This window comes from Lipophrys pholis, assembly GCF_963383615.2.
Source record: "Lipophrys pholis genome assembly, chromosome: 17".
Lineage (NCBI taxonomy): Eukaryota > Metazoa > Chordata > Actinopteri > Blenniiformes > Blenniidae > Lipophrys > Lipophrys pholis.
In genome coordinates, this window is record NC_137643.1 from 8789719 (window position 1) to 8932564 (window position 142846).

At 43.0% G+C, this 142846-nt stretch overlaps 1 protein-coding gene across 1 annotated transcript; it reads right to left on the reverse strand.

The window, feature by feature from the left end:
* Positions 1-18627: 18627 nt before the first annotated feature.
* Positions 18628-73442, reverse strand: runx1t1 (RUNX1 partner transcriptional co-repressor 1; the record flags this gene model as incomplete). Its single annotated transcript, XM_080485329.1, is given in 13 exon segments — positions 18628-20192; positions 20945-21135; positions 23631-23699; positions 23949-24144; positions 24704-24792; positions 25442-25704; positions 29109-29290; positions 33408-33497; positions 36186-36427; positions 38478-38502; positions 38504-38590; positions 38592-38617; positions 73415-73442. Coding segments are annotated over 13 exon segments (1809 nt in total). The 3' UTR covers positions 18628-19871.
* Between the last annotated feature and the right edge of the window lie 69404 nt (positions 73443-142846).

A 142846-nucleotide genomic window follows, 5' to 3' on the forward strand; every position in this document is an offset into this window, starting at 1 on the left:
CCTCCTTCTCCCTCCTCGGGGCAGCAGCAGCAGCAGTGCTTCTATTAAAATGAGTAGAATTGATTGCTGAAGTAGGGTCCTTATGAGTGGGGGGGGGTTGCAAAAACAGCATTCGATAGTGAGCAGTAGACCAGTGTCATCGCCAGGAGTGTGCACCACTCCAATCAGTACAATCTATTGTTGTGCATTGCTGCCCATGACAGATCTTGGTATCGAGCCACTGGCACAGCACCAGGGTATTGTCTGCATGATAGCTGCACAATCAATTCTGTCGTGCTACTGAAACCTGTGGGCGCTAGGGGGCAGTGTGTTTCTCTGCTTGTTCTCCAGCAGACGGCAAAGAGATGCAGCGATGCTCAGCACACTGAGACATTCCTGATGGATCTAAGAGATAGAGCAGATAATAGAAGCAAGAACAATGGGCTGGTATTGGAATTCAAAGCTTAATTGAAATATAAGCATCAGATCAAAGCATTGAAAAACATCTTTGAGTATTAAATCAAACAAATGCAACCAGAGATTCCTGGGTGAAGAAAAAGTGAAAGTTTCTTTGCACTCATTGTTGCATATCAATAGAAAAAAAAGGATGGCAAAGACACCAGCTGTACAAGACAATAGCCCTACAAGCTCTTCATCAAAATCAGCACAATGCAACAAAAGAGCTTCCTTGATATAGATTAGAAAGCAACAAGAAATTATCCGAGACAAGCTAACCTTGAAACGCACCAGACTATGAAAAGATGTTACAAAGCAAAGTCACCCGGATGTACCAGTCTAATAACCGAGCTTCCTCCTATCCTCTTGTCCTCTTATTTCACGTCACCGTATAGTTTATAATTATCAGCCTGGATACCAGCAAGTAAAGTGTCTGTCTTTTGAGGTTACGGGGAAGTGATGCCATTACTGAACTATTCCTCATTAGGGGACTTTTTGAGACGAGAGCTTGGCCGTCAGACCAGCTCCTCAATGGCAGTTCTGGGTCACCACCAACCAACTGCAAAAACACAATTACCAGGCTGCATTTGTTGCAGGAATAACCACCCTTCAAAAGCCGTGCTGTAACTTCAAAAGAACAAATAAATCTTTAATCTTTTGAATGTGTGAATGCATTTGAAAGTTTCCCCGGGTTTGGTAATAACAGGGACCATGGAGAGCGATGGAGATTGTGTGTTTATGATTTTCCGAGAGAGAGAGAGAGAGAGAGAGAGAGAGAGAGAGAGAGAGAGAGAGAGAGAGAGAGAGAGAGAGAGAGAGAGAGAGAGCAACTGTTTATTTATTTGGGAAATGATCTAAAGGCAGAATGAAGCTGGAAGCGATGCAGATGCAGTATTATGCTTTTTTGAAGTTAAGACATTTGATAGTTCACTGAGCAAGATGTGACGGTTTAAGATGTGCGTTACACTATTTTCCCCAAGAATAATATTTCATGCCTTCTTAGATATTGACTTTATCTGATTCAGTATTCAAAACAATCTGGCAACAAAAAAACAAAAAAAAAAGAAATACTGCCTGTCATATCCACAGTGATGAACATGCTGAGTGGGCCCTAGGATGTCCTTCAGTTCCAACTCCACTCTACTCATCATCAATATGATTGACAGCGCACAATCTCAAAACACAGTTTCGAGGTCATACGATGGCCAATGGAGCATGCCCACGATAGTGCAGTAGCGAGCGGGTGGGACACCAGGTAGCAGCATCTGGTCTCCGGGTTTTTCTAGAACACACACTGCCTGTGGCGCTGCAGGCTTGGCTGGCCGAACATCTGTCTGCGGCGCGCGGGCCGGCTGGATGAGCAGACCTGCAACCCAACCAACCAGCCAAATGAACGTCCTGCACACATGAATGTCCTTCAGGAATATGTGGGTTAATGTCTCTGTTATATCCCCGTTGGACTTCCTTTATTCCTGTCTGTCATTTTCCGCGGAGCTGCTGTCATTGTTTCTTCTTTGTTCTCCAGTAATCCCAGGAGATAAAGAGCACATCCTCTAAAGTTTCATGTTTTGTTAATGATTCTGTTTTTTTGGGGTTTTTTTCAGAAAGCAAATGTAGCAGAAATAACTGCTCATTCCAATAAACCAGAATGTGTTGTAAACATTTTTTTTTGTACAGTAAGATGCCATGTATATCCTTAACACCGAATAATTTTACATAATCCTGAATATACAAAAGGTTCCTTTGTTGCTCAGCTGTATTTTCTCTCCCTCGAGCCAATATGTCTTCCATTTCTAGCCCACTTGGTGCTGTAAACAAACATTACATGAATGCAAACTGAGGGAATCCAAGGCAGCATTCCTTGTTCTATTTGCTCAGGATATTTCTTCATAACTGACTGTATGAGTGTGGCTGTTGTCATGCTGCAGCAGGAGTTAGGGCAAACCTGCTGGTTCTACATCACTGCTGTGTATCTACACATCTGAAGTGGCAACAAGAATCTCTATTATTATTATTATTATTATTATTATTATTCTACTACTGGTTGCATTGTGAAGCTATATTTAGGTGCTTTAGTTGTTCAATATTTTAACATACTAATGTTTCATTAAACACAAAATAAAACTGAAAATGATGGGAATGTCGTATGCTTTAGGAAATAAAAGGGAATTATAAGTTGACGTTTATCACCAGATGATGCTGCAAAATTTGAAGTTAAAGAATCACCCTCCATGTGGCCCATTAGATTACGTCTTAAGTTTTGAGTACCGGGGACATACAGTAGGTTCAAGGTTGCAGTGGGAAGGAGATTCATTGTAAAAACTAGTCAATGGTGCCAGTTGCATTGACTTGTTGACCCCTGTTTATTAGATACTCTCTTACTGCTAGAGTCACAGCAGTAATTTGACAAATACTTTAATATTATTTTACAAATTTGCAACCTTCACATTATTTCACACGGTTATTTTTAAAGTCTCAACTCTTATCTGTTTTATGTGCAGCCTCAAAAGACTTCAAACACTCGGTAGGTTAGAAGCGCGTAGGCAGTGAAAAGAGTTTGGTATTTCTCTGCTCAGAATGACAAGGACCTGCTGTGAAACCAGACGCAGTCATCGTAACCTCGCCAGGATAATTGAAGATACTTTGCAGTCACTGTCACGCCAATCAAGCATTCATGTGTTGTTTTTCTGCGAAGAGGGGTAAACATTGCTCTGATAATTAGAGCAAAATTCAATTTGACGAAAGGCGACCATTTACACGAGGTTGGAATGAATCCAAAACATTATTTTATAGGACATTTCTAAAAGAGAATGTCTTCAACACGGGTTAAGATGACCTTTCTTGGCACCAAAAAATTGTGTTCACCTTGTGACTGTCTTATTTCAGCTATGAGTTTCACCAATAGGCGTGAAAACAACAAAAAAAATACTGTAACGGCAACACTTCACACAGCTCCGGCCAACAGAAAAGAGCAGCATGATGCATCACGCCCGCTTGCCCCCTTCTAATCCAGCCTTGCCGACAACAGATGGCCGTCTCTCCCACAATGCCATTCGGTCGCAGATGTCAACAGAAGAGGTGACAAACACTCTGCAGGTGTCTGTCCCTCTGCATCCGCGGTGTGTGCGCTCGCGCTTTGTTTGTGTGCGTACAACAGGGGACAAAGAGCATCTTCCTCGCCGGGAGAGGAGTATGTAATTGATAGCAGAGGACAACCTGCAGGAAGGAAGTGCCGTCATATGCTAAATGGATGGGTTGGCACAGTCTCGCACAAAGTTTCTGGACAGATGGAAGAAGAGTCATTAGTCATTGTGTCTCTCATAGAAGATTTATCTTACTGAGAAACAAGTTGTGTTTCTGGAAGTACTGAAATCTGCAAAGCGAGCTGTCTGATGTCAACTTGTTTGTTTGTTTCTCCGGCCTGTCCTTTTCTGCCTTATATCTTCACTTTAGAAAAGCTGCCACCTCTGAGTTCGGTTCCTCAGATTTCCTTTCTATTCTCCATTATTTGCAATTTTTGCTCATGAGGGATCAGTTTCTTTCTCTCCCTGGAATTGGCAATATATAAATACAAATCAATTGAGAAACATAATTGCAATGTTGCTTACGTCTTCATGTTTTGCGTATATATATATATATATATGTATATATATAAACTTTACGGCAAACAATGAGAATCTACTGCGTGAGTTGCAATATTCCGTGCTTTCAGAGTTGGCCTGCCTTTGGACTGCACTGTGCAATCTGTTCTGGTTGCTGTTCCCTGTGTGCTGGCCAGGCCAGGTGTGGTGGTTGGCAGGGGTGAGCGGAGACAGGTGAGCAAGCTGCTGGCCAGGTGCCCTCCAGAGGCTCGCTAGACTGACCAGATACCAGATGGCTTTGGGGCGCCAGCAGGCCGGCAAGTACACTAATACACACATGTGAGAACGCACACACACACACACACACACTTACTCATGCAGCTCGCCCACGTCATATATACACAAAGAAAACTGATGTGTCTAATAAAAATGAGAACATGAGGAAACGTTGAAGCTCTCCAGTGAGTCTGGAAGTGAAATGCTAAATGTGCTTTTTCTTTTTACTGTCTCAAAGATGAAGGTACAACTCTTGCAAAGTACAGCAATGTGAACGATCACCACCACAGAGCTCACATAAACGTCTCTCACAAAGTCTAAAGCTGGACTAGATCGGGTCCATTTTTCAGTTTATGGTTTGTGGTGCTTGAAAGATTCACTGTATGAGTGGTGCTATGGAAACTGGTTCCAGTTTAAACAGATAATATACACCAACGATTCACATTTTATGTCAGTTCATTGAATTGATAAAATGTATCATGCGTAATGTAATGTGGATTGAAGTAATTGTGATCCGCTGTTTATAAAGATGTCCATGCTACATAAGCTTACATGAGTAAATTCCATATTTTTTAGTTTTATCTTCTATATAATAATTTTACCCAGCACAAAAGGTTCCAGGATCAAATACGGATTCGCTCGTATCTTTTCAGAATTGTCTGAAATGGAGCATTACATGATCAGATTTCCATTTTGATGCCTTATCACATAAATCATCCTTAGTTGCTACCTTGCTTTCCACAGCTGTAATGGTCTGTATTAGACTGAGGATTTGTTTCTCGAGCTTTGAAAATCAGTCCAGACTCGCTCAGCCTGGCTGTTTGGGTTTGGCTCCATTCAGGTTTAATGTGCTCCGGTTCAACTCAGGTCAGGCTTGATTTCATTCTTCTGTTCCCGATCCAAACAAGAATCTTGTTTGGATCGGGAACTATTTATGTGTTTGCATTAATTTAACAGAGCTATATTTTGAATCCAATGCAATGTCAATGTGAAAGAGCCGGCTCATTGTTGTAATCAGCCTATTGAGGCTTTGAATCAAAAGGTTACAAGCAGCTCTAACAGCATTTTCCACTAACTTAAGAGTAAATCAAAGGAAAAGCGACATTATATGAGGTAATAAGTTTAATTTAGCGAGCGTGTCTAAATGGGTCCAACAAGGTTATTTCTGAGCCGAGTTTTGAAAGTTTAATATATTCCATTTACACTTGTGGCTTGCTGGTAGGTCCACCAAACCTGACAAGACCTGAAGGCTTTTGCTGCTAACAACCCAGCAGCACCTCTATAGGTTAATGCAGCCTTAAGAAACAGTTTAAACTCAGAACAAATCCCATCCAGGCTCTGAGCAGCAGCAGCAGCGGCGGCAGCGACTTTGACGCATTAACACAGAAGTACCTGAATGCAATAGATACATGTAGCGCGGAATATTCAGCTTCCATACAGAAACAATGACAGCCGTTTTTCCCCGCGTTAACTGACGCTTCATAAATCACACTTGTGGGCTTGGCCCGGAGAAGACGGATCGTCCATCTGTAAATATTTATTCAGCATCTCTATAATTAAACAGAGCCAATGCATCATGTCAGGCATACATGTCTGATGATACCGGCACACACACAGCGTTGAATAATACAGTGGGGAACAGCTTGGTCAAACATTTGTTGTAGATCCAAGAAAGAGAGTAGTAAGACAGACAGACTGAAAGAGAGAGTGGGAGAGCGATGAAGTGGCGGAGGACAGACGAGTCCAACATGCTAGACTAGTAAATAGTAGACTGATAAATGCAAGATGTCATTTGACAGCGTGATAGTGGAAAAGAAATCAGCAGATGAAATGATAAATCCAAGATGTTACAGAAGAGAACAGCTGAGAGAGATGAGAGGCCAGGAAAGATGAATCCAGGATGTCAGAGGGAAGACGGAGCGAAGCCAGACAGAATGGGACGGTTTTCTGCGAGGAAAAGTTTCACCACAACGTTTTCTCGGCTCTCCCGTTTGGAGGAAAATGGAATTTTACCGATGCGTTCTTTATTCATGAGAAACTTCAGAGGGCTTGTGTGGGAGAGAAGCACAGAAATGCTCTCTGACTTGGCAAAGGCTTTGGGGGGTTGGCAAAAAGAACAATAAATACGTTTTGAATTGATATTAATCGCGTTTCAATTTTCAACGTGGCGATACAGATTAGATAAGGTAACACGCTCCTTACCTTTGACTCGCAATGGATTTTGCTGTCATATAAGGTAACTGGTGCTGTCAAATATTGATGAATTATCAGAACACATTGGTGAGAGGATCCATTATAGCAGCATGCAGCTCAATTACTTAATTACTCATTTAAGTTGATAGATTCTGTATGTTTTCTATCCCAGGATGCGGGTCACCTCTCCATCAGTGTTTTATTGGTTTGAAGTATTTCAGCTGAGTTTTAACGTGTTTACGCCTCTATTTGTCTATAAGTGCAGCAGTTTCTTTATTTGTGAATGCCTTTCATGGTTGCCGCCTGCGTGCAATATATTTATTAGTATGCCGGGTGCGTCCAGATTTGAATCCATCTGGGAGCTGCCATTTCCGATCTGAGACATTTCACACCGACGTGGAGCAACGCCGCAACCTCTGCCGGTCCCCTGACAACAAACGGCGGACAATCTTCATCCATCTTCCTTCCCTCTCACACCAATCAAATTTGCGTACCAGGGGAGAGCAAAGAAGTCCCCATGTATATTTCAACAAAATAGCTCAGCCAATCTGCAATGCAAAACTCAGAGGAATGTGACATTTAGGATGAAAAATTGATTCCATAAACACACCGCTCGCGAATAAATTGCTTCTAATCAAGGCATCACGTTGACACGCCTGCAGTGCTTCTTTCACTTTTTAAAGTTTAAAAAAGAATTATTCATACATAACATTGGACGGAGTTAATTCTATATTGTCTACTGGGAGAACCTCATTAAGTAATCCAGTATAAATAGTCTATTGGCACTAACCCGCTTTTTACAAGTTTTATCGGCTACGAGAGATTTTTCAGGACAAACATGCAAAACATACGACGTCAGAACAACTGTAAAGTTGATTTACAGCATATATGTTTTTCTCAAACAAATCAGTGTGCGACAGGATTTAAATTATTTCAGGTTTACAAAATAATGAACGAGCCTTCGTTGAAAAACTAACCTTTCACCTGACCAAGACCCAGTCGCCATCGCAGTTTAGCCTTTTTCTCATCTACAAATATAATTTATGTTATGATGATTCATTTTCGTCCTAAAATCCCTGTGATGCCCTTATGTGAGTGTGTTAACAGGTTTAGAAAGATTTAAGCATCCACCATTTAAGTGAAACGCGAGGCGCGCACGCGCACGTGCATACGCATAGACACCATATGTGCCCCCTCAGAGAGATGGATGGCGTGCATTCCCATCCCTCTCCTGGGCCAGAATCCAGGTGCACAACAGCTGGGGAAGCCAGGGGAGAGGGTGCTGGGTGAGGAGGGATGGGGAGACGCGGGTCTAGGGATGGGTTGATGGAAGTGAGGCCAGCGGATATAAGGGATGCTCAGGACTAAGCTATAAATTTCCTCGGGGGTGCTCCGGGTGCTTATGGCATCTCCTTGTCTGTCCAGACAGCAGTGCTAATCTGGGATGTTGCTGTGGTGGTGAGCCCAGTTTCATCACATACGCTTGGTCACAGTGACTTTTTCTTTTCTTTCTTTCCTTCTTCTTTTTTCTTTTTTTTTTTAACCCCGCTGGGCATAAATTCTGCTCTGTACCTTCGACTGTCATTCACTACGGACAGGTTGAGTTGAAAGAAGAAAGCAGTGTTCCAATCTGAACAAGAGAATAAATGTATTTTTTATTTTTTATATAAAGAGCAGACCCCCCAAAAGAAACATGTTTCTGCTGATTTACATTCCTGCTTTGATGTTGCAGTGAGGATTGGGAAATAACTATCTAGCGCTCTCGGAAGATATGCTCATGTTCAATACGGCCAGCAGTTGGTCACTTTCACATTCTCATATCTGGCTCCTGTTTCAGTTCATTGGTTCAACACAGCTATTTCTGGGAGCAGACACCTATGTATTACACCTCCACAGTTAAGTTTATTCATTGCTGTTCAAGGTACAGACGAAAAGTCTGAATTTGATTATGAAAACACTGCTTGATGTCAGAATAGAAGACACCCCATAATTAATTTTCTATCTGTAATCACACAGGGAATGATTGTTTTTCTTCATTACTTGCAGAGCTAAAACAGCAGAAAAATTATCACTCAGCAGCTTTTGTAAGTAATTGTTTCATTTCAAACAATTGATTTTGCTTTGCAGCCAACATTTGTTTCAAATGTACGTCCTCCTGGATCCACAGACATTCAAGGTTAAGCTCCATACAGGCCACTCTATCACTGATCGGCCCAACCGGGGGGATAAAACACAATCTACCAACTATCCATATGTTGCAGGGTTTATACGAGGCTTCACGCTGTGTCTATAGGTGGAGGCTGTGTGATATTTGAATGAGATGGGATGAATCCACTGAGTAAGAAGCAGTGCGGCTCAAGATGACTGATGGACTGCGATGCCCCACTGTGTGTCATGGTAAACTGTTTTTGGATGTGATTTGGCTCAGTGGGTTTGGAGTGGAAACAGAATGGACTGGGGGAGAAAATACTACACGAGAAAACTCTCCCAAACTCACCACAAGGATTGAGGCGATATGCAGGAATGGGCTAATGTCAATGTTTAGCACAGCGAGAGTCAACTTTTCCATTCAGGGGAAATCATACGGTGTGTATTTGTATTGATGCAGGAGTTAATCAAATAAGGTCTCCTGCGAGTCAGAGCTTGTTTTAACATCCAGGAGTGCTCCTGATTGGACGCACATGGACACACATATGATACCTTCAGAGCAATAATAAAACTCCAAATGCACCTTTTCAGAATAAAAGCACATCAACTGTTTCATTGAGACCACACATGGAAGCAGATCCACACACAGACAGAAGACCATATGTATGTTGCATCTCAGTGTGTCATCCATCATGCGGTAAAGCCGCAGTAGGCAGTATACTGTGTGTTTGGCCTCAGCTCCTCGTTCAGCCCTCATTAGCCATCAATCACCTCCTCGCCGCTGGCGGCCTACATGGGATGAGACCTCCCGACTTCACATCCGAGCAAGATGTTCAGTTTGGCACTTAAAACACCCACACGCACGGCACACACCCGCATGCAAACGAGTGAAAACATATACTCGCTCGCCCCACGAAGTCAATGTCAAATACGGCGGTTCAGGGAAACACTTACTCGCTGAGAGGCTCGTCGCTGTAGGAATGCAGAGCCGCTGAAAGGTCTGCCAGTTTTTTCAAGTGAAGGAGCTTGTTTATCCTGCACAGTTGAGGAGGTGAGAATGTCAAGGCAAGGCTTTATTTACATCTAAAAGGGCAACTATGAGTCTAGAGAATCTACTAGAATCTACTTCTACACTTACATTTTTAACTGAAGATTGTTATTCGACTTTGTGCAAAATCCGCTACATACCGAACATAATCTGGAGCATTCTCTATAAGTTCTTTTTAGAAATTGCAGAACTGTCTCTCAAGATGTCATGTGCATAATACAAAAACTTCACACATCAGGTATGGTCACACGAACCACAAACAATTCAAATACTGAGATTCAGACTGCACCATGTAAACACTTCTGATGAGATTGGTTCTCTCCGACAGAAATTAAAATCAGATCAGGAAAGTGTAGCCCTGTTTACGATCCCATCGGAGTCCCTGCCCAGTGGCTTGATTCCCACACTCACAGCTTGTGTCTGTTATGCCAAGTTACCACACGATGAGTCATGTATGTTATTCTGCTAAAAAGTGGTCGATGTCGTAAATGATGCTGCGCTTTCAAACGATGTTAAACTACTCGACAAACATTAATTGTGCCATGCTCGCCTCATCCTCGTCATCCTCTCAACAAGTAGAAAGTTTCCTTGGTGTTGCACAACAACCTTGTTTAGTCTAGTTAGCCAATCCATCATCGATGGCGGCCGGCTTCTGGTTGGAGATGGACATGGGCTCATGTGCGCGTCAACCAACATCAAGGGGCAAAGCATTATGGGATTTTACTGTCTGACTGACTCAGATGATATTCATGGTGCATATAAACCCGCACATCATTCTAATCACTTTATTCACTGTTCATGTAAACTCGACAGTCTAATCCCTCGATATAAAATAATCCAATCAGATTGACGGTATGGTGACAATGTCAGTGCATTTACTGTGGTTTACCTCATCGTGCTTATCTAACTTCAACACGTGTGCTTTATAAACGTCACAAAAACTGCACATGAGCGACATCTGTAACTGTTTCCTCAGTGAGTGATATTCCTGGCTTTCCAAGCTGCTCCAATTAGAGCATTTTCATCTGCTCCTGGTGAAGAAATGTCTGTCTAGCGCAGATTCCTGTTTTGTCTCGACACAATATTGCACAAAGTACGACATAGTTTCCACCAAATGCCGCATAGAACAGACAGAACTGTGGTTTTCTTTTTTCTTTTTTTCCCCCGTTTCTGACATGGGAGAGCTTTTTTTTTTTTTTTTTTGAAGCCGTGACACCATGTGGTGCAATGTGATGAAGTTTTGATTGATGCTGCATGCGAGATGACTTCTCCTGGGTTGTCTCAATACATTTATGTGGACAAATGTCAAACCTTTGGAAATATTGCAGCGTTTGTGTTCATTTTTTTTGCGACTTTAAAGGCAATTATTTAGGGATTTTTTCTGCCTTGCATGGATTGCTTTGCGATTTTTTCTGAATTGTTATGTGCAGGAGCGTGTTGAACATGCTCTCCGAACCACTCTCCCAGAGCAGCGTCTCACCCCACTGAACCAGCATATGTGCACGACTGCGGATATGTGCATTTCCGTTTGTGTGAAACAACTGTGGCTGTTTTAGCGAGAACTACTGCAAGCTGGATTACAGGATGCTGCCACAGTTAAGTGTGAGATTGGAGGAGGGAGAATAGAGTGTAAAGAAACGGAAAACAGCTTTTTTCCTCTTGTCCGTCGAGTTCTTTTGCTGAGTTTTCACTGTCTCCCGGGGGCATAAGGAAGCATTGTGTATTTTGCTCTCCACTTCACCTGCTGGGCAGTGTATGGAGGCCATTACTTGACAATGATAGCTGCACAGGCTTTTGTCCTCGACCTGTATATGCCAACAGCTGAAGATGCTGTACTAGAGGAGGCATACCGGGAAGGCATATCTTCGCACAGCAATACACAGAGTGCTTGCTCTGTGATGGTGAGCCTGAGTCTGATTTGGTCTGCTATCGACGTGAAACTCTCATCCTGTTGGACTAACATCTCTGAAGCAGGCTTCGATTAGGAGTGAATCAAAGTGGTTTGGGGGTCACAATTTCCTCCGTACAGGCTTTTAGTTATTTGCAGTTGCTGTGTCATAAATCATTTTGAACTTTGATATTTGCAGGACAATTTTTTTTAATATTACTGATAAAAATATGATGAATTTTAGCCTCATATTTCTTTACCCTGGACTTCCTCGCTCCTCCTCCTCTTTCTCTCCACTCAGTGGTCCCTCAACTCCTATCTCATCCACCAGCTCGGCTCATCCATCTCTACACCCGTCTCTTTTGCTATTTTTCTTTCACTTTTCACTGTTTCCCTGTGTGTGTCTGAGAGAGAGGTAGATAGATCGAGAGAGGAAAAGTAAGAGAGGTGGAGAGAGAGAGAGAGAGGGAGAGAGAGAGAGAGAGGGGCCTGACACATGGGCTCAGTTCCTTAATAATGTCATTCGTTGTGAACGCTATTAGCAGATTACCCTTGGCCCAGGGCAGCCTCGCCATGTGCAGGAACTAGATAACCTTGTGTTCGGTAATTTAATATCAACACTTCCCCTCTTTTCTCACCACGCTTTACAACACACAAATACCCTGCTTGTCCCCTCCAGTCCTATTTCTTGGAGAGAGAGAGAGAGAGAGCGAGAGAGAGAGAGCGAGAGAGAGAGAGAGAGAGAGAGAGAGAGAGAGAGAGGATTACAAGATAGTGACTTCTTGAAGATCCCCTTCCTTCACTGAGAAGTGTGGCAAATCGCCCCTTGTCCATGGATGTGAGAAAATACATAAACAGGCTTATACTGAAAATTCCATCAGATTTAATGCAGTGAATTTAACTCAATGCAACATCAAAGGAGCCGCCCATCTTTTAAAGACCCCGAGATGGGGTAATGTCATTTCCCCCTCCTTCTAGTTTTCCTCCTCGCGGCCTATCGTGGACCTAACAGTTACTACGTATCAGGCGAAATAGAAAGTGCAAAGGAAATGTTCTGTCACAGTTTGATTCTGCTAAGTGTGGGTGAGAGAGGCAGTGAGAGAGAGAGCGAGAGAGAGAGAGAGAGAGGGAGGGAGAGAGATCCACCACTTAAAGGAGTGAGCAGTTATAGAATCAAATCCCACACTCTATCCCCCACAAGCTGAATCACAATCCTGCATTAGTGGCTATATCACACAGGGTCCCGCGGCTTCTCTTTTCCCCGCTGCCCGTGAGCCAAGCAGGAGTGAGAGGGCCAGACGATGCAGGCCTATCACTCACCGGCACTCGCTCACACCGGCATTACCACGCCTTTATCTCATCTCCTGCAGCCCGCCATGGCCGGCCGCCTCTCGGTCCTCCAGGCTACTTTACTAATAACCTACTCCTTATCAGTCACTGTGCACCTCTGCCTGTGATCAAAGAGCCAATTAATGGAGCGGGGAAAGGTGAAGCATTCAAATAATGGAGACAGCTGTTTTTCTCTGTTTGAGAAAATCCATTTTGTATTGTTATCGGCTCCAAGCAGCTCCCCCCCGACCAGCGCTTAATTCAAGTCGCTGTCTGCTTCTGCCTGGCTTGATAAGAGTGAGTGGGAAAAAGACAGGGAGAGAGCGAGAGGATGATTGTGTGTGTGTGTGTGTGTGTGGGGGGGGTTGAAGAAAAGAGGCCTGGTCACAATGAACTTTATGTGGAAGAATGTGGCAGGAATATCACAACGGTCCAACTCATCCCCGAGCTTTATCACTTCCAAAGTGGCTCAACACAGAGATAAGGAGAGGGGACGGGGGGGCCGTGAAAAGGCAGAGCTTCCAGAGCTGACGAGCCGTTTTAGGGCCTCACCGTCAGGCGCCTCGAATGGGAGCAGCTGATTCCTGCTCTTTGAGGGCCAGCACAATCTTTCCCAGGCAAAAAAAAAAAAACCTGAGGTTAGTTAGGGGGTTAATTGTACTGGTGTCAGAGCGGCGCATAAATAGCTCCATCAAAGCCTTGTATCTTAACAGCTTTGTTGTAATGTATCTCCCCTTAATTTTAATGGTTCATTTAGCCTTGTCACTATGTTTGGTCACATTTTTATGCGTGCAGTGAGGTTCCTGTCAGATGTTTAATCAGTCTGTCAAGTGTCTGAGGTGCAGTAACTCACATAGTGGAGTCAGAGCAATAGTCAGGCTGATTTATTTCCCATACTGTATTAGTAAAGACAGATATGCAGGAGACATGTTAATTGAATAGTAATTATTTGCATATTAGGATACAAATTGGCCATAGCTGGTTTAGGTCATAGTTTGTCATCTTTCATACGCGACATTGAGAGTCAACACTCTGCTGAGGTCGTCCGGCACCAAGAAAAATCTGTTATTTAGGTTTTCTCAGCTGCGTTTGTTCCTTTATTTTATGATGGTGCTTGATGTAATTATTTCAAAAGTGTACTTACACACTGACGTGGGGTTGATGACAGTGTAATATGTCTCATTGTACATTAAATGATTGTGTAACTGTCACCCGTGTGCAAACACCCAAGTTCCTCCCATGTCTTTCAAAAAGTTTAAGAAAAGTAGATTTTAACTTTTAGACAGCGGTATATTGAAAGGTTATTTTCTGAATTTGATTATAATAATATGGTAAATTATTATGTTTTGTAATAAAGACCACATTTCAGTGGTAAGTAAATAACCAAGCGTGTCATCTGGAATCAGATCCAGTCCTGATAAAAACATGGAATCAAATGTTTGGGGATACAATAATATATAATTGTAAAACAAATTATGGAAAGTAATAACGAAACGGAATGGAAATAAAAAAGAACATAAAATTTACTCAGATTTAAATATTGTTAACATTCCATTCACATGCCCTTGTTTTTTGTTTTTTTTTCTCCCACAACTATACAGGTGGTATTCTTTGTTATTCAAAGTCCTCGAGCATTTCATTTCACTCAGTCATTTACCAGGATGAACCTAATTCAACTGATTTAGTCTTCATTATACTGAGTGACAGAGAATTACACCGTGTCATGTCTCCTTGTCTCCTTAAGCTCCCCACTTCTAGGTTGTAAGGCTATGTTTGTAAAAAAACAAAACAACAACAACAATACAATCCTGAAGTGGGTTTTACTGTAGCTGGAAGTTTAAATTAGCAGATGAACTCTTCTGCAGTCGAGGGATGGATAAGCGATCAGAAAGACGCTGCAATAGACGAAAGAAATCCCCCTCAATGAAGACAGTGAGGGCTGGAGCCTGGAGACAGGAAGAATAACCATCACTGTGTATGTACTTATGAAGAAGCTGTGAATGTACTTAGCAGTCCTTTTTAAGTTTTAGATAGAGAGTCCAGGAGCAACTGATTTTCCCCGTCTCTGCTCTGGATGTCCTCTCTGTGGCACCAACAGCTGGACGAACTGGACAGAGTCGCCGCGTTTTAAATCGATCTGTAACTGAGCCCCGCCATCAAACAGCCACTGGATGCTGGTCTTGGTTCAGCTTCTTCTTGTCTGATGTGAAAAAACTACAAACTAATCAAAGTTGTTGTAGATGTGGTACTTTTACCTTCACTGTCAATGGTTCACTTCATGTTTATTCATCTGTAATATCTTGTTTGTGTTGATTCACCTCGTTTAGGGACCTTTCTGCATGGAGTTTGTGTTTGAGGATAATCAGTGACTCTTCATTTCCTGTAAGAGTGAATTTGAGTCAAACTGGAATTTTCTCCTGTAATAATTACTATAAAAACCAGAAGGATTCAGGTTGGGATCGCTGCAGTGGAAACCGCCACTGTTGTTTCGCAGCGATGTGAAACAACAACATAACTCAAGCTACAAAAGTGCAGATAATTGTTATTCCCACATTGCTGTTTAACACAATGACTGTGCCAAAGTCTTAATCCAATCCTCCAGTTTTAACACAAGCTATTAGCACTAAAAGCACCATTACACTCAACCCCCCCCCCCCCCCCCCCAAAAAAAAAATCAGTGGACTATACATCCCTTAATTATCATTGTTTGTCGATACTATTGCTAATCTTTGGTAAAGCAGCAGTAATGAAATAACTTAAGTCTGGGCTCTCTGGGCAGGAATTAACATATTTATTACACCGTAAAGAGAACAACAATACCAGAATTATACTGCAAAGTTTCACAGACTGACAGACCATAGTTTACAGCCCAAAAAAAGTGTTAAAATCAAGGAACCAAAATGGAGAAAAAATAAAAAAAAAGTCAACAAGAAACCACAGTTCTGACATAGTAGACTGGAAAGCTCTCTAGAGGACACTGACCCTAAGCGATGGAAAGACCGCTTAGTGTCAGCCTACCACTAACCTGTGGTTTTCATGTCTCAATTAAGTATTGCACAACAACTTCAAATTATTTCAGCTCTTTTGTTTTTTTTTTCCACTATAAATTTTCTCAAGAGAACAGAAAAAAAAAAAAAAAAAAAAAACCAAAAAAAAAAAAAACCCTCCCACCCCCGAAGTTCAACTCATTCCCCCGGATTAATGCTACGGCCGCACGCTCTTCACTGCCGGCCCCGGCGGTTCCTCAAAGTTTCTTGATAAGCAGGAAATTTAAAGAACATTTCCCCTTATTGTGAAAACAAAAACAGATCAAAACAAACAAACCAAAAAAAAAAAAAAAACCAGGCATGCCTAAATTCATGGCCTTATTCTTTTTTTCTTTTTTTAAGCTTAGTTTTTCCACAAGCTTTGCCGTTTGTGTTTCCCCCAGCCGACAAGCTGACGAGCACTTCAGCGCGTCTTCACAACAGAGAAGAAAAGAGCAGAAAAGGGGAGGAAGGAACAGGGAAGAGAAAAAGAGCAAGAGAAACATTTCTTATCTGTGACCTTAACTCGGGTCGTCGAAAATAGGAATCGACGATGGCGTTTTTCTTTAAAATTAGCACAAGTCTTTTTAAAATCTGTTCAAACAATTCAAACTCTTGATGTACTCTAGAAACGCCACAGGCATAAAGAAACATAACAAAAGTTTTTTTTTTTCTTTTTTTTTCAGGTTTTTTTTTCTTTTCTATTTTCTCATATTCATTAATGTTTCTTTTATTCATGAGGTCTGCATTGTTACCAAGAAGTGATATGGTTTTGCAGCTGTATGAGCTTCGACTTTGGGTTTTTATATTTTCCTGTTCTCTTGTGCCCATTTGGTTTCGACTAGACCAGTATCAGCGCCGCGACTGATGCTCTTATCGTGCTGTAAGAGGTAGAGTGAGACTTGTTCGCCACCGAGGAATTTGTGGCAAAACACACATAGAGGAGGGAAGAAAGAAAAAAAAAAAATCAAATAAAATAGAGCTTTAAAAACTATCATTGAGTGATAATGCGTGTCCTAGTTTGTTTTGTTTTTTTTGTTTGTATTTTTTATTTTTTTTTTGAAACCCAGATTTTGCCCTGATAATAACAAACACATATGTTACTTGTTGTATACCTTTTAAAATACACTAGTGTTAAACAGCTTGGCTGCTTCTTCACAGCTTCTGAGAAGTCGCTCGTAGGGTGTCAGACACCTTTTTGGATTGTTTAACCCTTTAAAGTCAAGAATGCAGGTGTGTGTGTGTGTGTGTGTGTTTTATTTCGACAAGAAGGGAGCGATGAGGAAGTACAGAGGGAGCTCACTGCCCCCGACCTTTGTGGGCCTCCACTTGTTCCTTGAGGTCAGAATTTGTAACGCGCTTCTGTGGTAGCACCAAGGTGTCTGGGGTGAAGAGCTTCTGTGTATGTCAAGGTAAGTGCTCTCTTTCTGCGAAACCGGAGGTTTGTTTGAGTCTCACACTGAAGGTTTACCGCTAATATTTCCGTTAAAATCAAAGTCATTACGAAGCAAATGTAAGTGGTATAGTTGTGAAAGCCCAGTTTTCACATTCACATCTTTGAATCCAAATGAACTTAAAGCTGAAACGGGCACTTCATCTGACATTTGAGATAAAAAAAAATAAAATAAAAAATCATCCCCATCCTTTTGTTGTTGTTGTTCCTGTCACATTAGATATTATTGCTCCAGTTAACATGTGATGCTCCGTGAACGGGATTCGCGTTTATCTCACACCTCCTCAATTCACAAGATGAGTGCTGTGGACTTCCAGAAAGGACATCAATAAATACGGTTTGTGACGTTAAAAATTGGCCCTGCTCGTGAACGCGTGAACAAAACCTGCAGAAATAAATAACCAAGTGTTTTAAGTGGACAAACCTCTTTTCAAAAATCGTTTAAATCAGGATTTTGGTCCTTGGTGTCAGTCTTTGGCTGTTTTGGTGTTTATTTTTTTTATTTTTATTTTTATTTTTTTATCTCTTGTGTTAATACTGTGTGTTTACCTGGTGCTTTGCAGTGTTAAAGCTGTCAATCGGAGTCTACACCTCTGCATTTGGAAAGTTAAGTTTGTTAGACTTTTTTGTATTTTGTATTTTTTTTTTTTGGTAGTTTTTCATTTTTTTCTAAAAAATAACAAATATTTAACAAACGTTCAGTAATGTGCATGCACTGTCTGTAGCTATTGAAAGAAAAAAGGCGTTATGGCTGCTTTTTTTTTTTTTTTAGCACACTAAGTAAAAAAAAAAAAAAAGAAAAAAAAAGGAAATGGATTTGGCGATTTTACATTTTTCTAACTCCCTTCAACCAAAAATATGTGAAAAAAAAACCCAAATAGATAATGCTAATACTACATATAAAATGGTTGATGATTTATGGCTCCATACCAACAACACAAGTATGCTGAAAAGAAGCATGCCGAAATAACCTCTGTGACAGTGCAAATACAATTATGTATGTCCCTTGTACAAAACATTTAGGTTAGCATTCCGCGCAACATGCCAGTTCTCAGAAAAGATCTAGTTTGGACTCAAGTAGCAGCTCTGAGATATAGCTTGTGTCTTTTCTTGAGGACGAAGGGAAGTCAAACTTAGAGAACTACGAGGAATCTACCACTTACACAGAATAGAAAAGCAGCTTGGGGAAAAAAGGAAAAGAAAAAGGATAACACTTATTTTTTTTTCTTTTTTTTTTTTTATCTCTTTTTGCACCAGCTAAGAGAGAGTTATGAAGGACTTGGAGTTGTGACCGGTTGGAGTACTATGCATTGTCACAATTGTCCAACACATATACAATAAATAACCATTGGTGACACCACGGGACAGAAGTCTTAAACACCATGACAACTACAGAAAGCAAAGAAGAGCGTGAAGAAATGTGAAAATGTCTTTCAGAGTTGGAGGGGGGAGGGGGGGGTTTGGGGTGAGTCTCGGGGGTTCCAGCTCTGGAGTGGCCCAGCCGCCGCCGCTGAGGTGAGTCGACAGTTATCTGCCGGTGGGCCGATGACTTCACTTCCTGTTTGAGAGCTTCCGTGACCCACCGAGCGTGCATGTGCGAATTGTGTTCAGTACATCCTCCACATGTGCGGCGGGCAAAGTTTTGTAACTTGTCCAAGAATTCTGCCTTTTACATCCTTCAGGGAGACCGGGTTTTGTATTTCCCAGCCCACTGACCTGGATATCATTACAAGTGAGAGGGAAATAACGTTGGTGGAACAGCTGGCTCCGCTTGCAATCTGCTGCACATCTGCCCATTTCATGGCGGTCTGTGGGCCAGAGATTCGGTCGGTCCTCCGCTCCTCTCCAGGCAGAAAACTTGTTTAGTCATCCGTCTGTGTGTCTTTCAGGGTGTTTGAACCTAAAATGTTACTTAACAACGTCAGTCTTTCTGTTCACTTGTTAGGCTCCTTGGTACGTTGTTTGGTAAAACGTCTGAGGTCGACTAGTCTCACGTCCCACGCACAGGAAGGAAATTAGCAATAATTCAAGGATGGGAAGAAAAAAAAAAAAGAAAAAGAAATCAAAAGATTTTAAAAGAGGAGGTCAGATATACTTGTCTTGAGTTGACGGCTATCTCTGATCAGTCTCTTCATATTTACAGGAGGAAAATAAGATAAACTACAATGACAACAACGTTAAGAACAACGGGTACGACGACAAACGGACAACAAGAATAGCAAGTGTAACAATAAAAGGATGTCAATATTTAAATTCATTCATTCAAAACAAAGAATATCTTTGTGTTTCCTTAAAGTCATGGCAAGTCAATATGACCTGAATTATGGACCTCCTCCTCTTCCAATGACTACGCCGCAAGATAGACACTGCCGATCTCTTCCTGTTTCATCTCCGTATCTTTGCAAGGCAATGCAGACAGTCGTGCTGTTTGTGGGGTTGAGGGCTGGCTCTTACGCTCGGGATGCCTTTGCCTGTAACCTCCGCGGGTCGTGTCTTAGCGCTGTGTGCCGTCAAGGGCGGAGGAGGACGGGGTGCTGGGGGTGGATGAGCGAGGGGTAGCAGCAGGCGGGGTGGCAGCCGGACTCCCGGTCCCGCTGCTCGGGGTGCAGGCGGAGGAGCTGATGGGAGCGGGGGTCTCCGACCCCGGGACGCCTCCCTGCTGCTGGCCGGCCTGTTGCTGCTGGGCCTGGAGGGTCTGGCCGCAGACGTGGTGGTGCTTCTCCCAGTCCTTATGCTGGCAGAAGGAGCCGCAGTAACGCGCCGTGTTGCAGCCGCTGCACGTCTCGCTGGCTTTCCGGCCGCAGTTCCAGCAGCTCTGACAGAGAGACGGAAACAAAGTCAATCGTCACAAAAAAAACAACCAAACAAAAAAACATCCAGACGACAAACACGCTGTGAGCTGACCACTTGAGGTGATGGACTCCAAAGTGCTTATAAAACCCCGTTTACACACCCAAAAGAACCACTGCAGATAAAGATTAAGGAAAAACAAGCACAAGATTGCACATCATGGAACAAGCCTCTGCTTTTACATTTAGCACTTAAGTTTAAAAACAAACCACAGTCAGATCAAAAACCCATCTCTTATTACACTTAGGGCCTCTTATATATCTCGGAAACCGCAGGGAGAGCATGTCAGAGCTGCAGCGTATCCACAGGAAACAGGAGAACAAAGTTATAAACAGCCTCTGAAAGTTCTCCTCTGGGGCGCTTCTCTCTCATAAACATTGCTCCTGCAATTAATGTCAGATGTGAGACATATTTCCCTTTCACTTAACTGATTAAACGTTAAGGTCTCCAATGGTGTTGAGGAAATGAAAACCCTCGTCCTTATTTCCTCGCAGCTCAATTGCTAACTTCCCTCGCAACATCTTGCAGCTACTCAGTTGGAAAATAGAACGGAGGAACGTGACGGTTACACATGCTTGATCGACACTGTTTTGCATTTTTTAGTTTGTTCTCGCTTTCTCTCGATGGAAAGTGCAAGAAAAACCGCAACTAACAAAACACGATAATCACTGTTTTGAGGTTTGAGGCACAGGCGACGTTCACGCCGCTCGCTCCCACCTCGCTGGAGTCCTCCTGCTGGTTGATTATGGAGAGCGCGTCCTCGGCCGCCTGACGTTTGGCCTCGGCCACCGTGTGCTCCATCTTGGCCCGCTCGCTGCTGATCATTTCGTGAGCCTTGCGCTCAGCTTCTGACACGGCCTTCTGCAGCTCTGACATGGCCTGCCGCTTCACCTCATTCACGGCCTCTTCTGGAAAGAGTGTGGAGACAGAGGAAGTCAAGCCTCCCGAACCTGCAATGCAGCGTGTGTTAAAGACCTGCTCGTTTGGCAATGCATTTCCAATGAGTACAGTTACATTCAACGAAATGCACACAGTCAAAGAAAATGTGAAAACAGAGAAAACAGATTGATCATGCTATTTTTTAAATGGCTTGCATCAATCTTTTCTAACAAACGTGTTATTTTGTAGTATTTCTTAGAATACTCTGTCGGCCATTTTACTTTAACTAAGCATCTGTTCAGTCAGTGCACCTAATTAATGCATTCATCTTAAAAATGTGCATCAACATCTGCACCGTTTGAAGGGAAAACTACTGCAACTGCGTGTAATTTGAAACATATACCAATAAGTTTGATTCATATTTAGTGTAGTATTTGTGTAAATATTCCATTGTATGTTTCTAATAATGTATAAGTGACCAAAAAACCCAACAACTATTGTTTGTATTGACTAAACAGCCAATAAGTCAGCTGGTTTTTTATTGAATTATTCAGGCTATGGGGGACTCGTATTTGTCAGTAATCCCGATTTCAACTGTCATATTTATTCCCATAGATCCTCTAACAGGGCAGCGTGTGATGTTTTAATGGAAAGCGATCATATTTGAAGACGAGCAAACAGACTGAAAAAAATAAAAGGAAATCTTTAATTTGAAAAGCGTATCCTCAAGAAACCCGCATGAGCCAATTAATCCCAGGTAATCACTCATAAATGTGCTTTTGAGCTGAAGCAATGTGTTATTTTATACTTGTTTTGTGGAGTGAATAACCTTGCCGTGTGGGTGTTAAGTGGTGGAATTCCAACCGAACGTCAAAGCAAAAGGAGGGCTTTTTGTTTGCTCCCATCAAGCCTGTAACTTGACTAATTGTGTATGCAAATCAGGCAATTTATATTTAAATTATGCATTTCCATTGTGATCCCAGAGGCCCATGCGGTGAGGGGAAGTGGGAAACCGGTAGGACACCGTGCAAGGTGCTTGAATATTTATCACCAACTGTAAACATTTTGCCCATTTCAAACAGATGTATTCACGGCTGCACTCCATTGTGTTAAAAAAATCCTATTTTGCAATCCTCCCTGGGTCAAATTTAAATCAGTCTCTTCTCAGCCGGAGTATAAGCGACTGAAGTGAAAAGGATAAGGGAAATACAGAGGAGAATGCAGAAAGAATGAAAAATAGCAGGCCCCATTTATCCGACAGACAAAAGATAAATACAGCTTTATGTCTGACAAATATGCTCCATATTGCTTCATTCCCTTCGTACACATTACGCTTGTATTACAAATGTTAAATCTGTTTTCGGGATCAGACTGAACGTGTGCCTTTACAAAGAACGAGACATTTTTCCCCCCAATCGTGATCGAGCTAAATTTTTAAACTCGGGTGGTTTTGTCTTTAAGCTACTGTGCTGTCTGAAGTCATGGAAATTGCTCTGGTGCCGTGTGATATACGCCTTGTGCATGGAATTGTGATTACACACCAAATGCCTTAGATGGAAGATCGATCAAAGCTGGTGAGGGGAAGGAGAGTGCCGACGAGCAGGCTGAGTCCCGGCGGTGATACTCAATTCAATTTAAATGCATATTACTTGTTCTGAGTATCTCACACATCATGCTTGGTCAAGCAAGGGGACAATTTCTTTTCTCCAAGGGGTTTAAAAGGCAGATATACTGTATCGCTGACGGTGAATATAAAGTGGATTCCTCAAGCAGTTATTTTATTTATTTATTTATTTACTTTCAGGGGTGATGGTGAACGCAGCTGCAGTCGTGAGTTTAAAGAATGCAAGAAACGTTATGGCGTCTGCCGCTTTTAAATGTGCTGGCTAAACAATAAATTAGTGTCGACACTCAATCTTAGCTGGCGCTGAAGGAAAAAAAAAAAAAAAAAAAAAAAAGTGTCTATAGTTTTGTCAAGCATAATAGCTGCAATGTCTGTCATTGAGGGAATCGGAGAAATCCAAAAAGCAAAATGATACTGAGTCTTGCTACTGTGCACTCAGCAGCACAACCGCTGGAGCAGCTGTAAAAGCTGCTCGTGTGTCTCATTTGACTGGTGCAATAAAAAAAATAAAAAAAAAGGCAAGACCTGACCTCATATTTGGAGCGCGCACAGCGTGGTGGGAAAACGTTATGTTTTTAACATCCCACCGTATCAGATATACGCGATTTTGTAGGAGCAGCTCGGGTTGTAAAAACAAGTCTGAGGTTTGAGAGGCTGGACTACCTGAGGAGAGCAGCGGCGCTTGTGTGTGTTTGAACACACATCGATCGACTGTCGTGTCTGTCTTATTTGTTTGCTCACTAACATTATGATGGCTTGTCATACACATCAGTTGACACTGTCTAAGGTTATGATTTGATTCTAATTAAATATACTATGGTTAGATTTAGGCAAGCAGTGCTTATGGTAAAGCTGAGTGTGCAGAAATAAACGCACGCTGTGGCTGAATGTCTTGCTCACCGGCTTTTTTCCAGATTTCTTCTGGGACGTAGCCAGACACAGGCCGGTGTAGCAGCTCCCTGTGAATTTCTAAGAAGACACAAACACACAATTACGTTAAGCTCATATCGCTGTGCGTTAGCATATTGAAACACCCCCCCAAAAAAAGAGAGCCTAGTATTGAACCCTGATGGACACCACATTTATTTCTAGAAATCAAACCAAAAAAAAAAAGGCAGGATTCTTCACTCAGTGCCTTAAAACAAGTTTTAAACATGCAGACATGTTTTTTGGTGCCATGTCTAATACCAATTCTGACGCATGCCAGCGATCAACTACCTGGTGTTGTGTTTTCCTGCGCCGCGGGACTCTGCTGCCTCGACTGCCCGCTGGCGGCGCCCTTCTTTAACTCCTCGGCGTCGCTGTATCGTCGGATCCAGTAGTTGAGCTCCTCGCGGTCGGCCTCCTGGCACCGCCGCAGTACCGTCAGCGAGCGCCTCGTTTTCTCCACCATGTCCATGATGCAGTTCAGCAGCTGGAGGCGACAGGGACGCAGACACAGCGCTGAGTTTACACATGGATGGGGTGGAGGGGTTGATTTAAATTCAGAAAGGGTGTGGTGAGGAGGGTGGGCTTTTAATTAAAGGAAACATCTGTTGTGTAGCGTTTGTGTCACATCATTACATTTATTCATAAAGAGGCATAAACAAAAAGGATATATTTAGTTCTAAATTGTGGATTCAGCTTGTCGGTACATCATTAGTAATATCGGTAATTTTAAAAAGAATTATAAATGAGATACGTGATGTTCTGTGGTATTCACAATGTTAAAGAAATGGGACTGGAAGGTCAACACACAAATAGCAGTTTAGCTACATACACACACGCACGCACGCACGCACGCACGTACAGAATCAGTGAAATGTCATTTCATATACAGAAGTTACTGCAGTTAAAATTTCCTTTATCATTAATCCAAATTGTAACAGAGGCTTAGTGACAGATAACAGGAAAAATAACACAGATAATCAGTGTTACTTACAAAGATAGAGTTTTAGAGTATAGTAATAAAAAAATGTTATTACTTTTCTTACATGGTCAAGGTGCTTCCACTCCTCAGCCCATTCTCTGTCTGTCAGCCTGTGGTCAATCACTTCCTCCTGCCTGCTTCCTGAATGCATACCTGTGAAGATAGGTGGACAGAAAGATGGAAAGATAGACAGAAAAATAGATGGACATGAGGAAAGATAAACAAAGAACGCGCCAGTTTGACCCAGAGGATCAGTCAATATGAAATTTCTCCATCATTCCCTCGCCCTTTCCCTTCATTCATCCTTCATTGGTTCCCTGTTTGACACCCTCTCTCCATCCATTTCTTTCTCCTCCTCCCTTACTCCTCCTTCTCTTTGCCGTCTCCATATCTCTCTCGCAGCCCGAGGGGCAGGACTCAAATGACTGAGCTACGAGTCCAGTAAACATCCATCACAGGCGAGACATGGTAAATGTCTCCCCTATTTTTAGACCAGTCTTTATTACAGCTTCTTCAAGGCTCGCTCTATGCAGAAAAAAAAAAAAAGTATCTAATATAACAACACCGTGTCTAATGTGTCTCCGTGGAGCGCTCACACATTTCCGCTGCACAGAACTTCCAGTGACTTCAGCTTTGGTTTTTGCTCTCTGAGGCAACGTGATGCTCAGTCAGCTGAACCTGCTTCAACAGGCTGAAGTGGAAACTCAAGTCACTGTTGTTTTAATTACTTGTTCTAACAGTTTCTCCTGGACGGAATACGAACGAGCTCACGTACCCCCGGACTCCCTTCCCACGTGCTCACCGATGGGCCTGGCTCTCTCCCGGATCTCCCGGTGATTTGACGCCGGGTGCCTGTAGGTGTCGCGGTAGTGGTGGGCGATGGCCATGTCGTCTAGCCGGTAGTGCTGCGGGGGGAGCGGCCCCGGGTGGGGCAGGCCGTTGGGTTGGTAGGAGAGCCCGTTGGAGGGGCTGAAGCGCTGGGCGGGGCTGATGGTGCAGGGCCGTTTGCTGGGGTGAACGTCTGTGTGCAGGGCGCCGTCTCGCTCGAAGCCGTTCTCTTTGGTTCTGCGTGAAAACGTGGACAGATGAGTTTCACGTCTGTGCTCCATCTTTCTGGTATGCAAATGGGGGTTCTCTCCCAGCAATATGAGATCGTTTCAACTGTTTATTTTAGATATTATCTTTCCCCCAAGAAGCTGGGAACAAGTCGCACTGTTTCAAAAGCAAATAGATAATTATTTCTTCCTCCTGGCAAAATGACTCCAGTGTCGCGGTCCAAGGTAATAAAAAGATTTAGCGACTGAAATTAAACCCAAATACTGCTTCGGTTTTTCAAGTTGAACATATTCTCTCACCAGTGACATCCAAGCAGATAACAAAAGACCTCTGGCAGCATAATAGACCAAGAGCTAAGGATCAATAAGACAGTGAAAGTGAGAATGACGGTGCAAATCGGTGTGACGTTTATTTAACAATCGTTTGGTAAAAAGTCGCGCTAAATAGGGTTATTACAGTTTCGCTGCTGTAATAGTTTGTGTCCAACTGGACAAAGTAAGAAACATGAAAGGCAATTTTTTAGTTTTTTTCTCTCTCTGCTGAAATCATTTTGGAATTCTTGTTTTGAAAACACGCCCATCCGCTCGTACATGCACACACGCACACGCACACGCACATGCACACGCACACGCACACACACACTAAAACTTGGATGTGGGTGCTCGCACAAATTGCTGCCACATGCGAACGCACCCACTCACACAAGTAGTTTCCAGGGGATCAGGTGGATTTTTGTTCGCCCGCTTCTGAAGATTAATGTGGCCAGGTGTGCATGTGTGTATGTGTGTGTGTGTTCCCAGTGATGTCAGTCCACAGTTAAAACTTGCCAATCTTCTCTGCTATCTGCAGTCCTTTAGTCCCCCCTTCATTCTCCAATCCCCCCCCCCCCACCCCCCACCCCCACCCTCTCTGTCTCTCCGATGAACAGATTGAACTTCTTAATGAGCTGTTTTTATGAGCTCCTAATGCTCATCCACAGCTCTCCATATGCTCTTTCCTTCCACTCGTCTATCTCTCTGTCTCCCTCGACTCATCCATCCACCCCCACCCCACCACTCATATTTCCCCAGCCTTTCTGCTGCAACAATGTTTATATCTATAGGCACTGGAGTATACATATGCACACACGCTCACAATCACCTATGCAAAGGAATGACGCGCTTACACGCAATTAACCTATACATATTTACAGTTTATACTAAGACTTGCACATAAACACCCACATTTTACTGTGTGTGTGTGTGTGTGTGTGCTTGCTGTCTCATTATCAAAACAAACATATACCTTACATGTATGTGAACTTGGTTCATATTGGAGCAATTCTAATGAGCTGTATTATTTTTCCACAGAACCCTCAAAAAAATCTCATCTCAAATTCAACATTTAGCCTCATTCGTGTCATTGTGCACTTTAAGGAGACACGTCCCTTCACTAACAGACGGATCGATTAGCTGCAAGAAATATTTACTTTGACGAACTAAATCAAGTCCAGAGGCTTTGAAATAACCAGTTAAGAGCAGAGAACTCACATGAATGTCGTACTTTTGTGTGAATATGTTAAAGGATGATGATGCAATCCATATGTTTATTCAATAAACTGAGTCACTCTGAATTGTGCCACATAAGAAAATAAAGTAGAGAGAGTTAATGTCTAAAAACTTTTTTTTCCTTGGAGAATTCAAACTCCACTCAATAAAGTACAAGTGCTTTTCTCATATGCATATTATATTTGATGTCTGGTTACTGTAGACCATGTTGTAAATCAGCATGCGCTGATGGTGCATTGTAATTAAGGATTCCTATTCAAAATTCCAATATTCGGACACTGGCTCCAATGAGTGGGAATGCAGAGCGGAGGTAAGCAGAAACCAGAGGTGCTTAGCCAGCCATATTGGTGCTGGAGCCTCATCTGTATGTGCTATCAGACCATCTCCCTAGGCACACACACGCACGCAGGCACGCACGCACGCACGCACGCACGCACGCACGCACGCACGCAGGCACGCAGGCACGCACGCACACACACACACACACACACACACACACACACACACACACACACACACACACACACACACACACACACACACACACACACACACACACACACACACACACACACAAACAAGCGTATGCAGACGCAAACACCATGAAGTCCACTCACGCTTCTACGTTCGGTAGAGAACAGCGCACACACATTCACACAAAGGCGGCGCATTCTCTCACTGAATACAGATGCCTACTTACTTTTTTCTCTCCACCAATTCCCTCTCACATTTACACACACACCTTTTCGCCCCTAAGCCCGCTCCCCTATGCACCAGACGGCCTGCAAATATGCAGGTATTACAGAAAAAGTCTGCCTATCTGACTGTTGTGGGAAAAGAAAGGTGAGAATTATTAATATCACAGTCAGCATTTTTGTCCCTCAGCAAATATAAAAAGTACATTTTTCCCTCCCTTGCTTGCATTAAAATTTTTACCCCCGTGGGACTTGCTTTTTTATGTATCGTACTGTGAGCGAATGCACAACAAAACTCAAATGTTGTCAGATTACTGTGCAATTATCTTAAGAAGCCTCAAGATATTGAAAGTAGCCATGTTTATGTGACTATTCACTTAGTCTTCTAAATAGTAAAATATTTGAAGTCTGATTTTATATTTTTGTTGCAGCTCTGTCGTTTGAAATGATTTTACTGGGTTGGACATAACTACAGCTGCACACTCGGACACACACACGCGCACTGCTGGCTTGTTTCTGTTTTATTTTCTTATTCAGGGAGTGGAATATAGGTTTTTACAGAGCAGCGTGTTCCTGGTTGGAACGTCTCAGCGCTCGTCCATTAGAGCAGGGAACATTGAGTCATTACCAAAGTCTCTGACAACAAATGGATGTAATGTTTTGAAAAAGGGTGTGTGTGTGTGTGTGTGTGTGTGTGTGTGTGTGTGTGTGTGTGTGTGTGTGTGTGTGTGTGTGTGTGTGTGTGTGTGTGTGTGTGTGTGTGTGTGTGTGTGTGTGTGTGTGTGTGTGTAGCCAGGTCCACTTCCCTTCCTCTCCTCAGTTCTGGGAAATTAGGAGCAGGAGCCAGGAGCCCATGTCTAACGGAGCACATCATGAGGCCCGGTGGCACTCTGACTGACACTTCCCATACATACATTTAAACATGACACTATTGCCTGGCGTTGGCTCAGCTCCAGCCTGTGGAGGAGTGCAGAGGGCTCATGGGGATGCTGGCATCCTCAAAGGGATTTATGCATGAGATCAAACAATAGAGGAGGGGAGAAAAAAGTCCCTGCCTTCTTCATATAAATTCATAAACTGGATGTGACCGTTACGATTGTGTGTTGAGTCTAAATATAAACTAACTATCACTAGATCCTTGATTAGCACTGGCGTTTTCAGACGTACTCACCTGTCTGGCGTCCTTCTCTTGCCGTTCTCGTTGACGTCCAGCAGGAGCTCGGAGGAGTCGACTGGGGAGGTGGTGCTGGTGTCCAGGAGGAGCTGCTCGTGCTGGGCCAGATACTGAGCCGGGTTCTGCTTGGCCAGCCTGGCGCAGTGCAGCAGCTCCCTCTGAAGGAGCGGCAAGTTGGCCTGCGGGAGAAAACAGCACGGAATCGCGTCAGAAACTTTACACAACAATGTCATGTATTAACCGCGAGGACGAGAAGTAAAAAAATAAATAATAATAATAATACGAGACTTTTTTAAATCACTTGTTCAGTCACTGACAGCTTGCTAAAGGGGCTCTCTGTTATCGTTTGGCTAATTTGGGAAACAGTGACATGAATCTGTCAAGATTCACGCTGAGCTGTACACTAAAAAAAAACGTCTTGCATCTTGAAGTTAAACCATCATAACAAAGTTTTGTTCGGAGGAAAGAACATAGTAAAGCGGTGATTGTGTCGTGTGCAAAGATCAGAAAGAGGAAATATACACTGTAAAATGTGGCAAAGGTAAATTCAGTCAAAGGTTGGCTCTCAAAATACGAAAATAAATATCATTACCGCTGCTTGTTTTGAAAGAAAAATAACAGACTTGCAAGACATAAAATGTTACTATCCTTCAGGAGGAATACACAGTCCCAAAGTCACCCATAAAATATAACATTAAAGGGTTCCTCCCTCTTTTTATTTCAAAAACACAAATTTGAGGCAACAAGAGATCCATTTCTCTGAAGCCATCAAACCCCATCTTCGCTCATTAACGTTGAGCCGCCGCCGCTTTCTGTGACCCCCAAAGTGCATCAACACCCGTAAAGTTGCTCTGTGGCGTACACATTTTGAAAAAGAAAAGCAGCTATTTTCAATCTCTTTGACATACTGTAACGAGGGGGGGGGGGTCCGCTTTCTTGTGTGGACGCTACAGGGCCATGCAGGTATATGTGAGCGTCGACTTCAAAGGCATCTGATGGGGTGCGTTTTGGAGCAAGAAGATGAAAGTGTTGCGTCAGGCGGGCTCAGAATGAGAGAGGGGGCTATTTTGGCAAGGTACATCACAGGAGTCTTTGGAGAGGCCATCTTTGCAAGTTTTTGGTCCGTTAATCTTTGTTTTGTCCTCAAAACCATAATCTCCCTTAAAGTCCCCCTGCTTGTTTTTTCCTCTTCTTTTACCTTTCATTCCTTCCAGTTTTATAATCTCTCACACATTCACTTGCTTTATTCTTTTTCCCAGTCTTGCCCTACATTAGGCGGTAGGTTTTCCTTCCCATGTTTGATCGCTCGATCTAGTCTCTGCCAGGTGCATAGAGAAAGAGTACTAATAGCACCCCGCCGTGATTTCTTTAGTGGTTTTAATGTTAGAATCATATGAAATCCTCTCTCCAGTGATTGACTGTAGTTAAAGAAATGCCAAGCGCCGGCCTTGCCTTTACCTGCCCGAGTTAATGGCGCGTTAATAGTTTATGATCGTAATTACCCTCTGAAAAAAAAAGAGAGCATAAAATAGATTGCTTTGACCCTGTTGAACTCATCTTATATTAATTAGAGGTCATCCTAATTGCCAGAGAGATGTGGGATGCATTAACAAAAAGACTGAGTCAAGAAATGTGGACCACTGAGGGGAATGGATCATTTTTCATTTGACAAAGCAGGATGATTCGCTACCGTGTAGTTAACAAACATCTGCACTTAATGGCAACCCCCACCCCCACCCCCACCCCCACCCCCACCCCCCACACCCTTAATTTCGAGTAATGTTCAGCAGACACAGCTATAGTTTTCTCGAAAGATTTATAGTCTAAAGACTGGATTTGTCATTGTGTCAAACGGTGCCAAAAGAACTATTCATAACAAGCCTTGTACCAGATCTGCTGAACCAACGTCAACTTTCTGTTACTGTGTAATTTACTGCCGGGAGACAATAGCGACTTTATTTTTTTTTTTTTTACACGTCTGTGTTGTCCTCTGTCGTTTTTTTTTGCCACTCATGATAGTCCTCTTACTTGAAGCAGTACACCAGAAAAAATAAAAACACTTTCCAGCCAAAGACAAGAGTAAACTTTAACACAGAAGAACACTGTTAGCGTGGTGGGCGTGGAGCCAACGCATCACGTCACTGGCATTGTGTGGTTTCTGATTGCCTCCCTTCCAGTAAGGCGTCCCGACCAATTTGTGGTTTAGTATTAAGAAGAAAAAGGGGAAAGGAGTTGAGTGGGTTTGGAAGGGGGCTGGAGGGTTAGAAGGGGGTTTGTCTCTGTATAACATTAGCGTAATGAAAAACCCCGAGCCCTGACTGGCATTGTTGCAGCTGTGCTTCGACGCACCTATAAAAGCTCCCCCACACCTCCAACTGCTCTTTGCTACCATATGGTAGCTGGCGTTAAAGGCCCCGCAGTGGGAAGACACTAAAATTAGACTGGGGAGAGAGAGAGGCAGGGAAGGAGCGGCGGAGGGGGAAAAAAAAAAAGAAAAGAAAAAGAGTTGCATCTTTGATTCCACAGCTATCCCAGTGATACACTAACCATCTGGTGAGGAGAAGGGAAGGAGGGACCGGAGGATGGATGGATGGCAAACAGTAGATAAACAGAGAAATGAAAGGGGATAAGGACAGAGGGGGAAAGATGAGAAGCTGAATGGCAAGAAGGAAAGATGAGTAATACTCAAAGGTAAAAAGGCAATAAAGAGATGGAGATGGAGAGAGAGAGAGAGAGAGAGAGAGAGAGAAAACGAGAACAAAATGACCCTGTTTGTGATGTTAACACTGAGTAATGGGACCGATTCCTGCTGGCCAGAATCATATCAGACCGGAGGTCTGAGTGTCACGTCACGCACCGACAAATGGTGGCCTGTGCACACGGAGGTATGTTTGTTTTATCTTTATCAATTAAATGCACCAATCTGTCACTCAGGTTCCAGCAGATCACCCACCCAGTTTTTCTTTCGCAACTAAAGAATCACAGGCGCTGTGAAGGCGATCCAAGGTGAATGCGGGCAAAGACTGTGAGGATACACCAAAGAAAACCCACGCCTGCATGGGGAGAACATGCAAACTCCACACAGGATGGCCTTCGAGCCCAATCCAGAATGAAACCAGGGATCATTTTGCTTTCAGAGTGCTCACCACTGCCATGGACAGATGGGAAAAAAACAACAACTGCAAAAAAGGTGTGTGACAGCCTTTGCAGAGGCGTGTAATAAAAACAAATGGGTTCAGTGTTAAATGTTAGGCCCGTCCGCCCTGCTATCCATCCCTCAGAACCACTCTAATATCGATCTCAGCTTCACCTCGACCCCATAACATGATCTGAACTACTTCTGCGCTCTACATCCTTCAATATAAAAACCAGTCCCATCCGTCATCTTCGACTACCAAAACAAATCACACGGCCGCCACCAGTCCCACCTCCAGACTGCATTCGCTTTTCCAAGCCCTAAGAGGTCCAGAATATTCACCGACCTGACAACAAAATGCACATAAATGACCACCATTCCATTTGTACATAGAAAGAAAAGAAACCCCATTGCTCTTCATCCAAATCTGCCAGACTGGAATAGAGAGTGGTGACAAATGGGCAGCAGCCTTCAGAGAGTGTCCTTTCCTCTGGTTATACACTGTGCTAATGGATGGAAGTAGGAAATGCTTGGTGAGAATGTGGCGTACTGAGATGAAGAATCAGTGGCAAAACGAGCCGGTGATGATGATGAGGAGGAGGAGGAGGAGGAGGAGGAGGAGGAGGACGCCAGGAAGGAAAACATGAAAGGAGATGTAGTCCTCAGGCCAAAACCACATCATTGTGCTCCCTTCCAGCACACATTCAGCAAAGTTAAAAAAAAAAAAGAAGAAAAAGAAGAAGAAGAAATGTTTTCAATTCTAATATCGTACAGAAAAAATATGGTTTGAACAAAGTTTCCAGCTTTGGGTTGAACACAGTGACGTCAGCCCTCTCCTCTGCAATGACTTATGCACCATTAAATTCGGAGACAAACAGATTGAGCGCAAAGAGGAAAAGATGCTTTGAGTGACAGTATCTCATTTAGTGGCGGCGCAACTATGTGAGAATCAAGAAAGATCCGAGTTTAAGATAGATGTAGGAGAGTGATGAAGTTGTAAAGGGAGACGAGGCTCCAAAATAGAGCGAAAACAAGGTTAAAAAAACTGTGAACATAAGTATGCACATCTGGATCTGGGATGGCTAAATGCTTTCCAGATTCGGCCGATCGAGCACAGCCAGCCACCCCTCTTTGTAGTAATTGTATATTTAAATATCTACCTTCAGAAATGGTATGACAAAAGGTCGCAGAGGGAAGTTGGTGGCTTCTTGGAGCTTGGAGTGAAAATCTTCGATGGTTAGCGTGGAATTCTGGAGGAGAGAGAGAGAGAGAGAGAGAGAGACAAAAAGAAAACACATGAATCCATGTGGAAGGCATTAAGTGATAATATTACTTATTGGAAGCTAAGCTATATCCTGGCCTGGAGTGAGTGTTTTGGGGTCGGTAATAGGAAGCACATGGGCAGGCCACAGTGAAACGAGCCGCAGAAAACAAAGACACACATCTCCTCCAATTAACTAAACAAACGCACACGCAGAGGCACGTCGTCACAAAATATGTTGAATGTAAGAGAAATTTGGTTAAACTTGTGGAACAATTTTGGACACAGACGTTAATGTGAGAATTACAGGACGTTATCAAATACTTCTCTCGTCCCACATTCCAGTTCGGTGTCTCATATTGAAAAATAACATTCATTTCTGTAAACAACCTTTAAGTGCAACTCCCCGACTGGCTTTTCCAGCTATTTTCGCATTAGCACAGGTCTGCCGCTTTACTACCATTACCAGACGCCGAAAATCAGTATGCATATTCTATATGGGAAATGTATCCGTTGCATGAATAAAGATGAGTTGATTTATGCGCTGCATTCCCCAATTTGTGTCCAACAAAAATAATACGCATGGTGCAGTTTCGCTCGAGATGCTGTGAAATCAAGCTTCTTGCAGCCAACATCACAGGGGACGTGTTTATTTTCTCTCCTAATTGCTTTTTTCTTTTTTTTTTTTTGTACCCTTTACTTGAACATTCACTTGGATGTTGACACAAAACCTCTGTGTCGTATACGTCTACATGCCTGGCATCCCCCGTCCTTATCAAGGTGGCACATGAGCCTATCGCATCGCTGCCGTGGCGCCCCACACCTGCGCGGCGTCTCTCCATCGGCGCCAGCAGAATAACTGTCTGCCTCTTTTCACAGACCAGATAAGAGCGAGGTGACCAAAATACATTATAGTGGCATGAGGTGGAATGGGAACGCGTGCAGGAAGCAGGGAGGGGGTGGTCTATTTACTGGGTATTTCCGTACGACCGCAAGCGGGAGGGAGGCATGGGTTTGTGTTTGGAGCCGACTCCCACATTTATTAAACCCTCCGTCATATTCCTGGCTGCCTGTAAGGTATGACGGGATAACAGTGACCCTCGTTTTGAATGTTTGATCCTAGTAAAGATGATAAATTTACACATGCCTGACAACATGCATGTTTGTATGTACATCAGCCTTGTATAACCTAATGTTTGCACTTTATTAATGTTCACTTTTGTTTGGCATTGTCAAAGAGGTAGTGTGCAGTTGTGTTAAGTGTACGTATAAATAAACCAGAAAGGGAAAATATTCAGGCGAGACATAAGACATGATGAAAAAATAAAACAGCGGCAGATATCATTTTTTCCTCCCCACTCTCTCAGCGTTATTTCCCAGACCTGAATTTTGTTACATTCAGTCTTACATCTGTTCGCCCAGATTGCGTAGGGGCTGTTCTTGACAGCTAGTGAAGCCTCCCGAGTCTCCTGCTCTCCCTCTCCCCGGCACACAACTCGCTAATTAACGGTGTCACTCTTTTCAATAAGGCAGGGGGAGGGACAGAGGGAGACAGTGAGCGAGAGAGGGATGATGGGGGGGGGGGGGGGGGGGGGGGGGGGAGGTGAGAGCGATATGGTGGGAAGGTATGCGCGCCAAAAGGACACAGGAGAGGCATGTGCGTATGCAGACGGTGAGAAAAACAAACATAGTGGAGCCAAAAGGAGGTTATGCTCTGTGTGGCTAATTAAAAAAAAAAAAAAAACTCCCTCCATCTCCTCCTCCTCCCCCTCCTCCTCCTCCTCTTCTGCACAACATTCAATCACTATTTCTGTATTCCCCTGCTCGTTAGGCTCAGATTTTCTCTGATCACACAGACGTGTGATAAATCTTCAGATTTGCACATGCAGTTTATACCATATGCTTTTACCGACATAGCCTTAATATAACCATGTCAGTTAAGGTGAGGAGCACATCTGTCTCAACAAATCTCAGTTGGAGAAATGTATTTTTAGGTTTGCGTTTGATTTCGAGACGTTTATTTGTCTCAAACACAATTATACACAGTATAATGTGCAGTGAAATGTTCTTACCACCTGATTTGTATTTTTTAATTATAAATGTTAACATCTCTTGTGAAGAAAACACGTCTTTTTTTCCCCTCATACGTGCTCTTTTCATCAATGAAATTGATTTATCGGATATCATGAGATGTTTAATTCTCCTAAACTGATGGATCTCAATTAGGATTAGGAGTGTGATTATTGTTAATGCTTTCATTTGTGCACCTACTTGAAGCTGCAGTCCTCATTTGACGGCACTCAAATCTTTATTCTTAATAAACTTAATATTCAGCTGGCTGTGTCATCTTGGGTTGTCTGGTACATTCGCAAACTCAGTAATACAATCAGGTTATTAATTTATTAGCAGAGCACTGATGGGTTTCACTCCAGAGAGAAGAATTTTACACTCTTTATTTTCACAAAAAGTCAAAATTAGCTCCAGCAATGAGTACTGCGAAGTGATTTAAACATTTGTTCCTGTGGCGGTAGACTGTTTCTGCTTTAGAGAACCTCTTTCATGTGGTACTTCACCAACTGGGAGCAAATGCTCACAATCATTCTCAAATATCCCATTAACTCAGTTACCTCGGAGCCCTTTGACCCTTTTACAGCTTATATACATGGTCGCTACTTACCACCAGTCCCAGCACTAATGTGCGAACTCGCTCTCCGATTTCAGGTGAGATGTCGTTTCCAAACTGCTGCAGAGTTGTGAGGAAGCGCTTGAGCTTGCTGAGCTGGCGGGCGCCGCAGGCCGGCGGCAGCTGCTGGTTGGCCAGGGAGGACGAGGACGAGGAGCTCGGGCCGTTGCTGTAGCCATTCGGCGGAGAGGGAGCGCCGTTGAGCGCCGTTGGGGAATGGCTACTGCCGTTTGTGACTGTGGAGATAGCAGACACTGGTAAGAGAAATCATACTGTATTTTTTTTTTAATGATTTTTTTTTTTTTTTAAACAAACACAGACAAAGACAAGCCTAAAATCACAAACATTCCTTTACAAAACACAAGCATCGGCTTCTTGAAGACTTAACCACTGATTTGAAATGATGCACATTCCCCAGAAAACAACTCACGATCCCCAACATTTGTTTCCAATCATTGTGGCTCCTTTGATCCTCGGCAGCATCCTCTCATAAAAAACATATTTCTGCATTTGGAGACATGTTGCCTTCCCAGTTTAACCTCTTTCCGGCAGTCTAAACAAGTGGGGACAGTGCCCCCCCCGCCCAACCACCACCCCCTGTCGTGCTGGAGCACAGGAGCAACGTGTGTGTGTGTGTGTGTGTGTGTGTGTGTGTGTGTGTGTGTGTGTGTGTGTGTGGTGTGTTGGGGGAGTTGGTGTACAAAGAGATACAAGGCGGCATAAAGCTCTCTCTCTAATGAGATTAGGTTTTGACTAACTCCACTCACTCCCCCTCTGGCCGCCGTCCAAAGCCGCCACTGTAAAGAGAGGAGAGAGAGAGACGAGATACTCAAACTGCATCTGGTAACAATTACGTCGGATGGAAATCAAAGCATACTGCTTTGTTTAAACCTTCGGCGTGCGTAATGAGAGAGCCGGGCCTTTCCTCCTCATTGCACGGAAGCCCCGACGTTAATTGTGGAGCGTGAGCAAAAAGAGAGAGAGAGACACGGAAAGAGAAGACAGATACCAGGGTACAAAAAAAAAAGAAAGAAGAAGAAGAAGAAGAAGGAGAGAAAGTGTGCGGTTGAAAAAGGAGAATAAAATGCCTCTGTTGCAGGGAGCAGCTCTACCAACACAGACTTGAGTGCTCAGAGCATTTTGTACCACGGGGCCTCGGATTCTTTGATTCTAGTGCTCTTCATGCAAGTGGTTAAGTATGCACTTCTGACTGAATACTAGGGTGTAATTTGCTCGTCACCAGCAATGTGCACGACATGGCAAAGCTCCAAGAGTTTGTAAGTGGGGGCGTCGGTGAACTTGTTGGGGGAGTTGTTGGGGATTTACTACAATTATAGTCATTCCTTTTTTTTATTCTTATTGACTCCATACGTGCATATAGTGCCTTAATAGTGTTTACGTGTTTTTTGCAAATGGCTGTGGACTTCTTGAAATCACAATAGAAATGTTTTAATGCTCCGACGTGAAACGCAGCATGGGCTGCTCTTCTCTCCTATTTTAAAGCTGTAGAGCAGACTGTGAGGAACACTTCAGTATAATTTGTTACGAGGGGGAAACACGAGGCTCCTAAAACAATAAAAACACTTTCATATGGACGTTACATCAGCTCTGATTTTATGAATGTAAGTGATTGTAAAAACTATAAACGTGATAGAAAAGGCTCGCTCTGGAGTGGTCATGACAAGTTGTTATCGATCAGGGGGTGTCAAACATGGAGCTCATGCTGAATGACCTTGAAAGTGAACATTCCTAGATTATAGTCTTCCTTTTTTTTTTTTTTTTAATCCAGTCATTTTTCTTGTCCTGACTCACCCGAGATTAAATTCTCCTGAACAAAATGACTTCAAAACCGCTGCCATACATAATCAGAATGGAAGAGTACCACTTTATCGGCCCATAGTGTTTAATCCTATAACACCTATGTTGTATTTACATGCGCTTGTGGAGGACTGATGCAGACGTTTAGTCGTCTTCCCCCTCAGTAAAAAGGCTTCTGCTCGGGAGTCATATTTTATATTCTTTCATTCACGTTGAACCGAGCGATGATTGCAGCCAGTCACAGGTTTGCAATGGAAATGGCTTCGGTTACTGACAAGGAAAAACACCACTGTGCCTTTTTTCCCAACTTGCTTGATGTCTCCATCAGAGCAGGGAACATTGTGCGAGACGTGAACGGAGCTGTTAAAGTCTCCAGGTAATGTGCACCTTTGCTGCTACACCTTAACTGCTTCTGGTAGTCGGGGGGAAAAAAAAAAATATATATAAAAAAAATCGTGATGCACTTACGTGTAGTGGGTGTGTAGGAGCTGTTTGCGAGGTGCTCCTTGTGTACTGGGCGGGGGTGGCATAGTAGGGGGGGTCAACCTGGACTGTGTCTTGACGTCCGCAGGTGAGTCGGGGCATGGTGGAGCGCTTCCCAGTGCGATCTGAGGAAAGATGGAGGAATATATTATAAGAATACTCAACACCAAACATCTGTACTGCTCCCACAAATACATACAGATATGTACACAAACAGCAGCAGGATTAGATTTGATGAGGAGCCCAAGACGCTCCACGTCCGGAGAAAAACAGGTTTCCACATCATATGTGACGCTGACGCATAAAGCTCTGACTATACAATCAGGAACAAGAGAGACTCACGGACACAGAGACACCTGAGAGAGGAGCGTAAATCTGCAGCGAGTTCGAGTCTCATTTCACCACCATCTGTGCCATCATGCAGCCCGCTGTACCCCCCCCCCCCCCCCCCCCACCCCCCCCCCCCCCCCCCTCCCACCAACCAACCACCACCACCACCCCCCTCTCAGCTAATGACTGCAGTGTTCATTACTCTCAAACTAATACACACATTCACTCTCGCACTGCCTTAATCCCTGGATCCATATTCACATCTGTTCAGGCACATTGCAAAATTAGTCTATTAGTCCACCAGTGTAATATTCGGTAAAACTGAAAGAAAGTTGCATCATATTCGCACTGTGAAAATTTCAAAGACAGAACTTTTATGGAAAAAAACAAACATTTCCTTTCATGATAAGCCTATTTTCACCTAGTTCAGTCGCCTTTGTTCTCAGCAGATAACTGACCATATCGAACAACAACGGGACATTATCAGAGTCTTGCAGCGGCGCCAGGGCCAAGATACACAACTTCCTCAGTGGAAGCATTACCCAGCCGATCGGAGCCACAGACTGTTATCAAATGTGTCTGTGGCACATTGGGAAAAGAAGATTATGAAAATAATGAAGACAGAGGAAGACGGGGGAGGGAGAAAAGACGAAGAGTGAGAGAGAGGAGGAGAAATAAACGTGTGAACAATGGAAATCATATTGTAATGCTCAAAAACACATACAGGTGAACTCACGCACACACAGACCAGTGAGGTGAGCATAAACAATTTACCCAAGAATGGGGGGGTGTCGAACTTATCGACAGTCGCATTCAGTACAACTGGATCCTAACGGGATTGGAGCAGTCGGATGATAACTTCATAATCTAGAAATATCACAATGTTATATTTTATTGCCAAAAACACAAGTACTCTCTAAACTTCCTGTTTACTCCACTTTTTAGTCTAAGTCTAACAATAGCAATGTTCTTTATTGTAATCTGTAATTGTACCTGCCACAGACTTTAAGCCTCATATACTAAGATAATGTATCAAGAGTGTTGAATTCCCTGCTCACAAAAATGTACTGCATTATTTCTTTATTATATCAACTATAACACAAACGCAAACAGCAGTATCTAAATGACTGACAGATGGAGCAAGCAGTATAATGTACCTTTTCAGTAATAATGTATTCAAACGGTACATTCTAAGTCTTTTCAACAGTCACCATGTTTTTTGTTTTCAACACAAATTTTGCCATAGAAACAGTTGCTAGGCACGGTTGACTCAGACCCACCCCCTAGTGGAGGTACAGCGACATGACCATGTCAATGTGAAGGACGTATAGAAGTATAAGTGCATTAACTAAAACACCACTTGAAATGAATACAATCATTTTCATACATAGAACACAAATGATCTTTTCCTCGATTTTCAGCTCAAACAATGCAAACATTTCCAGCTGTTGTAAATCAATGAGTGCATTTGTCTTCAAACTAATATGGCGAAGAAGCCTGTCACTTCTCAGAAAACAGTATTTGTGCAGACGAAGGGAATATTAGGAAGAAAAAAGGAGATGGTTTTTTATCGCATTATCTCCCGTGCAGCTTTGGGTCTAACGAAACAGTGAAACGCTCAGTGGACAAACTGGGAACAGCAGTAAATAGTATTGATATAACACATACAGTTAATGTTCTCTTTTTTGGAAAAAAAAAAAATATATATATAGTTATATTTTGTGACGTTCATTTGTGTGTTTAAATGTAATGTACACTCCGACAGAATACATTCTTGCCCGTCTCATTCTGTGCCATAGTTGGAATTTTTTAAAGGAAAGAGGAATCGCGATGTGAGAGACAGGATGGTCTAAGCCTGTTAGCGAGGCCCAGCCTCAACAGCACTCTGCTTTGCTGCAGCCGAGGTGCACTGTGACTAAGTATTTTAGTCACGCCAGCTTGGCTTTAGCAGGCAGGCGAGTGAAAGATGGAGATGTCAGTGAAATTCCAATAGCACTTCATAGCTCCACTTCCGAGAGAATGTTTGGGCAGTTTTGTTTATTCTGCATGTTGACCCTTTTGAGAATTATGCGGGGAAAGGGGGGTTGGGGGGGGGGGGGGGGTGTATGATGTAACCGAGTGAAACAATTCAAGATTTCGACAAGATATAAATATGAGCCAAAAATCATCCCAACATTTTTAAGAGCGGCAGCATGTTGGGGAACAGCGATGATAAGCTCCTCGAGGCTTCAAAGGTTTACAGTGGCTCCTGCACTGTGACATACAAGGGAGGCAGGATTAAATTTCTTAAGCAGTCTTAAAAGAAACAAGTAAAAGTCTGAAAGAAAAAAACTGTCCAAGCTGCTTTGAGATGCTGCTTATGTCCGTTCTAGGATGAAAAAAAAAAAATAAAAATTTAAAATGGACACTTCAGGCAGTAATCCACATAACATTGACCCTCTCCAAAGAGGCGGGTTAACTGATGGCACTGTCTAAACATCGAGTTTATTCAAAGGTGATCGGAGGGAGTGAAAACTAAACCACAACAGAGTTAAAATGTTTCAGGTTATCTGGTAAGTCAAAAGTTCATGTGCTACTCAGGTACACCGTTAAAAAGCATTTCTGAATGCAAACATACTGTTGACTTGCACAATAACAAAGCTTTAGTCTGGCAATGAAGCAGCGGCTTGAAATGAGAGGGAAACTGGGGATGCGACAGCATGAATGGATACAGTGAGATTAGTAGGGAAAAAAAACCGAGTGATTAAGAAAGCAGAGAGAAAAGGAGCAGAGGTTAGAGAAGAGTCAATATGAAAAGAAGACAGAACGACTGACAAACCAAATCTTTCTTCTGACTGTTCTTCACAATTGGTGACTGTCTCCTACTTTCTTTCTCTGCCCCCCCCCCCCCCCCCCCCCCCCCCTTCCCACCACACACACACACACACACACACACACACACACACACACACACACACACACACACACTCTCCACCCTGCCAACCTGCCCAGACTGAGCAAGGTTTACTACTCTAATTTCACCGCAGTACCCCAAAAAAAAAAAAAGGAAATGTCTGGACTATTTATTTTATAAACTCGGGACATAGCAGAATGGCGAGTGGAAACATATAGTCTTACCTCCGGCTGCCAGCTATCATATCCTGCATGCCGGCCTAGAATATGATCTATGAAAATACGGGGTCATTAAAAAAGACAGGCGGGTGACAGGACTCAAGGTAATTCATCATTTTCCAGTCAAACACAAAAACCTGACGTGTGTGTGTGTGTGTGTGTGTGTGTGTGTGTGTGTGTGTGTGTGTGTGTGTGTGTGTGTGTGTGTGTGTGTGTGTGTGTGTGTGCGCGCTCGACCAGCCTAAATTAAATAGAGTAAACTCACCATATCACACATGGTTGTGCTTATGCTGCTTTGAGGCGTACCATAGGTCTGTATATTGCCTTTTCTAATTGTGCAGTATGTTTACTGGATCTTTAATTGTTAGATGGAGATGCATCAAATTAAGATTCAAATCATCGTATAATTACCTTAATTGTTGTGAGCAGATAATATACTGTAAAGACAAAATGACTCACTTCACAATAATGCGATGGAATCAAGCACTCCCTTCAAGTCGGGTCTGAGCGATGCCTTCCCCCAGAAAGTGAATGAATTATGAAATAGAGGGAAAAAAAAAAAGAATTCCAGACAATAAAAAAGACAAAACCAGATTTGAGTTATGCTTTTGCTGCCTACAGACAGGAGGAACAGGCATTCCACCACAAATTAGCACTAAGAATCAGAGACGTGAGGGTTGGGAGGGGGCATGGCGAGGGTCAAAATGTGGTGTAAGCGCCGTTACGGGGGCTCAACCATCCCTCTCTTTGAGAACCCTTTGGGTTACGAGCTCGTGGTTGGGGAATAAGACCTGGGTCAGTGGAGTGATTGGATGCTCGTTGGAGGAGACGGGTGAAACAAACCCTGAAAGCATTTGAAACTCATCTGCAGTCCCTCAGGTAAAGGAGATGAAGGATCAAGAATGAATTAGTGTGAAATCCAGATGCACGCACAACCAAGAAGGAGAAAACATGTTTGTGCACGATCGAGCCTAACACACACACACACACACACGCACACGCGCGCGGTTTATAAACAACATTGTCTCTGTTTCTGATTTGATCCAGAGAACTGCAAAGCATATAAACCGAATAGAATCAATGGCTTCATACTAACCAACAAGCACTGTGTGTGTGTGTGTGTGTGTGTGTGTGTGTGTGTGCACGCTATCCATTTTCATTAGTAAATGCAGCAAATATACTGATAACTATATGTGCAGGCAAACAATCGGTCAAGCACTTGTTTGATCATGACAGTAGAGTTATGTTGAGCAGTATGGGGTACTTGTTACCTCGTGCATAATTCAGTTTTAAAAGCGCACCCTTAAACAACCTTGAAAAGTTGTGCATCTGCTCCAGTCTAATACATCTGTTAAAAGTTAATGGCTGAATGCAAGTCTGTTGTCCATTTATCATCCCTGTTACTGGCCTGCCAGTTGCATATTGTCGGGCATGAAGCAGGTCTGTGGTCAGCCGATGGTTTTCCAGGACTGGACAGGTATTGATGTGCGGAGCTTTAATGGAAAGGGCTGATGAGTGCTTTGACTTTGCCTAACTCACTTTACGACTTCTCAGAAGTGCTGTTGTCCAGGAATTAATGGCTTGAAGAGGATGTGAACAGTAGTTGAAGCGGCAGCAATTTGCTATAAAAGAACAGAAGAGTCTCTTTAATGTGTGTTGATTCATTTGTGCACTCTGTGGAGGTAGAGGTGCCAAACCTATTGATCATACCTATGGATGACGGCGATTAGCGTTCTGGCAGCAGCAGCCACTTGATGCGTGCTTCTATCTGAAGCGTCACAAAGGCGCTCTCAGTGCAAATATTTGCCGTACAGGTGGCCCAGATGAATTCCAAACCCATGAGGATATCACGGTGGCGCCTCATTAAATGGAGATTGTTGCTCAGCTCACACTGGATATGTCAAAGCTAATTATGCTGCAATCCGACTGCATGATGAGCTCTCACGTCGAGTCCACTTCTATTTGCAAAGTCTACGTAAAGTTATAATTGCACTGATAGCAGAAATATAGTTGAAGTGTTATATTATAGCACAGAAATGCCAACTTGGATTTATTCACACTTCCTCCAATTTAGAAGAATAAACCTTTTTTGTGACTGAAATATAACCAATTAGATTGATCTTTTTTTGGGGGGCTCAAAGCAAAGAACCCAAAACCACTGGTTGCCATCATTAGAGAATAACACAGGAGACGTATGCTCACCTGTCACAAGTCTCTCCAAAAGGCACCCTGCTGAAATAACAACGCAAAAGTTGCCCGGCTCTGATTCGTAACTTCTTTAATCGATCCTCGAAATGAGGCAGAACCCTGGACGACGACCTGCCAATCACGCGGATGTCTTCACTCTTACATCACCGGCGTGCATCGTCCGTGATTACGTTATCCTCACTGTTTGCAAAATCTCCCTCTTTCTTTTTCTCCCTTTCTTCGTCCCCCCCCCCCCCCCCCCCCCCGCTCGCACCCTCTTTCAGCCGAGCTCAAAGAAAGGAGATTTTATCCCCCCGCTGACTTGTGATACATGCCTTTTCTAAGGTTACATGCGAGTTACATCACTCGCCTAAAACCAGGTTGTTGCAACGAAGGGTATCTAGGAGGAATGTGGTCCCTGAGAAGCAGTTCAGCATGTTACATAGAGGACTTTGCTAACCCACAACTCAAGGCGAAAAATACAATGTGATCTCAAAACCTTATACATTTCATCATCGCGCACAAGGCTTTGGGGGTCATTTCATATTCAAATCCCCTCGTAAAACGAGGACAACATTGCCTAACCTTGATATTTTAGATTACTCATCGAGCCGACAAAGTCTATCATCAGGAGATCGTCCCACAATCTCCATTACACACTTCATAAGTTAGAATTGCCTTTGTGTGCATGTGTGTGTTTGCATGTGTGCATGTGCTGTGATCGTACCATTGGAGACCCAGAAAGCGGCGTGATAACAGTGGCAGTAATATGCCACTTGAGAGTACTTCACACTGGCAAATCCCATCCTTCAAAACGACAATGGATTTCAATCACGCTGGGTGAATTTTTCGAGAGGTGGCGGCTGTGACATAAACAATTTACCGTGCGCCGGTGCTTTGCGAGAGCACAAGATTGTATTAGTCAGACATAAGATACCATCATTATGGAGTTAAATGGGAAAAAAAGTGCATATAGACTGATCCACTCCAGCACAATGAAAACTGTATAATCCAGAGCTGCATCGTGCACATTGATATGTAAGTGTTGAGAACTGTGAGGCATCAAAGCTGCAGGGAGCCTGTGAATTGAGCATTAACGTCCACAACGCAGCAACATCCGCGCAGGATGGAGCCTTCAGGTGTGCAGTGGAAACACACACACACACACACACACACGATAATGTGTGAAGAGAGGGAGCAGGGCCGATAGGTAATGGAAGAGATGAAGCGATACTGAGATGGTGTGATAGCAGCTTGTGGTGATTGCTGTGTGTGCTGGGTACAGATGTGGAGAGAGAGCGACAGGGGAAAAGACACAAGAGAGAGATTACAATGGCGGGAGTGAAAGGACAGATGTGTTAAAGAACACCGCTGGGGGACAGGTGGGATGATTGAGATTCAGACGGAGTACAGAGAGAAACGAGAGGAATCTATCTGTATGCAAGAGGGACGACACACACACACACACACACACACACACACACACACACACACACACACACACACACACACACACACACACACACACACACACACACACACACACACACACACACACACACACACACACACACACACACACACACACACACACACACACACACACACAGATGGAGTAGTATGCAGAGCATGTCCCATCAAACTCCACCCGGTTGTCAAGAAGATGTATGGATGCAACGCCCTACCGCAAGCCCACAAAAACACAAATAATTACACACACACACACACACACACACACACACACACACACACACACACACACACACACACACACACACACACACACACACACACACACACACACACACACACACAGATCTGATTTCCATTATTCCATTTATCCCATCCCCAGCAGATGCAGACGAGTGTACATATGTTAAATTTCCTCCCTTCCCTCATCACCTTGCTTCCCCCCTCTTCCTCATTTTCTTCATGTCCACCTTCCCCTCGTATGTCTTCCGTCCCCTGCATTCTCATGGTCTATTAACCTTAACAATCCACTGCATGCCTTTATGAACCATCTTTATGTGTTTCTTTGTTTAGAACTGGATGCAATGTGAAAATCACCTGATCCTCCGACATAATTCTTCAAATCAAAATACCTTTAACATCTTTAATAATGTGCATTGCAATGTCTTTTACTCATTATGACACATGCATGTATGCGACATTCCAGTGATTGTAGTAGTAAAAGAGTAGTGGTAGAAAGCAGCCTCAGAGTTTTGCAAACAGATATGCTCCTGATCACTGCTGACAGTCTTTCACATCACCCACCATATCTGTATTTTTTCTCTCTCTCAGTGCAACATAAGGAGATTTCTCAATTGCACACAAAGGTCTGAACACCATCTGTTCCGTCGCACAAACATTAACACACACGCACATATGCACACAAAGACAAAAATACATGAACTACACTCAGACATCCTGCAAAAGCACCTTCGCCTAAACGCACAATGTTACACAGCGGACAATAAAACACATATGGTATATAACATTAGAAGCCTCACTCGCTTAGTTTACAAAAAAAACAAAACAGATTTATAGTAATGTCTGTTTTACCCATCTGTTGACATACAGTCTCTCTTGCAGAAAAGGAGAGAGAGAGAGAGAGAGAGAGAGAGAGAGAGGAAGTAAGTGTTAAGGAACAATAAAAATGATTCACGGTGCCCGTTATGCATCGTCTCAGATCGAACCTACTCCTGCCACATCTTGTTGCCAGGCAAAAAAAATTGAAGTCCAGGATCTTGTAAAAGTAGAACCAGCAATGTGGCTGTGTGGTCGAAAATACTGGACAAACAGACGAGGCTGCATGAGATGAAAGAGGAAGGTAAAGGTAAAGAAAGCACAAGGTGCATTGAAGTTTACCATCGATGTGCGTGTGTGTGCGTCTGTGTGTTGTGTGTGTGTGTGTGTGTGTGTGTGTGTGTGTGTGTGTGTGTGTGTGTGTGTGTGTGTGTGTGTGTGTGTGTGTGTGTGTGTGTGTGTGTGTGTGTGTGAGTGCCACTGCAGAAACAATACTGGGATCAGACTTTTTACCACAGCAGGGCCGAGCAGGGCTTAACATTATTTAGAAAACTGTATCAAAAGCGCTGTTTATTTATATAAAAGCTGCTCTGTCATTTTCATTAACAACATGATGTCAAAATAATGGCATAAATGTTAGCTTTAGAGGGGAAAATAGAGTGATATGATTCAGACGTAAGCCTCAGAGAGCCATGTTTAGCCATTTGATGGAAGCCAGCCTACTGAAAATTGCTTTCTGTATACAGTTTGGTTCGTTTCTGATGCCATGCTGACACAGAGCAAAGTGAGCCCAAATGGGTCTGGGTGTTTTCCCAGACAAGATCCTACGCCAGTAGAGGACTCACACCATATTCTCTACACAAATCCTAATGCCAATGACACATGGTTTTATTCTCTTAAGCTTCACATACATGCAGTTACCTTTTTTTTTTTTTCCTTTCACATGTCTTTATTTCTATACAGACGTATAATTCCAATACGCCCTGTGGTATTTTCATCTGCACTGTACAGAACTGAACAATTCAATGTGAATGGTGTATTTTTGCCTTTAAACCTTTATAAAAAAAAACAAAAACTTTTTTTTGCTCAGTTTAGAGAGAAAAATGGTGCAGTCAGTTTGTTAAAGCCACACACATACGTACACGTACCCTCTGTGAACTGCTTGACCTTAGCTTTGTAGCACAGCTACAATTTAAACCTTCTGAGACCTCTACTGAACACGCTGGCAAACCCTGATACACAGGCATACCCAAATGTTTGTTGTCTTGTTATGTTCCTTCAAGCTACACAAAACTGTGCCTGTGTGTGTGTGTGTCCATGCCAAAAGGTATCACATCGCCGTCCTCAGGAGCAAAATCATTTTTTAACAGACATTAAAGGCCCTTGTGTTTTACATGACAGTTATTTTTTACTACGTGGAGGGAGACAGAGGCTCAGAGCGGGAGGGCGGGCGGAGTGATATACAATGTGGGAAGCGATTGTGTGTGACGAGGAGATGTGGAAACCAGAGGTTTGGAGAGAAGGTATCCCGGAAAATGAGCGGGGAGATGCAGAAGAAGAGGGTCTAAAAATAAGAGATGCATTAGGCACCTATGCGAGACAGATGCGGCGATCAAATGCGAGCGGCAGAGTGCAGAAAGAAAGAGGGCAGAGGCTAACAGCGAGGGAGGGAGGGTTTCTGCAAGGGGCCGGCAGCAAAGGAGGAAACAAGCTCATCCACCTAGTGTTTTAAAAATATCACATGACGGCTGCCATGTGTTGGAAATTACTGCCGTTTAACTATCTTCCCCAAAACCGCTTCGAAAAAAATATGTCTGCAATTTATGAAATGTGTTCCAGGGACAGGCTAAATAGAACCAGATTTGCAAAACAGGAAAAAAAAAAAATAAAAATCCCCTTTACCCCTCACCGCCTCATCTCTGAAAAGCGCTACTCCCCATTCTCTCCTCGCCCCCACGGCTCCTCCACTGCCCTGCAGGGGAAGATGTTTAAAAACAGGGTCTTAGTCACATCTGGTGAGCAGGGAGATGGAGGGCGGTGGTTGGCGAGACCTCTGATCAGGTCATTTCCAGGCGCGCGCGTCGGTGCGTGCGCGACATGCTGACCGCGGTCTGCTAATGGCCCTGATTGGCTGAGAGCAGGCAATGGCTGCAGGCGAAGGCGGCTCGCGACTGGCCTTTACTCGCACACAAACCCATGCACAGATACACACTCGGTACCACCCCGACTCATTCCAGGTCAGCGATGTGTCTCTGTTTCCGTTCATCTCACCATTACACACTTTCTCTCCCTCTCGCTCTTTTCTCTCCTCATTTCACCTTTTCACTGTCTCACCTCAGCGTCGGCCCACAGCCGGCAGTGAAAGGGACGAAAAAAATACAATTTTACCACAAAGCTTGGACCTGTTTCAACTATAGATCTGCATTTTCAGAATAAGAATACGAGAGATACTATCGCTGGCTATATTACACTAGAGAGTACAGCCATTTAATTAACGTAATTAGTTTGAGTCGTTTAACGGCACTATTAAAATTATAGTAAAAAGGTTGCAAGGTATAAAATTACATCATCAAAAGTCATCCAAGGCTGCATCGGGCTGTAAGTTGGTAGCACTCTTGCGTCACAGGTTCAAGTCCGGGACTGGAGGATTTGGGGTTCTGTCTGTGTAGTTTTCTTATCTCCCTGTTTGTTTGTTCCAGGTCCTCCGGTTTCCTCACATTCTAAAAGCACAAACCGACAACCCTTATATTTTAGCCTGACACCTGCTCAAAACACAGTGTGTGAATGAATGAGAAGATTATTCTAATGATTAAAAATTCAGGTTATTTAGAAAAGCGGCAACTGTACATCTGTGACAATGACTTCATTTATCTGGGATGTGTGGGGAGCTCCAGCACATGTTGCAGTCTTTGTTCTGCAGGAGGCGCTTCAGATCACCTCCCTCCCCACACCCGCCCCCCCCCTGTCCATCAAACAACTGCAGCGTTTCAACCAGCACAACTCTGAACTCTGCACCCACACACCCACTGCTGATACTACTAATAGCATCATCACGACAGTCCCATTGTTTTGTTTTTCTGCGGCGTAAACACACAGACACACACACACACACACACACACACATCCACATTCGCACACACGTAGACACACACAGCCTAACCGCTCTCCAGCGCTACAGATGGATGCCACCACTCTCTCTGGAGCGTTGCCAGCGCCAGCGAGTGAACAGCTTGCCTGGCACGGCTCTCTGTGTGTCTGTGTGCGTGTGTGTATGTGTGTGATGGCGTGTGCGTGCGTGTGCCTGCAGAAACAGTAGCGAAATAGCCCAGCACAGATGGGTGGCCAAATTCCCCAACCCCTCCACCCCCACAGCCCCCACCACCACCACCACCAACCCCCCCTGCCTACACACAAGAACACACATGCACGCACAAACACACGCACACACATATGCTCTAAAATAGACAGATACACACACACACACACACACAAACTTGGTTCTGCTTAAGTGTTCCCGACCTGGCACACGCTGCCGCTTGCACAGCTGCTTCCTCAGAAGCACACACACACACACACACACACACACACACACACACACACACACACACACACACACACACACACACACACACACACACACACACACACACACACACACACTTATACACCGGGTATACACACAACTGAGAGCTGGAGTTACAAGCACACACACACATGCATCTGTGCTTAGTTTACTCTTCCTGTTTATGGCATGTGAAATATAAAGTCCACCAACTCCTGCATCATCAGAGCCCACACACAGACACGCACCGACACAAGCATTCCTGTGCATCTGCTGCTCCGAGATACATAAGCGCTCGCGCTAATAGGGTCCTTTATCCGTGGTAGCTATTCAGCAGTGTATGTTTCTGCTTGTTTTCTCCGCAACGCAGAATAAAAACATCAAGGCGTTCAGCTGGAAAGCCTCCAGCCCTGGCAACCTGCCAGCAGAGGCCTATAGATCAGCACGATCATAGCAGAGTGTTAAGACACATCACTGTTTAGTGATTTGACAATGAAATTAAGACATGAAAGCTCTTGCTGGAACAATGGAATCAACAGAATTAATTGCAATGCAGCTGTGTGCCATTGAAACCACTTGAAGTGCTCAAGGTGTGACGTAAAGTCCCGTGACGAGCAGCCCGATGTTGCCTCTTTTTCTCCATTTGCTGCAGCTGATGTGCAAAAGCGCCACTCCTGAACGTTATATTGTTGGAACTGGGGAGATTTCATATCCATTCAGGGTCAAACGAAACCCTCTCAGGATCAAACGGAGGCAGAGAAAGTTTACCCATGGAATAAGTCCGTGGCCAGGGCGTCTGCCAGTCAGTCAATGAGCTCAGGCGTCTGGCAGCAGGTACTCTCACCCCGGTACATAGGGGAAAGCATGGTGGCTGGCAGTGCCAACTGTGCACTGGGTAGCCGTGCCAACTCCGCCAGCCTTGCAGTGTCTGTTTGCCAGTGCCATCTGGGAGGAACAGCTCTGCGCACATACAGTAGTCCTCACCTCAGAGGGCACGCACACACGCACGCACACACACACACACACACACACACACACACACACACACACACACACACACACACACACACACACACACACACACACACACACACACACACACACACACACACACACACACACACACCTACCCCCCTGATTCCTAACAGGGCACGCCGCACACACGCCGCATTCCACAAATATGCATGGTATGAACGCCGCGCATACACATGAAGACGTGCGCGCGCACGCACAGCCGGCCGCTGACAGCTCGCCATCTGTGTGCTGCCTCTGACTTCTCCCTCTGCTTCGTTCTCTGCCCTTGTTTTTGCTTTCATAAACGCCCGGTCCCCTTCCCTCCTATCCTCACTTCCCTCTTATCGTGTCTAATCTTATCGAGTGAATTTACGGAACCCTGCGTTGTCACGAGCACTTGTGCGTTCACACACACACACACACACACACACACACACACACACACACACACACACACACACACACACACACACACACACACACACACACACACACACACACACACACACACACACACACATATATATGTATATAAGATTAACATGTGTCATTACTTGACAGGTCATCTTCAGGTTAGCTGGAATTGAACAAGACAGACAGTCCACAGAGTCTCTCTAAACCTATTTTCCTCTTTTACCCGCTCGCTCCCTGTCAGATGTACAGATGAGATGAGGAGCCGGGAGTAGAGCCCTGAAGCGGTTTACTGATACAGAAACAAATGTATATGTAGTCAATACAGACTTGGTCATGCAGACATGACACGAGCTGCCCTTGGATGTATCACATGAGAGCTCCCAAACCCGAGGAAAATATGGAACAAATGAAGTGAATATGAGGTTACAAGGACAGACGCGAGAATAGCCACCTTGGCCGTATTACACAGTGTTCCTCTTCAGGAGAGAGGGAATGAAAATGAGAATAAAAGAGTGAAGACCAGTGTGGGGAAAGGAATGGAGTATGTTTAAATTGATAAAAGTAAAAAGGGAGAGAGCGAGGGAAACAAAAAAAAAAAGGGGAGGAGGAGAAGGTAATAAGAGTACAGAGCCGTGGAATTCACATCAAAGAGAAGCTCAAGCAGGTCACTGTCTTTATTGGAGTTTTTCTTTGGGTGAAGCTCAGGCTCTCTCATATGTTTCTCATTTGAAGCCTCTGAACCACCGTTTGAAAAACGAAGGCCAAGACATTCACATGTAGCTTGCGTGCTTTTCTGTTCTGCTGTTCGCATAGAATTTAGCCAGTTATCTAATTTGTTGGGGGGGAAAAAATGCTCATGCTGTTCAGGTGCTGCTTTGTTCATTTCAACACAGTTCAACAACTATTCCTCTTGCTCCTGTACGAAACAGCAGCACTGATATTTTCCATCACAAATCTTCCCTCCCTCCCCTCCTTCATTTATTTCCCGCTCGCTGGGTACCACTACCTGCAATAATTGATTGATTCTCTCACCCTCCATTCTTTACCGCCCCCCTTTCCTCCTCATTCACTCATCTCCTGCCCCCCCCCCCCCCTCCCCCCACCTCTGGCAATGGCCTAACACCATCAGAAAGATCTATGACCCAACGCTATTCCACTCCTTTTATTCTAACTCTCTGCAGCCTCTTTCTCATTCACTGGCCTCCCTCCTCCTGGTGCTCCCGTCTTCCTGCCCTCTCTTTACAACTTCCAGCCATTTTCATCACTTCTCAGCCTCTTGCTCGTCTCGGAGTCCCCCCCCCCCCCCTTCATCCAGCCCGCCTCCCCCCAGCAGACGCTGCACGCTCTGGAAGAAGTAGCCTCATTACAAACAAGGAAAATCCATTTGGATCAGCCGTCTGCAGCTTCTCCGACCCCCTCTGAACTCTCTTGAGTAGAAATGGCCCACATCGCTCCTCTGTTCTCCTTCTCCCTCTTGGATTCCTCTTCTCTCTCTGTAATTATTTTTTTTCTCTTTCTCGTATCTGTTTCCTGAACCCCTCGCTTTGCTCCCTTTCTTCTACCTTCATGTTTGCTGTGTTATTACAACCCAGATTACAGTCTGGAAAGACAATAACCAAATGACTTTCATTACCAGCATATACTTTTAGATAGAAAACACACGTAGAGTCCAACAGCATTAAATACCAGATAATAAACTGTTATTCTAATACTCTTTTAATCAGCTTGGATACGTTGACATGTGTAACAAACTTTAAGAGCACACCAGAGCTACTTTACACAGACTTTGGTGAAAGTACACACACAACTTCTTTACACAAGTAAGAAAGTACAGGTCTGGCATTTATTAATGTAAATTTGCAAAAATAAAAATGCATTTATCTTTTTAAGCACAGGTCATGATTCAATTTCCATCATAGTTTTTAATGAGAAATGGAATATATTTCCATAATATAAAACATGGACTAATGTGAGTAATGTTACTTGATCACTCTAAAATGTGTCACCTTCTGCAGCTTAATTATGGATTATGGATAATAAACCCCGTCAGATGCCTTGATCGTTTCCCTGTAATTCTAAATTGTGCTCAAAATGTAAAAGAAGTTACAAGTTTGAGAAATGTAAAGAGTGGGAAATGTAGGAAGCAGCAGCAAAAAAACTAAAGAGCATTTAAACACCTGATGTCCTTATGTACAGTACAAACGTACAAATACTTTGTCATGCGACACATCAAACAGTCAATGACAAATTTTATTTTGCACGTCTTTGGTTATAACTCATTTCATGCGTGCATTTTCTCTCTCTGGTGATTTGAAGAAACAGAACCACAAACTACATTGACAACCTATATCGAGGCAAACCACCAAGGTCTCTGGAAGTTCTGTGCGTCAAGTATTAATCATTAATGTGAAAAGAAGCAAACAACAATAAGCTTTGAAAACTTTCTCGACAAATGTCGACCACAAATGTTACAGAATTGAAAATTATTATAAAGTGCAGCATGTTAAACTGGAGCTCTTTGGAGTCCTTTGATAGGGATAATGTACATTGTATTTTCCACTTCGAGACATCCTGCAGACAGCAAGCAAAGTTGTTTATTTGGTTGTGTCCACCTGATAAAAGTAGATTCATTCTCCTCTGCTCTCCACTGGCTCCTGGAGAGAATATTTGGTCTCTTTAGCAACTAAACGGGTCGATGTGTTTACCAGCCAGCTGAGATCTTTGTCTGATGTTTGAGGTTGTGCTGATCGTGTGAACGCTTTGAGAGGTTTTTCAAAGAAATCAGCCGCCTCTTGTGGTTGGATTTGTCTGAGGTGAATAAACCAAGCTGTGGGCTGGAAAGCCAAAACTCTCTTGGAAAATATGCTTAAAAGTTGGTTGTTCACTACATTTCTCTATAAAATTACGACTTCATAGTTGATTTGGTATGTTGTGCATCCGCTCACAAATTCATCTAAACTAAGAATACAATGAAATACAAGAATATAGGAAAAGTAGTAGTTTGGAAATTATCAAGCTGGGTGTTATTTTGTAGTATTTCATAAAATGCTTAAGACGCTATCATGTTTGTGCCTTTTGCTTGAGGAAAGCATCTCATATTTCCAGTTATTGCAATTGACTGATGAACAGATAAATGAATATAAAATATAAATAAATGTGCAAAATTGCATATAACTACTGCAAGAGACAGTATCTGTTTTCAAACATACACCCAATAAGTCTAGTAAGTTATATTTGGTTTCTGTGTGAAATAAAAACATGAAATTGAACTATATTTACTGCATAGCTTATCATAAGGGTCCTCAAATCGTGGGAAAATGCCTGCTTTTCCTCAGTTTTACTCCACATTGAAATGAAATTGATCGTAAATTTGTCGGTAATTTTGTATCTTTATACTGCCTATAAAGTAGAGAAGAGGCCTCACACGTTAGGGTTAAAAATGTCAATTTACACATACTTTAGTGCTTTCCCCATAAAACGATACAACTGGGCATCAATGTCATAATGAACTATTAAAAAAAAAAGAGAATAAATCATTATTAATGAGAGTAGCTGGTGTCCCCGGACTTTACAGGAAGCTTTTACTGTCTTTATTTAGTGACCTCAAATGTATAGTGAGCATGCGTATAGTTAAACTAATGGACGGATCAATTCTCAACACTGTTTATGTGCAGTTAGAAAAAACGAATCACTGCACCACTTCCTGTCATTTTGCCCATTCTACTCCTCATTTCTCCTCTCTGCTCCTTCCACCAAAGCATCTATTTCTCTTCCCTCTCTCGCTCTGTCTTTTAAAAGCTTTTTTCTCTTTCCTTTCGCCCCTCAGTCCTCCCTCCAGTGCTCTCGCTTCCTCGCTCCTTCTGCTCTGCCATCATCACAACATCTGATTAACATATGTCTGGGCTTTCACTCGCTGTCAGCTTGCAGGCATCTGCACACATGCAAACCCACATGGGCGCGCATGTTCACACAGTCTCATGCACTGTGTTCCAGGTTGAGGAGTGTAAGAAGGCAAAAAAAAGAAAAGAAAAAAGAAAAGGCACAAAATTCCCCCCTGATCCTCCACAACGGCGAGGATGAAAGACAAAGCACCTTAACGGCACTGCGAGACAACAAGCCTAGAGAGCTGCTTCAAATGACGGTAATGGAGAAGAGAGAAAGGAAAAGAAATATAATAAGACACAGTGAGAGAGAAGAGATAGAGACAGATGAAAGAGAGAACATGTGTGTGTGTGTGTGTGTGTGTGTGTGTGTGTGTGTGTGTGTGTGTGTGTGTGTGTGTGTGTGTGTGTGTGTGTGATGATAAACAACAGCAACAGCTCAGCAGCTCCCCCGAGACTTGGAGCCCCTAAAATTACTCACGTTCATATAAATGCAATCTCACTCTCTGGGCTCGGATTTCTTTTCATAAGCAGACAATGATACAATGGATTTAGCCTGTTCAATTTACTTCATATTTCACATTCCAGTCATTGTAATCAGAGATCTGTTATTGATTATATCCAACAGTGGTGCCGGGAAAACCCATCCCGTTAAGCAGTACCAACCTATGCCATTCAGTACAGTGCAAGCTTTTCACCTGATAAAGATTTATTGGCTCGCAGCACCGAGGAAATCAGCTCATACGTGTGGAACTGCGGTGTTGCGGGATGCCGAAGCCTCTTTTCAAATCATTTGTTCTCGCTCCTCTGTCCCAGATTGCCTGGAATCAGTCCCACTTTCACCATCTCATCCACAACAAAAACATGTAATGACAGCAACAGACGTAGGCAAGCAAACAAATACCTTAGTGAGCGGCTCGCCAAAACACATAATCCAACTGACAGCAACAAAGGCTGTGCAAAACGCTGCAGCCAAATAGTGACGATTGTTTGCATTGGTCTCCATTTTTGTAAGACCTATAATTTCACCAGTTTGTTAGAACGGCCTCCGTTGCCTTTTGAGCACTTGTAAAAAAGGACAAATGCGTCTGAGGCACGAGCACTGCGAATAGCATTTACAACTGTATGGGATATGAGTCGTGCTGAGTTAAATTACTCTGTCTGTGTGCCAGTGTGTCTATGAGTGAGCATCAAGGGCTCACTTCATTCAAGAACTGAACAAGCCGACTTGTTCAAGAAGCAGCAACGCGGTGGCCTTTAGTAATCTTGCAACACAGCACATCCACTGCAGCACTTCCTCTATTTTCGAGCCCTCGACTACCTCCTCACCACCACCCCCTCCACACAGGCTATTAAAGACTCGCTCTCAATAACGGGGTTAATATATGTGCTTAAATTCAAAACGGAAAAATAAAAGGCTTTCTTCCTACAGGCACATTAACAAACTGAATAGTCGGACAATGCTGATGTAGGATAAACGTCTTGCTGAAGAGATTTCAATGGAGCGTCAAGGCTGTTTTGTGTTGGACAGAGCCATCCTGTGTGTATCAGACCCGGTGTGTGTATGCAGGGAGGCGGGACGCCTATCAGAAAGAATGGGAGTGACTTTTTTGTGGAAGACTTGGTAAACTCAATGGGGCTTTGGAGGGCCAACTCAATGATGAGTCAATGAGGTGCACTTGAATAGACGGGGTGATGGAGTGAGACACACACTGGTAAATGCCCTCCCTTTCTCTCTCTCTTTCTCTTTCTCTCTCTCTCTCACACACACACACACACACACATATGCTGAAGTCCCACGGGACATCCTCTGGCCACTTGACATGTGCTGGTTTTAATGGCCCAGCGCGTTTGAGAGACCAGAGGCGAGAAGCAGCTATATGCAAAAAGCAAGGAGGTGCGAAAGCATGCATAAACAGAGTTACGTCTGCACTGACATGGCAGCACGCCACAGTGCCACACACCCAGACATGTCTTCCTCTATTCCACTATTCCCTTTTCTATCTTCTTTGCAGACTAACCCCTTGCTTTTGTGCTGGCTGTATGTGATGTACGCCTGTGTGTGTGTGTGTGTGTGTGTGTGTGTGTGTGTGTGTGTGTGTGTGTGTGTGTGTGTGTGTGTGTGTGTGTGTGTGTGTGTGTGTGTGTGTGTGTGTGTGCTCCCGTGCATGTGTGCACAGACTACAGAATACACAGAACCGCACACAGTTTACACCCCAGTGGAGACCATTAGTGATTCTCTGCCAGACACACATAGAAGACATAGTCTGAAAGAGACACAGGCAAAGAGGCAAAAGTGTAGAGAGGAGCAGAGATAGGGAGGAGGAGGAGGGTGGGGGTGGGGTGTGTGTGTGTGTGTGTGTGTGTGTGTGGGGGGGGGGGGGGGGGGGGGGGGGGGGTAATGGGAGACAGAATCAAGAGAAGAACGATGAGACAGTCTGTGACAGACTGGCACGCTCATATACAGACACACACACAGATGGGAAGATTAATGAACAGATATTCTGGCAGCGCTACATAATACTGAGAGCAAGGGAAAGGGAACATCAGGGCAAACGTCGGTACCTATCCTCCCCGCGACCGACCGACGATGGCCTCAGCTTGAGTGCAATCTGATGTAACGCGCCAGAAACAGTCTCAATACTGCATATCAAACATAGTCATACCTCAGTCATCAAACTGACGAAGCAGGACCTTATGAAATCCATCCAGAGTCCATCTCGCTTTAAGGTGGATAGTTAGCATTATCTAACAAACCCCAGACCATGTGAGTCTTTAATTAAGGGTGTATCAGTGTCCTCCCAATTATTGAACAAGAGAAGAGAAGAGAAGAGAAGAGAAGAGAAGAGAAGAGAAGAGAAGAGAAGAGAAGAGAAGAGAAGAGAAGAGAAGAGAAGAGAAGAGAAGAGAAGCGAATCTGTAGCAAAACGAAGGTCAATTACAAGGTAGAAGGGGGGAAGATGGATGAGGAGAAATGAGGAGGAAATTGAAAAAGACGTGAAGGAGGGGAGGATGAAAGGTGACCAGCTTGTCTAGAGGTGCATTGGGCCACAACAGGCGCTCCAATGGGCTGCACTCAGCCTCACGGTAACACACACACACACACACACACACACACACACACACACACACACACACACACACACACACACACACACACACACACACTCAGAGCTTGTGTGTGTGCGTGTGTGTGAGTGTGTACATGGCTGCATGTGAACAACTCTGGAGGAAGGGAGGTTACATATCAACCTGGCCTTTGTGTGTGTGTGTGTGTGTGTGTGTGTGTGTGTGTGTGTGTGTGTGTGTTGATGGGAGCAAGAAAAAGCAGAAGGACCTGCAGAAAGAGAGCAAGTGAAAGTGAGTGTAGCCGAAAAGGTGCAATCAGCAGAGGGAGAGAAAAAAAAAAAAAAAAAAAAGGCGAGCAAGAGACTCCCTGTGTGTGCGGCAGGTCCCCAGCCATCTGGACACTCTCCTCCCTCCCCCCCTCCATTCTCCACCTCCCTCCTTTTCCTCTCCTCTCCTCTTCCCTGCCGACTGGTGTGCTATTCATGGCGGACCCATTTCACCTTTCAGTGTGTTACGCCCGCTCGCCACAATACATGCTAATGAGGTAGAACAAATGACTTTTTTTGCTGCGGGTGCATGGAAGTGTGAGGGCCTCTGTGTGCGTGTGTGTGTGTGTGTGTGTGTGTGTGTGTGTGTGTGTGTGTGTGTGTGTGTGTGTGTGTGTGTGTGTGTGTGTGTGCGTGTGTGTGTGGGTGGATGTGCTGTTCAATCCAACCATTCTAAGCGCTTCGCACTCAAACAACTTGCTTCACTGTCTCAGGAGTTGTTAATGGTTCTGCACAAACCATCTTTGTTTTATCACCCGAAAATACAAAATAACTGACACATGATCCGTTGTTCCGCGCACAGATGCTCGATTCCTAAAGCGCCAAAAAAACACGGCATATCCAATAACTGCAGCGTGTGCCTCGAGCATCTGTAGCAAATAAACCATATGAAGACAATAGGACACCACCCCATCTAATTCCAGCATGGGCCACCTTAATCAGTCCTATAAATCCTCACACGTAGACACTTTTTTTTATTTATCCAGCACTGAGTGACTTGGCCCAGTTCCAATCTTATCTGCTCAGTGATGATGAGGAGGAGAGAGAGTGCACATTTACAGTTCCCTGTAACACAGATGACACTGGATGGATGCAGCACTTGATTCGTCGCAACACCACGCGAGACACCACAACTGACACCAGCAAGAGAAGGGGTGACAGGGAGAAAAAGTAGAAATAAAAAACAGACAAAAAACAAGCAGTCACAAGAAAAAGGAGTGCTGAAAGATTGAGGGGCAAAACAGAAGCTGCAGAGAAGAGAGGAAGGCAGAAAGGAGACCATTGAAAAGAATACATGAGAACAACAGAACAAGGGGAAACAGAAGTGTGCAGCATCACAGACAGTGACAAAACAGAATGTTTCCTTCAAGTCTCCTTTGAGTATTCGTCAGTATTCCCCTCTCCCTGTATCACTAGGTGGCGCTAATGATACATCTGTACACCTGCCAAGTCTCCCCATGCCTTTCTTCCTTCCCCCTCTTTCCCTTTCCAGTGAATCATTGTGACAGCCGGCTTTGGCAGTCATAATTAACCGAGTGCAGTCGCTGGTGTTGCACTTCATGCAACACGCCACAGTGAGCCAAGCGGCGAGTGGACTGATCATAGTCGGAGCTGCCATCGGACGTGATGGTTATGACTGTGAGAGTGCACGCGCCATAATGTGAGACTGAATGTGGTCACCTGAAGCTTGTGTGCATGTGCTGAGGCATGTGCTCATTCCTTCGCCGCCTCATTGACAGAGATAACAAGAGGTGAGTCTACTTTACTTCAAGTTACTGGGCTCCACTGTGCACAATAGTTTTGGTACAAATTGTACGAGTATTAGTCATCTCAACACTGAAAGCTTTCAATCAATCTACCCTTTTCCTCCAATCAAAGCCAAATTTCTCCCAGAGCTAGACAAGCAACTCACACGGATGTGAGTGTTTCCACAAAAATAGCCCTGAAATCAGTTTCACGGCGGCTCTGCAGGACTAATGGAAACGGTGCCACAGTTCCTTTAACTAGTGCAGCAACAGGAACCAGGCCATTCCTGGCTCCCCTCCCGGTCCTGGGGGCCGAGGGCCCAGCCCAACTCACCACACAATGGGCCAGCAGAATGAGAGGAACCGCCGGCCATCCAGAGATAGCCCTGCTGGTCAGGAACCAGAAAGGGAACCAGAAGGAATCTGAGGGGGGAGAGGATGGGAGCCCAGGCGGCCAGAGAGCGAAGGGTGTGGATGGCTGGCTGGTCGGGCTCAGGATGTGTGTGTGTGTGAAGGGGACAGTGTTTGTGTCTTTGTGGAAAACAATATTGAGCTGTTCAGATAAATGGCGTGTTCCCATGCAGAAAATAAATGTGTCCCAGCTTGTACACACAAACACACACACACACACACACACACACACACACACGAATCCATTCAGTAGTCCTCGCTCTCCGGGGTCAGGATGTTTTTGCTTGTTTTCAGGTAATTAAAGCTGGAACAGCGATTGTGGGATAGTGGGCGGATGGAGGAGAGTTGATAGAGCAGGGAAGCAGGACTGGAGGGTGGCCGTGGGACCGGTGGCCTTGGACCTGACCCCACTGTCCTGGCTCCTGCTCGGGGTGAGCCGACTCTCCTATCTGGCTTCCTCAGACACTGCCAGGGGCATCAGACAGCGAGTCTGTCCAGAGTCGCTGTGGTTTCTGAAATTAATGATGGGAGTTAACTGCAAGAAGTGAATTTCGCAAAGAGTGAGAGAGAGGTCATATTGTTGCTCGGTCCTCCTGACCAGACCTGCTCCCAGCTCTATTTTGGGTTTCTCCAATGAAATGCCCTTACATACACATGGTTCCCACTGTTTCCATGACAACAAGAGCAGCAGATAAGCTCACCCAACTGTCAGAGGACACACATGCAAGTGCACATATGAATATACGCATCCAGCGTAAAGATGAATAAATACAGCTTTTTTTTTTCTTTAGGCTGCCGTTGGAGGTTAAACAAAGAAAGGAAGGCAGAAAATAAATGACAGGAAAGAAGGAAAGAGAGAAAAAAAACACAAGAGATTTATTGGTTGAATATGACTTCAGAACTTTAACTTACATGCAATAAACAGCGGGCGAACTATGGATTTTCAAGATATAGCAATAACTCTGTCAACTTATATGTGATGACTTTTTATTAGGACTGACTTTAAAAACTAAACCTCGTCTTCTTCGCTTGTGTTCTTCACCTTTCCTGCCCTAAACCAGACATGCCGTATGTCTAGTAGGTGAAATAAAAGTTTATGTTCCTCCCGTCTCCTGGTTTTAACATAAGTGCACAACAGAGCTGATGGTTTTGGGGAGAATCTTCATTTTTCTGTACGTATTTGCACAGTTCATTCCATCTGTGTATACAAATTGTACAAGCGCTGGGGGTACCACCTGGGCCATAACGGCATCTAAAATGTTGTCACTTCTGCTTCTGTCATTTCTGACAAACTCTAAAAATCCAGTCCTGTCTCGGCATGTCCACGCTGGTGTATACGTTCAGGAACGGTAATACAATTTCCTCCAGTATAAAAGCTGTCTTATGGTCTGTAAACTCATGAATTTAGTTATCACACACCGTCACTTTCATATTCCAGATTGTGATTTAATTTTGCCGGGAGTGAATGAAAACACGCATTTCAAATGAGGAGAAGCAATAAATCCAAAATTGCCTCCCTCGCAGCACACATGCAGGAGTTGTTCGCCCTCAGTTTCCTATTGTATTAGGAAGAAAGGACGCTATAAGTCCCGTCTTTGAAATACAGCAGCCTCACACTGACAATCATGTGAAAAGCAAGAACTTCTTTTAGCTACGGGAACATTTTGTCACATTTTACAAGCCGTCTTCCACATACCATGAAAGAAGCTTTTTTTTTTTTTTTTTTTCTCTCCCAACCTTGTAATCCCCAGTCGCACTATAATTTTCTATTACTTTGTCGCAGCTATATATAGCACACATGGTGGCTCACATGTATCTGTGGCGAAGAATTGCCGTGTGAACTCCTTGACAAGCGACTAGTTAAATATAAGCGGACAGATTTCACATGTTGCATTACGGACTGGCTAAAAGTAGAGAGGAAAGAGAAAGGATCTTAAAAAGCCATTAGAGGTCGGCAGAAGCTTGTGTCAATTTGAGCCTGTTTCAAGCCAGTTGGAGCCGTATAAATGTTGCTTCACATCACACATGGCCGATTTATTTCTGCCTCTTTGTCTGTTGTGTGTTACTTCTCCACCATCTCATTTGGTTGCTTGACTCTGTGGCCTCTGGCAGTGGTCCCCAGCACTTTAGAGTCACTCACAAATGTGTCCTACGAGCTTTTCTCTGTTTCCCACTTTTCTCTGTTTTTTTTCGGGGGCTTGTTCTCAAGCTGGCACAGGCAAACAGGCTGACATCAGAGCCACGGAGACCTCGCTTGCCCCGTCTAGCAGCACGGTTTTCAATCTAGAACACAACAGTGCCATTTTGGATTGTTTCCACAGATCTAACCGAGAGATGTTACCTAAAGTCTGCTGGTTTATTTTCTCAGCGGAGTCGAAATTTGTACCATCAAATCAGAAGCAGACCTTGAACGTCTAATACTCAATTCATTTCACGGTTTCAAATGGAAATCTTTTTTTCTTTTTTGGGGCGTGGGGTTTATTGGAGACACAGAAATATAGTCATGTTAAAAAAAAAAAAAAAAAAAAAAAAAAGGGAATACTTTTATTTTATTTTGTTCCATCAATGACTTTGGCCAAGTCTGCCTTTTGTTCCGTTGCATGATGGATATCTTATTTTCACTATCTGCATTCCCCAATTCACCTTGCTCCACTTGTCACCGTTCACCTTTCTGTCTCCCCAATCCCCGCTTCAGTTCCCCACCCCGTCTGTAATCACATCCTAATCCTTTGCAATCAATTCCCCATGAAGATACCACCCACCCCCAACATCACACACGTCCACATGCACGTTCAATACATCCCGCAAGCACAGGACTGCAGGACACAAACACAGCCATCAACAATCGTCCCTGGACTGCTTCAATGTGTTTTTTGGGGGCCGCGGTCGCCGAATTAGACAATACTGCAAACTAAAACCACTTTAAGTTAATAAAATATTCAAACACTTCATCTTAAAATATGGAGGACTCCTGCGAACAAAGAGCAGGTAAATATTTATTAGGGAGTTGTACTGAATTATTCAAACAAGCTGACTACATTTGGCTACAAGTGTAATCCTTTTTATATGATAATGGTAAATAAATAAGTGGCCAGAATAAACACACACATGCCAGTGTGTGTGTGTGTGTGTGTGTGTGTGTGTGTGTGTGTGTGTGTGTGTGTGTGTGTGTGTGTGTGTGTGTGTGTGTGTGTGTGTGTGTGTGTGTGTGTGTCCTCCACCCTTGATCAGCTGGTGACTTGATTTTGTTATTGCCCCACAGGGCAGAAGCCCGGGGCAGTGCACGACTAATGCATTAGGCTATTTAGCATTTGGGGGCATCTGTCATGTGTGGGTACACAGAATTATGCAACTGCATCTTGTTGCCCAGGGCAAAGAGGGGAAATACAAAGACTCTCACTTTATATAAATGCATCGATGATGATGATGATGGTAATGAAGACGGTCGTGTTCAGTTCTTACTCTGAGTGTGTGTTTTTCTTTCTTAGCATTACTTTCATTTAGCATCCTGAGCTAAGTTTTGTTTTATAAAGCTGAAATCTACCAAAGCCTTTCTTGGCTTTCTGTTAAGAAAAGCTTTCCACTTTGATGACGCGTTAAAACGTTGCATGCTGTGGTTCCTACATGCATTTGAAGCAGGTTTTTTATAGTTATTGTTCATTTTTCATGAAATTCTTTGAGGTCGAGTTGTGTTACAGAAACAACACTGATTTAATTAGAACATAATTGGCATTAACAATGAGCTCAGCGTGCCTTTGTTAAGTAAGTAACTCAATGACAAAAAGTAAGACGAGGGTGTGGGCTGGAATATGATTGTGTGTGTGTGTGTGTGTGTGTGTGTGTGTGTGTGTGTGTGTGTGTGTGTGTGTGTGTGTGTGTGTGTGTGTGTGTGTGTGTGTGTGTGTGTGTGTGTGTATGTGTGTGTGTGTGTGTGTGTGTGTGTGTGTGTGTGATGGAACAGCTGTAAAAATGTGTTTTGATGGCTTGTGTGGACATCTCTTCTCATTAAGCGTTCGCCCAGGCTTTAGCCTGGTGCTGACTGATGGAGAGACTCCAGACCCTTCATGTGCTGGTTGTGTATCTGCCTGTTCATCATCACGCAATATAACAATAAAGAAAACAAAAAAAACAACCTCATCACACACATACACCTTACATGGCACATTCAATGTGCTTTCAGTTTGGATTGACAGCCCTGCCATATGGCGCTGAGCCTTTTAGTATGTATATTCAACTGTTTGTGAGCCTGTGAGAGACCAATTCGTTGAGTGCCCACCTGTGCATTTGTATATGTGTGCGTGTGCATATGATGTTCAGGTCTGCGTATGAGACGATTATATTCACAAACATAAAGTTGCAGCTGCACCTCGGTGCATGATCCCTGCACAGCTGTGAATTATTATGAAGACACTTTAATGTGGCCAAACAGGAAAAAGCAAATTAAGATCTCAGTTTTGCTGTTTTGGGCTAATGGGTGCAGCATAATGTTTTGTGTGCATCCATTCTCAAATAAAGCTCCTACAGAGAGAGAGAGAGAGAGAGAGAGAGAGAGAGAGTGGGAGAGAGAGGTGATGCAGCATGTCTCTTCTATCACCCTGAGGAGAAGCTTTATGCTTTCCACTCCTGAATGTCTCATGGAGGTGCAGACAGAGACCCAAGGGTACTACTCAGAATGCTTTGGAGCAATGGGCTTTCCTCTCACTAAAGCATCCTCAACCTAACATCTAGGCTGTAATTTGTTCTCTCACAGGGGAGATATAAACCCAGAGCCCCAAATTCTTTGCAGTTATGGAAAAACTGAAAAGTGAACAAAAAAAAAAAGAAGAAGAAGAAGAAAAAAGCCCAAATACTTTATCTCCGCCTCTAACTGAAAGTTATTACATTTTCTGAATGGTATGACTTTCTAATGGCTAGCACATGTGAATATGTGTGTGCAGAGAGAGAGCAGTAGTTGAGGTTAAGTTAATAGCACAAGCAGAGGGGGAACTGGGAACCCTTGGCTTATAAAGGATACTTGTTTCCCTGCCGCACCGAAAACCAGATGTTGATAAAGAGACATAGGGGGAGGAGGGAAAACAGATGGGCAAGAAATTACCATCACATGGGCCAAACATCTTGAAACATCTGCAAAAAAATTTCGGACCTTACAAGGGGAGATGGATTTATGCTCCGACTCTCTCATGGATTTTCATTGCTCCGTGAGAGCCCCTCTCCCTCCTGTGTGCTGTACCTACTCTCAAAAGTAACCAGGACTTAAGAGTTACGCTGCAATCTGGAGCTGCTTAACTCGTGGAAAAAAAAACAGCCCCAACTTGGATTCCTCCACAAATGGCTTTATCGCCTAGAGAAGACAAACACGCCTATACACTGTTGGAGCCATAAAAACTTCAGAGAGTCCACGCAAGTCAACAATCCTGCGGCCTTACTCGATATGAAACACTATAAATGTCAAGGTACACTGCAATACAGACACACGTGTGTAGACATCCCGCACATGCCAGGCCAAAAACATCACTCGTGCTGTATCATATTTCTAAAAGGAGAGTTCGGTTACCATGGAGACCCATCATCTTTGCTACTATGAAAAGTGTTCAGCTGAAGGAAGTATGTCCATATGGCGAGAGTACGACAGAGGGGAAGAACAGATGCTTTGATTAAAGGGCTGCCAATTGCAAATCCATAAGAGCAGCTGGGGTCGTGAATGTATAGGAAATGACACTGAGCCAGACGGACACATAAACACATGATGGATGGATAGATAGATAGATAGATAGATAGATAGATAGATAGATAGATAGATAGATAGATAGATAGATAGATAGTTATGTAACCATTCTCATGCCTCAATTTTTTGAAAAACTTGATTTTTGACGAATACAAACAGAATATGTGATCGTAAGAGTATTTTTTTAATCATCTTATGAAGCGAAATACCAAAAAACATAAATTTTGTTTACATGAAATGGGCTTTAATATCGTTGCCGTTGCACTATGAACAAATGGCGTTTCTCCGGGTGGCTGGAAATGATTTGGCCGAAAGAAAGTTGGATGAACATAAGGTGGCACCGGTGGGAAGTGAAACGCTGAAGACAAGATGCAATACAAGTTAAACAAAATGAGGCTTTTACTTGGCCCCATTTGCAGAAAATGGACTGGTTCCTTCCATTTCTTTATGCATTCCCCACCGTCCCCTTACCCGCTTGCCTTCTTTTTCCTCTGAACCAATTTCTAAAATAGCCCTTTCTCGAAATAATTGACACACTGCGTTTATCATCTGAGGCACCTGCTGTCGGTTTGACAACAAGACAATCAGATGGCGTGAACGACTGTCGTCCCATTGTCCCAGCTTTATGTTTGTCTGTGACACTAACTGACAACAGCTGGAAGCCCTCTCTCCTTACAATACCCATCATGCAAGGCAAATCCAACCACAAAAGAAAAGGCCCCCATTATTTGGCTGCAGTGGTGTGATTTTAACCAGCAAGGAAAGGAAACAATGATGAAGTCGTGTCTGCTGACGCCAGATAAAAGGCTTGGAGCAACTGGAAGTCCTAAAACAGCAGTAGATGTGTCTGTTCTGCGGCGGTGAGCAGCGATATATTATGGATATTTTTTAAATCATTGATGTGCTGGCGCTGCTGCGTCTGCTCCCGTGTTCGAACCCCAGACAATATATGAATGCGTGAACCGTCTCCGAACGTGCACAGCCTCCTGCATCCCAATCTCTCCCCATCGCTCTTCTTCTTCTTCTTCTCTCTCTAGATGTAATTGACTGAGCACGTCAATACTCGCAGGGAAAAAAACAGAGGGCCCACTGTCTGCATCTATTGATCCACACTCCTCTCTTTCTCTCGGTGTGTCTCTCTCTCTCTCTCCCTGTCTGCTGATCTTAATTACACTTCTTTTTACCAGGCTGGCTCGGGCTGCACTCCAGTGGCTGCCCTTTTCATAAAGTGTACTGTCCAGATCCATACATCAAAATTAATGAGAGAGAACCGAGCTGTAAATCAAAAATCCAGGCTGATAAGGCGGGATGGTGGTCGTAACTCATGTGGTTTTTGTTTAAAAAAAAAAAAAAAGTCTCACAAAGCAAAAGGAAATAAAGAAAATTATTTTCAGGTGCTCATGCAGGTCAGTGTTAACAATGTGGAGTTTTATGGAGGAAGAAACCTCAGTTTGGGTAATTAAAATCGTCAAAGCGTGACAGGGCTGAGCTGAGGTTTCTCCCCACCTTTCCTCTCCCTTTCTTTCTTATCTGCTTCCTCTTTGCTTGTGTCCCTCTTTGTCAATTTGTCTGATTTTCTGCCTGCCTGTTTGTTTGTTTTAGGCGCTGTCTCTCTCCCTGTCGCGCTTTCTCTCACAAACGCATGCACATACGCACGGGCACAAAATGACTTTTATGGTCGGATTTTATGGACTGGCCGGTCCATTCTTCCACAATTGTCCTCTCGTGAACTAGGCAGGGGAAAAAAGGAGGCTCCTAATCGCGCGGTTTCACGGCTCACACCTCCCATCAATCAAAGCCTCTGTGTGTCCTCGACATTTTTGTGTGTGTTCATGTTCCCACCTTCCGACATCTCAAACCCCCACTGAATAGCAAAACAGAAGCTATTAGAGATGGCAGTGCAATAACCCCTTTCCACATGTGCCTACACACACACACACACACACACACACACACACACACACACACACACACACACACACACACACACACACACACACACACACACACACACACACACACACACACACACACACACACACACACACACACACACCCTCCATTTCCCTTTGATTCTCACCACAATATTCGCACACAAATACACATTTTCAACCACACAGACGCACAGCTTTTGCCTTACCACCCCTGGATTCCTCTCCTTCCTCTTTCTAATCTTTAAATGCAAATTAGGTGACTGGTGAATATTGAGGAGGTGAGCGATAATGGGTAACATCTTCACTGGGTCACATTATCACCGCTCCACATCACCTAGAAGTACCTATTCAATAACATTACCTTCGCCAGAGTGCAGTGTGTGTGTGTGTGTGTGTGTGTGTCCACCTGTATTCATTAGACATACCATATAGACACCTGCGTTTGCACTTACATCAAAAGCACACACACACTGAAACACACACACATACAATCACATCCAGTGGCTTATCTCTTGGAATAAGAAAAGGGGCTTGTCAGGATGGCACATTGTATGTGTGTTTGTGAGCGCAGAGCGTATGTGTGAGAGAGGGGAAGGCAATGTGCATTAGGGCGATTACAATATCAGCCGACTCCAGATGGAGGCAGGAAAATAAACAGTGGAAGAGAGAGAGAGAGAGAGAGAGAGAGAGAGAGAGAGAGAGAGAGAGAGAGAGAGAGAGAGAGAGAGAGAGACTGAGGGACAGACATCATGAGAAGGAGTTTAACAGAGATACTGTATGTGTGTGTGTGTGTGTGTGTGTGTGTGTGTGTGTGTGTGTGTGTGTGTGTGTGTGTGTGTGTGTGTGTGTGTGTGTGTGTGTGTGTGTGTGTGTGTGTGTGTGTGTGTGTGTCAGCCTGCCTGTGAGCGATACAGTTGGAGAAAGTAAAGTTAATTAGCAACTCAATCCCGGTCTATATACAGAAGACTGAGTGAGCAGTGAACTGAGACGGTGCATGTGATCCGTGCACGTCTAGGAGTTTGGAGTTTAAGCCCCCAAAAAATTAACCCAACTGTAGCACATAGTCTTCTGCCTAAAAACCTGAGAAACTCGCTGTCCCAGCTGTCTGTCTTTAATGACACTGCTTGTGCAGCTGTTTCTCTGATATTGTTTTTGCTCCAGTTAAAGATGGGAGGAAGAATAAGTTTGACTTCTGGTGTAAATCTGATTCCTTATTTGTTTCCTAAGTGGCAGCTTCAGCTGTAAAAAATACCGTGAAACATGATAAATTGTCAGACTCTGCCCTATTGGCCTCGTCCTCACTTGCCCAATAAGTCTCATGTTATCTGGAGTAAAAACACGAACAAGGCCAATAAAATCAGTTTGTAGTGCTCACTGTTGACTTTGACATTAAATAAGTCCCCCCCCGTAAAGGCCAGCTCACAGCTACAGTAAAACAAAGGCCTCTTGCTTTCTCTTGCTTTTGTGAGCATGGGAGAGGACATACACACGCATGTACACACAGATCCACACATACATTCATTTCTACACACACACACACACACACACACCTACCTGCAAGTCCCTTTTATACCACCGCTGCTCTTTCATGGGTGATGAAATTCAATAAGCAGTGAAGAGAGAACTGCCCTCTCACTGATAACCATCAATGGGTTTATCGATCTACAATGCTGCGTGCCCGCGCATGTGTGGGCGCACACACAGACACACACATTCACACACACACACACACAACACGATTTCACTTATAATTCACCCTCAGACTTGGTAAGAGATGTCTTTGAATAATCAGAGCAGATCTATACGTCTTGACGCGGCGCACCAACAGCGCGCTGGTTTCAGTATCGGGTTCATCTGCTGACATTTGGCCCCACATGGCGTCGCTTCAGATCTTAACCTCCACGGCGGCTCAAACCTCGCAACACGTTCATACAATGACAGTGTTGTGCACAAGTTAGATAACAAAGAACCTTCAAGACTGACCTTGCAGTTATGAATTTCCTTGGTGGTAATATAACAAACGAAGCCCCAACAACAGAATAAACAAAAGAAGACAAAAGACACTGCAAAGATTTGTTTTGGTTTTTTTCAACACAAACTGTAGTGAATACACAAATTCGAGACCTTGGCAATCCGATATGACCAAACCAATCAAAAGCGAAGGTCTTTCTGCCTTTTGTACGCCGTTAACACCAAATAAACACACTGAAACTCCACTGGCGACGACATTGTGCAACATGGTTCCTCATCCACTTCCATGAACAGGCCTCTTTTTGGAGGATATGTTTTTGTAGAAGTAAAAAGAAACAAAATAAACCCCCAACAACCTTACAGCTAATTTGCAAACACACATGTGCTTATTGGTGTTGAGTCATTCTCACAGATTCACCGTAAAGCAAACCTGGACCGCGTCCAAATGTGTTTGTGTCACACTGAAAGGGACCTGGTAATCATGCCACATCACCACAGCCACAAGTGACTCACAAGCAATTTGAAGTTTGTCACTGTGACATTAATTGTGTGTTTTGGATGCCATTACATAGCTTTTAGCCATGGTTAACATCTAAAGGAAGATAAATGCGCCGTGCACATTGTGCAGGCATGCAGGTGATGCCCAGTCTCCTCCTGCACCAGTCGTTCCAACTGCCAATCAAGAGGAGGACACAAGTGTTTGTGTGTGCCACCTTGCCCATGTGTGAGGGTGAGAATAAAATGGCTGCCATCATTTTTGCAGGGCCATCCCTGTGTGTGAGCAGCGGTCTGATGCGTTTGACCCGATAGCCCGAGAGCTGGGAGGGAGGAGGAGGAGGAGGAGGAGGAGGAGGAGGAGGAGGAGGGAAAGAGGGATAACAGGTGTGAGGCAGGCTGGTGGCTGGGCAGATGGCCCCTGGAACTGCTCGCTGATGCTGCGGAGCCTGGACCGAGGAGGAGAGTCAGCGGCCATCGTTTATACGAGCCCGTGTATACAGTACACGTGCACTCGCGCACGTGCAATCACATGCACACACAAACAGTGATAACCTGCAAACAGCACCTATCATTTACCCTCCCCTCATCACCAGCTTTGTTTACCTTTCATTTACTCCTTCTCGCTGCCTGTCTCTCTCTCTCTTTATCTCTGTAAACACACACACTCCAGGTAATGGTCGTTTCAGTCAAGTCACTACTTTAATGGAAATCCCAGTAGTAAAAAATGGGGGAAAAACAACAGATGACAATTATGGATGACCAGGATAACAAAGTCACTTGGTATGGCCACTGCGGGGAATTATACTGATATTTAATGATAGTGAATAAAAGAAGAACAATAATGTCAAATGTCTAATCTTTATTCCGATCATGAAGGCCAAGCAGATTAAGAGAAGAATGATTTTATTTGAAATAGTATGATGCTCGACTTTGTTTTTCCAAAAAACAAATGTGCTCTTACTCAAACCCATTTAACTCATCCACTTTTGCAGCGGGTCAGACTTTTGACACGAGTTAACAATCCCTCTCTTGGATGCCCACAGAGCTTTGCATGGGGCTGTTTGGCATGCAGGGAGAAAAAAAAAAAAGCTCCAAAGCCCAGTGGTTTTCCAGGAGATATTTTCTTCCCTCTTTAATCTAAGGCGTGAGAACAGTCGGCATCAACAGCAGGTTGTGCCACAGCAGTCTCCCTCCCTAACCCGCACGTCTGCCTCTTTCCCAGTCGGGGTAAGATTCCCACTGGAGTAAAATATAGCCCAAAGCCTTTAATTTAAATCCTACGCCACTCCATTTAAAAAAAAAAAAAAAAAAAAAAAAGCAGAGAGAATTCGTTTCCTTTTTCTTTTCTTTTTTTTCTTTTTAAGTTATGTGATGACAAAGTCTCTTAAGGAGATGGGAACTTCATATGAGATGCATTTGACAGTTGTGTCAAAATGCAAACTCTTGAAATCCAAAGTCTCCCTAAACGCTTTCCAGGACTGAGGGGCAGAGCTGAGAGGAGAAGCAGGCTCGGCTCGCCACTAAACACAGGCATGGGAAAGTTGCTGCTTCACAAAAAAATGTTTGCAACACAAATTGCAAGAACGCTCGACTGCAATTCCCTTTGCAATTCAATTTGGCAAAATATATCATTTCCTCTAAAGTTTAGGTGGAGCCGGAGGTGTCAGTGAAATCGTGCAATGGTTTTAAACCCGCTCTTGCTCCGTGCATCAGTTCTGCAGAGATGCGCGTCTGTGCATGTTCAGTTCATATAAAAAAAAAACACACACACAACTGAAATAAAAGAGATGTCACAACTAAACTGGAGAAACAAAGTTTACTATTATCCACACAGGACTACCCACCCAGGGTGCAAGCTCAGAATCAGAGGTCTTCTTTAAGTGGAGACAGCTTGTTGGACAAACTGAAACTTATGATAAAAAAAACAACAACAACTAAATAAAACAATAATGCGCTTTTCTTTTCAATTGGAATCCTTCAGACACAATAGCGGGTAAAGGTGATTTCAAATGTATAAGAATAGAGACCTTTTCAATGGCAGTAAATGTATTAAAACATATTTTTGTGGATTACTGCTCTGCTACTTTCTCCAGTTTGAATAAAAAACAGTAAATCCACCGTTACGCACAGGACGGACGCATTGTTCGCCTTCAGTCGATTTCCCATCTGGGTACATTTGACAATCAGATAAATACTGTTATTTCATACATTCCCCCAAAAAATATATATACATATATATACATATATAGTATGATCCACATCCAATATTTACCACTGCTCCAGATTGAACAATTTGGAGCGCCGCACAATCAGCTTAATCACAACCAAAATAAACCAAATAAATTAAAAAAAGATGATAATTTCTGTTGTGAGTCAGCCGCTATTTCATGGCTTGTTTGTTTATTTTAACACAATTTGGTGTCTCTAGGTGCAAACCGCCTCAGCAAGGCGTGACAGTGGAAATAAATTCATTACGTGAAGAGAAAAGAGCACTTACACTGAAAAGAGGCAGAAATTCCCACCATGCGGTTCGTGGATGTGAGAGGGATAAATAATTTCCTTCTGACTCTCGATGATCCGCCTGAATCGGTAAAGACACAAACTACAGAGTCCAGCCGGCTCTCTGGGCTCCGGCCATCTACTTACTCCCAGCAACAAAACAGATGTGTCTCAAACTCCGACAAAAGAGGGGGGAAAAAAGGTTCACCAAGCAGCTCTGGATAAGTGATCAGTCAGTGGGGGAGAGTCGGGGCGCGAGAGCCGGAGTCTCGTGAAACGCGCGGAGGCAGAAGGGATGAGGAAGAGATGCGGAGGGAGGATGCGAAACGACGCGCGGTGGATTCTCTTTCTTTCTTCTTCTTCTTCTTCTTCTTTTTTTTTTTTTTTTATAAAAACCGTCCTGCAAAATCCTTTCAGCTTCGATAAAAGAACAATATCGGGTTTTAAATGTATTGAGGTGGGAGAAGAACTACATGCACACACCCTCGGTTAGAGGCTCCTGGTGTTCTGCGTCTCCGCCGGCGTGGTGAGGAGGAGTAGCGGCACTCTGCCTCCAGTCGGCGGTGCGCAGCGGAGCCAGGTGGCGAGGGGCGGGACTGAGGAGGAGGAGGAGGAGGAGGGGGAGGAGGAGGGGGAGGAGGAGGACACTGGGCTCCAGCCAGCATCTGTGTGTCCTAAAACAGGTTGGAAAAAAAAAACAGCAAGGTCAGGTCAAGTCAAAGTGTTTTCTTTCTCGACCAGCGGCTCCCTTCGAAAATATGGGCCAATTAAACGACTTGTCACACAATATTTCAAGCTCGTCCCAGAACAATATTTACACGCCTTGTGTGTATTTAGGGCTCAGGGTGGGAAATTATTCTTCTCAAGGGGGTCGCATGGAAATGGAGCACTACTGTTGGGGGGCCGAGGCATGAGCTCTGGTCAAGAATGGGCTTTTTCTGTTTGCAGAAGTGGTTGTGATGAACTATGTTGATCAATATCTTGACTTATAATCCTGATTCAGACTATTAACACGCCAGCAAATTAAAGCTGCAACCTTCCAGTTGTATTCCATCCTTCATGTGCACCCAACATGTGAAACGCCCACATTTTAACTGTCTTTGTGAGAAAACGGGAACAAGTTTGACAAATAAACCACGCAATTAAACCTGTGAAGGTTCCACATACAATACCTGTGTGAAACTGGAAGGGAAATTCAAATGATTTCATTCGATGAACACAAACGCAGGTTATTTTTCATGTTGTTTTGCTAAATCTAATCGAGCATCCCCAACTTTTAAAACGCAGATTTATCTTTTTAGAGATTTGATTGGAAATGATTGATTTGTGTATTCTCAAATAGATTATTCCTCTGTGTATTTCCTCAATAATAGTTTGATAACATGCAGGTGCAGCAGTGTAGTGTCATGGAGCCAGCCAGCTGAATGCTTGAAGAACGCGCGCGCGCGCGCGCGCGCACACACGCACACACACACACACACACACACACACACACACACACACACACACACACACACACACACACACACACACACACACACACACACACACACACACACACACACACACACACACACACACACACACACACACACACACACACACACACACACACACACACACACACACACACACACACACACACACACACAAACACTCTGCATCTCTATCTCTGCTCAGCTGAGAAAGGCACAGGCAGCCTGGCCTGCAGTAACCTAAGGCAAACACTTTCCCCGGACCATCTGGAAATCATCTCGCCTGCAGAGTCAGTGAAAGCACAGAGCAGAAGCTACGTTTACAAGTCGGTGATAACAACCGGTCCTCTTGAACTGCATGGTCGGACAAGTCATGCATCATTGCCTGTTCATAACATCTCATAAAACATTAGACTGTATTCATTTCTATTTTGTCCTTGCACATCATGCTCAACTCCTCGTTGTTCTCAAAGACTGAACTTTACTAATCTGCAAGAGTCTGATATCATATTTCAGCTTGTGATGGCTTCATGTTGTATGACTTCATCCTGTGGAGACACTAAGCACAAACTATAACTCAATCAGTTGGTCTTTTTTTGGAGGGGGCATTAACTGTTTCTTTCATATAGAGCTTCGTCCTTAGAAAAGTGAAAAATTACCACTTTCCCACATTGTGTACTCAATGTAAAACATTCAGACGGTTGTTACCACCAACATGGAGCTCATTGTTCCCTCTATGCAATCTCTGTGTGGAAAAGATGACGCCATTAATGGCAACTGTTTGCAATTTCTCTCTGGTGCATTTCTCTCTTTTTCATCTTTCTCTCTCTCTCTCCCTCCCTCGTCTTCACTCTCATCTCTCCCTCCTGATCCGTGGTGCTTTAGTGATGGGTTACAGTGTGTTCCCTGCTGTAATATGGGTAGAAGCGTTCTCTGGCGTTAGGACTCTTCCTACATTTTCTTTTCAGAATCCTTTTGTCAGCCTCTGATTGAGGCAGCAGGGTATGGGATGAGTAATCGGATGTGTAGTTTGATATAATGAAAGAAGGCCAGCGACGGTAAGGAAAGGAGTGAACATTGCACGGTAAGAAAAGAGCAAAAGAGAATGAGTCATCATTCATAATGAAATGAAAGTAAAAGGGGGGGAAAGTGTGAATAAGACACATTAGGTGCAGACGGAATGTGGCCTTTCAAAGTGAGCAATCTAATGTGATCGGACGGAGCAGCAGAGGTGTGGGGCTGCTGTCACTCCTCTCCTGTTTGTGTCCTCTGGTTTGCTCCCATAGAGCAACTTCTCTCATGACAATCACAACGAAACATCTTGACAGCCGGAGGCACAAGGATAGGCGTTGAGGAAACCTGCAAGGGAAAAGAGAATAGGGCAATGATCCGTGTGTGTGTGTGTGTGTATGTGTCCTGTGATAATGGTGTGTGAGAGCAGGAAACACACTGCCTGTTTTTGCTGCAGGGGTTCCTGGAAGTTAGCCGCCCAGTGCGATTCGGCGGCATCCACACACGCACACACACACACACACACACACACATGCACACACAGGATACCTCGCCTCTGAAAGGGAAAAACATGCTGCGTCTGATACATGTGGACACAGACAAGCAGACTTCCTGCATTTTCCCACCTACTGGGCGGCCACCTGTAACCGGGTCGCACACATCCACCGTTGCACACTGACCTTCATGATCACAACCCCAACAGCAACCTTAAACGTAACCCTTAACCCTTAAGTTTATGTTTAGTCCTGAAATCGATTATTAACCTGCCAAAACACAGTTGTAATCAACATTTTGGTCCCTATATGGTAGATAACAGTGTGTGTGTGTGTGTGTGTGTGTGTGTGTGTGTGTGTGTGTGTGTGTGTGTGTGTGTGTGTGTGTGTGTGTGTGTGTGTGTGTGTGTGTGTGTGTGTGTGTGTGTGTGTGTGTGTGTGTGTGTGTGTGTTTGAACTCGACAAAGAGGTTAAAACAAAGACACACACGAGCACACCAAATGACACGTGTGAGTTGAAAGTGGACAGTCAACAAATGGCGCTCCAATCCCTGTAATTATCATTCAGTCAACATTGCCTGATTCCAGACAACCATCAACATGTTGCCTTTGTTTTGCCTGTCAGACTGAAACTCGGCAACACTCGGCAACGGACGCTGATCTCCTTCATGAGGTGCCTCTCCCGTCCACTTTATATGGGACATGTTTTCATAGTTTTTGGGGATTTAATCAGAAACGGCTTGACGTTAACATCCCAAAATCTCATCGAATGGTCCTTGTATGACGACGAATCATTTCTGAAGATTTCATGCAATTTGGGTTTATAGTTTTTGCAAAAAGTTGGCAGAATACATACATACATACATACGTACATACGTACATACGTACATACGTACATACGTACATACATACATACATACATACATACGTACATACGTACATACGTACATACGTACATACGTACGTACGTACGTACATACGTACATACATACATACATACAAACGTACGTACGTACGTACGTACGTACGTACATACATACATACATACATACATACATACATACATACATACATACATACATACATACATACATACATACATACATACCAATAAATAAATAAATACATGCAGACAAAAACATAACCTTTGCCCCAACTTTCATTGGTAAAGTTACTTTAAAAAATTTTTTATAAAAAAAATAAATCCAGTTTCCGTCTTGGCCTGAGCCTTAACTGAGAGTTTATGATTCCAGACTCATTTCTTTCTTTCTCTTTCTTTCTATGTCAATTTAAAACAAAGCATTTGGTAGTGTCGAACTGTAGAATGCATTTTAATTCTTTTTTTTTAGTTTTTCGAACTCTGTCCTTTGACGGTTAGTTTGGGTTTATTAAACGGAAGGGAAAATAGAAAGAAACCGAGTCATGAACAACATGAGGATGAAGAGCAAAGCGTTTGTGAAGAGATTGAATAAATACATATTGAAGGTTTAGTCGTGCATCCGACCCCGACCAAGCCTTGCCGGATAAAGGTGTGGGCACACCTGTCGCAAGAATTCTCTAAAGGGCAAAGCGGGGCCTCGTTTTCTGTCGGGAATATTTTACTCGAGACTGCATTCTGTAAAAGTCACATTTTTGGGACTCAACAGTGTTAATTTCCATTTAGTTTTGAATTGAAAAATTCCTCCACAGATTGAATTGTTGTGAAAAAGTCATTAACAAGTGAAAATTGAGGCGCCCCTACAGGTAAATTCTTTTTTTTTTTGAAGTTCAAGTCCAAGGTAACGGCAACTTTTTGGAGTTGCCCTTATGAATTTGGAGGAGAGTGAATAGTTGAAAAATCTGTGATAGAAAAATAAAGGAAAGTACCATTGATGGAGACAGGAAGTGCCAATCTGTCAAGGGAAAAGCCGTGGCTTTTACTGAATGCCCTCCACAAGGTTAATTGGTTGAAAAGTGCGCATTGAATGAATCAGGGATTTCGTTAACCGCCTCAAAATTAATACCTCAAACATTTGTTGGGGGGGGGGGGGGGTACTGCAACCAGAAATACTGCAGTGACTCTTTACTTCTATGACCAAGATGCCAAGATATGCACACTAAACTGAATTAAAACAATTACTTGCACAATTACTGACTAAGTACGTACTCATGACATGTCCCACACTTTATTCTGAAACTGCCTGATTGAAAAAAAGTGGAAGACATCACATTAAAAGTAACTAATTTAACAAAAAGCAGTTACCCGTCTTTTATCGAGATGGAAATTGCTGGAGAGAGGAACAGAGACAGTGCTGCATAATGGAATAGCAGCTGCAGTGCAGCATCTTCTGCAGGTACAGTGTCGGGAGGGATCTCGCTCGCTCACGGGGGTATTATGGAATTCAGTGCACCTTCTGGCTCGTCGAGAAAAGAGCTAAGGAGGGAAGAAAGAGGCAACCTGCGGGAACTTTCCTCCTCGAGAATCTCCGACGTCTGTAGAAGGTTTTTTTTAATTTTATTTTTTTTTAATGTACAAATACACACTTTTAACTCAGACAGCAGATCGTTCTGATACAGAACAGCCTCAATGAGGAAAAGACGATTGGCAGTTGTGTAAATCAGTGTATTTCATTTAGATATGCAAAACGATTCTCCTGTAAAAGATAAGAAAAAAAAAAAAAAAAAAGAAATCATTGTTTCTATACACATCAATCCCAAAGTGGGAGATATATGTACGCCTCTCATTGCTCTACTGCTGGAGCCTGCAGCGTATCCCACAATCCTTTGAGGTGCTGCAGTTTTTTTCCGTGTGTATTTAATCTGAACACGTGAGAAGATTACATCGCTCCGCTTGTTAGACACTACACCTTATTCCTCTTTACATTCATCTCTCCTCTTCCTCTGGTTGTGGAAAGAAAAAAAAAACCCTGACAGACACGGTGTATGAAATGTTCTGGTTGCTTTTCTCGTCAGTCGGTCTGACGGAGAGTCTCCAATTCTTCTTCTTTTTTTTTTTTTTTTTTTTTTCACCATTGGCCAAGCCTTCTGAAAGTTGAGATCTGATTTTACACCGGGGAAGATGGAGAGAATCAATTTGCCAAGACAGGACCGTGTTTTAACAACTGGAAGTGTACTCAGTCAATGAGCCCTTCACTACACATGTTGGAAGGTTATTCCATCAAATTAAAAAGCCAGATATGCTTCAGACATCTTTGAGGTTGTGTAAAGGATACGGCAACTAGACGTTTGCATTAAAAGCTCAGAGAGACTGAACACGTTGAAGAAAGCCTCCCACCTTAGCTTTAACCATCCATCTATATTTAACTAACTTCTCACTAAGTTCTTGACAGCTAAAATGCGGCGTACACAGGAATCCTATTTCTTGAACTACTTGCCAACTAAAAATGTGATTAACCCACTAACATGGTGGTTTCAGGTGGTTCCTATATCTTAATAAAGAGAAGAGTGATCTCGACTCTCCACCAGTGCATTCTCACTGTTTATTCTCAATGCAATGATTCACAAGGGCACTTCCAGTGCCTTCAGATGTAAGAGGCTCATAATGGAAACATTGCATTCATCAATGACGATATGATCGTGAATAAAGCTGCGCCAACTTCTACGGAAAGACCTGCAATCAGGTGTGAGAAGTTGTTAACATGGAGGCCACTGGGCCAGGAGTCCACAACTTCAATGTATAGAAAGATAGAATTAGAGTTGAAAGTAGAAGCTCCTGTGGAATCAACCATGCTCTGATCATATTTACTTTTATATGAAGTTCTGATTGACAATAACAAGCATGAACCTGGATGTTAATCTGTATCCCGTCCAGCTATACTGACAGTAGGAGGATAAAACATTGGTATCCTGATCCTCATTCAGTCGATCCATGTTCCACCAACAAAATTCTCTTTCAGTTCGCTGCACTTATCAACTCTCCAATGCTGATAAACCCCAAAAGGACACGCGAGGAAAACAAAGACTAAAGTTTGGCATTGAAGATAAAAGTGATGGTATAAAAGCTAATAGGTGAATAGGAGTTAGTGTGAACGTTCTGCACATGATTGCATAATAAATAGTAAGAGAGTATCGTAAACAGCTGACGTTTAGCCGCGCCTGCATACTGGCGAATGTGAAATAGCTCGTCTCCACTTGTGTTTATAATGGCTGCCAAAGGTTTGCTGTGATTGGCGGCCATGCTTCTGGCTCCATCCATCATCATCACCCACCTTGCAATACCTCACTTGCGGACCCGACTTCCCAACTTCCCCCAAATCATCAGCCAGATGGCCCTCTCCAATGCTCGCTCGCTTTACACACCTGATATGAAGCTATCCGTCATCTGATAACGACCGAGCTTTGGCGGTCCCCCAGCTGGGGCCTCTGCTGCAGCACTGGGCACTGGCGGGTATCAGGGATGGGTGGTGGCGGGGTGGCGCACAGGCTGACTGCCCCTCTGATGGATTAGTGCCAGGTAGTGCGGCTGGGGAGGGGCTGAGGGTGTTGAGGGGTGTCCCCTAATAGGATTCACAGTCACCCAGTGGACCATGGAACAGGTGGAAGCAGAGAGAGAGAGAGAGAGAGAGAGAGAGAGAGAGAGAAAAGGGAGCGTGGTATCGTAGAGGCGCCAAGGGCGGCCTGACAATGCAATGCTTTATCTGTAAACCTCGGTGTTGTCTTCTTTGGAGATCAAACCAGGAACAACCTCACCTCACCGAACGTTTCAGAGGACTCACCAAAGATCAGCCAATAGCTTCACAGCATCAGCAGATTGCGGCTTTGTCTTTCGTTCAAAGGGTATTTTCAACATAACTGACCCTTTGTCCCGATTGTCTGAGTGAAGAAATTTGGATGTAAATACATGCACAATAAAGCCCCGCAGAAAACAGATAGTGTGGTAAATGAGTGTATGTGAGTTTTAATGATGACAGCCACGTTAAAGCTGACACAGTGGAAATATTTTACCTACAGTGTAAATAATGGCAAAGTCACCTCTGGCTCACTAAAAAAAAAAAAAAAAAAAAATGATTGCCATTTCCACATTGCATGGAATGTGTTCGGCTGTAAATAATGACTTTTTAAGCAGTTAGATACAATACTTTACTTGTTAACAATATCTCAGTGTTAGGGTGATTGACAAGGGAAAAATGCCTTAATGGCTTATGTTGAGCCTAATGTAGCAGTGTTTCCCACTTTACACATGCCAGTGCACAGCGAGGGAGACTGGCATGACAAATACAGTGTACACAAACGCACACACTTTTGTGCATTCACAGACATACATTTACACTTGTACTCTCTCCCACACACACACACACGCACGCACGCACACACACACACACACACACACACACACACACACACACACACACACACACACACACACACACACACACACACACACACACACACACACACACACACACACACACACACACACGCGCGCGCACACACACACACACGCACGCACACACATGCAGACTCGGAGCGGCGGCACTTCTCATTAGTGAAGTCGGTGTGCTCGAGGCAGGCAGGGCCCCTGCAGCAGTCTTCAGGAGTCAGAGGAGCCATTTGTCAGTGGAAAACAATTAGCGGGGAATGATCCGTTCCATTGGTTTTAATGAGTACAGCCGGGTCACTCCGCTCACAGCAGCAACACGGAAAGGTCATGAAAGGCTGAAAGCGACACACACCCGAGTCACATTCCGAGGCGGACGTGGAAACACAACGCACACAGCCCACACACACACACACACACACACACACACACACACACACACACACACACACACACACACACACACACACACACACACACACACACACACACACACACACAGACAAACACACACACACACACTTTGATGCACTTACTCCTCGTCTTGTTGATTGTCGTACATGTAGGTGTGTATGCACATGTTGTCCACGAACACCCGGCCACCTCACAACAAGCCCATCTATTTCTCATCCATTTCAAGCAATCCGTCTCTCTCCACATCAGTGCAGATATTGAAAAGTCATTGTAGTAAAAGGGTAAAGTGGAATCTTGTGTCATATTGTAAAGGTGCTGTGCATCTCTCTCTCCCTCTCTCCCTCTCTCTCTCTCTCCCTCTCTCCCTCTCTCCCTCTCTCCCACATACTCATACATACACACACGACCTTGGACAGTACCTGTGGCATCATAATGTAATTCTATATGTAATGCCGACACCTTGTTTGAGGATATTATGCGGTGTTTCGCTATAGCAGCACATGTAGATTTTTGGTATTTAATAGGAAAATGATAGATCATTGAAAAGCACTTCAGTAATGGAAATGCATGAATGTTATCTTCCGGTGATACGGGATTCACTTTGTTTCCATTGTCTTTACTGTTCAGTGTCCCACATTCTGACGGCTAGAAGGGCAGTGGTACTAAATAAATTAAAAATACTTTATTTTTCAGGTGCATTTGACTTTTTTTGAGAGCTTTGTTGAACAAACATAGAACAACGTAATTTCTACTCCCTAAATTCTCAAAACTGCCTCATTGCATTATTTTAACCTCTATGGACGACGACTTGATGTAAGAAAAGTACTTTTAGAAGTAAAGAATGTGCAAAAGAGTAAGCAATTGAAGTATCAGATGATAAAAATCGATATATTTTGTATTTCAATGGGCCCAAAAATGACTTTGAGGTCATTGTGAAATAATTAGCATTAATCTGTTTATCTTTAGGTCAGATGAGATGGACTCAGATTCAACGGGCAGCCTCCATATTTAGGTCAATTACTTGACCTGAAGCACATTAGACAGACGACTGCCTCATTTCATTTCAACATTTAATGGACGTATGTAAGAGGACAAACGCTGGGGATTTTTTTCTTTTACCTTTTTTCGATTTTTAAAAACATAAAATTTTTAAATAAAACTCAGTTAGCTGTATTCACCCACCCTTAGCATCACATTTGAGTTTACAGTTTACATTTCATTGCAATCAACAGTCACACTAAACAAGTCTTTGACAGATGAATTTAAATGCCGCCGACAAAGAAACCTCCTTCCTGTGGTGGTAGTGGCTCTTCAGAGGCGCTGGGCAAACGTTTAATGTTCAAGAGGTATGTATCACATAATAGGACTCTCACCGTCGGTGTCTGAGTGCTTTGGTTAGAGGAGGAAGAGAGGAGCGGGGTGAGAGAAAGGAACCAATGGAAACCAACCACAGTTCAAAGTCTGCTCACTGAGAAAAAAAAAGAAGGTTGTCCGATATTATCACCAATTCACTATCTTTAATGGGCACATTAAGTGAGCAACAGCCATTCAGCAGAGAGCCCACCTGGTGACACTAACTAATGTGAGAATGCAACTTTGCTTGTTTCCTCCAAAATCGATTAAACCTTTACGTACTAAGACTAAGCATGAACTAATTCGACCAAATTGACGAGTTCAGACACGGTTCACATTTTACAATCACAAAATGCAAAAACGCCCAGTTTGATGAGAGGCGTTACTGTGTTTCATTGGGTTTGAATATCGAGGTGAATGAAAGTGTCGAGCATGTCACTTTCTCTGTAATTATTTTAAAGTTGCTGATCTCTGGAGGTCAGTTGAATCACTTCCGCCGATCCCCAAAAAAACAGAAGCATTAATGGTAGTGATCTCGTGGATGTAACTGGCATTAGTGCTTTTTTTTTTTTTTTTATTGTTTCTTTTCCGAGGAAGGATGAATGCAGGTCCATGCAAGTTATATTTGAGTATCTGCAATAACAGTATTTAAAGGACCAACATTTTTTGTTCCAACCTAACTCTATATATTTATATATGTAGGAAGTAGAATGATGTTTACATACACGTTGCCCACAGCTGCTTTAAATTTTTTGAGGGATTACTCAATTAAATCTCTACTGCCATACTGAGATATCAAGGCCAGCAACTGTGTTCATTCGTTTGGAATCTATTAATGAAATGGACAAAATACCACACTGTCAAATCCCATTCAGCAGAACGGCTGTATTTAAGTTTTATTTTTATTTTTTTGGTGTGTGGATGTCTTGTTTATTGCTCTAAACAGGGAATGCGCATGACTTGTTTCATCACGGCAGACAGCATTGATGTATTCAGAGGTTATTTACATCAGGACAAATTACTCCAGCACAAGTCACACATCAAACCTTCCAGGCGTTTCCCTGCTGCTCCTGCCACTCTCCCCACTGTACTGATGAATGGCGCAGGATTGTCAGGAAGCCATCTTCAAGAGAAATGACTGATATGACAGTTTGAAATCTCTCGGAGGGGAGATTAATTGCCTCTGCTGATAAGAATGCACAAAGAAACAGTTTCCCCCACAAATTCAGCAATGCAGGCACTCGCAGCTGCAGCGTTATCAGAGTCGATTGACTCCGGTGGGAAACGTTCTTTTCAAGCGGCGCAACTTTTCAGCTCAGGTCAGTTAGAAGATTATATTTATAGTCTTCTAAATGTCATTGTTTGAAGATGCTGGTGTTAGGTAAGTGTGGAAATTACTTCTTTTTTTTTTTTTCAATGAAGCCAGGCTCGTCTCTCCCTCTTTTGCCCTTGCTCTTTTTGGATGTCTTTCTTACTCACGCACACATACGCTCGCAAAGTGCATCAGCAACTGAAAGGATGTGTCATAGCAATCGGAACAATGTAATTAGAAGTGTGAGAGAGGTGGAAAGTGCTTTACGGTGATAATGTGGCACAGTAATTAAGGGGAAATATCATGACCCTAGAGCCCACGGCATTTTTAGAAAGAGTCATTTAAGCCCAAGATTACACAGAGGTTGTCAAATCAGTGGAGGCGAGGGAAGGAGTAGGAACGAGGAAAATGAACTCGCCTTGATGGGGTGCATCGGCAACACGGGAGACAGGTTCAGTATGCATGCGCACGTTTGAGTATGTGAACACGGGAGCGAATTGACTTGCAAATGTGTGTCTGTGTCGATAATTGGACTTATGTCCTGCTTTATACATTTTAAGCAAATATTCTTGGCCCGACTGCTGAAACTTTTGCCGGTAGATGAATGATCAGTACGAGCAAGGTCTTTAGAGTCCTTTGATCGTACATAAACAACACGTGGAGTATACGGTATGTGCGTTGTGAGCCTCATTAATATTTTGACACTGTCGAGTTGTCGAACAACTGCATCTAGAGAGTTTGACAAAGGGGAGAGGGGAAAAGAGTTAGACAAAGGGAACAAGGGAAAATAGAAAGGGAGAGATCTTGGTAATGACAAGCACTTCACAGTTAGAGCCGACCTCCCTCCACCCACGCACCCCGATGAGATAATTCCTTCTCCAAATTGCAATCAAAGCTCAGAAAAACACTTGAGGAGCAGGAGCCCTTTCAGCCATTAACTCGCCAGGTCCTGGGGTGCTGCTTTTTAAATATTACATTTCTTTGAATATGTTTTCCTCATATTGTTTTTCTTCTCTCTCTCTCTCTCTATCTAATAATGCTATTTCCTTTTGTCTTCAGCTCACCATCAGTACGGCTTTTTTTGTGTGTGGAATTGCCCTATAACTGCGTTGGTGAAAGGATATTGAAAAGTTCATCTGGGTAATCACCTCGTGACCTTCAACAATATCAAGACCACCGTTGTTAAGAAGACTGCTGTTGGCCATTTCCTTGTGATTACTGTCCAACACCACAAACTGTGACGCGACGAATAACAGCAACAAATGCTTTGCACTCATTAGGCTGTAGGAAGAATAACCAGTCCAATCAGCTGGTGTCATTAAGGACACATTGCTGGAAGCCCCCGCTGTCAAATGCAGCGGGAAATTGTATGAAATTACTGATGATACTCAGTTTTACATATCAAATCACCATCTATGTTTTTTGTTTTTTTTTCTAGTAGTAAGAGACAAAACAAAAAAATCATAAAAACGCTGTCCATTAACCAGTGTGATTACCATTAGTCTGGAGCGTGTGTGTGTGTGTGTGTGTGTGTGTGTGTGTGTGTGTGTGCTGATGATCCTAAACGGGAACAAGCACAATCTGTCCGGAGATTTGCAGCCTGGATGTGGGTGGAGGTCATGGCTGCTGTATAATATTCATGATTGCTTTGGTAAAACCTGAACAGTAGGTCAGCGGCCTTGGATCCCCTTTATAAATAAACACGGTTCCTTCAGAATAATGTGGCCAGCCTTTTCGACGTTTTTGCGACCTGCTCGTAGAGCCCCACGCGGGACTTGAAAGACCCTGAATGGCAGAGAAAAGAAAGCTCAGTCCTTCACTGTAGATTTGGTGTCAAGTGGCTCTATTTGTCATAATTATGTGGTTGTAAAAGGAAAGTCTAGAAAAGGTCTAATCAATCTGATTTAATTAAGTGCAGTCAGTCATTTGAAATGAGCAGAATAGAATTAATAAGCACATTGTAAATTTGCATTTAAACCCATGTAATTATACCAATTCAGTGGCCTCACAAGCACACTAATTTTTTTCTCAAAAGAGCAGAAAAAAGAGAGAGAAACAATTCCTCATTTTCTTTTTTGATTTTAAATCAATATCCAAGTGCCTTAAATAATAGAGATACCGTGTGCACTTTATTGTATAAAACCAGAAACATGCCAGCTCGTACAGTGAGGCTGACGGCTGCATTAATACAATAGGTTTTCCTTTTTTCGCTGAGGGTCTGATGCAAAGCAATAAAAATGATACGTTGCAAAGCTGACATCTCACTCAATACGCTCTCGATTAATTTTGATGAATGTCATTATTTAAACAATTTAACAATTTCCAAGTAAACAGCTCAATTGAAACTAAATCAGTCAAAGCCGTCGTGAATGTGACAACACAAATGGATTAGACGAAAGTAGAGAAGTACTACAGTATGTACGGATATGTGGAGGAGAGTGGGAGAGGTGTGTGTGTGTGTGTGGGGGGGGGGGGGGGGCAGTCTTGGGTTCGATCAAGTGTCAGTAAATAAAGGAGACAGCAGATCATTGCAGGTCTATGAAGCCAGTAGGCTTGAGCAATAAGAGAGGGAGGGGTGAGGAGGAGGCGAGGGTTCGCTTCATACAGTACATGGATGAATAGACAGTAACCTCACAGGTGAACTGGCCCACTGGCTTATTGACTGGACGGCTGACTAATCTCACAAAGTGACGAAGGGGATTCTCTTGAGCCGCTTTCCCTCGAGAGAGCCTTTATTATCCTTTTGATCTGATTTTACTTGGATACGCTTTGTAAAAGAAAACTTGCACAAACTCTGAGTCATGAAAGAAAGACGCCTTTTCAGACAGCGCGCGCTAATGTTAAACGCATTTCAATCTGCTTCCTCCCCTGTTTAAACAATCCCGCTATTAAAATCCATCATTGATACAGCAATTTTCTCACAGTGCAACTTTGCCTTTATTGTTGATTTTTTTTCTTAAGCCTCCTTTTTCATGAAACTGTCTGAACTGTGAAAAGCATGTCAAACATAATTTTACATGCTGTGAGGAGAAATAATTGCACACAAATAAACATCACAGCCTTGCCAACGGAGCTTACCTGCCATAGAAACAGCTGAAATTAACGGCCTCCCACAATCCTTTGTTCCATTTATATTTCAAATCCTGCCTGAGCAACTCCACCTCTCCCACTGAAAACCATATGTGCCTGATGGAGACCCGAGCTCTAAACAAATATTACACTTTCTGTCAGAAGCAGCAAGGCACATCTGTCTTCTAACAAGGAACAGCTGAAAAAGGTAGGTTTAAAAAAAACCCAACTGCATTTGTCCATGAGTGTGTAAAGGAGAGACGTAGAGATTCATTACTGAGAGTGAGAGAAGTGACTGTTGGTGAAACGATGCCGACGAGGAGTTACTGTATCTTAAATATCTATGTTTTTGATTTGTGTCTTATTTATTTCTTTATTTTTTTAATATCAGAAATGCCGCCTCGTGCGCCCGAGATTTCCCAAGTGGCGTCAAGTCATTTCCAAGCGGCTTCCTCCGTCTTGCCGCTAATCAACAAAGTTAATTTGTTTCCCCCGTTTATTTTTATGAATCCTCCAGCTACCACACTCCGGTCTCCACCACTCCACAATATATTTCTCCAGCTAACTGGCAAAAGCTCTCTTCATTTATCAGATCCACACAGCCGGCTTATTACAAGAGTCCTCTTATCTGTCATATTTCCTTCCAGTAGCGCTGCAGTGGTTACAAATGGGACTTAGTCTATCTGGCTTGGAGCTGATGAGGGGGGAAATGAAATTATTGCGATTAGATCTGACCCATATGCTGGAGTGCTTGGTGTGTGTGTGTGTGTGTGTGCTTGGTGTGTGTGTGTGTGTGTGTGTGTGTGTGTGTGTGTGTGTGTGTGTGTGTGTGTGTGTGTGTGTGTGTGTGTGTGTGTGTGTGTGTGTGTGTTGGCTGTGGTCATGCTGTTTTGTTTTCTTCTGTTTGTTTGTGCGTCTACACATTGCGGCCAGCAGCAAGATTAAGGCATTATGCAGAGGTTGAGCCACTGGAGGTGGGCGATAATAAGAAGTGGATCTTTTTTCAATTGTTAATATCACATGATTTTCACTTTCATTCGAGTTGATCTCTTTCACTTCTTTCATCTTCCTTCAGTTCTATGTCGCCGGCACTCTCATTAATTTTTACTCTTTCACTCACTCACACATGGAGAAGCATGCACGCCTCCTTTTCTTTTCTTTTCCTTTTTTCTTCTTTCTCTTTCTCGCTCTTTCAGAGAATAATTGAACGGCTCACCCCAGCCAAGGTTTCACGCTATCATCGGGCATGTCGTCTGACTGCCAATCAGTTGACTCATCGACTCTGGTGGAGAAAACAAACAGGAGGGCACTGCTGCACGCCAACAGGCAGCGCTCCAATTCCTCAACCAACAGAACGGATAGTGAGCTGTTATCTGTGGAAATCCAACTTCAATGAGGGAAATAAATGAATTCTCTAGATGTAATAAATAGATTCAGCTTTTTTTTTTTTTTTTTTTGTAGACAACAGAGCTCTGACTGTCATGTTTCAAGTTAAAAACTGATTTTTCCATAGGGAGAAAAATAAAGTGTTGTAGATTTAAACCCCAACGGTAAAATAAAAATTTAGAATTTCAATACACCAATATCCTGGATATCTCTTTTGATTAGTGATCAAACTATTATCAACCTCTTATCATATACCTGATGTACACTGGTTAAGCAAACTAGTGGCTGTGTTACTCTGCACAGAGTCTGACAAGCCAGGAAAGTTATCTGTAATTATCTATAAAACTGTTAAATCAAAAGATCTGCTTTAGTCTCCAGGGGATGGACGAGTTCACAGAACACCGAAGTGAAAGGAATGGAAAGGCTATAAATGCACATACTGATGATTAAAGGCAAAGTATAACTAAGAAAAAAAAAAAAAAAATCAGATTAGTAATGCATGGATAAAGAAGGCATTGGGAACATTAAATATTGAACAAAAAATAACAGCAGCAGTAAAGTGATGTGGGTCGGGGGGAGTAAACTATGAAACTGTTCCTGTTATTGAAACATAATGTGGTTGAAGCTCTTTAGGAGGGAACTCATCCTTCCCTGAAGTTCAGTTATGTCTAACCTACATCACAATAACATCCTCTCCCACTTCGACACGCAGCCCGATACTCAGACATTACCCGTGTTCCGCTGGGCTCCAGCACCCTGTGACCAGAAGCTGAATGAAGCGGTACAAAAGATGGATGGATAAAAATACATTAAATATGAAAATGAAATGTATCATTTTGTCACAGTTACTTGTTGCAGCCAATTTTCTCTCTCCCCCTGTTCTCTTCTATAAATGGGAATTGGATTCTTGTGCCTGGTGGTTTTATTTCTCTCTAATGGCCTTAATGCAAGTGGTTCAATGCTGTCATTCCCCGCTCGGTTTATTAGCATCAAGTCCTTGGACAAGGATAGCCAAGGTCTCTCAAAATGCAGCTTGTTTCTACAATAATGGACTACGAGGCTTGTAAGTAGTGAGCGGAGGAAACATTAATATTTGAAGCCATTTTGAAAACCATTAGGCTTGTCCTATGTTTGCGCGAGAGCATGTGTCTTTTATTCCTGCCATCCAGAAGAAAAGAGGTTAGGGACTGTTAAATGAATAAAATGTGAAGCTACTGTACAAAAATCACTGAAGCACAGGTAATGCGGTGCTCTGAGTCTTATCGTTATGTTTGTGCTATGTAATGACCTCTATGAAATCCTGATGTTTTTTTTTTTGTTTTTTTTTTAATTTGGGGTTTTTTAAATTAATAAACATTCCTTCCGCATGACTGACTTTTCCCTCTGCAAATATGGGTTTCTCACTTTCATGCCTCTGTGTGTACACAGCACTGCAGATTAGCATTTCTTAGCCTCTAAGTGAGCACATCTGCAGTGAGGGTTTAACATCTGGAGCTCACATTTTCTCCCACCACTACCGCTCCCGCTGAAAATGAGTGCACGGGAGAGAAAATAATAGAAGTGGCAGGAGAGTGCTTCTCTAAAGCAGAATGATAACATGCATGCTCCGTAAAAAGCCATGTTTGTACCCCGAAACTCTTCTTGCGTCTGATCTTTTTCTTCATGGTCACTTTATTAGGTATACCGGTGTGACCTAATGTGATCCACTAGTCCAGCACTGGCCATCCATCCATCCATTTTATCTCTGTCAGCGTAGCAGGCAGGTGGATCTGATTCCAGCTGACTATGGATGAAAGTAGGTTATTCTCTGGACAGGTCACAAGTCCACTGCAGACAACCACACACACTCACAATTAATGTCAACCGCTTGCAGAAGACAGCAGCACACGGGGAAACAAAATCAATTGACATGCAGACATTCCGTAAAAAAGCCAAAAGATATTTTCTGTAAGGCAAGGGCCAACCGCAGCGCCTCCGTGCCGCCCATGAAGAGTTTTTAACTAAACATTTGAATAATTAGTATAAGCAAATTGGGGAAACGTATTACAATTGTGATCATTACCATTTCATTTGGGTGATGTGTTGAATACGATTCATTAATGGTATTTTTGTACGCATGGCATAATAAGCACACACACACACACACACACACACACACACACACACACACACACACACACACACACACACACACACACACACACACACACACACAAGCTGTGTGTGGATGGCGTCTATTCAGCTGGACTGACGTAGCGGTCACAAAGTCAAGCTCTCTGCGTTTTGGGACAGACAGTTGGTCATAGAAACCATCCAAGACCCATTTAGCTCTCTCACCCCAAACAGATGTCACAACACCAGCTGTAAAGCTCTCTCTCTCTCTCTCTCTCTCTCTCTCTCTCTCTCTCTCTCTCTCTCTCTCTCTCTCTCTCGTCAACAAACCTCTATATCATTGATTGCGATATGAATCGCCTCAATTCCTTTCTTTGTATATCATAATATCATATAGGTCATTTTATTTTTTTTCATATCATTCAACTTTAAGGATTTGTGGTCCTCTGTAGCGACTGTTTTCTCATTCTTGGGACTATAAGAAGAAAACGGCCCGGACATTTGGAAACAATATGAATGTTTCGTAAAGTTAAGCTGACTTTGAACCTCTTTAGAGCACATGCTGAAGGGCACAAGGTTTCTCTGTCTTTTCACTTTCCCTTCTTTCTCTCTAGTTTTCTTTTGATCGCGATACAAGTATATCCACTTTAAAAGATCCCCAGGCATTCTCTCCCCTTCCCTTCTCCTTCCCTCTCGGCCCCTCCCTATCTACTACTGCTCTCTTGCCACCATCTATTAGATGACAAGGGACCAGTTCAGAGTGCGTATCAAAGCCCGTCTGTCTTCCTCTGCCTTCCAGTCATCCTCAGGAGTCTGTATACAGCCATCCATGACCGCCCCAGTGCGTGCTCTTCCCACTCCCCTTGACTTAGGAGGGTTTCTGGGACTCTAACAGCCTCAAGGTGGAGAGATAGAGCATGACCTGACTCCACGCTGGTCACTTTCATTATGAGGGTGCTAATGGAAAAAAAAAGAAAAAAAAGAAAATTATGTAGAAATTGAAACTGCCACATAATGTTCACGATTGTTACATTTTAATTCTATTTATTTGCTGTAATCACTCCTGATGCCATGTCAATTCCAACAAATGTGGTAAGATATAGGCCTATAAACGTCCACATAACAAAAGTCCACCTCCTTGATTGAAGGACATAAACAAAGAGAACATACACCGGTCAGTCATCTTTGTAATAAAGCAATAGGTAACTGGAGCCAGCCTGAGGAGTACTTTTGGAAAATATTGCAATTTCCAGTACAATTTGTGCCATACTGAAGTAATCCTTGTCCTTTGCCTCATTAGATTGGATGTAATGTCTATGTGTGTTCACTCTGAACAGTTGCAGATTGTGGATAAGAGGTCACGCTTGTTGCACAAGGTCGCAGAGTGACCAGATATGAAAAGAGCATGTGACTCACCAACTCTCTGTCCATCCATTCATCTGTCCAAGCAACATCGGGTCGACGGGTGCAGGGCACTATGGATGAAGGCAGGGTGCATGTTGGCTAAGTTGCAGGGTTCAAAGACAAAGAAACAGACACACATTCAGTGTGGCGAGATTAGAGTGCCTCTACTCCGATGTGTGACTCACAAATTACGCAGGAATAATACTAATAATATTTTATAGTTGTGACGTGTCACTTTGTGATGCATTTCAAAACACCGTGTAAGACAGTGTCGGCATTGTCGTCTGTTTTCCTTGTTATTATCAACACTAACCTCCGAATCCACTTTGATAGTCGTTTATAACAGCAGACATGTTTTCTGACCAAAGAGCCAAAACGGTGCTGTACAGTGGATTTCTAACATACAAGTGAATCTGACTAGATGTGCTTATGTGTGCAATGATGACGGCAGATTTCTTTTTTAATTTATGTGGCTTTCTGGACCGTGAGTTAACACTAAAATTGATTGGATTGTGTATCAGTTTTGACAAATCTCCTCTAATGGGACTAAACAGCTGTGAGTCTATGAGGCAGAAAAAGCCCAGAATGGCAATGTTTTGCACATGGGAGTACACACACACACACACACACACACACACACACACACACACACACACACACACACACACACACACACACACACACACACACACACACACACACACACACACACACACACACACACACACTAACACACACACACACACACACACATTTTAAAGCTTTCTGACTACATTCATTGTTCCCTCAGATCCGGTCAAGTCACTTGATGTGAGGATTTCTTACACCTTCAGTTAGGAGGCTGAAGGTTCTCAAGAGTGGGACATCTTGTATCACAGTGAGCTCGTCATCATCGAGTTAAAAAAAAAAACCCACTTCATTTTTGTTTTAAAATGCTCCACATCTCTTGTCACTTAACCTTTAAATTGCCAATCTTTTAGTCAACAGTCACTGAATTAGATCACTTTACAGCTGCAGGTGTAACTTAGTTAAAATGAGACGGGGCGTTTCTCTAATGTCACTTACTGTCATACCTGCAAATCACATTATATTTTTTGGGGTCAAAACATTAATTAGGCGCGTGTTTGTCCTGATGCCATCCGCACCGAATCCTAGCTGATGGTTTTACAGTTTCACCCAACTACTCCTGGGAAAGCACCCACAATGCCCCATATTACTTGGACAATATTCCTAAAATAACTGCATAGTAGTGGTGGACATTTTCTCTTGAGTTCTTAAGCTGAGTATCTAATCTTTAGGAAATGAATGACTTTCTTCAGCGAGCATGTAAAATTACGTATTTTCACAGGATTTGTTTGTTTTTTTTTAATATTTTTTTCTTAATTTTTTTTTGAGGTCTTCACTTTCTTGTCACATTCAGATCATACCCCAGGGCCCGACTGAATCACTGCTGCCCTCTTGCTTGAACAACACAAACTCATGACCTCTGTCAGCATGGGGAGGAACGCCAGAAGAAGACAGATGTATGCTTCCATGGAAATGACACAGAACAGTTACTTCACTGCGTACCTCTTCCCTTTTAAGGTATCGGTCGCTGGACGTAGTCTGGCTACATAAAAATCCGTCTGGCTCCACCTCCTCTTTTTGTCCCGTTTTCAGCTAAGGCTTCATGGCAACGTGTTTATCGTTGACAAGACTGTTTCTTAGTTGGCTTTGCAAGTGTTGGATGGAGAGAGTGTAATTGCTCATAGGCGAGATAGTCTTCTCTTGCCAGACTGGCTGTAAGAGAGGCAGGCCGCTGAGTGAAGACTCACCTAAGCATAAATCCTAATCCATTATTTTTCTTTGAGCCTCAACTCTAAATCTAAAGTGGACAGCCCCACAGTTTTTAGAAAAAGTGAAGCTATTTTTTTTATTTAACATGATGTATAGTTTTAACAACCTTTCCATGAACTCCTGCAGATTAAAGGGAATACAGTAAAGTGATTTGAAGTTCAGTTACCTCAGCGGAATGAAGCATGAATTAAGCCACACACAACCTCACTCAAAACGCAGCGCAACCGCGAGCGATCCCCGATTAGCACACCGCCAGTTGCGCGGCACGGCGTCCTGACATCATGACAAAAATCAAACCTAGACCTTGGAGTTGTCGGAGCGATCACAGTGGCTCGGCGATGTGGGAGTCACTTGTCAAATCAGACAAGTAGATAGGATGCTGACAAGCAGCAAGGTAAAGACTCAGGGGAGCGTAGACCAGCAATTAGTGCGGATTGATTTAGGTTGAGGAGCCACCCACGTCCATCTTGGCAGGAGCGAAGTCGAGGCCGGCAGCTGTGAGAAGCACCAGGTTAATTAGCGGTGTGTAGCTCTGCTCGAGTGTGCGCGCGCTGCGAGCTAATATAACTTTCCTCTCCCTTGTGGCGGCGTATGACCAGATGTGTGCTAAATCACACACATTACTAATGCCGCCACCCCCCCACCCCATCATGCCCAGGCTCACATGCATTAAAAAAAGAAAAAAAAAAAAAAACAGAAACATAGATGCATGAAGAAATTAGGATCAACAGCTGGCTGCTTCATGCTCTACCTTTGGTTGAGTAGAGGAGCTTCATCCTAGAAACGCGAGATGAGACCCAAACACAACAAGCCTATAATCACAGAAGTGTGTGTGTGTGTGTGTGTGTGTGTGTGTGTGTGTGTGTGTGTGTGTGTGTGTGTGTGTGTGTGTGTGTGTGTGTGTGTGTGTGTGTGTGTGTGTGTGTGATTGCTACGCCTTCCTCGGCAATTAAAAGGTACCAATTGTGGTTGTCATTAATCAGCGTATCTGTTTCTTAGCCTCCAATTCATAACTGTCAAATGCAACTGGCAGAAAGTAATAGGTCGCCAATTACACGCGGGGAGTCATGTAGAGAGGTGCAGACAGTGGATTTTAAACAAGCCACGCGAAGACGCGAGCATGGTTTCTCTCAGAGGGCATACACATGCACAGAAATACATATGTGCTCCCATGCAAACACACGCTACGGTGAGAAGCCGCGCACCGTCCATTCGTTTCCCAGCGAGAGGTTTGACAGGACCTGAGGTGAGGGAAAGGGGAGAGAGGGGAGGAGGCACAGAGAGGGTGAGTAAGCGGTGAGAAGATGAGAGAGCAAATGCTCCGAGTCTTTTAACAACAGACCGACTGAAACGAAACAAGATGTTTTCCCTTGCGAGGGCCAAACTAGTTTTAGCGAAGGTGGGAAGCAGCTGTTGAACTGGAGCCCCAGAAGAATAAAAGCCACAATTGAAATGTCGCCATCCTTCTGAAATCCAGTGTGCAGTCGGCTCAGTGATAAAAGCTAATGGAAACATTCTCCACTCAGACAAGAGTGCAAAACATTCTCAGTCAAATTAATGTCAAGGATCAAAAACTCATCTCTTAGACACAGAAAAAAAAAAAACCAATCAAGAATGAAGTTTGGAATTTGAAGTTAGTGCAAACTAATAAGTCAAAAGTGAGACTTCTTTCAACTGGCATGTTTTTGGTTTTAATACTGCAAGTAAAAAAACATGTAGCCAAGCATGTAGAGCACATGCACGCATACAGTTCAACACACTCTCCCACATGTGACTTAAATCCAGCATGTGGATTTGAGAGCCGAATGATATAATTGTCACCAGATGTAACGGCCTGTCGAACAGCAAGTTCTGGTTTCTAAATAAACAGGCTTTTATGAGTCATAGCCTCGCGGTGGTGACGGAGCTCAAGTTCCCCCTGTTGAAACACAAATAAATAATCAAGAGCAACCCCCACCCCCCCTTCCAACGGTCCACCATTACTGTTTTCTTCTTGGCGAGTTGTCGCGGTGCAGTGTATGGTTTGTATTAGCTCGAGGTGGACAGAGTGAAATGTTCATCTCTTTTCAGTTTCAGCTTGGATGGCGTCTCTTTTTAGGCATAATATCGAGGAAATACAAGCATAGTGAACAAAGTAATCACATCATTTATGTTAACGGTGTAGAATGAGAGCCATGCAGGAGAATTTTGGTGTCTGAAGGAATTTAACATTGAAATGTTGAGATTCATAGGCAATAAAAAACATTTTATATTAGTAGTGAAAGTAAGGAAAGTATGTATTTCTATATAGGCCTGCAACTATTATCCCTGTTACATATGTGGTTGATCTTTACCATTGTGCCATTCATGAATCTTTTGTACAGCTATATCCAATTCAGGGATCTGTTTTTTAATTACCTTCGCCAACAAATGTTGGGGGGGAAGGTTGCGTTTTTGTCTGCGTGTATTTATTCTTTGTTTTCCTGAAGTCTTCAGGAATGATTTGTCATCATCCAAGGACCAATCGATTAGAATTTGGGATGCACCAACAGAACATTATGATTTAACGTTAATATTGCAAGGTGACGTAGGCGAAGGTATACACTCTACCTAAGTGCCCGTTCTACTGTGAGAATTAAGAGACCTTATAGGTGTAGGCACACAGTACTTTAAAGGTTTAACAATCAAAGAAACATTCTCATTGCTGACATACGAGCTGTGTGACATCAGGCACTGAAAGGGCCGGTTCAGAAATTTGGGAATTTGGAATTTACCAAGCTCGATGTCGGCCTCATGTCTTTGTGTTGCCTTCGCTGCTGTTTAGACTGGAAACACAGCCTCACTTACCAACTCAGCAACAAGCTCAGAAATTACTATATTAGACCTCTTTGTTCGGCCTGTACAAAAACCAGTGTTAAAATGATATGTTGTCGTTGTCAGGCAACCATCTGAACCTCTGAAGTCCCAGCCCGACAATGTCAAAGTACTGTATTCCTTTAGGTTTCCGCCCCGTTCTGTCGCTGTAAGTCGCTCATAATTAATACTTTTATTCAAAGCACCTCATGGTTTGTCACCCGCTCTCATATTAATGGGGGACCTCTTTGATTGTGTCAAGACTGAAGAAAAGAAAGTAATAGTATGCATATGTGCACATGTCAAGGTTTCCTCTATAGGTAGTGATGGCTGATGTAACTCTGGCACTTTCAAGCAATGTGAGATGTTTTACTTTGCCCCGGCAAGAAATAGTTGTTCTACGAAGAGTGAAACCTTGTTTGTTGTGAGAGGCATCGGCGAATCTGTCTTTGTTTGAATATCAAGCTTTGATTAGTGTTAACACCCAGCTATAGCTGAAATGACTCTGTGCACCCAATCGGTCTGCATTTTATTGGCTGAAGATTACAACATCAGTGCTGTTAAGCAAACACCGACCCTTCCATTTCCCCCACCCCTCTCATCGCATATACAATTATCCACTCAGTGCGCTGAGACCAGTGTCAAACCTGCAGCTCCCAGGACGCCACACTCCCATTAGCCCGCGTGTGAGCAGTCGCTCCTTTTGGTGTCCAAAGTGAACACTCGGGACCTCGCTCTCTCCACATGCCAGCAGGCAGAATTTCAGTAATTGACGGCCAAATTATAGAGATTCTGCAGCAGGGAGACAGGTTAATAGCCTGAGCAGAAGACAGGGGGAAAAAAGTGCGTATTAGAAAAGTAGACCAGTGCAGATCACCGTGTGTGTGTGTGTGTGTGTGTGTGTGTGTGTGTGTGTGTGTGTGTGTGTGTGTGTGTGTGTGTGTGTGTGTGTGTGTGTGTGTGTGTGCAGAGGCACTGCAGACGTATTCCCACCAGAAGAAACTGCGTAAAAAAGAATCTGTAACTTTTTTCATTGTTAAATCTAATAAACGTTGCTCCTTCTCTCCGTTTGAAGAAGGCTGATTCCTGTGATCTTGCTAATTGTTAGAGGTTAGCCATGCATTAAACTGATGAGATGTGTGTGTGTGTGTGTGGAGGATAAACTCTAATAAAACACCAGCTGATAAAACAAATGAAGATGTCAACGTATTTCCTGATAAGATAGTCGTCTTCCACAAAGACGTGAATCTTTGGCTCTGTGCATATATTTGCATTAATGTGAAAACACTGTATGTGTGGTCCTTCTCACAATCTTTTTCTCTAAAATGTTATATAGCGGGCAGCTCATACACTCTGCTACATCCAACTCCTCTAGATGGACATTCAACAACTTGTGAACCAATATCCCGTCTTTTTTTGGTTGGTCTTCATAAGAACCTGTAAAAGTGATGCATATCTCCTTCGTTGCTTTTTATTAGATGCAAGAGAAAAAAAACACAAACAGCAAAGAAAAGGGACATATATTGGTCGACTCCAGACTGGGGACAAATAAGAGAGATACACAGACAATTCTCGTCTCCAAATACAAAAGGCTCATCACAACCCCATATTGACAGATTCCAAAACGGCTTTAAAAAGTGATATGTGCTTTCGGTGCAATGGATGTCATTCACAGCAACATTTTCTATGCATGAATAACAGTCCGGAGGTCTTTAGTGGGATTGTCAATGCAAGGCAGTCAAAGGAGAGAAAATTGTTGAGAGTCAGTTCAGACCAAAAGACAACATACCGGCTGGATGTTGGAAATAAGTCTGGAAACTTTCGACAGACTTTTTTTTCTCTTTCTGGGGAAAGAGCACAATTGGCGGTATGAGCAGGGTACATCGAGTTCAATCAGTCTATAAGATTTAACAAAAGATGGCGGCTTGGGGTGAACGTTTTATCAGCTTTCTCTTTTTTTTGGTTAATCATAACAAACAATTGATATTATGCATGAGAAGTACATGAACCATTCATAACGCCATGCAAAGCTATTCAGTTTTCAACTGTTATTATTTTGTTTTGTTTTTTTCCTCCTTTAATTCCATCATAATTACTGCAACACTCGAGGGCTGCAGTTACTGCAGCTACAAGTAACGAGAACAAAAGACACACACTGGATCCATGCTGAAAATAAATCTGGATTCTAATCAAAAGAAAACTTTAGAAATCATATTTCATCGGAAAACAACACCGTTTGTTGACTTCGTTTGACTCGTGGAACGACAGATATGAGTGTTTTCGACGTCAAGATTGAGAAAAAGATCATGTATTTGGAGAAGTTGAAGAAGCTTTACAAGGTAGTTTTGTACACCTGTCAGTATTCTTTATGTCATATTTATAGGATGCAAGGGATTTCATCTATAAGGTGTACAAGAAATAAATAAACTTAACACGGGCTCTTGAATTTTGGTCGCAGTGAAAGATGCAAGAAACAGCAATCCCAGTTTATTAAGTCATTAACAGGGTGCAACTAATGCAACTACAAGTCATTTTAAAACCTTTGTTGTTGTTTCAGTTCTCATTCCACTGATTTTTGGACTTGTTTGCATTACCTACAAAAATAAATACCTAAATAGAAAATGACATATAGTCCTTTGTGCTTCTGTCATTAACACTCTCCGCTCTCTGTTAGACGTGTCCTCTGCGGTAGCCAGCCCCTATCTTCCCCCTCAAGTCTACTCAGCTTGTAAATTGCTTCATTTTAGCCTTTTGAGTCCAGAATGAAACATCTCCAGAGAATTACCTCTTCATGAGAAAAGCCTGTTTCTGATTTTGACACATGCGATCACATTAGGAGTGAGCTGCTTCCCACCTGTTCTTTCCATATTCAAGCTTGTCAATTTGGCAAATTTCAAATGGTTGTTGATTTCAGCCCCGGGGAACATTTTCTTTCTAAAATGGCCACTTATCTGTCAACCAAATCCAGAAGCAAAATATACACACACACACACACACACATATATAGGATTCCTGCACATACTGTAGATCTTTTCTCATGTAAAGGATATAGGCCACAGGTGGTAAAAATAAACTAGGACATGATGAAAACAGATATAAAATATGATGTCCTATTCAAATTAAGCAGACATATATATTTTTATCTATATAATATATGATGTGTCAATATATGATATTTTAAAACTTGCATTATGTTGCGCTTGCAGTTATCTTCCCTCAGCTTTATTTATTTTTTTTAATTTAAGAAGTTTTAATTTCTTTAACAAATAAGAAGCACATTCTGAAAAGATGAATATGAATGAAGATGAATATAAGGTAAATAGCAGTTCCACGTCACAAAAATTGCAGTTAAAGTCTTCTATGTCATTTTCACACGCTGCGTCAGGTTGTCTCCTGGGCCAGACTGGACCCTCACCCAGGCTGGTTTTGGCTCACGGGCTGTTTATTTGACACACATCGTGACGAGTGTGTTTTAAATTCAACGTAAGAGAAAGTGGAAGCTGGAGGACAGCGTGGCTGAACACACCAGAGGGTGACAGGTCACCCAGCAGTCAGTGGTTTAGTTATACTGTAACTGTAACTGTAACCTCACCACAGCGTCCTCAGTCGTTCTTCATTACTCCACATTACCCCACCTTCAGTAGGGTTTTTTTCTTTGTAGCGTCTTGCCCTGCCTGCCTCTACACATGTCATCTCTCTGATTCACAAATAGTACAACAGCTGGAAGAGGAATGCTTCATCCTGCCTTGGCCAGCCACCAACTTTTTCTGCTATTTTAAGCTCGATCCTCCTTCTCTCTCAATTTAGTAGAAAACATAACAGACACTGACAGATGCTGAATCCCCGATTTACTCCTTATCCTGCACTCTCTGTTAGACTCTCTTCTTCCCCCTTGATCTCTGCTTTATTGGCGAAAATTTGTGCAACAGCCATCGACACAGATGTTGAATGTTGTTCGCGGGACTCAATTCTCGCTGCTTCTTTCACTCACTCACTCTCGCTCTCTCTCCCTCTCAGTCTGCACCTGTGCCGAGTCTGTGCCAAGCTCCTGTTGAGTCTTAATGGGAGGTCCAAACATTCCCGGAGCTTAGCTCATGAAAGCAAATCTCCCATTATTATACGCCGTATTACGGGGCTGGGGCAGCCCTATTTGGAGAGCCACCAGCGACTAAATGATGCGAGAGGTCGTGTGAATTCAAAAGCATGTAAATACCAGCTTGAGAGTGTGTACATGCACAAATACACAGAGCTGCACGGGCACTATTGCATCATGGACCTTGAAATGTTATTATGTATGACCAGGCGCCCGTTTGCAGGTGTCGACTTTTGCTTCTCTCCTTTACGCACACATTATGTGCACCAGCATATATCTGATGGGAAAAGTGAGTGTAAAGTGTTAAACAGAAGAATCTGTCATCTTTATTTTCAGTGTTAAATATTGTGGACAAGTTCAGTGCGATGCTTTTCACTGCATTCTGATTAAAAACCAGAAAAAAAAGAAAAAAAAAGGCTTGTCGTGGTCCAAAAACTAGATCTTATGGGGAGATAAAACTATGTAACAGGGGATAATCTAAGAAGATTACAAGGTCAGCAACATATAGGGCCGGACTGAGTTGCGTGTATAAAAACAAACTCGAAATTGCACCGGAGCTGATCTGAAACAGGAAGTCTGTCAGGCGTGCAAAATAACACTCCGTATCTATGTAACACATTTACCTTAATGGAGGTGAAATATTAAGTGTGTTTCTCAGATTATGCAAAACACGATTTATGTCAATATGTTAATCTACATGGTTTCATGTGTCTGTAATGCTATTAAAAAGTAGGTACTCAGCCTTTTGCAGAGATGTTATTGTGGTGAGAGGCCTTTCCTCCACTGGCTTCCCACGACTTTTATTTGGCGGACTGAAGTTGCACTCCTTTAAGTCTTTCCATTTCTCCTGAACCCCTCCTTTATGACAGATTTTCTTCACTCTGCCTTTTTTTTTTTTTTTAAAGTTCAGATTTATTTGCTGTCATGCTTCAATACATTTGATGACTCCCTTCGCCATCCTCCAATGCCATGCTATCACGAGCACATTTGCATTTTCTCCCTGTGCGTGTGCAGTTTTTCTCCAGGCGTTCCAGTTTCCTCTCATCCCTGGTCACCAGTTAATCTTAAACACAGTGTTTGGACGGTGGGACTACCTAGACAGAACCCAGGGCTCCTCTGTGTCTACTATCTGTTTAAGCAGTTTAAAAAAAAGCCACAAGCAGATATTGTGCAGAAATGACTCACGGTTACTTTCTTCTGCAGGCAGCGAATGTTAAACGTGTCAAAGTCGAACAGATGGAAGGAGAGAAGAAACTGGGAGAGAGAGAAAAAAAAACAGGGGGATGTGGTGCAGAGAGGATGAAAATGAGCAAAAATGCAGTGTGTGTGTGTGTGTGTGTGTGTGTGTGTGTGTGTGTGTGTGTGTGTGTGTGTGTGTGTGTGTGTGTGTGTGTGTACGAGGAAAGAAGAGATCAGGTGAAAGAGAGAGAGCAGGGAGGAGTGGATGGAGAGAAGTGAGATAGCTGAAAATGAGTGTGAAACAGATCGGAGGCTGTGTGCAGAAGCAGCAGATGGACTGGGGAGCAGCAGAGCGAGGCGGAGGAACACAGCCTTTGTTCTCCCTGATGTCTGTCTGCCTGTTCCTCTTTTTTTTTTGTTTTTTTTTGGGGGGGGGGGGGGGGCTGTCTGCATGTCTTCCTCGCTTTCAGTCTGCCTGCCTGTCGGTTTTTTGGGGGGGGGGGGATCTTTTAACACTCACCTATATGCTTCTGTTATCCTTGTGTTTTCCTCTCTGTTCTCCACCTCTCTCAGTTACTAACTCCACCATGTCTTCTCTTCTTCTTCTTACACGTCTCCATTCTACTGTGTTCACTCGTTCGCTCTGCCACCAATTCATTCGTCTTCTTCGTCTTGGACCCACATTATCCCCACATCACCTTGCTCCCATTATCTTATTGTGACTTGCAAACTACCTTTTGGAAATCTTTCTCTCCACCACCATCTATCCCTCCAAAGCACTCGGAGATCCCAGAGAACTTGTAGACCACCAATCTTTCTCTCTCGCCTCTCCTCTGCATCTCTCTCTCTCTCTCTCTTCGAGCTTCAATCCTCTCTGCCCATATAGCCCAGATGTTAGGGCACATGCCATTTTACCTACACGCCATTACTCCTGATATCTCACCGGGGTGAGAGTAGAGAGTACGCACATGGCAGAGCTCTCATCTGTGACAACACTCCTCAAATGGCCACACACACGCTCGCTCGCACGCTCACACTCAGGAAAGGCAAGACATAATCTGAAATGTTCATGAGAAAATGGTCTTCTCTGCAGCTACATTTTCTATACAACGCATTTTTCCCCCGTATCATATATAAAACGCCTATGGAGCGATCAATGGAACCGCATTATTTCTTTTGGGTCATTCATTTAAAGATCTGCCACTATCAATCTACAAAGATAAATTTTCTTGATTTATTTGGCAATAGTGATCGTTTTTGTATGCAGAGGAGGAATTTAAATCAATCAGCAAAATGGTGCAAGTGTTTTAAACCTGAAAGCAGTTTTCATTTAAATATATCGGCTTCGTTTAATTTGGGTTTCAATGCCATACTCTGTTACCTGGGAGTGACTTTGCATGAACAATGGCGTTTTCTGCATCTCTTAATCAGAAGCAGTGAGTCACAGAGTGACAATATTATTTTGTTTGGACGAGTTATTAAATTTCAGTACAAAAAAAAAAAAAAACTATTGTTCAAACATGAAGTGGTATTTTCCAGTGAGTTTTCCCTTGAACGTCATATTCACATTTTAAAACATATATTCAATATCATGCGTGTGTGTGTGTGTATGTATGATTCTGTCTGAGGCACCCTCCAAGGATCATTGCAACTCTCCTCGCAGCGGGGGCGCGCAGTGCCATGCTGTGAACAAAGGATTAGGAGGAGACAGAGTGTGTGTGTGTGTGTGTGTGTGTGTGTGTGTGTGTGTGTGTGTGTGTGTGTGTGTGTGTGTGTGTGTGTGTGTGTGTGTGTGTGTGTGTGTTCATGTGACTGCACACATAACCCCATATATCCTCAGGGCTGACGGCTGCCGAGCCTCCATTCTCTCACCATCCATCTCTGGTTGTGCGTGCGTGTGAGCGCGTGCACCCGCGTGCGCACTGATGCTATCATCATATTAACATAGATGACAATCTGGCGCGAAGGTGCTGATCAAAGATAAATTTCCCTCCCTGGCTCGCCTCCCGTTAATTACGCCATCTGTGTCGGAACGTAGCGTCCTGAGTGTGGGGGAGGCCGATCCGTCAAAACGCTCTCGCTCTCCGGCACCGACAGGAATCCACCGGAGACACGTCGCCTCCAACCGTCAGAAAGGTTACGTACACATGGCCGCCAGGGCGCACACGTTCAGCGTTTGGGACGGGCACATACATCATTGCCAGAATATTCTGAATATTGTTTTTGTAGCTCAAATGTTTCGTCTGGAAATATGCAACCTAGTGCTCACACACACGCACACACACAGTGCTCACACACACACTACAAACGGCATTCGGTCGGTGACCCACAGCTCGAGGTGAAATCCTTAAAATGAACTGATGAATGACTGAGCTTTGAGATCTACTTTGTATGAAAGTGTCCGCTGAATAAAACTGGTGAATTGTGCAACAGCAGCAGCTTTTCAAGAACGACAACTCAAGCACAAAAACCCGAGAGACATGACACACGTACTACACAGATCGGACTTGCTGGCGACATTAAAAAAAAACAAATATGAATGAAATCTTCTCTCTGAACATATTTGATTACTTTTATCTTCAATATCTGCACTGCGAATAAACATCACTGTTTCATAATTCAGTTTTGATGATATATAATACTCAATTTCTCCCTTTTTAAAAAACGGTTTTGTGTTTCCTCTTACTTGAAATGTTGATACAAGCGGCGCTCCGCAAATCAGTCACATTTCACAGCTTCTTGTGAGTCAGACGTGCAGTCCACTTCTCGTGAACACATTACTCAGACTGCGTCCCAGACATTGTAAATTTAGTCAATGAACCTCAGTTCAAAGTGAAGAGAGTTTGATATGTAGCTCAACATGCTTGAGAAGAAGTGTAAATAGAACCACGTGTTTGAGCCGGAGCAATGACCCCGACTTCAAAGTAACTGCACCCCTGAGTAATTCTCGTCGAATGAGATGTGCAAAGTGTCCGGCTCTAGAAATCTCTGATCTTTGTAAGTGTAGTCTGAGAGTAGCCTCAAACAGCATGTGGCCAGACGCTGAAGTTCTGCTCCTGCGATGCTTTGTTCCTAATAAGAAGAATAGTAGTGTTGAGAGTAACTTATTACCAATCTGACATGAAAAACTGTTTTTTTTCCAAGTTGCTTGTTACTGTTGTTACACATGAAGATGGTCGGAGAGCTGCAGTGTGAGCATCTTGGCGACTGAATCCATATTAAATACCATTTTACCCAGTTCACGGTTATTTAGTCATTGCCAAATGAATCACTCGGGTTTTGGCATTAATTCAATTTAACTGTTTTGTTTCCTAACACATTTGCAGTTACCTGACTTTGCCTATGGATACAAGCGAGGCAAATTTATTATGGAATATGTGATCATTTCAATCTACCTACAACTAGTTATCTCATTGTATTCATTTGTATTCAGAATGAGAATAATCCTATCAGTGACTAACAAGGTAATTGTATTACTGCCTACATGACGGTAACATGGGATGTCATTCCCATTTGGTTGTTTACCAAAAGCTTTGACAGTCATACATCTGGTTAACCTAAAAAGAAACAAAAAAACCAACAACAATACAAAGCGGGTCACCATCACAATCGAAATCACATGGTCATCTACGCTAAAACACAGAAATGTGGTAAGAATAGCATCAATTATCCAGCTGCGTCTGATTTAAAAAGGGGAGCATAAAAGGCAGAGTGCAGCTCTGCCAAGAGGAGCTTTAGCCCTCCAGAGAGAAGGTGAACCAGAGAGGGGCTGGTTGCCCCGTGGCCCACGTTCCTGCCAGATGTGTAGGGTGGGCTTTATGAGGGGCACTCGGCACAAAGTGCCACTATGGCGAAGAGGCACACACCATTAATCTGCATCCTCGGAGATGCCTCAATGCTGCTATGCTTTAAGAGTCCTCCATCCCCCCCTTTCCAGTACCCCTCTATCCTCATTGCTTCCACTTTCCAATCGTTCCATCAATCCTCCCATCTGTTACGCTGTAAACCGGAGACTTTTCCTCCACGACACACGTTTATAAATGGACTCTTTAAGCTCCCATGCGTGGATGCTCACGCTCTTCATGAACAACCATCCGTCCATCCATCCATCCATCCGTCCGTCCATCCATCCATAATGTAATTTCAGCCCCCCAGTACCATTTGAATCTCCATCTTGTCCCCCCCCCCCCTCCTCCACCTTCGCACCAGTCAAATGAAGCAGTCACAGCTGCACAGCCATTTCACGGGGGGCCGCACTGATCACACTATTACGATTATTGGCTACATTAAGTAAAGATGCGACAGGGGGATTGCCGGTGGTAACATTGACCGGAGTCTCGTGTGATCAATATCCCCTTTGAGGGAGAGAGGAGAAGATGAAAGAGGAGACTCAAGATTTAACACTCCGGTGGTGGAGTCATCCGAAAACAAAAAGCACAAACAAAGAGACATGAAGCTCATTCAGCCGATAGGTTATGCAGACACGCACGGGTAAGGCTTGAGGAAATCGGAAGAAATCATGTATGTTTTCCAAATGTTTTTTGGGGTTTTTTCCCGCCATTTAAGATGGTTTCTTTTGACTGGAGAGGTCAGACGAAGCAAATCAGCTGTAACATTCAAGGAGAAATAAACACAAACATTCAGTTTGCTTAAAGCATAACTTCTAAAAGAATGTTTACATCTTCACTGAGTAATTAATTACTACATCCACCACCCACCGGGGTCCTTGGAGACATTATTGTACAACCAAAGTTTTGGTTTATGTGGGGAGGCCTTTAAACACGAGCAAGAAACATTGATGTGCGCTGCAGAAGCATTTGATCCACACAAGAATCAAGGTCATCATTAAAATTTCTAAGACTTCAAAGCAATATAGTCTTAAGTGCCGCTTAAATTGACCATTAAGAGAAAAAAAAAAAAAAACTGGGTTCAGCATCTTAAAAATTCTCTTTCATCCCTGGAATGGTTTTCATGTGATAAACCTCTGGAGGGAAGGTTTTGTGGGGTAAAGCCGTGAAGCAAACACAACCGGAGCGCTCCGAGAAGCCAGAGTACGTCAGGAGTACAAGTTTTGTTCAGTGTGTGTGTTTATTGAAAGTGAATGGACTCTGACTTTTTTATAATGAGTTTATAGCTTATATTTTTAGCATCATTTAACGCGGCTTTTTTTTTTTTTTTTTTTTTTTTTAAATTTAGGGCAGAGTGTACTTATGGTCACGGAAATCCAACTTCGCAGCTCTAAAACATGTAAAGTTAAACCGCGTTTTGGTTGCTAACTTTTCAGCTGTACATTCAGGTGTGTGACTCAGTCCTACTTGTGGCGTTTTGTGTTTATGATGCAGTTTCAGGTCCCAGTGATGAACGCCAGGCTCTCCCTGGATTCTCCTGGAGCTTTCCCAGATGGCTCGCAGGACTCCCGCTCCTCTCTGGACTGGCATGGCTGCCAGGCCCGCACTCGCTCGCAGGGCACACAGACCGGGGACTTGGCACGTCACGCTCTCCCAGGACAAGGGAGCAACTTTCAGAGGTCATCCGAGTCTTTTTTTTTTTTTTTTGAACCAGCTGCACTTTTACCAAAACAAATTCACATTTATTATCGTCAAAGATCTGGAGAGAGATTCCAAATGGGAAAGGACCAAGTTTCAGAGTGAAGAAAAAGAAGAGCTTTGAGCCCCGTTTGATTAAATATTATGAAGCCACAGTCGCAGGTAACAAAGGTAAACTTCAGCGTTCCAGCATACTAACTGTTTTCACTTTCAGGAAAAGATAGTTTAAGGTAGAAATACAACAGATATTACATACTGTGTGTTATTCCTCCAAAATAACATTTACCAAACGAATGAGTCCATTCACTTTGTGACAACCAAGCTCTTTTCTTTGGCAGTACACATGTAGAGTCTGTGAATCATATAGAAAGAGTACACAATAACTCCGGCCAAACGGTCGACTGGAAACCTTTTTTTATTTTCTTATTTTTTCAAAAGTGAGTGAAAGTCATTGCAAAAGAATGGAGCTGTACTTGACTGCCAGTCAGTCGAATTTGCTAATATATTTTACAAAATTGAGACTGATCATCAGCTGCCATGTGGCTGAAAGTAAAGATCAAATCTGCAGCGAAAACTCTTCTGACACCAAGTGACATTCAGTGGGCCTCAGTCCCGCTGCTTTTACAAGAAACTGCCTCGCTCTGACAACTGTATTTAAAATTTTATCCTATTTACTTATAATGTTTCAAATGCAAAACTCCAAATGTGGTGTCAGGAGAAAAACATGGGAGAGATGAAGATAGGGAGCAGAATTAAATGATATGGAAATTAGAGGAGGCGTAAATGACTCGGCGAGGGTGAAGGACGGAATAAATTGGATTGGACTGATTCTGGAGGCAGCAGATAAAATCCAGCAGGGATAAAAAAAAAAAAAAGAGGACCATCTATGTCGTCGCATGGAACAAGATGTGTGTGCGGGTGCATTTACGCATACTTACACACACACACACACATTGGTTCATCAGTACTAAATCCTCCTCAGTCCACAGCCTCCCTCGCTTGCACAGAAATACTTGCAGAGACAAAGACGTCCAAGGATGCCTCAACAGCTCAGCATGCCGGTGACGTCGCTGTGCTTCCCTTCTTTCCTGTTGTTGTTTCTCTGTGAGCGCATGTGCACGTGTGCGTGCATGTCAGTGGTGAGGTTAGGCTGGGATGTAGCGAGATTGTGTTGCTGTGATTACAGACATTCCTGCTTGGTGCCATCTTGGGAAACTTGGCTGCCCTGTTATTTCCTCCAGCTGGGGAGGTTGGGTTTTAAGCCAGACCTGCTCCAGTCGCACCTGTTAGAGTCGCGAGTCACCATTTGCTCTGTGTGTGTGTGTGTGTGTGTGTGTGTGTGTGTGTGTGTGTGTGTGTGTGTGTGTGTGTGTGTGTGTGTTCCTCTGGAGAAACAGTGTTTATCCCAATAGGGAATATGGAAGCAGAAACTAAAAGAAACAGAGAAAATGAAGAGAAAGAAAGAAGCACAACAAAAAAAAAGAGAATGAAAGAGAGCCACAGAGACCGAGATCAAGGAAGGCTACCGGGGGAGCATCTAGGGACACACTCAAAGGAAAGCCTGGAGGTATGAGGGAGAGAGAGAGAGAGAGAGAGAGAGAGAGAGAGAGAGAGAGAGAGAGAGAGAGAGAGAGAGAGAGAGAGATAATCCTTTTCCCCCTGGGATCATAGGGGATCATATGGACCTCATGACTACAGACAAAGAAAATCCCTCCTGCACCTAAAATGGCTGTTAAAGGAGAGGCAGGGAGAAAAAGATAATCCTTCTCATGTAATAAAGAGACGGTCTTTAAAGAGCATTTAGACCTCTTCACCAGTCACATTCCTCCATTCACACGGCCACCAAGGTGCTCGCACACCATAAACAAGGATACAGTGTCTCACCCAAGTAAGCATCGACGCGCAGCTACAGTGAGACAGGAGATCGAACTTCCTGCACTGGATGACGAGTGTGCCAGTGAGAGGAAGGCCGATGAAGCTTGAGCACAACAGGTTGTTCCAAATATGCTGTTATGGAGCCGAATTAAAACCTTTAAGTCTCATGGGACAAGACAGGACTCAAGCAAAGCTTTGCTGTGTTCTTGAAGTGTAATAAGCAAACTCTAACCCTGGATCCAAAGTGATCACGAGCGATTATCGAGCAGCTTCTGTTGAACTTCATGAAGTCCCGAAAGAGGATTGACCCCCAACAGAAAAGATTGCTCCACCTTCAACGACATTTTGTGTTGTTATTTCCTCCAACTGTTTGGTCTTCATTGTGACCAGCAAAGACAGAAACAAAAGGATTTCGTTGTAACGTGAAACATATTTTTTCACTGTGCATTCAACATTAAACACACTTTCACTTGGTCATGTAGTATAAAGAGTCAACCAACACTTTCTACCGGGTCCAGCTGCTCTCAACCCGTATTTATCCTGCTTAAATGTATTAATGAGGCAGAGGTTCATCTGGCTGTCTCCTAACTCAACCTGTGAGAACCTCTTTCATTTGATGAAGAATAATAATGATATAATAAGCTATAATGTGTGATGCATACGGCAGAACCTGAGTGTGAACCCTTGTCAGAGAGCTGACATAAAGCCAAAGTCAAAAGACCTCTGTGTCTCCGGCTAAAAGCCACAAGTTCGATAGTGTGCCCCGAGGTGGCGAGACCTCCAGAGCGAAGCGAGAGCGATGCCTGGTGAGTTGCTTTAATTACTTCTCTGCCTCCCTCGCTGCTAATGCCTTTATTTTATTAGGGCTGATCTGATTCATATGCGCAGTGCAGACGTAATTTTGATTTGAAATTCCTTCTTATCTGCGGTGGCTGGGACCGCCGCTGCATGACTGCATCCAGAATCAATTACCTTGGTTGGTCTCCTGGTGAGCATTTGGCAAAGAACAGAAAAGCACAGTGCGCAGGCTCTGTCGCAAACTTTTAACCTTAAAGACAATGTTGTTTTTCTCCTTGAAGGACATCTCTGATACCGGGGTGATGCAGTGTTTTATGGATGAGTAGATTGTCATATCACTTCAAAACATTCTCCCATTCAAATCACTCACTGTGAAAGCTGGTTAGAAGAGGAGATTTTGTCATGTCACTCAGGTTGGGCCGGAGACAAGCGCTGAATGCAAATAACGACTTCTAAAGTGCCAAGTTGCTTTCTCTTTTTATTGACTCTTAAAAAAAAAGAACTGCGGGGAGAAAAGCTGTCTCTTTCCCACACAAAACACCGAAATCTGTCTGACAACCCAGCTTGTCATACAGCATCTGATCCACATATTTACATAAGGGCAACACCTGTGTTAAACAAACATCCCCAAAGATGTTTGGCTATTCATTTGCAGCAACTTCTCGTTATGGATCCATTATGGAAAGCGCCCAATGCACCGGGGTGTAATGACACAGGCAATGCTTGCTGTAAAACAGTGGCATATGGCTAAACTACACAACATTAAACATTTTGGAGACTGTGCCTCCCTGGTGCCTAAATAGCACAGTGCTTTGGCAAATAAACCATTATGTAGTGTGAATGACTTATGGACTCGCATGCCAGGCGGAGCTTCTCAACATGTTTTACTGGAGCAAACAGAGCAGCACACAAACAGAGAGTCATTTGCATTATCAACGTATGCAAAAATGCCACATGTAAGTAAACTTCACACAGAAATAGGAAAGCCATACGCAATTACCATAAATATACATGTTTACATTTACAGACTCAGTGAGTTTCCGGGTGGATGAACGTGAGCGACTCATTTGTTAAACTTGGAGGAAATAACTGAATCAAATAGTCTCGAATTGGTGGGATTGCTTTTCTTTATCACATCATATACGAATCAACTAAAATCAATAAATTCATTGGGTGCGTTTTATCTTGGCATTTAGGTCTGGGCTCAGAATTCAGTTATTCATCTGCTTTTGGGGTTGCCAAATCCAAATTCTCAACCTTCAACCTCATTATTGCTTGTTGAAAGATAAGATATTGGTTTTGAAAAAAAAAGAAAAAAGAAAAAGATTATATGCAATATGTACATGTTGTATACCTATATCTATCTAAGAATCTGGGTATAAATGGCATGTGGTATTTGCAAAAACATTGGCTGGATAAACTGTGTGTGTTTTGTCCACGTTCAAAACTTTACAAATTCCAAGAATCATATCAAGTGTTTTATTTGCATGATTTAATTGTGCATTATCGGACCATTGTCAATTTGCAATTATTTATGTATGAGAAAGTACCAAATAAAGTTATTGGCATAATAAAGCCACAGGAGTCTCTCAGTATCGTGTTGACGGAGACGTTTTACACTGTCGCACTACACGCTATAATTTTCAATCCATTCAAAACAGTCTGAACAATGACCAAAGCTTTTTTTTCTTTCTTTTTTTTAATATCTCAGCTTCCCAGCTTGCTTTAAATTCCACCTGGGATTTTTCATAGTGGATAAACTGAGGTTAACAACATGCAGGGTGCAATTTAGTGAGGATGGCAGACAGGATGTGAACAAAATTATCCTTATCCTTGTGATTAAAGTTACTCCAGCAGCAGATTGGATGAGACATGAACTGAACTCACGTTCATGCTGCACATTGCCTGCCTCAGCCCATGTGGTGGTTAAAAGGCTTGAACTTCCTGCATTTTCCCATTGAAAGACCCCGTTGTCAGCAGTTGATCTATTTGTAATACATTTGTTGGAGGGCTAGTTAAAGGATTTTATTCCGAGTATAATCTGTTGTCTCTTCATCTACAACATGTATTATTGTCTTGCATTATTCACGTTTATTTGCTTTAGATTTCCAGCAAGTTGTGAAGTTTTCATTCGAATTACTTACTTACATTATTGCCTCTCCGTCTCGATTTAGTCTTAGACTCTATTTGGTAATTCCATATAACAATGGCAATGTTTTCACCCTCGCTGGTTACTGCGCCGGCAGCTTGAACACGCAATACATAAACATTCATGTGCATGTTTACGACACAAACACAAATGTAACGGAGGAAGTCATCGGCTGGCACTGGGGCTGCACATTTCGCTGCGAGCTGGCGGGGCCTCACAGCCCGCCTCTGCATCTACGTCTCGGTGCCAGCCATGTAAACCCCCTCAGTCATGCAGTTGCAGCCATTTCTAGTGTGATTGATGTGAGCGCTTAGTTGGGCAACAGAGGTCACAGTGCCTGGGAGATTGTTTTAGCCCTACCTGCTCCTCTCTTCCACTTGCGTCTCTTTCCCGTTCTCTGTCTCTCCATTTCTCTCGCTCTCTCTCTCTCTCTCTCTCCCCACCTGGAGTGTCATGAACCCTCTCCACACACCACCACCTAATTATATCCTGGACGTGTAAATGTATTCATATTCATGAAGGCACAGATGCTAAATTAACTGTGGCAGGGACACGTCGCACTGTGCCGACTGCACAATCTGCTTCCTCCACTTACAGAAAGGAAGGAGGGAGGAAAGGGGTGTTGTAGCTGGAGAGGAGAGAACACCGAGGGGGGAGAGAGAGTTAAACAAAGGAGGGAAGAAGAGGAGGAAAAGACACAGAGATTAAAAAAAAAAAAAAAAAAAACAGCAGGAAGATAAGAGGGCAGGGGGCTGTGTGTGTGTGTGGGGGGGGGGGGGACAACAGGAAGGAGAATAGCTGCCATGGTTGTTGCAGGAGGTGACAGTCAAAGCCGTTTCGGGGCAAAGTCACCCAGTAAACTTCAGCAGTGCTTTAACTCCTGAGACGTCGCCATCACTGATCCCCCCCCCCCCCCCCCCCCCCCCCCCACACCCCTGCCCCCACCCATCCCCCCACCCTTCCTTCAGGCCCCCACCGCTCTCAGGTAGTCACATGGGCCTCGGTGGCGATGAGTGACAAATCAAAAAGCCAGAGTGCATAAAAACTTGGAGCCGGTGGCGGCAGAACGGCGCGCGGGGAACTCAGGGGCAGATGGAGGGAGGTGCAGCAGTGCGCGGCGAACAGATGGCCGATCCAAACTTGATATATGAAATTAATAACGTTTCTCAAATAGAATTCAGAAACAGGAATACATTACCTGAATTTTAATAAATGCCTTTCTTTATCTTTTTCAGAGGGGTGGGGGGAAGATAAGCATTTGCATGTCAATGAGAGCGATGTGAGGGTAAACAAATAAGCAATGTGCCACATTTTAATAGTTGCTTTTCTTCTCCTCCTATAGAAAAATACCAACAATGGAAGCTAAATGATGGCAAAATGCATTGTTCAGACAGGTGAGGTCAAACTTTGTCACACCCTCTTGTGGTTTGATATGATAACGTACATCTGGACACATTCATAGATCTCAATTCAGCATTAATTGACATCATTAGTTATAAAAATTGCAAAAAATTTATATTTCATAAAGTATTCGAGCACTAACATTGATGTCAACATTACAGCAACCTTCTGATTGCATGAAGCACGGCAAGAAAATGCCTTGAACCTAATGCTGACTCGCTTACTGCCACATTCACAGCTACTGTCTTTCATGTACTTTTAGAAAAAATGGTTTTGTGAGAAGTTCGGCTTGTCTGGCTCAGGATTCTGCGGTACATTCTTCCGACACAATAGTTGTTCAGGGGTATGGCCTATTCAGAGTTATTCAACCTTTATTTTCTTGCTAAATGCTGAACTCAGTAAGGTTCCAGTGAAAGGGAAATCATAAATCATGAAGTCACAATAAGGTCATTTTTGAAGAATCTTTATGAATGAAGAAATCAGGAAATATTTGAAAAGCCACATACATATATTAAATAACTGTACAACTTAGAATAATTCTTGCTTATTTTCTCTTATTCAATCCTTTTTTAAATTGTGTTATTGCATGTTACTTATCTAATTCTAATGCTTTTCATACTCTTCATATGATGGATTATACAAATAGTCTGGACCAATCACTGAGCCGTGTTTCTTCTTTACTTCCTCTCTGGTCAGTGTTTGTTTCGGGCGACAGCGCCCCCAAATGAGCAGCTGTTGTAATTACATAACATTTTTTGAACCCGTCTCAAAAGTAAATGTGAACGATACAAGAACGAAATGAAGGAGTGAAAATTCTTACGCTTCTCGCTACAAAGTAAAGTAAAGTAAAGTAAAGTAAAGTAAAGTAAAGTAAAGTAAAGACTTGTTGGGGCACTCAGTTATAGGCCCCATTTACACGACAACGCTTTCAAGTTACTGAAAACACAACTTTTTAAAAATGGCTTTCGTGTGCGTGCGTGCGTGTGCGTGCGTGCGTGCGTGTTTGTGGTTTAATAGCAAAAAAGAAAATCCACAGCTCGCGGGTACTGACGGACTGAAACGCTAACTCCGTCGTCTCCATTGTTCTTGCCGGTTCCGTGTAAACAAGTATCGTTTTCAAAGTTTTGCCATGTAAACGTGCAACTTTTCTGAAAGCAAAATGCACTTCAAACGTCGTTGTGTAAACAGGGCCATACACTTATTAATTGCCTTTGAAAACAAACAAACATGTATTGCACACCACATTATTTGAGTTCATGTGTTATATAGGCTCTATTCATCATTGTACAGACTCGTGTCAACTTGTTGTCATGAAAATAAGATTCAAAGAATTTGTTAGAAATAAAATTGTATCAGGACATGAAATATTTTGGTGCTTTCTTGTTATAAAATCATCACATCAACACAAGCAGTAATATCTACTTTAATGAGGTTAGATCATATTCTTATGAACTATCAACTTAATTTCAGCCAGAGCCACAACACTGTCTAATGTTTACAGGCTTTGTAGGGTGCCAGTGTTTCCACCGTTTCAATGTTGGCCAACGGAGCAGTTGGACCTAATAATAGGTGGCAAGGAATGAAAAGTATCTTATAAAATATTTGTTAGCAGAAGCGGCCTCAAAATGACGCTGTTGTGTCCGGGGGTGTTTGGGGACCCATTTGCAGTGTTTGTGGCGTCATGCCACATTCCTAAGAAGAGAAAACAACTCTCTTTCTCTCTCTCTCTCTGCTAAATAATCCCAGGTTTCAAAGCAGGGAACTATGGCTGAAGTATAAAAAATAAATAAATAATTAAATAAAAAGATCAGCATATGGTTGGAGCTGCTTCAGTCTGCCTCGGCTTCACGATGCTTGTGAGCTGCATTAATGAACAGAAGTGTTTTTTTCACATGGGGCGGCAGAGATGATTCAAGCATTCAAGGAAGCACATGAGCTGAAATATTCACATTAAACAAAGTTGTTCACGCACACACTGCAGGTAACCGCCAGAGACGATTATAAATGTACCCATCTGAGGTATATCGTAGGTTCATGAAGCCAATACTATTGCAGGCTTACATGCCTTTGCACAACAAAGGTCTTACTTTGAGGGGTTTGCACGTTCTCTCACGGTGTGCATGGAGTTTTCTCCACAATACATTTCAGTTTAATTGAGGACTATAAAAATGAGTGAGTGGCGTTTGTATTTGTGTGAGTGTTTATATGTGTCGGTGTGTTTTTCCTGCGTCAGTAACGCTCAGAGACAACAGCTGTCTCAGGTCTGTTGTCCTTAGCCAGCCACAGTTTTGGAACACGCAGGATACTGAAAATATTTAACAATGTGTAAAACTTGTCAGTTGCACTCATCGAAAAAGAGAAAGACAAAATTCTAAAATCATATTAAAAGTTAGAATGTTCTACTCTTGTGTGACAGGATTCTATTTTGAGGTCATTTGAGAGGAAGTCGGCAATGATGGCAGAACTTTGACAAACTGCTTGAAAGTGATGAATATGCAGCACAAAGCTGGTGACAGTGATACTGTACCCCTGCAATATGCAGTGGGAGTGGTAGCATGAGAAACTTGGATCCGGTTCAGGCACACAGTCTGTTCACCTTCATGGGTAGAGTGACAGATGGCCCGGGTATCTTTCTGCAGCGGCGCACCGCCGAGCAAAGTTACCATGTCATGAAGACGAAGTTTCCATGTGTGGGAGTTTTAACAAGCTTTGGTCGACAGTAATCTGTGCTTGCACAGGAGTTTACACCTGTGCATACATCCTCACACACACACTTTCAGTACATTCGCTATAAAAGCAGCTTGTTTTGCTCCCCCCCATAACCCATCGCCACCAAAAAAATCATTTACAGTCGCAGCGCCACAAATAGTGGTTGTGGGGCAAGTCGTGAGCTTGGAGGTACATCTCAATCCATGGGGGTATGCATTTCCTCTAAAAACAGAAGGTAGAAGTTGGCGAGGCATTGTGCACATGGAGAGTGTTACTTACTGGTTATTGTGGTGGTCATACTGTGTCCCGTATGGCAGTGTATAAACGAACAGCATGCAAACACCTTCTGTCCAAACATCTGCGACAGGAACATTTTTAGGCTGCTTTCCAAAAACTAAAAAAAGATGGAAGCAAAAAAAAAAAAAAAAAAAAAAGCAAAGAAATCTCTGGAGCTGCTTGACTAAACTCACCCGCTCTCATTCTGCTGCCTCTTTAATTTCATGTTTGTTTTTCAGTCTGCTTGTCATTCACATTTCCCCGCCGTTCCTGAATGAGGCACAAAACAACCTTTCATTTACTCTGAGTTTTTCAAGGATGTTCGGGAGACAAAAACTAATAATAAAGCATCCTCTCTCGACTTTGCTGAATGGAAAAAACAAGACTTTGAGAAACAAACTGTAAAAAAAAAAAAAAAAAAAAACAAGCTGAGGATTCCTCCCTCAGTGAATACAATTAATTTTCTGGTACAATTCACCAGCTCATAAAATTAACTTCATGAGTTAAACCTGAGCTTTGAAAACAGTCTACACTCGCTGCCGTCTGCCATGAGCTGTAGACGCAGCATGCAACACTGGGCTCCCCATTAACATACCAGAGAGGGGCAGAGTATTGGAAACAGCTCCCTGTACATCCCAGCTTAACGCCATGCAAACATAAGAATACAAAAACAAGGATTCAACTTTAACATACCTATAAATTCAACACAGTGGGTAAAGGCATTTTTTCTTTAAAAAAAAAAGCAATCTATATTTTATCTGCATCGATGTAAATGTTTAAATCTGCTTGGTTTTGATTTCAGAAGCTGATGGCCTCAATTGATAAAACACACATTAAAGCGCTTCTGATACAGTAAAGAAAGCGTCAACAACAAAGTTCTTCTATTATCGACATCCATGCAAACATCCTCTGAAACGCTTCACCAGCTCAGTGAGCAAAAACAACGTCAGTATGATATAAATGAATGATATTAAACACAAAAACTCAACTGGCAAGTCATTGGGCATCATGTGTTTCGTCTCGTCTCTGTTTTCAGCACTCATAACAGATTACTTCATAGATTACATTTGTGACTAATTGGTCTTCACATATTCAGATAACTGGATTACTTTTGATTTTTTTTTGTAGAGAAACATCATTATAAATTAGCACAATTCCCTCGTGTCTGAATGGTGCTTGCCTAAGTTTCTGGTATATAAATTACAATAATAATAATAATAATAGATTTAACTTCATCTTTAATGCAAAAAAAACAAAGTTTTACAGTGTAGCATCAAACACATCTGTCCCTGTCTTTCCTAGAATGATCACACTGTTTCATTACACAGATGGTCCACTATATTTCACATTTAATTTGGTATTATTTTTAGCAAAACAGATTTCAAAACAACACTTTTTTGATCCACGTTTCATCCACCGTCATTAAAAATATACATCTAGCGCATGTGTTCCATCATCAATGAATCCATCCTCTCAAAGACATTCTTAATCTAGAACTTACATGACTTGGCCAACATTGTGTACACAAGTGCTTGGCATGACCATACATAGCTGGGCAAGGAGGCGCCTGTTATAAAAATACACAAGTGGAAGCCGGGCTGCAGAGACTTTGCTGCTCCTTCTCAAGGCATCACGTCATGCATTCCTTCTGTTTTCACTCATTTTCCAGTGTTTTCTGCCGCCAAAGCTTTGCCCCCTGAACACGACTTATAAAAGACATCCAGTGTCAGCCAATTATTTTGGACTTTGATGGTCATAAATCAAGGCTGACCAATAAAAATGAAGACAGCCAAGTATAATGTTCGTGTGTGACTCCAACTGGATTGTAAATGAAGCCAGATGGGCTGGGAGAGTGCCACTGAACAGAGCTGGATCCCATCACTAAATGGCTGTGTGTGTTTTCCCCTCGTGCACAAATTACGGCATCACCTCATTCAGCGGCATAAATCAAAGCCCAAGCTGTGATATGCGCAGGGCATCTCTCCATCTCATTACTAAAATAAATTCTCTGGCAGCCTTGGATGTGTGAGCCCTGTTTGAATGGTTGATATTACTACAATCTGTACTTTTGTTGCTGCTTTTATTTTGGAGCAATTACAAAGCAATTCATGTGATTTCGAGCAAGCTGAGAGACGCTGCGAGATGAAACAGACATTGGGAGTGTCCCCCCATGTGGGACCTCTGGACACTTATTGTGGAGGACTGACATGTTTTGGACCTGGTAAAGTGGAGAAATGGAAGAGGGGAGGGCAGGAAGGCACAAAAAGAGTCAGGTAAGGAGTGATGGAGAGAGATGATTTCTAAAAAGCACAATAGGCAGATTCGGCCAGTGACATTGAAAAGGGACGGGAGTGACAGATATGATTAGACATGCATGCGGACAGTGATGGAGTTATTCGGAGGCACTCTGAGGCAGACGTACCGGGCTCTATATTTTTCCAGACACACAATACTGACCTTCATTTGTCTGCTTTGACTTCCATTGTAGAGCAAAGAAACAGACTCAACTCACAACCTGGATTTCTCATCCAACGATAAGACAGGTTCTCCAATTTTTTATTTTTTTTTACAAAGAATGGAGCCTCTGCAACCGCCTCTTTATTATTCATCAATTCACAAGAGCAGGTTACAATATTCTGTTCTTCTGTGCTCCAACTCCAAAAAATATGACAAAAATGAAAGGCCTGAGTGGATTTACAGCATATGAGAGAGTTTTTACATATGGGATTCATGAATTTCTGAGGTCAGATAGGCTCGGCCAAGCTAAACAAGTCCCCCCCACTTCACAGTGCTGGACTACTTCATCAGCCGGTAATGAAACAACACGAGAGTTGAAAGATGGTCCTTTCTGCAGAGGATGATTCATGGGAGCAGTGAGCTGCCTGACCTGTAATGCTTTCTACATTATGCTTTCTGGAGGGGAAATACTTTGAGACTGGCACCCGATGAAAGGAAGTTTCACTCGATATTTTGGTGCGTGAACGTGAAGGTCATTGATACGGGTCTGTTAAAGCTGTAGGAGGGGTGAGCTCCTGCAAGGCTGCTGACAGAACGGGTCAGCTGTCAGTCAAAGCCGGCACAAACAGATCTATAACATTATGCAGTCATTCGACGGTGAGTGAGTGAGTGGCGCTGCTGCCGCAGGCAACTTTCTACGTCTCCATCTCACTTTTCTCAGATGTACTTTCTCCCCTCCGGGAACTGATTAGCGAGTAAACAGCTGATTGGCTGGAGCTTGGGCCGAACACGTGCGGTCAGTAAATCAATTAGACGGTTTTGGTTCAAATCATCGCTTGGGACCACAGGACCTGTCAGCGAGGGCCAAAGACGCAGCAACGGTCATAAAAGATGTGCAACTCTTCATGTTATTCTGAAACCATGAGCACGCATCTTTTATTACTCTTTGTAAATAAGACATCGCTGATCCATTCTCACGGAAAAAGCCGAACAAAACACTCTAGTGTGTCAAAAAAAACAAAAAACAAAACAACGGCAGATGTTTACTCAAGCAGAGAAACAGCAGAGCATGAGAACTTGGTTGATAAGCAGATCCATTATGACCTTGTAAACAGTATTGTCCCTATCAGTTGGCTGAAAATCAGCTCGAGTCCAGACGAGCCTTGTTCCCCTCTCCGGTCTGTCTGGTGTTGTATGGGTAACCCCGTTGCAATCTGTAGCCATGAGCCATACCAGACATGTTCTCTGCCACAATACACACATCATCTGTTACACACCCCAGGAATTGTCAAGGTAGGCAACAGCAGGCGTCAAGCTGCAGACAAGTCATACATCTTCTGTGTTTCGCTTGGAGGAAGTGGTGGGAGCGATGGACAGAATCTGCATCTTCGTCTTGGTATTCATGCGTATGCTTGCTCAGGCGTGTTTTGTTTTTTGTTTTTTTCCCCTCCTGCATCTGAATGTGAACCTATGCACATTTATGCGCGTGTCTTCAGCAGTCATCCTCATGTCTCAAACAAAAGAGCATCGGATCACATGGAAAAACAAGGACTCCAAGCAGAGAGGGACCTGGGTCTTATCATTTAGTGGTTTAACACTAGCCAGACCACCGCTCGCCAGCTCCAGGCAGCAAATTAGGAGCTGGGAGCTGCCGACTGCACTTGTGACAGCGACGTGATGGAGAGCAGGGAGGCTGCACTGCTTCACAGCTCGCATGGGCCGTGATACGAGAGGAATGCTCCTCGTGCGCAGCCAGAATAAGTACTGAAGGAATGAAGCTAATATCGGTGCGTTCGTCTCACATTGCAGGTCTTTTTTGGATATTCTGTGCAGGTTGAGACAATGAGATACTTCATTAATGCAGGAAACTCATTTGCCAGCCATCTGTTGCATTACTCTGTAAGACAGGCTGCAAAGGACATAAAACGTGGTGAAATGAAAATATTTGTATGATGTGGGATAGAGAATGCTGGTGTAACAGCAGCTTACAGCCAGCTGCTGCTCGGTTTTAAGGATGGAGTCATTTTCATATTACAGTTAAGAAATTCTGTGAAAACACTTTCTGTCTAAAACTGAATTTTCTTTTATGGGTGGTGGGGTTTTTTTTCTCACCCATGATACAAGATGATTAAGGCCTGGCACTGTGGCAGTGGAAACATTATTTCAGTGAATTATTTCTCACCTTTAATAATACTGATTGGTTTTGTATTATATATCGTTAATAAGTCACCTTTACAACAAGGCATCACTTGAAAAGGTTGTGCTTTCCAAAATCCCCTGCAATATTCTCCTGTTGGTATTCACTCTTGTTAAAAGTTTCTTGGTGGCTTAGATGATGGCACTGTCCCACAGCAATAAGGAAAAAACAACAGATATTGGCAATTTTTTAAATTTATTCATTTTACATTGTTAGAGACCCCAATAGCTTGTGGAAGGTCCATACACAGCCACAACAGCTTAGCACCTCCTCCTCATGCTGGTCACCAAACTAACCTACACACAAGATTTACTGTGTTGCTCATTTCCCGAAAGCAAGATCATTACAAGTTATACCTCATTGTAAAAGTAACTAGTCAGGCTTTACAACGATATGTAATACTACACCAATTAGTATTATTAAAGGGGAGGAATAATTGACTGAAATAAAGTTTCCAAGCATTTTTTGAGGAGTTGATATACAGTGCGAGAGTGCAAGGTGCAGCGTCATTCAATAGATCACACCTTCAATTGTGTATTTTGCAGGTGATCAACTAAGAATAAAACTGTGAATGACCGATGCAAACGGGAGGATTCATTGGGGGTTTTACCTGCATTAAACAATGTTTACATGAGAACAATCTGCCGGAAAGAACATTCTTTTTTGCTTGAGTTCAGCATGGAGTGACCGGTGGTGCCCCGAGTCCCCACAAGCAGAAAAGGTAATTTGATGGTGTAGTGTTGGACATGTTGATGGACAAAGTTATCAAACATATTGAAACATCAGAACAAATACATCGGACTTGCTTTTAAATAAAGAAAAGAAAAGAGAAACTGAATCCTCGAGATGATCTGTCACAAATTCAAAGCTGAAAGTCAGAAAAAAAAAGAAATTCTGAATAGTTTCTAAGACCTCAGAAAAATGTAATATCTTAGATTTAAGTCCACAAATGAAAGGTTGTGGCTGGGCAGCAGGGGAAATAACTAACGACACAATAATGGCAGCATCTTTGGAAAAGGCTACACAGAAAAAAAAAAAATCATAGTTTTTCAATAATGTTAATAATTATTTGTACTTTCACACTTCAGTACACTGCAGAACCTATAATTTCCTACTTTTACTTAAATGTAGATGTATAATTTCACTCAAATGTGTTGAAGACCAGTATCTGGGTATGGTTTCTGGTGTGTGTTGACATCAGTCCAGACCAACTTTCTCCAGCCAAGTTTACAAAAGCACAAACAACTTATTTGGCATCAGGTAAAAGAGATCCTGTCTTTCTGTGGACTCACACTTTGTCACAAAAAATTGTGCTACCAAAAGTGTTTCTGTTACATTTTTCTAAGCGAGCACCTTGAATTCTCAGGTTCCCTTTCCCTCCTGTTCCCTTGTTAGCATTGTCATGGTCTGTCGGCCTCGGTTTCCTTTTCAGTCCCACTCACCCACACACTTTAGATCACTTAAAGAAAATGTCTAAGTTCTGAGGTTCAGTGCTCATTTTGGACACAGATCAAGTCAAAATATACCTCTCATTGTCTGTCTGTGAAGCACTGAGACGATGCTAAATACTTGGGGAAGTGGCCAGCATACTTTTTCTCTGAAATGATAATTTGAAGAATTATGGCCATTGCATTTCTCCATCTGTTAGGTCTGATCTGTTACTTAAATTTCAACGTAAACCAGCCATCATGATAAGATGCATTGAAGTTACAGCTTCTTTGAAATAAGAAGTCAGTGTGGCTCAACAATGAATGAAAACATTGTTTTACTCTCTCACTTGTGCCTGTCCAACACAGTGTCATCAAAGTTGTATAATTTCATACACTGGAGGGTTTTTTTTTGCTGTTGCTGTTTTTAGTAACTCTTTTATATTCTAATACCTTGATTACTGATAAGTCTGAGGCGTCCCAGGAGATCTTACAAAAAGGACTCTTTGCAGATAAAAAGAAAGCTGATAAATTTCATTCAAGTATTGTCATTTCAACCAAATTTGAAATGCTTCAGGATGTCAGGTAACTTAAAAAAAACAACCCAGTTCATTTACAGTAAATTGTGTTAAATATACAAAATTTGAGAACGTGGAGGAGCAAACTGGCAGATCGATAGGTAAAAAAAACAACAAAAGGGTCACACCAAACGATTAACATACAGCAGTTCCCTCATTGTGACTCGTTTTCCACTTGGAAACAAAACTCAAATTTCAATTCAAATTCAAAAGTGTGTTTTATGTAGGGTGTGTTGAGGTTACTGTTCGGACCAGTATCGTGTTCAGTGAAGTGATGGAAACATGACTGTATGTGTGTACACTGGGCGTATCTGTTTGGCCGTGTGTGTGTGTGTGTGTTTCAAGTGTGTATTTACCCAGTCAAGCAGCCCCTCATATGATCCTCTGTCTCCAGCCCTTATCAACAGCACTTTGTCGTCCTGCCTCTCTGTCAGTGCTGTGTGTCTGCACCACTTCCCCGCCTGATAGCCGGCAGCCGCCTAAATACACCTGAACTCTGTCACACTCCAGCTGCTCACAAGTGAGATACACCTTGGTTTCAAACTCCCGCCCACGTGTTTCGGTCGCATTCACACAGTTTCTGGAACAGTTGTTCGGTAGATGTTCCGTACTTAATCATGCATTAGAAATTTAATTTGATTCTGACTTAGTAAGGTTTTCATAAATTATAAACTCTCAGCAGCAGGCAGGCAATGCTGTGAATCTAAAGCTCGATCACTGTGTGTTTTCCTTTTCAGGGAATTGAAACCTTCAAGGGATTGAATCAAGATGCAAACATAACTGTCATTAGTGGAGAGTGTCTCCACAAATGGCAGCCTACTGCAGCAACAAATTGGACAATTAAGCATAGCTGCATGTCTCTCTGTTCTAGTTGATACTCAGTTGTGTTGAGAAAAACAAGAAAACGATTATACTGAATTTGCATGCAACACTTTCAAAGCTCAAGCTGTTTTTCTTCATTTGGAGTTCAAACAATCAAAAAAAAAAGAGGAGACAGTTTGACAGCTATTGATGTGTAAACCGTAACGATGCATTCAAATATAACACAAGAAATATTCCTCTTTTTTTCCCTCAGTTTGATATAAATCACAGTACAATGAAAGATCCTTTTTTTTTTCTTTTCCTGCAGCTTACTTCCCATATCAATCCCACGCCACCTTTTCTCCAAAGTCACCACATGTTTATCACATTATTTCTCTTATTCACTCACACTTCCAACACTCCTCCCTGTGTTATCCATGTACAAGCTCCACTTTATTGCGTATACTTTCTCTCCATCCCTTCATCCCAGCAGTGTGTTACCTTTCAGCTCCAGACCGTCTGGTTTTCATCAAGCGAGCCCGCTGGCACCATATTGACGCCCACCAGGCGTGCTACAAGTTTGGAGCCTGATAACCTGCCCCGAGGCTGCCCTTTACCCGAACAAAACCCTCCCTTTCTTGTTGCTCCAAAAGAAAGAACCCGACTGAGCTAACATAACAAAAATGTCCTCAGATGAACAAAAAAAAATAGAAAAAATGTTGAGGCAAACTATTTAGAAGTACTGAAGCATAAACATGTTTCCAGTTGTAGGTTCAACTTTGAAAGCGACAGCCAGCCTTTAAATCAGAGGACTTGAGGGTCAAGAGCAGCAGGCTCAAATGTCCTTGAGCAGGACATTTGATTCCCACCAGCTGTGTCATGCAGAAGGTGCTGTGTCACGGCTGAGCTGAAGAAAAGACGCATTTTAATGAAAACCAATGTGGGAAATTGCTCAGTTCTAACTCTTACGAGGTAAATATTGATTTGAGACAATGCATGGGATTGTAAAAGCTGATTGGTGCTCAGCATGCAAGACGGAGTGAAAAGAATTAGTGCCTCTAATGACGACAACAGTTTAATTTAATCTATTTACTTTCATGGTGGAAGCAGTTGCACTTGAAGAAAATCCAAAGCTGAGCAAGTTTTTTTTTTTTTTTTTTAAAGCATCCTTCTCTTGTCCTGTGTTCTCATTGTGTTCCTTTTCATTGTCGTCTCACTTCACTTTCTCCAATAATGATGAACAAACTACCTGAAGCCACTGACAACATAATACACCCAAAACACTTTCCACAGCTCATCTTCTCTTTAAAATCAATCATCCACCTCAAATCACTCTCCCATGCTTTTCCCATCAAACTTGTGTCCAGCAATTTGTCATTCTCTCATGCAAAACCCTACACCATATAACACTACGGACAGATCTGAATGGAAGACAGGGGGACGTACACAGGAGAGCTGCGTGAGTACTTTAACAGAGCTGGTGGAACAATAGCGTGGTGGCCAGGATGCTGCTCTCTGCTCTCTACACCTTCACTACCAAATAGAAAAGGGACCAGGAGACAGTAAGTGGTTTAAAATGTGTGTCGGGGAGCGCGCATCTGTGTGTGGGCGGAAGCCAGCGCTAATCTAGGTGTGCTTGTGTTGGGAAGACATATAGTTTACATTTTCCCCTTCATATTAGTGTGCAACAGTGTTTGTGTCCATCCCAATATGCCGACATATGTGTTTGTCTGCCCACACACGCATGCGTGTGCGTGTGTGTGTGTGTGTGTGTGTGTGTGTGTGTGTGTGTGTGTGTGTGTGTGTGTGTGTGTGTGTGTGTGTGTGTGTGTGTGTGTGTGTGTGTGTGTGTGTGTGTGTGTGTGTGTGTGTGTGTGTAAGCAGGAGAGCGGCCTACATTGTGTAGGCTCTGCACCAGCTGTGTGGGCCATGTGGAGGAGGATGTATCAGGGGGTCAGGAGCTGGCAGCTGGCAGGGAGGACGGGAGCCCAGCGCTGTGTCTCCAGGCCCAGACATTAGGAGCCGCTTTAACACATTGCTCTGGGTTGTGTGTACATGTGTGTCAGGAGGGAGTGTTTCAGAGAAAAAGAGAGGAAAAGCAAGAGTGCAAGTGTTGTGCCTTTTAAATCAGATGAGCACACTGCACATTACCAACAATGAAAACAACTGCAGCCACCTCATAGGAGTTCCTCTCTGTTGATGGTCGTACCCCCAGAGGCTGCACACACACACACACACACACACACACACACACACACACACACACACACACACACACACACACACACACACACACACACACACACACACACACACACACACACACACACACACACACACACACACACACACACACACACACACACACACACTCAACATCCCTTCAGTGTTGAGTTTGTGGCTGAGCGGTCATTAACACCTTCACTGGGTGTCTGGTTTTCCTCTGACACCACTGATGGTTTTGACCTCTGTGGAAGGTAGAGTGGAAAGGTCGTATACAAGTCACGTGTGTTGTTTCTGAGAAGCACGTCACCTCCACGTCTCACAGAGGAAGTGTCTGTCAGACGTCCAGGTTTCTGATGGGTTTAATAATAGTTTGATATAGAAATAATCCCAATTTGTTTTACTAAAAATATACTTCAATGAATCATTCCAATAAAGTGCAATGGGATCAATTAATCCAGAAATTTTGGATTATGGTGACACTTCATCGTGAAAAAACTGAGACATCGAAGCAGGGTTGGCAACAATAGAGAAAACAATACATTTCACAATTTGAACATTAAACAAACAATGAATCATGTTCAGTGGTGTAGTGGTTAACACTCCTGCCTCACAGCAAGCATTCCCCTTGTTCGAGTCTGGGTTAGGTTTGGGGGCCTCCCTGAGCGTGGGTTTTCTCCTGCTACTCCGGTTTCCTCCCACAGTCCAAAAACATGTTTGAGGTTACCTGGGACTCTCAGCTGCCTTTAGTCTGTATTGGAGTCTGTGTGACCATGGATGGATTGATGGATGGATGGATGGTAGGTACAGAAGGTGCTTATGGTTTACTGTGGGAGGAAACCTTAATATTTGGATAAAACCCCCACAGGTGCAGGAAGAACATGCTTTCTCTATTCAAAAAGGACTCAAACGAGGCCTTCTCTTGCTGTGAGGGTAGAACCCACTGATATGCAATGAATATTGCATATCAGTGAGCCTCAGAATCAGGATCAAGGAATAAGATGTCACAACCATTCCCAGTCTTTTCACGCTAAATTGCATGACCTGTGTCTTTGTCCGGCGGAAAGTTGTTTTAAAGATCTTGTCATCAGTCATAGTTCCCCACTGCATTATAATAAACCGGCTACAGGATGTTACTTTGCAGAGAAAGTGTTATTCGATATTTTGTATTTTTAAAGGCTCACAAACTAACAGCAATTCCAATGAAACCACCTCTAATCATTACTGTCAGTGGTTCCCCGAGGTGAATGTAATGTGTCTTGCTCCCTGATAAAGCTTCTGTGTGCTGGCAGGTTTGGAAATATGCTGCAACATCTGTGAAGCTACTTGGGGTCCTAACGTTTCACTCAGCTCGCAGCTAAAGCAAACAAGGGGAAACATATTGGGAAGGAATTAAGAGCAGATTTGAGACAGGCTGTATTGTTAAGCCTTCACCAGTGACATGTCTCTTTCAGTCAATGTCTACAGACGGCCTGACCTGGCAACCGCGTTATGGATCTGGCAAACAGTGCAGAGATCTGGAGGTTTCAAACATCAAGCTACAAGGAAGTGGAGGGAAACTTTTCAAGATGCCTGTATGAGTGTTAAGGAAAATGAAATATTTCCAATGAAGGATTGTTAAATACACAACGAACAGGTAAAACTAAACTTGGAAGTTGTGACCAGACGAATATAAAGTTGATTCTAATCATTACACATTATGTGTAAATGTCACCAACCAGCGTATCCAGTCAAATGAATGCACACAACTCGCCACCACCGGCCCGCTGACTTCAAAACAACACACACATGCACACATCCAAACACACACAGAGCGGCAGACAGACGGACACCCCCTCATTTGTTCATTTGCGAGCAGAAAAACTGAACAGAAGCTGGCTTCTCCTTTCGGCGCGGTGCCGGCCGCGGTGGCAGTCGCGGTGGTTGGCGGCGGCACGCTCATCATTCCACAAAACCCCAGCCAGATGTCCCAGAGCCTGGGAGGCAGGTGGGTCGGGCCCCCCCCCTCTGCCGCACCACGATGATGCTGGCAGCTCTTCAGACCTGCTGGGTATAACCTTTAATTCACATGCTTTTCCTGGCACGGTGGGCTGAGAGGCTGCCATCTGCCCGGCCTGTTGTGGTATAGAGAGAGAGACAGAGAGGGAGAGGGAGAGAGAGAGAGAGAGGGAGAGACTGAATGTGTGTCTGTTCTTGTGAAAGGTGGGCTGGTGTGGTGACTGACTGAGCTGCCCAGGAGCCACCCACAAAATATTGCTCTGGTGGTCCATTGAGGAGGGATACGTTTGTGGAAGACCCTGGTCATGTGGCATCCAACACACACACACACACACACACACCTTTATTTACAGTTTGCTGGTCAGCTGAGGTGTCATGCACGCTCCACGCAGCCCCAGCAGCATCCCCATCAATCAAAACATGTTAAATATTAGTCGTAGAGACAGAAATGCAGGCAACATCAGCACCAAGGTAAATGAACATGCAGATGCTCACCAGATGCCGGGATTACTACTTGATTCCTCCGCAACCTATGGAACTTAGACTGTTTACACTATCCTTTTTCATCTGTCAGCGAGCAGCGGCTTTATAACTTTGCTGTGTCGTGGAGGAAGGGCAAGAGCTGTTTGGTTCAGAACAGATGTCATTAATAATCCCCGGGATAATGAAACGCAGCTGATCCCAAAGTCATGATACAGTCAACAAACATGGCAACAGTCACCCTGGAGGTGAGCGGGGAAATTGGGCTCCTTGAGTCGTAAACACTCAGAAAAATCACGTCGCAATGTTGGGAATCTTTGCCAGACGGAACAAGTGATTAGATCAAGGAGGAGAAATGTGGTGAAACAATGTGGTGTTTTTATTATTATGGGTGAATCCCAAAGAATTGTTTTTCCCTCTAATGGCTATTTTCATTCCAAATGAAACAAAGAGGCTTATTTTCTGAGTGAATTATGTCATGATGAAGCATTCAGTCGCATAATATAGTTTTATAATATGTAAAAGCTGCAGACTACTCTACAACATCTGAACGAGCAATTTCAACAGCATTCGTAATGCTGAAAATATATCTACTGGATGAAAGCTGAGTTGACTGACGATTCACAAACTGTAACATCACGTCGTCCACGTCACCGACTGATCCTGCACGAGGCAGTTTGAAGTCATTCTCATCCCAGTCCTACTTGTTTCCAGACTTCAGAGAAAATAAAGCTAAAATGTGATTATGTCAGACGACTAGAGGGGGAATATAAAGCAGAGAGAAAGAGAGGAAGTCAGAGTCAGAGGAGGGAAATAGAGGATGGGCAATAAGCGGCACATGTGAGCGATAATAAATAGAAAGAAAATGCCAGAAATAGAAAAAAAAGGAGGAAGAAGTAGAGAAAATGGAGACAAGAGTGAGAAAAGGAAGAGAGGGGTGCAGCGGAGAGGCAGCCACAGGCCTGCTGTGTGGTGCATGGCGGAGACTCATCATTCAGCTAATTATGATCAGGCTTTTCCCTGCAGGCACAGCAGCGCTGGAAATGGAAAGTCTTTGTTCTCACACACCCCAATGGAAGCGATGGGGCATGGCGCCATGCAGATGAGATGTGTGTACACACACACGTATACACATATACAGACACACACACAGACAAACACAAGCAAGCATGCGGCCTCATTAACACTTACACACACACACACACACACACACACACACACACACACACACACACACACACACACACACACACACACACACACACACACGGCGCTGACTCCCACACATACATTTTTTTGTGTACCGAGCTGAGAACACACACACACACACACACACACACGCACGCACGCACACAAACACACACAATCACAATTCATAGCACATTCCTCTCTTAATGCATGTTGCCAGCCGTTTATACATTCCCACACACACAGATAGAGACGCGCACTCACACACCTCGCTCTCGCCCTCACTCATAATCATGCAGTGCCACACAAACAAGCACACACACACACACAGGAAGCCGTATACACAAACATCATCAGGCTCAGCTTTTCACCAAGAAAGCACTGGAACATTACGATGATATTATCAATTAAGTTTGCGCCTACTGAGCCAAGTTATCCATCTCTATTATGGAGTGCAGGGCTCTTTTAGAGACACCAGTGGGGTATTCAATTACAAAAGTGAAGAAAACAAGAGATTTATATCCAACATAGAGTAAAGAGAATCGGCGAGGAAAAAAAAGACGAAAAAATGAGCTTTTAATTAATTACCAGTCCTTTTGAGGCAGGTTTAAACAATTCTCACAAACATTTTTAAACAGACTTGTGGGGTCAAATATCAAACTAAATTATCCAAAATGACAACAAGTAGCTGTCAGGACCATGCGGTGAACATCATGGCCACTCAATAGCAGTTATTAATTGAAATTTATGGGTTTTCCATCACATAATTGCAAAGAAAGGAAACTAATTACTTTATGAAAAGATAAAGCCTAAGAGGTTGATGCTGGCCTGAATTCATAAGCAGGCGTCCTTAATTTGGATACGTCGTGATGACTGACAAAACTTCATCAAGAGCAGGCAGCTGGTACACTGATCAAATATTCAACACATTTAAACATAGATGGTATGAAATCAGATGAAACTATGACATATATTTCAAGCTTCAAATGAAAAAAAACAGGATAATATATCACGTATAGGAAATATAGTTCTGATGTTTATAATCCTCACGTAGGAACTGAAGTACAGATAAATGCTCTTGTCGGATCCTCCTTGTGATCCAATATTTAGTTTTGAGAGGCTGTCCACCACTTTTCTACATAATGAAATGTACTCCCACATAAGAATGGACTAAATATCTCGAGAAAAAATTGACCTCGCCAAGAGCGATATACTTCAAATCCCCAAAAAATGATACCAAGCATAAGGATCTCTTGTAACACTGCTGCTTTCATGGTCCATTGAGTCCAGTGCTCAGCCACAATGTGTATCATGGAGCACACCGGCAATAATATCGGCTGATATTCTGTGTAGGGTCACTGTCAAGTGGTTCACGCACTTGGTAAGGTCTCCAGAGGTATCAGCCGACATATCACTCGTCTCCCAAAAACACTTCAGCCGTGGCACTTCAGCGCAAATATTTGAATATTATTTGTAACAAGTGCAATTTTACTGCTCAGAAAAATGATACGTTTGCCACAAATTCAGTGGGCTGTGTATCTTGTGCCTCAATTGAAAATATAAAAAGTTCAGAAGAAGAAACGCTGTGATCGACTGAGCCACTCTGCTTCCACAATGCAGGAAAGGAAACATGTCAAAAATGAGAAAAGACCAAGACGGAAGGCAAAAAAAAGAAGGGGAAATGGGGAATGACGTGATTAATTACATTTTAAACCAGGGAAAGAGAGAAAACTGAATTTCAAGACTCTGATAAACATTACAGAGGCGATCTTAAATCAAAAATAACAAAAAACTGTCGAATGATTCATGATTGACACAGTTTGTTTTGTACATAGAGAATAAATGTTTGTTATGGATACAGAGCCCCTTCATACGTCGAATTACTTCAAAATTACATAATCAACGTCAAAAAGCCGATGAAGAAATTCAAGTTTTTTTTTTCTTTGACTGCAGGCTGTATGCAAAAAGGATTTCTGATTGATTTCTTACCGCGTCGCTAACTCTGTATAACTGCGAGTGTCACTGGCAGAGGCAAGCGGAGAGAATTGCATAAACATGTATTGTTGTGTGCTTTCAAGCAGAGTATTGTTTCTGGACATATTTTTTCATGAAGTCTCGCGTTGCAGCCCCCTGGCAGGCGGGGAAGATCTCTTGGCATGGCTCTGCACCACTTTCCGTCTCCCCTCTCTTGTTTACAGCACAAACACATCTGCCTTTCACGCATAAGTGGCTCCTCAGAGTTGTGCAACGGTAAATGATATCCCCCCCCCCGCCCGCTCCCAGACAGAGGTGTGTATCTCCGAATAATGTCCCCAAAGCTGAGAGGACTTGGCAGAAACACACAGGTTGTTTTAATGAGCTGCTTATCATTGTGTGGGTTCCTAGTGTGTGTTTACACAACTAATATACAGACACACAAACACAAATCAGACGTTTAGTGTAAGAAGCTCTTAAAAGCGTTTTTTTTTTTTTGTTTTTTTCAAAACTATATTTGAGCAATCAGCATTTTTCATTAATTGAAAATGCTTCATTAACGTTGTAATGAACAATAAAGCGGCTTCACAAGCCTCAGTTTTAGAGGCTCTTCTCAGATGAAGTTTAAACCCGAGGACAAGATCACATAAAGACTGAATTAGCATAACAGCACACAGCGAAATTGATCAGGTCAATTCTTCCTAAAGTGATACCCTCCAGCAATAAACGTGTGTTGTTTGTTGGTTTTGGATGCAAATAGAAAAGGTCTGACCAGTTTGTTTGGAAAACAATCAGACCACCTTGTTTTTTTGATGCAGAATTTTTTAGTAATTCTTTTTTGTCAATTTGTCCTTATCAACCACTGATGACATTCAAAAATGGACGATTCTAGATACTTAAAGCTCAATGCTGTTGTTCCAGACCGACAGAAAGACAGATAGGGATTTACTAACTTAATTTCACAGAAAGCTCAGAGGTATTTACAAAACAATTACTGATGCACAGCACACGCGCGACACTGCGTGTAACATTTGTGAAACGTCTCTCTGCCCAGACTCTCATTAAAGCGGAATCAATATGCCAGAGAATGGGACACCTCTGAGAGGAATCTTGATGGGAGAAATTATGTGCCATTAGCAGGTAAATGCCTTTTGCGTAATTATTATGTGCTGGACGTGGTTTGCGAGCAATACAAGTTTATCAATGCTCTGCAACTTTCACTGCTGGTGATGCTTTAAGTGCTCTTTCTCTACCAAGATGATTCGACAGCAGTTTCAGTACTGTGTGTACACAGTATAGCGAGATTGTTAAACATTTGATCATAGTAGAAAAGATTTGCACACTGGTTGTTTTTTTTTTGTGTCAGTTATTGTGGTAACTCATTAATACAGGAAAAAAATAACGGACTCCCCGTGTAATATTGATTAAGCTGCTCACAGTGTGCAGTCACATTAAACTTAAAAGATTTAAACGCATTAAGATAGACCCTAATTGCAATTGTCAAGTGCAGTCCTACATGAGCACACGGAGATCGGAACATTCCATGAAATCAACACTTCTATTCATCAAGAAACAATAACAACTCCATATGCTTCTAGGGAACAATCCCAGGTGTAAACTTGAGTCATTGTTCTGGAGCTATACTTAGTTTTTGTCTCAGCAACAGCAGCAAAACCAAAGAGCCTCAGTCTGAAATTATGTACTTTTTTAGCCCGTCGGAGCAGAGACATGTCAGCTAAGCTGTTATTGTGGCGGATTGTACAACGGGTTTGAGGTTACCGTCTAGTCACATCCTAACATTATGTCTCTTTCCTTTTTTCAGCCTCTTTCCGGATCCTCCTCTTTTGTATGCACGTCCCGATGCCCCATGACGCCAGCCGCAAGCATGCAGAGAGCGGTGGATGGCCAAACTGTGCTGCGACTCCCCCACTAAGCAGATAGTCAGCTGAGCATCCGACCTGAGAGCGGAGCAGCCAGTCGGCCAGAAATCCCAGCCGAGTGACTCCTTCATCCTGCCAGCTCCCCGTTTCCTCCCAGTAGCTACAATGTGGGATTGTTTACAGCTCTTTTTATAGTCCAGTGAATAAGCCCTTATTTTCTCCCAATCTACCCCTGCTGAGAGAGCCAGCCCAGACAGTGGGAAGTAGCCCTAGGAAGTCATAATTATATTTGGCAACGTGTGCAAGAGCCAGACGCGCACACACTTCTGCACAAATTCGTACACATACACACACACATGCAGAGGGACCGAGAAGAGTTAAAATGCCATCACTTGCACTTATGTAGACAACCCTGTACAAGATTTACCTTTAAGTACTTGCTTTCACGGAACACTTTTCTAAAAGTACACATGGGTAAACGCACACCGTGCCTTTATTTCCCTCTCATCCACGTAGACCTGAAGCATTTAATCCTGCCTTTCCAATCACCGGAAACTAGATTTCTCTAACAGCGATTGAAGCTTCTAGACCCGCGGAACATGATGAAAACACGACACATAATTGTGTCCAAGTAAAGCAGCTGCTCGGATCCATTGGCAAGAACTGACACTATCGGATGAATGCCATGTCGATGCTTATATGACTCGAATACCAGTTACACTTATGGCTGAGTATCTTAAATTATCTTTTCAACATGTCTTTATTGCCGTATATTAACGTCACATTATGTTCATAAATGTGTCTTTTAATAACAGTTAGGATTCAATTTATTATCATTTACTTGTTTAAAAGGATCGCATGCTGGGAAAATTAACCCTGTCGCCCTTTGTTTAAATTTCTTTTATATCTTTTTACAAACTGCACCCTGGTGATAACAAGCATCTGGACCAAAAAATGCTTTCTGGTCCATTCGGCCAACTGTGGACAAGATATGAGATGAACAACAATTATGGCAACGATTCATGAAACGACGTTAAGCAGAAAAGTCTATTTTTGGTAGTGACGGTGTAATAACACGATTAATATTAACACGTGTCGACGGCTGCACCTGTGCATATGGTTACAGAGAGCCGACGTTACAGGGACTGCAGATTAAACTGATTTGTACAAAGGACTCTGGGTGTCACATTCTCAAATGAGGGTCACGACGAAATAATGGGAACGACGGGTGGAATCGCTTTTATTTTTTTTCCTCAGGCGGCAGTTTCAGGAGTCCTCTTAAGTGCTTTCTGTGTCTGTGCAACATGTGTGAATACGCCATAATCCATTCCCCATCACAAATGCAATTCCGCCTTTCAGAGTAACAACGCTAAATGAGATGAATAGGCCATCAATTGCGCCACAGAAAATTTGCACTGGCAGGCAGTACACAGCTCTAACTGAAAATTGTACAGAGCCACAACTGGGTAAAAAAAAATGTTTTATATTCCGTCATATCTTCCTTAGTTTGTACTTGTATTTCTAACAACGGCGCTATAGTTAATGTCAAACTGTAGTAAATAAAATGCCAGCTACCAGAAAATCAGAGCATCCCTTTATATTCAGCTGACGCTTTCACAACACAATAGCAATGGGCAGAGGATGAATTGGATCATCGCTCTGCAAAGAAACTGTTGGAGCTCCACAGGAATCCCATTTATCTGTGTGTGGCTTTCAGATTGTGCTATCACGGCAACATCCTCCCCACAAATCTGAGTTAAAATGAACAACCAAGCCTAATTTACTTCTTCTTTAAGCAGCTCAAAGACATGTTACAGTGAGTAACAGCGAGGCCATGTCAGCCTGTGTTCTGGCTCACTAGGACACGTCTACATGCAACACGACGACAATGGGCCCAACACATGAAATGTACATAAGGAGGACATGAACAGTACTTCTGGATAAGTTTTATGTAAAGTGTAATAAATATGTTCATGTTTTGGCCGGTGGTATGTTGTTATAAGCAGGAGATCTCACTCAGATCTGACTTTGGAAATCTTAGACAAGTTTACTGAAGGAGAATCAGATTTGTGTTATATCATTCCTCTCCTTGAGCATCCTCTCCATCACTATTGCTTTTTAAATAATCTGCTTTGATGGAACAATCTGTGAAGGACGTCTGACTTCTGGACGTCTGTCAGCAGCAAGTCAGCGTGTAATGAACTTGACTTCGAGATTCCTTATAGCCCTTCATTGAGTGATTTACTCCAACCTGACATGACCTTTTCTAACATTTTGACACACTGTTTTTTTTATCAGTAGACCTTTTTTTTTTGGTCTCCTCCCTTCACGGGTCACCACAGTGGATCATCTGCCTCCGTCTCCCCCGTCTCCTGCCTCCTCTACAGTTACACCAACCATCTCCATCTTCTCCTTCACTAGACCCATCAATCTTTGAGAGCTTCCTCTTACTTTCCTGCCTCGCAGCTCCATCGCCGACATCCTTTGTCCAATATGTCCACGACTATGGACATCATGCCGATTTATCACATGCAACATCTTCAGCTTGGCACTTTATCTCTGTCCTGCAGAAATAAATAAAATCCAAACCAATGCTTTGGTTTGTGTTGAAACTGAACAGTGTAATTCTAGATGTATTGGTGAATAATTTAGAAGATTTCACTTGACAAATTCTCAGTATTTTCACATTTAAAGAACATCATAAAAACTGTTTTACATTAAATTATGACAGTGTTTGGCTGTAATTCTATATGGTTTGTAAATCCTGCAAATTAGAACTTCATGCATGTTATAGTATTCGTCCATGTGTAACTGTAACATGAAATGATATCAAAAACACCTTAATAAGTAAAAAAAAAAAAAACACAAAAGTGTAAAACACAGATCCAGATGTGAAAGTTTATTGAACCTGTCACCCGAGGAGATAACTGATAAAACACGAGAGATAAGAGTGAGAGAAGAAAAAAGAAAATGCAAAGGGCAAAGAAGAGAGGTTCTCGACGGTGAGCGAGATGAGTGATTGGGGAGGGACAGGATGGTGCGTGGGAGACGTGGACGAGGACCGGGCCGAGCTCACAACAGGCTGGTGGGTGAGTCAGGGGGCAAGTATGCAGAGGATGCTCCCTGATTCACCCTGGTACTGGCTTGTGTCGAGGCCTGCGATCCGTCTGGCTCACCTCCATCACACAAGTTTATCTGTGTCTGAGGGAGGAGGGGTTGGGTCAAGGTGAGGTGTGTGTGTGTGTGTGTGTGTGTGTGTGTGTGTGTGTGTGTGTGTGTGTGTGTGTGTGTGTGTGTGTGTGTGTGTGTGTGTGTGTGTGTGTGTGTGTGTGTGTGTGTGTGTGTGTGTGTGTGTGTGACAGGGCGGACGAGTGTGGTTTTGTCTACTTTAGGGGCACTTTTTAGTAGGGCAGACTGAGACAATATCAGGGCACGCTATATATTCTGAATAAATACTGCAGAGTGAGAAGAACAGGACAAACGCAAGAGAGATGACCTGGAAAACATATTGAAGCAGCAGCATAACAAACGCACACACAAACTTGTGACGCTATCTTTGTGTGACCCTTAAATACACTCCAATGGATGGAACATGCAATAGCAACAATCACAAACTTCAGATAAACACTCTAGTACATAATGTTGATGTCTTTGTGCTTTCCAATTAACTGTCCTCTTTCTATTTTTGGACCAATTCGAACTAGTCTGTGATTGTTTGCCTTTTTATTTTTATTTTTCCGGGGGGAATCGAGCGTGCGCCTGCTGTTCCTCCTCACAGAGTACCAGACGCGGATCGTCGTCAACCCAGAACAGTCAAGGCTCTATTCCATGAGCCAAATATGTTGACATGACATCATCATGACAATACAGATATTTAATTGTAACGACTGGTTTTCACGTGGAAGTGATTTGCAGGGACTTGTCCACGCTGGTGAAGGTGTACGAGTGACGGACAAACCTTACGAGGTCAGACAATAGAGCCGAGGTGGAGATTACTGCAGGATACATTTCAAAATTAGAGCTCAAGAAAACATGGGTCACAATCACTAAGAGTATAGCGATTTATCAGCCTGAGAGCAGCTCGGTTTATATTTAGGTTGGAAAGCAGAGGCTGACTAAGAGCTGTGAGCTTGTTTGAATGGAAACAATCTGAGTACTCAGGTTTATCCTGCTGTCCTCCAATGACTCCAGGCACATGGTGGTTATTTTGCTCTTCTGGCGTATTGTACACAATTTATTGAGAACCTTTAATAGAAATATGAGCTTTGGTGGATCAAAACACTAACTAACAAGCCACTTCACATTAAAATAGCTCCTGCTTGTCAGTGTCTCATCATGTAATTCTAAACATGTTAACTTGAATTGTTTACACACACAAGCTTTGATTTTCTTTTATTTGTGTCACTATTGGTTCTAATTTGCATTCACTTACAGTAATAAATGTAGCATCTATAAAACATTTGTCAAGCCAAAGTTGTTATTTTTTACTTGATAGAATAGTGAAAACTATTTATTTCTTCTGCCAACAAATTATTTGTAAGTCATCTAATGATTATCTCGTTTCAGGCTTCAACACCAAAATGTATTTTTTGTTGAAGGGATTTTTACACCTCTTCTTCTTCACCACATTTAAATGTTATTTTAAAATCAACTATAGACAAATGATTGGAAGCAGGTTGGATCTTTCTGGAACAAAAAGATAATTAACAGATTTTGTAAGAGCCGATATTTACATAGAAATGTATTATTTGATGTGAACATGATGTTCTCCTGAGATTCATGGACATTCGGGCTTTTGTGGACTCGTTATAGACATCAACCACTCGGTTGTTAGAAATATGACAAAACAAGTAAAACGGAGGAATGTATGTTGGCCTGTATACACTGAGGAGGGAACACTCCTGCGTGAGTCTGATTAAATAAAACGTCTTTTATTTCTTTGTAAAGCACTGTGAATTGCCTTGTGTTTGAATGGTGCTCTATAAATAAATTTGCCTTGCCTTGATGATCGCAAACAAACTCGGGTTGTCACGGATCGTCTTTATGCAGCTGAAGAGAAACAAATGAGTTTAGCATCAACTGAAATGCAGGCTTGTATAAAAGTGAATCGAGACCAGAGTTTTAGTTTAACAAAAACAAACAGCCCCCACTAGTGGTCCAACATGAAAACTACATTGTTTTCAGCAAACACACAAAAAAACAAAAGCATAGACAATATTTTTTCACGTCAAAACGTTGAATGGGAGCTCAGTGTGAACGGACGTGTGAAAGGTTGTGTAAGTCGATGTGCCAATGTGTGAGTCGACATCACAGACAGCTGACGTTTTGTCACAGAGACATCGTGATGACGTCAGCAACTTTGTAGGGTTGAGCGCAGTTAAAGTGCTAACAACCAGTAATGTTTGATCATTTGTAATGATCTACGACCAACAATTAACTAATGAGGGAAAAATAATCATTGTGACATAAAATACCTCAATGATGTAATCGGTGCATATCTAGATTTTCATCTGCGGTTTGTTGTTGTGTTGTGTGGGTGAGAGTCTGTCTCCCAGAGCTTTGTGACGAACTGGAACTGAACTCCACGCTGTAAAAAAAACTCTAATCAATCAGCAATAACCAGAAAGCACTGAGCATGGTTACTGGTTAGAAGCTTTTAATGACACGGCTCTGCCTCCCACATAAGATATATAACAAATATCCGATGATAAAAACACAACAAAACACCAAACCTTTAGATGTAAATCTGAATAATGACCATAAATCCAGCATGTGTTAACAAAAACAACAACACAACCAAGCATTAGTCATTGCCCACTGAGTCTTTATCTTTGGAGGGTTTTCTGGTATAAAACATCTAAAATGGCATGTGTGCAAATTTTTTTAAAAAGTGAAACAAGAGAAAAGTTTTTACTGAATGGCCGTCTCTGTCTTCATCTGACGGTCCCCTGACTGAATGGTATCGGCCCTGACCTCCTGTGACCCCTGGCTAAAGGGGACAAGAGAGGGAGAGACTGGACACTGGTGTCCGAATAGAGAAAGCCGTGTGTGAGAATTTGAGGAACAAAGACAGGCAAAGGGAGAAGGAAACATTATTTGTGTGGGCGCCTGCTCGCCTTTTGCCCCGAGGTTATGACTCCTATGACTCTATCTGTTCTAAATCAAAGACGTTCCAGAACTGTGGTCTTTGAAGGAGGACGGCCATCCTCTCACCACCTTCAAGGACATGTCCATGCTCCATCTTGAGTGGGAAGCTCACAGTGCATCTGCCACATTATTCACGAGGAATTCAGGTGAGAAGCACATCTTTCCTCAAAGTCACAAGCCAAGGTGGAGCCACGAACCTGCGCTCCATTCAGCTTCATGTGGAAGCGCTCCCTCAAACACAGAGACGGCGTTCTGGCTCGTTACCTTCTGGTCATGCGATATCTGTTCAGCTTTGTTTCGCCCACAGTGGGAACAAGCGAGGAAGATGGAGAGGTGAACAGAGAGATTGATAGTCACTCTATTCTCGGGCCATGTATCATCTTCCATTGTTGCAGTTGCCAAAACACAGCGAATGCCGCTTTAGCCAATTAAAGCCATGACGCTAATGATGTAGGTTATGCTGCTAATGTAACTCAGGGTTTCGTTCTGTGTGGTCAGACCTGTGTCTGTGAAACAGAGCATGAAAGAAGAACTAACTAGTCGTCTGTTGGTAGGAGTCGAAAGACATAGTCGTCATCATTATTACTTTTCTTCATCCATTAAGCGAACAGTAGTAGTTATAAGTAGATATGTGATAAAGTACTTCAACTGTACATTGAGAAAGTGTGAGAACTTTGTGTTTCACTTATTTTCATTGAATAATTATCTCTTTAAAATATGGAAAAATACTACTACAAAATATTTGATTGCGTACATTGTGAAAAAAAAATATTGTCTATCAAGCCAAAATAGTGTTTTTTTTGTATTTTTTGTAAATAATGAAAAAAAAAATATTGGTTATTAGTACTGAATAGTGTTTATTGTTCACAAACGTCCCCTAGAAAAATGCATCACATCATATATTTTTCCAGCAACAAATTCTTAAAAGAGTACTATCTCGGTTAGTTTTACACTTTAAAAATGTTTGGGGTACATAATAAAGAGCCAAGATAAAAGTTTTTACTAACTTTAAAATGTTTGAACAATTTTCTTCCATTTTAATTCTCAAAAGCATTTAAGTAAATGCTCTATAAATGGTTGACAGTCAAAAGTAAATCACATGAAATGGAAACATATTCAAGAAAATAGAATAGATAGATTAGAAATACTTTATTGATCTCAGAGAGATTGGTCGCTTTGGATCATATGTGTTGATCAACAACATAGTATCTTATTAAAAATAAATAAATAAATCCTGATATTTTCACAATAAATAACCTGTCAGGTCAAAAGAAGTGGAAGTAAAGTGGTGACATATTTATCTGGTGAAGACCAAAGAAAAACATCCCTGCTAATATTATTCCATTTCTTTTCCCGTGTGTAAATAGGCAAGACAAAGTTTATCAACCTCACAAAGTAATGAGTCCAAATTGTGTGCAATGATTTAATCCCCGCTCAAATGATAAAAATCACTGAACATCCTCTAAGCTGGGTAGAGGCTGACGATTGAGAAGTAATCAAGTGAGAAACGACTTGCTACTTGAACGCACCCATCAACGCCTGCTTACTCTCCGGAACAGTGACGCTCAGAGGGAGAAGGAGGGACCCCGAGATCGGCTTACTTATTCCAGTAAACACCAAACCCGTCCACAGGAAACCCAAGACGAGGTGTTGATGTTATTCCCTCAGGTAATTCCATGCTCACTAGCGCATGGCTAAACACAGCGATGTGAGAAACTCGGCGACGCGCCTCCGTCTCTTTGCTGCCTGCAGCATTGTCATTTCCCCCCGAAAAATACCAAAGGGAAGACAATGTGGTGATCCTGAAGAAAAGAGATCTGTCAAATCTAACAGCAAACATCTGAACTACTTCACATCTCAGACAGCAGACAATGGCTGAAGTGATTGTAACGGGGGATTTATTGTTCCAGCGACATGCCTTCACTCTGCATGTGCACTATAAAGAAGCTTCATCAACACATGGTGGGTAAAAGAGGATCTAATTACAAACCCAAAATGGAATCGCTCCAACAAACAGTATGTTGAAGACTGCTCTTTTTT